The sequence below is a fragment of the Aulonocara stuartgranti genome (assembly GCF_965226115.1).
Source record: "Aulonocara stuartgranti genome assembly, chromosome: 11".
NCBI lineage: Eukaryota > Metazoa > Chordata > Actinopteri > Cichliformes > Cichlidae > Aulonocara > Aulonocara stuartgranti.
The window spans coordinates 8,137,345-8,259,240 of record NC_138947.1 but is presented as its reverse complement, the minus strand read 5'-3'; the positions used below and the strand labels follow the sequence as shown (position 1 = coordinate 8,259,240).

Genomic DNA, 121,896 nt, shown 5'->3' with positions numbered 1-121,896 from the left:
CTTAAGATGCACTCTCCAGCCTGGTGAAATCCAGTGAGCAGATGTTTCATCAGTTAAAATATCGATCAGTTAGATAGTGAGCTGTCAGTGATGAAAGCCATTGCCTTGAGCTGCTTGCCTGCACTGCACTTAACACACTAGAGATCTTAACACAACAGGAATCTTAGCACAGCACCCAAGATTGTTCTTGACCTTGAGGAGAACTGAAGCAGCAAAGGAGAGAGCGATAGCTGCATTTGTGCACTGTATGATACCGTCTCCGATTGCATATTGATTTTTTCATAAAGCCTTTGAAATTGTAAATCGTCGGATTCTGCTGAACAAACTCTGCTCATTTAAATTTTTGCCTTTTGATATTCATGGTTTTCCTCTAACTAAACTGTCCCAGTGGGTAAAATCAGTCATGTAATATCTTTTTTAAACCTTAGGAGTCCCACAAGGCAGGATTCTGGATCATTTTCTTTTTGTCTAATACATGCTGGTGTCATGTATTCAAAACTTGCTTTTGCAATGACCTATTTTCATAAGTGGTTAGAATAATATCACTTGATAATTAATTCAAACAAAACAGAATACAGCTCTGAACCTACTCATGAAAAAAATATGCTAAACATTGCAGAAATTTACAAAAATCTTGGAGAATTCATTTATTTAAACCAAAAGTCATATTTTAAATCTATCAAGAAAGATTAAAATATAAAAGTATATCACCATCAGGCCAAATAATGTAAAAAAAAATGTGCACTGTGGACTTGCAATCCACTATCAGCAGCTTTTAGCTAGATATCTAACAATGACATGTAACTTTAACAAGAGTAATAACAATAGTAATTCATGTCTATTTTTTTAATTGTCCCACCTTGTTTTGCCATTTAGTATATTTTTGTGTATTTGTAGTGGCTTAATTGTGGCTTCATCTACCGCTATCAATAAAATTAGTTCTACAGGCCTAACTCGCCATCAAGTTTGATGTTTTCATCTCAGAGTGGCAATCGGAATTACAGAGAACTTCATTTACTTCCAGTATTCAATGAGTTTAGATTAGATTTTAATACTATTGAGTTTAAAAAGGTGTTTTAGTTAGATATTGATGGAAAAATCATTGTCATTGTCCATCTTATAAATGGATTCATGGCCACTCGTAGTTTTTTTAGCACCTGAAGATATCCCTCAGTAATGCAATGGCAAGATAAATTATGGGGAGCAAAATCCACACTCGTGGTTCTACATACAAATTGTCTCTTTTCAGCAACACATCAAGCTCAAGCTAACATGAGACAACAGGAGTCTGACTTAAACAACTCAAACTGGTATCTTAATTTCCTTTGTTTCCTTGCAGTGCTGCAGGAAAGCATAATACATGCTTGTCTGATTTACTTCAAATTGCTGAAACTTCATGTTGTGCTGGATCAATGTTTTGTATTGAGCAAGGACATGCATAAAATAGCCACTACTGATTAGGGAATTAAGGAGCCAATAAAGATTTAAATTTACATAAATACAAGACAAGGTATAGTCCTGTCATTTATTGTTCATAGCTGTGCACCAAAATGTCATGTTAGCATCTTAAAGTTTCATTGCCTGCAAAACCTTGGTATGTTTCAAGTTCAAGGTGGCATAAATATATATTTGTCCAGATCACAAACACATGATAGACTGATATGTAATGATATGCATGAATAATCTTGTAATAGCAGTTGTGATAATGGTAGTGCAAGCACTTGTGTTAGCAAGGCCTCTCCATTGAACAATGTGTTATTGTTCATGGAGACATGATTATACGTCTGATTAACTTGTAGCAACATGGACATGTATCACTGGACATCTCAGCTGCACGGGATGCTCCTATATTTAATTCACTGTCTAGATATGTGCTAGACAACAGTATGAGTATAGGAGTCATAAGACACATTCATGTATATACACACATGACTAACAGCAAGAGGAAGTACCACCAAACAGACAGAAATTGGAGCAAATACAAATATGGCAAAGACCTATTTGGATTCTGCCGTGGGAATGTTTTTTTTATCAAACTGCCACTCATGATCAAGTTTCACATGCTGTGTTCTTGTATAATTAATCTAAAATCTAAAATAAGCACGTTTGGTTTTTATTCTTCAAGTAGAGAAATTGTTTTCCAGTTACACACAATGAACATAAAAAATACATATAGTAGCCTTAATAGCCTTTCCACACCAAGTGTCAGAACGTTCTGAGAAAATGTTCTGCTGAGAAAAATTTCAGCATAACAAGAGACAAAAGAAATTGCGCTGGAAGAGTCTCTGGAAATCTTCAGCCGACAGGCCTGAAAAAAAACTTTGCAAATATTTTGACTTATCGTGTTGGTTTGGTTCCAGTGATACTCATAATGACCACACTAAATGCTAAATAAATAATAGCAGTACTAAATTTGCAGTGCAGGAGATGACATGTTTTCTTGTAACAGCCGCTGCTGGTGCCCACCGTCAAATTATTTTTAGTGCAAACTGAGTAACCCAGTTTATTGGCTGACAACTATTACATTGTACACACTTGTACCATACTGTTTTTTTCCATGTGCCTTTTTTGCTGCATCCTTCCTTCCTTCCTTCCTTCCTTTTGGAATAAAAATATCTTTGCTCAATAATTAATCACTCAGAGACCCATCCATTCATCTATGTTAACCTAGCATTATTCTTCTTCTTCATGATTTAGAGTAAACTTGAAAGCAGACTAAAAGGTCACTTTGATTCTTGAACAAAATACAAAGCATGATCATGTATATAAATCAATGTTCTGCTATAAAAGATAATCAGTGTTAGACTTGTAAAGAAAGGCCAAGTTCCAGGTCTTTTTTTTTTCAAAGCACCTTTGTTGTTCTTCAAGCACTAACCCAGACTGCAGCAGTGCCACATCCTCTGTGGAGTTTTCAGACATGTCTCTGTAACCTGACACCTGACATCATCCGGTTTATTCAGTGAAACCAGATGTAATTTCCCTCCATGTTAGAAGAAAACTCCTCCCCAGGCCTGGAGCTCCCATTGTACTTCCTCAAAATTCAGCCGATATAAACTCGCCCACTGACCTACTTCAGCAGCAGAGGAAGACCAAGTCAAACTCGGAAGAATTCCCTGAGCTTTTTGACTTTTGGACTTCAGGTAAGTTTGTTTACTGCTGATCTCCTAACACTCCTAACACACAAAATCTTTTTTGCTCTTTTGTGCGTGTTGTAACTTTATTGTTTTAAACTTTAAATCAGTTTGAAAGAACTGCTGCTTTCTGATATTTTAGTATTTAAGTAAAAACAACTCAGCTGAACTGAACTTAGACATGGCTCTTACTTAATTACATGAACTGATTTTCAAGACCTTGAAAGAGATTTTTCCATAAATGTTGGTTCAAATATATGCATAGCTTTTCTGCAGCTAAGAAAGTAATCAGCCTTAAAAAAGATTACAGAACAATTTTGACCCAACTGCACATTAATAGAGTCATTCTTGGAAGAGGGGGGCAGGGAGACGTAACATTTACTGGCAGCCAGTTTGAGTTCTGGAAAGTTTGACATACCAATGCAAAAAAAAAAAAAAAAAACCACACATCTGGGAATGTGAAAAAAGTCATGAATGCTAATGTTTTATGCAAAATATAAATTTATTTTCAAAACATAAGCTACCACAGGGAGAAGTCTTGTGACTCATACTCAGCATTGTGCACATATGGTGAATTACTGGCATGTATCATGGGATTGCTCTATTTAAAACATAGATTTTCACCCAAAGGTGAAGCCATGCTGTGTATAATCCATGAGTGTAGGAAGCAGGAATCAAAAAGAAAAAGAAAAGAAAACAAAAGGAAATATTGTTTTCTGCTCTTAGTTAAGAGAAACTCCAAGGTCAGCGACCTTTACTGGAAACAAAGCCCACAAATGCAGATTAGAAGCACAATGTATTAAAATACAAGATGGACTCAGAAAGCCCAAGAAACAAAGGCAGAGAAAAAATTTCACACTGCCTGGACTTAAAAAACCCACAGTTAAAATGTTTGAATCACTGATGAGAGCGAGAGTGAAAACATTTTCTCAGTGGAGTTCAGTTGTGTTTGAGACTTCATCCTGTAGCTGTCATTCACGTTTGCTGTCAAACTATATCCAGCATTGTCCGGTCTGACCCTGAAAACGAAAGTGAAATTCGTTGAAAATCATATAAGAATTATCCTGAGAGTTTCCTGTCTCAAACCAAAACATGGAATAGAGGTTTGTTTCCCAAGAAGTGCAACTTAGCATTTTGTTTTTGTCACTGTGGCATGATTGAGATAATGAAACCAACCACATGAGAGTAAACCCCTGCAGAAACACAATGCTCTCACTGGATTATAGGAAAGCATATATAGATATCGATAGATATATATATTAGCTTTTATCCTTATGACAGTCGAGTGCAGACAGGAAGGTTATAAATGAAGAAGTGATCTGATTCAAACCTAAGCTTCTCCAGCAAGTTCATATGGTAAACTGTTTCTGTTTCTGAATGGGAATTTTGACAGTAACTCCTCTCTTGGACACCCATAAGATAACACTGAGATATTTTATATGCGTACACATACCCTAATTATAATGTTGTGACACTTTTGAAATATGAAAACTCTATTGTAAAAAATAAAACTTTGTTAATAAAAAAAACTTTTGGGTTTGGTATAAATAAAAACATGAAGGTGTTTTTTGTTCTTTTAGGATGTTGCCACTTGTGTGTGTGCTGTTGCTGGCTACCTCTGCGCTGGGCCGTTTTGATGAATACTCTTTGGATGCCCAGTGGGAAGAGTGGAAGAGCACACATAGGAAAGAATACAATGGCTTGGTGAGTGTGTGTTACTATTGTTTTAGAGTTAAAATAATGATAAAATTAAGAGATATAAATAGCACAAAGAAAACTTAAATATAAGGTAGGAAATATAAAGATTTTGTTTTTAAAAAGCAGATGCTTCTTTTTAAATCTGATTTTCCTGAAAGAGGACTTCTACAAATAAAACACTAAACCTGAAAACAAAACTGAGAGCAGTATTGGTGAAGCCTTTGGTGAATACATTAATTCTAAAATGAAATAATGAAATAAAAAAATATGCACATTATGTGCTTTCCCATCAAATGTGCATATCACAGTTTCAAAACATCATTGGTTTTCCTTATCTGATGCAACTTGCTCCTTGAAAAGGAATAGACATGACTGCACAATGCTATGTTTGACTTAAAAAAAACCTCATCCAGTCTCAGCAACATGTAGTTATTTATAATTTACATGGTTTAATACATTTGCATACACATGTGGCAAAGACTCATATTTTATTTATACACAGCATGTTCCACATCTTAGCCCAAGACAGGCTTCTGTAAGTCTGCAGGCTAAGCTGCCCTTTTTAAGGAAGCTCCACCAGTTTCAGTTATTTTGGCAGAAACGCTAACAGCAGATCAGGTAAAGCCAGAGAGTCACAGAAGGAAGCATCAGCAACATTAACAGGGAACAAATATGCTTCCCCAGTCACATTTTGTTTTATATGATCGAATCAGTTATGTTTAAACTGTTGATAATTTTACCTCCTTACTTGATGGCAGCACTGGTTGATCTTCTTCTTTGTTTTGGCTGAAAATTAAACAGACAGAAGCTTACCTGAAGCAGGACATGCAATTTTCTGTCAGTCCAACTTTCTCATCCATAACCAGTAGATGTTTGGATCCTCCTTTAAACTTTAAATTTTTGTTTTTTTGTTTAGTATAATTCAACACTTTTCAGTTTAAAAGACTAATTCAACAACTATGGGTATTTAAATCATTATTTAATGATATTATGAAACAAGAGGAGAAAAAAATCCTAGCATATTTTGTAATTTAGTTTTATCATTAGCTTTTTATGTGTCATATCACCAGAGCCAGAAATTTCTAACAGAGGAAAGTCCTCCACTCCTCTTTCTCGGTTTCTCTGCGGCAAAAAAATCCCTATACTCTGTTTCTCTTCCTGGCTGTGAAGAAGGGGTTGTTTGCAGTTTGCTCTTAAACCATAGCGGACTGTGATTTACTCCATGAATGCTCACTGAGCATCTGTTATCCCTCTGCTCTTCACCTCAAGCTAGAGGTCAGCACTCCACAGCTGGGGCATGTGTGTGTGTGTTTATGTCTAGTTTTCATGAGTGTGTATAGTTACATGTGCTTTGATTCATGAACTGAATGTGCGTATATAGTTTTTATAACATGTGTTTCTGTAGTGTGAAGAAAAGACATCTCTCTCTCCCCCTCATGGTGATTTTAATCAGTATTTATGCACAGGAGAGCTTTTCAACCTTCTTTGAATTGGCATCACTGATCTAATATAATCAAAGTCCCCTTACCATATTTACATTTTCCATTACTGGAATGAATATCAAGATGGAAATAATGCTTATAGTTATGCTAATCATTGGTGAGATTACCTAGACTACTAAGTAGAGCATATTTGATTTTCTCAATACCAAACACTTGGCTCTATCTCACTTCCATATTATAATATTACTCTTTCGTGGATGACACATAGTGGTGGAATTTGAATAAAGGCAAACTAATGTTTTAACCCACATATGTATAATCTGTAGGGAAGATTGTTGTGTGAATGTGCACTGGTTTAATTGACCTAATTAATGAAATGGGGCTGTAACACAGACAAGCTTTTTTTTAATCTGCTAATTATAATGCAAATTTGTCCTGTTTGCCTAGATTAGTTTCTTTCAGCTGTCAGGTGTTCGTGCATGAGTGTAGAAACAAGGAAAGCAAACTTTAAGACTGGAAAAAGTGTTTCTTTTATTTTTTATAAAGATTTTTTTATAAGAAAACCATTCACACCAGTTCAAAAGTGAGGCTGCATCATCATCCTAGAAAGTAAAAGTCCTCTTGTTGTTCATATTAGGAGGGTCACCGTTGTTTCTAATAATAATGGAAGCAACGAAATGATAATGACTTCTTTATAACATCTGCTACAATATTTATTTGTGATACTTTTAAAGCTTCTAAAAATGTGGATTGTTTTGTAAGTGTAAGCCAGGGAGCTCTTTTTTAACTTAAGTACAGTGACGTGTACTTTTGTTCCCCTCAGGGTGAGGAGGGGATCCGCAGGGCCATTTGGGAGAAGAATATGCGCATGATTGAGGCTCACAACGAGGAGGCCGCGCTGGGCATTCACTCCTTTGAGATGGGGATGAACCATCTGGGAGACATGGTGAGTTCAATCTTGTCAAATACCAGATAAAACTTTTTATTCCATGAAGTGCATCATAATTACCGTATTTCCCGGACTACAGAGCGCACCTGAATATTAGCCGCACAAGCTAAAAGCAGGGGAAAATCCTGTTTTGTACATACATTAGCCGCACCTGACTAAAAGCCGCAGGTGTTTCAATGTTGACTTATCATATGTAAGAGAATATGCACAAATCGAATTGTCAGGAAAGAGATGGCTGTTTGGAGACACACCACTTTTATTAATATTTTGAAAAACAAGTTATGGGTACATATTTGCATAACCTTTTAGGGTATGTGTACAAGTAGTGGTAATTACAAGTACAAAACATGTACTGTGCTTCATAAATGAGTAACAAATGTAGTACATAACAATAACCTACAGCACACCAGAAAAATAGATTCGGCCTACCTTTTAGGCTCAGGTGCAGTGACACGGCTTTAACAAGAAGAAAAGTCAGTCATTCACCACCATCTTTCTCTTCTTCCTGCGCACTAAAACCACCAAAGTCCTCTCCTCCAGTGTCGGAAACGAACAGGCTCAGGGTGGCTTCATCATCCACTCTCAGCTCCTTTCTTTCGTTGTCACTTTCAAAACCAAAGAAATCCTCATTGTCAGTGTCAGAGTCGAACACCTTCTGAAGAGCCTCCTCTCCATCAGGCAGCAGTCCAGCCCTTCGAAATCCGTTGGTGATCGTGGATGTTTTCACACTTTCCCACGCTGTCAGAATCCAGTGGTGGAGTTGGGCATAACTTGCTTTTTGCAAGTTTATCGCCGCTCATCATCCACGCCTCCAGCTGAACGCGTAGTGCTACTTTGAAGTTTGTTTTTCGCGCTACTTCGTACGGCACTACGTTGCCTGGCGGATTGACATGTGACTAACATACCACTCTTGAACTCCGATCCTTCCGCCAGGCAACGTAGTGCCGTACAACAGCGGAACAAACAAAACAAATCCGCTCATGGACAATCCATAGAAAAGCCGCACCTGACTAAAAGCCGCAGGGTTCAAAGCTTGTGCAAAAAGTAGCGGCTTATAGCCCGACAATTACGGTAAGGACACTGGTTTAGACTTTGTCTAAAACTTGACAAAAAGAAGAGTCAGTGGACATACCATAGCTCACACTGCTCGTCCCAGAAGCCTGTTTCTGAAAAACCAGACGCTCTTATTGGTTGTGGATCGTCATGCAGTCTGGCACATCTCTGTCCTAATCACGACTCCATGTTCACTTTTTTTACATCTTGTTTTTGACATGTATGTGATCCCAGCACATTACATCTCTATAAGACCATCTGTCCCTATTTTTTATACATGTCACTTGCAGTGTGTAACACACCAACATAGATTTGAATATACTAAAGTACAAAATATTTTGTTTCTTCTGGTACATCTTTCATGTATGACGCTAGACACAATCAAATCCACCTTTTTGAGAAACTGGAACAGCAAATATTTTGCTTGTTTGAGTAAGATCTGGGTAATTTTGACAGTAAAAAATAGCTCCTGCATGTCACATTCATGTTTTCTTCAGCAGTTTTGGCTTTTTGCAGCTGCAGTCGGTTTGTCATCTCTGCTTTGTTTATTCACTAATGCATGCTGCAGCCCCTTGATGTGAAACTGGGTTTGGTGTCCTTAAATCAGCCGGTGTCAGTGACATGCCAGCATGGGTTGTGACTGATGGTGGCTTTTTTTCATCAACACGGAGAGGCTTTAAAAGGCTGCTCCAGAAATGAAGCACAACATGGCAGGGCTCAAGCTCATTTATTAGTGATAGAACAAGTGTTACGGCCCGGCTCTGCTAGGCGGCAGCGGACGTAACATAAACGAGCCCAGAGACCAAGGAGTTAGATAGGAAGACAAACATAAGGTTTATTAACACAACTGAAATCCGTTAGTGAAACAACTCACTAGGCAGCAGAGAAACTTTAAACAAACACCACGATTAATAACACCAGTAGAGCACTGCTCTAGTAAACGTCTCGCAGGAGGCAACACAAAACACAGGCAGAAGGCAAAAGGGAGGGACTCTCTGTACAGTCTGTTCAAATCAACAAGTCCCTCGACGAATGAAGACTCCTCAGCCTTTTATACTATCAGTTAACTGCAGTCAGCTGCGTCACTTGTCATAACTGCAGACAGCTGTGTCACTTGTCCGTCGTACTCCAGGCTCCTGCGGCAGCCAATGGTGTGCGTAGTCTGACAGGCTCGGATCCGCATGAAGTTGGGGCGGGCATATGTCCGGGCCAGCCAATCCCCCGTGAGTCCAGGAGCACTGTAGCTTCCATGGAGGAAGGCGGGGCCACCTGAGGCCAGCGGCCGTAACACCCCTCCCCTTAAAATACCAACTATGTTGGGCTGAAGCCAACGTTACAGAGCAAAAACAACAACAAAAGACAAAAGCAGTAAAACATGTTTACAAACGGGACAGACCGTCGGCTAAAACATTTTCAGTCCCCTTTTTGTGGTGGATACTTAAGTTGTATTCCTGCAACAACAGAGCCCAGCGCATAAGGCGCTGGTTGTGATTAAACATACGCGCCAGGAACACAAGTGGGTTGTGGTCTGTGTACACGACAAGAGGCAACATGCTGGACCCCAGGTACACGTGAAAGTGCTGAAGAGCCAACAACAAAGCCAGGGTCTCCTTTTCAATGGTGGAGTAGTTTAACTGATTTTTATTGAACTTGCGGGAAAAGTAACAAACGGGGTGGTTCAAACCCAGCAAGTCTTCTTGCAACAGCACTGCCCCAGCCCCGACAGCACTGGCATCAACCTCGAGTTTGAATGGTCGCGTCAAATCAGGTGCAGCTAACACAGGAGTGTGGCAGAGGAGGGCTTTTGCACTCTCAAAAGCATCCTGACACTCACTCGACCAGCTAAACTCAACCTTTGGGCTGAGCAGGTCAGTCAATGGCTTTACTACAGAGGAGAAATTCTTACAAAAGTTCCTGTAGTAGCCCACCATCCCTAGAAACCGACGTAACTCACGCCTGGTGGTAGGCGTGGGAAACTGTTTAATCACTTCCACTTTGGCATCTATGGGCCGGACCTGTCCACGTCCCACCTCCCTGCCTAAGTACGTCACAGTAGCTTTGGCAAACTCACACTTAGCTAAGTTGAGAGTTAGGGTAGCTTGTGCCAAACGGTGAAATACCTGTTGTAACGTTTCCAAATGATCTTGCCATGTTTCAGTGTAAACTACTAGATCATCTAGGTAGGCACTGCAGTTGGACAGACCACGGAGGACTTTATTTACTAGCCTCTGGAAGGTGGCAGGAGCGTTACACATGCCGAAAGCCATGACTGTGTACTGTAAAAAATCATCGGGTGTAACAAAGGCAGCGATGTTAGAGGCACGTTCAGTTAAAGGGACCTGCCAGTAACCCTTAAGAAGATCTAACTTGGAGACATACTGCGCAGTCCCAATACTGTCTACACAATCCTCAACCCTTGGGAGAGGATGTGAGTCAGCCACAGTCACAGAGTTCACCTTCCGGAAGTCTGTAATAAAACGGGGCGAGCCATCTGGCTTAGACTCCACTATACAAGGCGAGCTCCAGGGGCTTTGACTGGGCTTCGCTAAACCATGTTGCAGCAGATAGTCAGCCTCCTGTTTCATGAGCACGCGCTTATGGGGGCTGGCTCGATAAGGATGCTGCTTAATAGGTTTAGCGCCCTGGACATCAATGTCATGCTCTAGCACCGTAGTGGCAGTTGGCACATCCCCGAATAAACAGGTGTATTCCCTAATTAAGGCAATTATGTCCTCTTGCTGCTCTGAAATCAGATGCTCAAGCAAACCCGGCAATGCTTTTAGCATTTCAGAGTTAGACAAACGGGGTCTAGAACAGGTGGGATAACATAGTTTTAACCCATCACCCCCATCCGCCCCTCCTTCCTCCAGGTGGCTTGAGGCTACAATAGGAACACAGAGCCCTGCAGGCTTTGGTGTTGACCGCGGATGGTACAGTTTCAACATGTTTACGTGACAGACACGTGTTTTGCGTCTGCGGTCGGGAGTGCAAATTACATAATCTGTCTCCCCTCTCTTTTCACAAACTTTAAATGGGCCACTATACCTAGTAGACAAGGCTGAGCCAGGGACAGGCAAGAGCACGAGAACCTGGTCACCCACCTGAAAGGTTCTTTTAACAGAAGCCTTATCATAATGGCGTTTCATCTTTCCCTGTGACGCGGCAAGGTGTTGCTTAGCCAGAGCGTTGGCTTGATTCAAACGCTCACGGAAGTGTTTTACATAACTGCTGACGTTTGTTTTGAAAACCCCTTGTGGGCTCAAAAACGCCTCTTTCAGAGCTTTGAGGGGTCCCCGTGGCCTATGGCCAAATACTAGCTCAGAGGGACTAAACCCAAGTGACTCCTGAACGGCGTCACGGGCAGCAAATAACACAAATGGAACACCCTCGTCCCAGCTTTTATCACTCTCCAGGCAGTATTTGCGTAGCATCGTCTTCAAGGTCTGGTGCCACCGCTCTAATGCACCTTGCGATTCAGGATGGTAAGCAGAGGACACAATATGCTTAACACCCAGAGTGCTAACTGCTTGTTTGAATACCTTAGACTGAAAGTTCGAGCCCTGGTCGGTTTGTACGACCTTAGGCAAGCCAAACACTGAAAAGAAGGTTGTCAACGCCTTAACGACAGATCTCGCTGTAATTTTATGTAACAGGACAGCCTCGGGGAAGCGGGTAGCGGCACACATTATCGTGAGTAGGTATTGCTTTCCTGATTTTGTTCTAGGTAGTGGACCCACACAGTCTACTATGACATGGTCAAACGGCTGATCCACTACAGGAATGGGACACAACGGAGCCGGGGGTATGACCTGATTGGGTTTACCTGCAATCTGACATACATGGCAACTGTTGCAAAATTTAGAAACATCACGCTTCATACCAGGCCAAAAGAAATGTTTTAATAGTAGCTGGTATGTTTTTGTGATGCCCAAGTGTCCTGACCACTGGCTTTCATGGGCAAGGGCCAGGATCTTCTGCCGGTACGCAGAGGGCACTACAATCTGCTTGACCTTACTCCAATCTGCACCTTCTGCACCTGGTGGAGACCACTGACGCATTAGAACATCATGTTCTATGAAATAGGCTTGTTGCTCCTTCTTGGCTTGCTCAGCACTTACCATACGTTTGAAACAGCTCTTTATTGTTTCATCAGCTAATTGAGCTGCTGACAGCTGATCTCTAGTCAAAGGCAGTACAGAGTCCTTAGGAAATGGATCAGGCTCCTCGGGCGTCACAGAGTCTGGAGGTGACAGAACATTGTTTCTGTTAGTGGGTACATCATTCTCCCCGGAAAACGAGGACATCAACACAGAATCAGAGAGGGCAATATCAGTATCTTTCCGAGCTTGTGCTCGAGTAATTGCACAGGCTGGATACAGCCCAGGGTGCATAGACACATCAGAAGTTTTCTGATTCAGGGGGTTGTCTAAAACCTCCAGACGAGGGAGCACTACCCCTCCTGCGATGTCGTTGCCCAACAGCATGGCCACACCCTCTATTGGCAAGGCCGGGCAAACGGCAACAGGGAAAAATCCTGTAGCAAGGCTAGATTTAATAAAAATTCTGTGAACTGGTCTAGGAGCGTAACCCATCTCTATCCCCCGCAGAACAGAATTAAAACCACATTCACTTTTAGCAGAAAATGGTAATACACTTGAGAGGATGACAGTTTGAGAACCTCCAGTGTCCCTTAAAATACGCACAGGTTTTAACTCGGATGGGTTGTCTGTTAGCGATACTAAGCCATCAAAAATGAATGGTTCGAAACAGGGGTCAGGCACCCTACCACCACACTCATGGTCCTCGTGACGGGCCTCAGCTTTTACAAAACCCACCCCTTTGGGTGGCCGAGCATGTGATGTTTTGCGTTTTAATGCTAAACATTCAGCAATCACATGTCCGGTTTTATGACAGTAAAAACATTCACGGTGTTCCCTGGACCCAGACTCTTTAGCTGTGTGGCGCTGCTGCACAGGGCTAACCCGTGGCTTCTCACTGTCAGTAAATGAGGCTTTGTGAGTGAGTACAAACTCATCAGCAAGAACAGCAGCAGATGTTAGTGACGTCACTTTCTGTTCATTCAAATACAGCACAATACGCTCAGGAATGCATTTCTTAAAGTCCTCTAACAAAACTAGTTCGCGCAGAGCGTCATAGTCAGTCGCTTTTGACGCAACACACCACTTATCAAAGAGAACCCCCTTTTCTCTTGCAAACTCCACATAAGTCTGCGACAGCAATCTCTTTTGCTGGCGAAACCTCTGCCTATAGGCCTCTGGAACTAGCTCATAGGCCTTCAAGACAGCTGCTTTAACACACGAGTAATCTAAACTGTCCTTTAAAGAAAGAGCAGCCACCACCTCTTGAGCTTTGCCGGACAGTTTGCACTGTAGCAAAAGAGGCCAAATCTCACTAGGCCACTGCAGCGCGCCAGCGATTCGTTCAAATGCTGCAAAGTATGTATCCACCTCAGTTTCTCTAAAAGTGGGCACTAAAGAAATGCACTTATCAATTTTAAAAGCAGAAGTGGACGTGGAGGTGGGACCGGAATGGACAGCAGAGACAGATGAGGCTTGAGACTGTGACTCCAGCTCAAGCTGTCGGAGCCTAACGGCCTTGTCCGCCTCTATTTCCAGCCTCCTTATTTCAAGCTGAACCCGCCGGTTCTGAGCCTTCTCCTCAGCCTCCATCTGGAGACGTGCCAGCCGCACCTTCAGCCGAGCTCCTTCTCTCCCTTCGGAACTCCCAGAAGAGAGTGGATCATAGCGAGGAAGCGTGCGCGGCGTTTTTCCCCGCTCATCCCCCTCACCATCCCCACTGGAACCATTTTGGCCCTCTTCAACTACGGCAGCTTGGCTTGGCACACCAGAGACCACAGGCAACACAGGCGCTTGAAGCACACCAGCTCCCACCAACTTGTCCACCACTAAGGCTTTTATTTCACTCTTACGGAGAGTTTTTGAAACCTGCAGCTGAAAGTGATCCACAATTTGCAGCAAATCATTTTTGCGACAGCTATTAATAATCCCTAGAGACGGGGCAGCTATAAAGTGCTGCAAACAAAACGCAGCTGACATAGTGCTTAATCTTTAGCCAACTCAATTTCTCTTTTTTTTTTTTTTTTTTGACCCCCACTCCCAGGAACAAAGACCCCCTATGAGGGATCCCGGACGAGCCCCCACTTATGTTACGGCCCGGCTCTGCTAGGCGGCAGCGGACGTAACATAAACGAGCCCAGAGACCAAGGAGTTAGATAGGAAGACAAACATAAGGTTTATTAACACAACTGAAATCCGTTAGTGAAACAACTCACTAGGCAGCAGAGAAACTTTAAACAAACACCACGATTAATAACACCAGTAGAGCACTGCTCTAGTAAACGTCTCGCAGGAGGCAACACAAAACACAGGCAGAAGGCAAAAGGGAGGGACTCTCTGTACAGTCAGTTCAGTATGCGCATCTGAATTCTTGACAAATGGCCAATTTCATGTTTATGAAATAACAGGTGGTGGGAAATGAAGGATGCTTTTCCATTTTGATTGAAAGCACTTAAATTAAATAAACGAAATTAACAGATGGCCTGTATTTCTTCCATTAATGATCTTTCTACTTTTAGACTCAGCTGTAATAAAAGCCCCAGGGAATCCAGACAATAACAAAGTGGGGATTTTTTTTTTATTTTATTTAGCAAAAAGTTCCATTGTGGCAGCCAGTAAAAAGTACAAATGTATCACAAATTTGAATTCCCTTTGACCTCTTTATATCCCTCTCTCCTTTACTCCTTTGCCTGCAGTTTCTTGAAGTCTGCAGTTTGTCATATGCACATTTGAAAATCTTTTTGTATTCCAGCTCCCCCCGGCACTCTGGTTCTTTTTCAAGAACACTTTCTCTCATTCAATTATTCAAAAATCCCATTGCCTGGATGTTATGACCTATGACCCCGACTACAACTTTGTTCAAATGTTCATTCAGTAACATCCCTACGATGTGAAACACAATTTAAAATACCTTAACTGTGTTTCTGTTCATGCAGACCTCAGAGGAGGTGGTTGAGAAGATGACTGGCCTGCAAATCCCAGTGAACCAGGAGCGCAGTTTCACACTGGCTATGGATGACATGCCCTCCAAAATTCCCAAATCTGTTGACTACCGCAAGAAGGGCATGGTGACTTCAGTTAAGAACCAGGTGAGAACTGAATAATATTTGACTAGTTTCTGTCAGTGTGGATTAATATCATCAGCTGAAATGTTGTTGTTTGGTATCATTAGCTGCATGTGTTGGTTTTCAGAAAGCAGCTCTTTAACTGTCAAAGTGCGGCTTTAACTTCTTTTTTTTTTCACAACCACAATTCACTGACCAAGTGAGCATAAAAAAACATGTGTGGCTGCTGCTTTTAATAAAGAAAGAAATAGGCACTTAACAAAAAAAAAGCATGAATCAGAAATGTGTGAATAAATAGATTCAGTGCAAGTGTTTTAGAGATAGCATTCAAATGAAATGTGTCAGTCAACACACAATTGATAGCAGCACAAGGGCACAGCTTGTGTAATGGAAACATTTAACGTGATCAAGTACAGTGTAGCATATCGCAACACGGGGCAGACCAAACAGGACAGAGGACAGAGACAATCTGCTCTGTCACAGTTCTTGGAAATCAAATCTGAAACAGCAGGTTTCTTACTGGAGGAAGTTTTTGTAGATTTTAGCAGAGTAATCTACAGTTAGGATTCCTGTGGGCTCTGGCATATGATTGTTTGTCTAAAAGTTTGTGGAGAACTAAGAAAAAGTTCCTAGGGCTATTTTCAGGAAAAGTTTTAAGAGTGAAACTCAAAACCTCTGTGATTTCTGTGGGGAACTGTTACTGTTGAAGGCAGAGGCAAGAATAATGACATCAACTGGGATTTCAGTTACACATTTTATGTTGTGTTCAGTGGCAATATTTGACATTGTTTTACACAAAGTCAAAGTACATGTTTATGAAACCATCTGAAATCAGAAATGAATAGTTTTAAAAAGTTTTATGTAAGTGTAGGTGAACACCTTTATATTCATCTCTAGTATAAATGAAAACATTCAGCAGCCTGTTGCCTTGAAAAAATTGAATGTAATTCACAATTTGTGAAGATTTTTTTTTTTTACTGTAACCTCGAAAAAAGAAAAAGGATTCAGAAAAATACTTTGCAGCGTTTATTTAAACATTTAAAGACGTAACCAGTCCCACTTAATGCTCAGATCAACACTAAAAGTAACAGGCTGTTCTCATGGTTAATTGACTTGGTAACAAAGGCCTTCATTATTAGATGTAATTGGTCGTTAAGAGCAAATTAAACAACCATTTATGTAAACAACATTCATCTGGTGGAATTGGTGAATATACTTGTAGGAAATGTTTTACATTGTTCAACAGTTTCTTTATTGTGATAACAAATTATGATAGAAATCATTGTTATATGAGTGTCAAAAATAGGTAACTGTGATAGATAATATAAATTAGTAAAACATAAATTTGAGGGCTTGTGTGTTACGTTGTCTCCCCCTGGCGGATGTATTTGAACACACAGCCATAAACAGGATTTTTTTTTTTTTTTTTAGCTCTTGCTTTGGTGCTTGTGGTTCATGAATTATGCAGCAGACTGGTTGCAGTCTCTGCATACTAACAGTTCTGCTGCTTCATCCTGAGCTCCTTTTATGATGACTGAATTCTGTTTCTGATGTTTTCTTCATTTCAGGCAAATTTCTGTTATCGCTGAGCTCAAAGCCACAAACAACATTCAGCGATCTGATTTCAGATTTACAACGTTTTTAATTGGGGCATCTCTAAGCAGCAGAGTGAGGTGGAGCATTAGAGGTGTGAAGACTCAGATATTTCAAAATGAAGGCCAAAAAAAGAAAATAATAAGCTATTATTTGTTCGTCTGAATAGGGAATAAGATTGAAATGGGTCCTTCTACTTCTAGACGCACTTTAAAGCCAAATGTATGTGGACATGTAAGCGTTTCAGAGCTGTAAGCATTAACCTAGTGTTATTACATCATGCACTCCTCCAGGGAGGTTGTTCATAACATGCAGGGAAAGGGATCTGTTCCTTTTCAGGCACAGAAGCATTAGTTACACCCAACACATGTTAACAAGAATAACCTTTTCATTTAAATTCAACATAAACGTTCATCTATATTACAGCAAGTCCCTATTTCCTGGGTGAAAGCCAAACACGATGGCGGTGTCAGTGATTCATTAGCGCTGGATGTGTCAGTCCAGACCTGTAAAAAAGCCCATTTCTCACTGTGTGTCATTAACACTGTTTCAACATTACTGAACACCACAAACTGCCCAGCAGCTGATTCTATTTACAACCCAAATTTACAGCAGTTACAGAATTTCGATCAGCAAACAGAAATGGCTTTCTTTCATTGTCAATGTGGTCACAGTCTGCCTCCCGGTGGACAGACAGGAGAAGACACAGCATTTGCTGTGATGTTGATTTAATCTGTTTAACTTGATTCTCTTTAATATGATAAATCTTGATGAAAAAAACAGGCTCTCTGCAAATGGTTTGCTTAAACAATAATGCCTATCAGAACAGCTGGGTTTATATTTCCTTACAATGTGCACATTTATTCCTGTTTCCTACCAACTCTGGTCTGGTCTGGGTTTCTTACATTTCTGCTGATTATAGCTTCCATGTCGGCTTAGTTTCCTCTTACTGTTGTCAGCAACAGTCCAGTCACAGTGGTATGTACATATCAAACTAAACCTCTTACTCACCAGTCTTTCTTTGACCCCTGACAGGGCTCCTGTGGCTCCTGCTGGGCCTTTAGCTCTGCCGGGGCCCTTGAGGGGCAGTTGGCCAAGCAGACCGGGCAGCTCGTTGACCTCAGTCCTCAGAACCTGGTGGACTGTGTTACAGAGAACGACGGCTGTGGAGGAGGCTACATGACCAATGCCTTCCAGTATGTGAATGAAAATGGAGGTATTGACTCTGAAGCGGCCTACCCATATGTTGGACAGGTGAGCAACCCACTCTGCCAAACACACAACTAAACTTGAAGTAGCTTATTAATCTGAGCCTTTCACTTGAGTTCGTTTCATGTAGTGAGTGCCACATCCTCTATAAACTAAGCACTTATATTTTAATATCACTGGGTGCTTGAACACATAAAAGCAAGATGGTCCAAAGCAGTCAAGCGGGGGTTTTTAAAGTAATAAACAAGTATAATTTAGTTGGTGTTTGTTGTTTTTTAAATGAGTGATTGCCCCACCTCTTCCAGTACTTAAGATAAGCTCGAAGTTGTTCTGGTAAGGCACTCTTACAAAGAAGCTTTGCACAAAAAGTCTTTTAACCTAGTTGTTATAAATAATACCCAGTAATCAGCTGTTAGCTGCAGATGCATAGATGGTGAAGAGGTTCTCACTTGGCTGTGAGGGTGTCACGTTTGTCCCCTTCACACGCTTCACCAACAACATGCAACGAGGAAGAAAATATTTCATTTTGACAGTAAAGTAGCTGCAAACATCTTACCAGAGGGAGGTGATTCAGCAGAAATGATGAAGTGGAAACTCTCCCACAGAGTGAGCATAGTTTCCTCTTTAGTCATTTGGTAATATGAGAAGGAAGTACATCTGCTCGGTAATGATAAAAATCTGCCGTCTCTCTATTGTTTGGCTAGTTGGAATTGCACCAAACACATCATGTGATATAACATGTGACAGAAGAGTCACAAGGTACTAAAACCTTGCATAGCAAGTATTTTGACTATTGATTTTATACAGCAATTATTAACTTTCTTTTATTGTCGGTTAATCAGTAATAACCATTGGATTAAAATTCGATATTCTACCTAAATATGATTATACTGTGAGGTAAGGACATGAAAAGTAGCATCTTAAATATCAAGAATTGACACTTTTAAAATCGGCAACAAACGCTTTTAGCATTTTCTCCTCCTTTGTCTTGCCTGCAGGATCAGACCTGCCGCTACAATGCATCAGGCATGGCAGCCCAGTGCAAAGGCTACAAGGAGATCCCAGTGGGTAATGAGCGCGCACTGGCTGTTGCACTCTACAAAGTTGGTCCAGTGTCTGTGGGCATCGATGCACAACAGAGCAGCTTCCAGTTCTACAAGCATGGTCAGTGAACTTCTCATATGTCTGGTCAGATGAAATTATTATCTGCACCTACTTCATATAAGGGAAGGAAAGTGTGTGGAATAAAATCCTAGAATTTAAGGGCCTGTTTAGTCAGGATTTCTTCATTAAATATGAATTAAATAAACTAAACATGGAGTTCACACCTAGTAAAACTAGTAAAACAATTAAACATAACACATCAACAGCTTTCTGGTTATATTCAACATTAAAAAGTGTGCGAGGTACATCGTTTATGCACTGTTCACTAATGCAGCTCACTCTTTTTTTCTCTCTCTCTCTGTTGTGAACCTAGGTGTTTACTACGATCCCAACTGTAACAAAGATGACGTCAATCATGCCGTACTGGCAGTAGGCTATGGAGTGAACACCAAGGGGAAGAAGTACTGGATTGTCAAGAACAGGTGGGACATGTCACTTGTCTGAATGGCATCAGGTGGCTCAAATGTCCACTAAAATTAAGTGTTGGTTGTTTGTTGATTTGTTTTCATGTCATCTGTCAAAATGATAAGCTGAAATGCTGTTTGACTCCTGGCGATATTTCATTGTCTCCATCGTTCCATCTTAACTCCGTCTTTTGGCTTTTCTTCACAGCTGGGGTGAGGAATGGGGCAACAAGGGATACATCCTGATGGCACGTAACCGTGGCAACCTCTGCGGCATCACCAACCTCGCTAGCTACCCCATCTTGTGAAGAGATTAGGGAAAATGAACGGGCTTTGCTTAGACTACTATAAGACGAATATACACTTGGAAATGTTCAGAGTAAATGTTCATTTCAACACATCCGCAACCACTACAGTACAATATGTTTGTTTACAGTCTTTTCTAACAGGAAATGGAATTTGGAGATAACGAACAGGTTCACTGAAAACAGGCATTAAATGTTTCTGAGTCTTGGATTCCAAAAAACACTTTTAAACCATGAGTTATCTCATGCCTGCAGACCTCTGCTGTGCTCTGGTTAATAAAGAAACACATACAGTTTATTGTAACTTCAGAGCATGCTGTTGAATAAACCTAAGCCAGAACACAGGCTTGTTTTATGCTGAAGTCGCAAGTTAAATCTACATATCTACATGGCACAACATACTTTTTCTTTTTACAGTATTTGACTGGTAGTCAGTGATAGTTTCAGTCCCTACTTTTACTTGCTTTCTGTGTGAAAAAAGACAGGAAACATTGCTGTGCAATGGGAGCTACTCCTTTCCTGCTGGTAGTGTGAGTTCCTATAACTATTTTCTCTTGTGATCACAAGGACTTGTCGTTCTGTTCTGCACTTTTCCAATGATTACATTGTAAACAGATGTTTTCTATGAAATTGAATAAAGGGTTAATTTTGACTTTGAATGCCTCATTTGGAATTTTTTTATGTTTTTGTAAAAAACATTTTATGGAATTTTTACAAAAACACAAACAAATATGGGAATAAGTTATGTAAGGATCAGGATATGCACTCAAAAATACTTTCCAATGGTTCTACTCCATGTGGGCACTTAAGTAAGTCAGATGAAAGGATTTAACTGTACAATAATTCAATGATACACCACAACATCATAAACTATAATCATATGATATGCGCAAACCCTGTGTGTTACATTTACAGATTTTCTAAACAGCCTCACATTCCATAAAACTGTAAATGAGCTGCTGTCAGATCATGTTGGATAATACTGGCAGCTTACACTGAAATCATGTCCTTTGCTTCTATCACCCCAACCGGTTGAAGCAGATGGGCGCCCCTCCCTGAGCCTGGTTCTGCTGGAGGTTTCTTCCTGTTAAAAGGGAGTTTTTTCCTTCCCACTGTCGCAAACATACTTGCTCATAGGGGGTCATGTGATTGTTGGTTTTTTCTCTGTATGTATTATTGTAGGGTCTACCTTACAATATAAAGCACCTTAAGGCGACTGTTGTTGTGATTTGGCGCTAATATTCTAATAAGAAGATCATTTGTAACCTTCAGTAAAGCTGTTTCTGTGCTGTGATGATCTCTGAAACCTGACTGAAACTCTTCAAATAAGCCATTCCTCTGCAGATGATCTGTTAGCTGTTTGACAACTACTCTTTCAAGAATTTTTGATATGAAAGGAAAGTTGGAGATTGGCCTATAATTAGCTAAGACAGCAGCTGGGTCTAGGGATGGCTTTTTAAGTAAAGGTTTAACTACAGCCAGCTTGAAGGCTTGTGGTACATAGCCGATTATTAGAGATAGGTTGATCATATTTAAGATTGAAGCATTAATTAATGGCAGGAATGGGGTCTAAAAGACACGTTGATGGTTTGGAGGAAGTAATTATTGAAGTTAACTCAGAAAGATCGATTGGAGAAAGAGTTGTAATTACAACACCACTAGGCTGAAGCGTTGATAGAAGGCAGATTGAATCCATTATTTCATGTTGTTTAGATCAAATTCTGACCCAACCATCTGAATGCGGCAGCAGAAACTGCACTGTAAAAAAAAATTGTAATATAAAAGTATTTCACTGTGTATTTTACAGTTTTGTACTGTTTTCCAAGAATATCATTAAATTTACATAAATAGACTGCGATTTTACATGTCAAATGTAAAATAACATGACATCACTGTAAATGTAATAAAACATAATTTTCTTGTTTTTCAAATATATTTGTCTGTACATATGCATATTTAGATTGTTAAAATACATTCACAAATGTATCATAATTTCACAAATATTTGTCCGTTATTTGAAAGATTGAACTCTTAAATTCAAATGTAATGCTATGGAAAAATATATAAAATGATTCTTATAAACTTTTTTTGCATCAAATAATGTTATTTAGGGCGATCGTGGCTCAAGAGTTGGCAGTTTGTCTTGTAATCAGAAGGTTGCCGGTTCGAGTCCCAGCTCGGACAGTCTCGGTTGTTGTGTCCTTGAGCAAGACACTTCACCTGCACCTACTGGTGATGGCCAGAGGGGCCGATGGTGCGATATGGCAGCCTCCCTTCTGTCAGTATGTCCCAGGGCAGCTGTGGCTACAACTGTATCTTGCCTCCACCAGTGTGTGAGAGTGAATGGATAGTGAAATTGTAAAGCGCTTTGAGGGTCTCGAAAAGCGCTATATAAATGCAATCCATTATTATTATTATTTAAACCAACTGTTAACAGTATATTTCTGTACATTTAAGTATTATTCATATTGCCGCATCCATTGACCTTGTTTATAGGTAATTTCATTGTTTGATCACGTTAAAATGTTCCTAATTTATGTTTAAAAGCACTTGAAAAAGGCAAAATCCCATATAAAATTAGGGCAACAAACTGCATTGTCATTAATGAAAATAACCGTATTTTTATGAGAAAGTTATTTTCTGTTATTGTATGGTATTATTTTGGCACCCCAGCTGCTGGAATATCACTGTTTTTTTGGATTTTTTTCTTACAGTGTGAGATCCATCACACCGAACAATATTTTTTGTTTGATGATAGTTTTCTCCTGTTTTTCGTAGTTAGGGAGGCAAGTTGCTGTCATTTGGTTTGATTAGGTAAGTTTGGTGAATACTCGAGATAGGCTCCTTTGGTTTGTTGTTTTGTTGTTGTTTAGGTCCACCCCAAAGCTATAATCAGCTCCTCGTTTGTGTCAAATAACCTAACGAATCAATATATTGTAAATAAATCATTATCAAACTTTACCAATTGCGTGATGTGGCTGCTTGGCTCTGATGAAGATGGCTCACCCTTACGTTGTGGTCTGGCCACCCCTAGACAGGCCATAACAGCTGCGTCAAGGTTTGACATGTTGTGCATCCAAAGATTTGGAATACTTTTCTACACACCTTGGTTATAATTACTGATTTTTTTGAGTTACTTTTCCTTCCTATAATATCAATGGATATTTTCAAATTTTGAACAGCAGGTTATCTTGACCTGTCTATGTGCCTAAATGCAGTGAGTGGCTGCCATGGCACTGGTTGATAATCAGTCATTGTTTTAATGAGTGGTTTAACAGGTATATAAAGTGGCTGTTGTGTTTATATTTATAATTTAATTATTCTACTAAATGTGCAATATTTCTATATTTTTTGAAGTAAGGAACACCATCACCCCAACATTAACCCCCATGACTGTTTTCATGTAGGAAAATGAGTGACGTTTGTATTTTTTCGGCCATAGTTGGCACCACAAGGAGTTTGCATTAATGATTATTATTTATATGGTGCTGAATTACTCTATAAAAGCATGTAGTGCCATGAAACCATTGCTTGAACTTATATGTTCATGACTGAAATGCATGATTTGGTTTGTTCCTCTTTCAGTTTTCTGTGTTCATCCAACAGCAGACAACGTACTGACCTCATGATCTTTCATTTACAGCTGACAGGTCGAATATTTATTTTGACCTTCACTTCTTTCCAGAACCACTTATTCCTGTAACTGCAGAATTAACTTCCAAGATTTTTAATGACCTTCCTGACCTTTCTGATTAGTTTCAATGAATTAAATATAAAATTCTAATAAGTGGATTGCCATAATATCATTTTCCATTCTCCAAGTTTCCATTTCCATATTTCTAACCCTCAGAGAAAACTGTCATTTGCACACAGGATAGTCTTATAGTAAGGTTAATATGGGTAGCTACAGCTAAAATTATGATTTTATGCCATTCTGAGGCAATAGAATAGAATAGAATATTAGAATATTAGTCACTGAGATCAAATGAAAACTCAAAGGAAATATTGTTGGAAATAACTTTGTCAGCTTGGTCGAATTTGTAATTTCAAGAAAGGAATTCTGGCATATGAAACATGACTGTGAGATACCTTCTTTGACAAAGCGATGTGCTTCTGTTGTGTTTATTCTGAACTTTAATCTTGCCTCTGCCATACTAATATAAAACAGAAACACAACTCTCAGTCTAATAAGAAGCTAAACTAAAACATAAAATAATAACGAGGAAACCCCAATCTGGAAATAAACCCAACTACACTGAACTAAAGATAAATAACTTAATAAATTAAAACTAAAAAACTTGATTGCTCATAGGGTGTAATGAAAATGCTAAATGTGGGAAGTAAGACACTTTTAATGTGCATAAAATGCTGAGTGTGTGTACTTGTCATACTTTCCGAAAATGTGCAATTGTGTGGTTCAAGTTTTTGAGAAAACCTCTGAATAAGTGGTTTTTGTTTACCTTCTGTTTCATGTCTTATGCGTTCAACTATTCCTTTCCTGCACTGTGAGGAAAACGGTGTAGCTTTTACTTTCGAAAGAGGAAGAACTGCAATAGAACATGTGACACTTCGTTCTTAAATAATAGCAACAAGGAAACGCAGTCAGACTGAATTTCCGCGCAGCAAAGATGAGTCCGACTAATCAAGGCAAGTGAAACACTTTCCAGTAATACTTTAACAGCTTTAGTAGAAATATTAATGGCTGGTAAAACAAAAAGGCGGACATCGCCCCATAAAAAGCTTCATAATTTAGTTTACTTTCGTTTTTGTAGCTTTCAAAGACTTTTCTTTGTTCAGGCCGCAGGTGTGTTCAACGATAGAAATACATTGTAACCTTGTTATAATGTCATCACAGTGAAGTAAAGTGTTTCTATAATGTTAAATAATTGCAGAAAAAGAAATCGTCCAAACACACTCGGTGTATTTTTAGTATATATCCTTATGTAATTACACCATTGACAGGAAGGCTGTGCTGTACAACTACGCTGTAGCATTTGTTTAGTAAAACAATTTGAAAGTAATATAAAACCGGAATTCTTCGTTTTTGTATTTGTATTTATGAAACTGACAACAAAGCGAAGCGGAAAAAAGAGCCAGTCAAAGTGCTTTTGGGGTAAAAGTCCAAGTAAAAATTGAATAGATGGCTTACTTAAATCGCATACATTAGTATGAGAAGCCTGATGAGTTATAAATTCTGGTTAAAAAATATTATATATATCATATTACATTTAGGTTCTACACTGAGGGTATTGTGTGTGTTGTTTGAAGAGGGTCCTTTCCCCAGCTGGGAACTGTACCAGGTGGAGCTTCATATTCATGGATGTACTTCTTGCTTGTTCATAAGTTTCACTTCAGGCCTTGCGACTGTGGCGTCATTTTGAAAATTTTGCACAGCCTTAAATATGTGGAAGTTATACTTGAGACTTCTCTTAACACTCAGAGACTAAAGACACAGTGGTCAGTGCAAAAAGCTGTTTTTTAAAAAGTGACTTTTGCTATGTAGATAAGGCCAATGAGCCACCTCAGTATAAAACCCCTGGAGACAACATCAGCACCAATTATAATCTGGTAACATGCTTGAACACTCAGTTCAAACAGAAGTGTTCAGTGGAATCACTTCACTGTCTTTAGTTTTGTATATTTGCTCTTAGTCATTGTAAGAAAACTGAGCAAACACTCTCCCTTTTTGTATTTTGAGGCCTGTTTGTTGATTCTTGTATGCCTTTTTCAGCTTGTTGCCAGCCCTTCTGATAACAAGTGACGTAAACCAATATTTACAATCATGTTTTTCCGCGTTCTGACTGAGAAGCAGATCAAGACAGTGAAATTGTGAAAAAAAGGCCTTTTAATTTGGGAAAAATTACCATGTATGAATCTAGGAAAATAGTTGTGGCTTCTGTTAACCTTTTAGAGTAAATGTTGGATTTTAATAAGAAGAATTAAATATCAGGGGCTCTCATAAACAAGTTCAGTTGTGCTCATATTTCACTAAACGCCTATTCTTTGTTTTGATTTCCATCTTTTTGTTGTTTTCTTTTTGTCAACATGTAACACAACTCTGAAAATATTTTGGCCGGTGTCGTGCCAGAGTCTCTATGTGTGGTTTTTATGAAACTAAGGTCTGTTTCTGACTGGAAACTTGAGCTCTTTGCCAGTCAGGTTGTTTTCTCAGTGTGTTAGTGAGCATCAGTCTCATCAAAGGTCAGGTGACATCCTGTCTTCTCGTGTCATCGTCTATGTTTGTGTGTTTGCAGGCCTGCTGTTGCTGCTCATCTCCCTGTGTGCCGGGGAAGCAGCCATGTTTGAATCCACACTGGACGCACACTGGGAGCTGTGGAAGAAGACACATGGGAAGAGCTACAAAAATGATGTATGTGACAAAAAGTAGTAATAAATATTTTTTTAAAGTGTTATATTTGTATGGACAAACTCTGCACAAGGCTTATAATTAACTTATATGGCATTTTCACCTCATCTGCTCTTTCTTTATGTGAGGTGGAGAATGCTCACCGCCGGGAGCTGTGGGAGAATAACCTGAAGATGATTACCGTGCACAACCTGGAGGCCTCAATGGGACTTCACACCTATGAACTGGGCATGAATCACATGGGAGACCTGGTGAGACACTCTCTTGCTTCATTAATGTTTTTGACTTATGATATTTTTTATTCAATAATGGTGATTGTATTAATGATGTTGAAAAGGTCAACAGGATCAAAGCTGATCTGTATTGAAGAGTAGCTGGGTGTGTGATGGATGATAGATTACTGGCAGAAAACTGAGGCTACAAGTGGCTCAAAAGTCTTTGTGTTCAGGCCCAACAGAGTTATGTCAAAACACTTGACCATCATTTTCCACATAAAACCTCCACAGTGATGCTGGCTCAAAACCTCATGCCACAGTTATATGATCAGTTTCCACCTGCCCCTCAAAATACTTTTTTTCACTTCCTGCGTTTACATCTACACTTCTGCAGCTCACATTTTTAGCTTCTGTAGAAGCACCCTTTCTTCCCTTGTTGCCTTCTCTCATGTTTAAGCTAATGAATGAGAAACTAGAAGTTTACATCAAGAAATATCTCGAGCTTTATGACCCAAAAATTAAGTCTGGTGAGATGGAGCTCTGGAAAATTATTCTTGAGGTGAAAAGTCTACACTGTTAAAAAAAAAAAAATCCTAGAAAAACAGTAATATTCCTGCAGCTGGGGCGCCAAAGTAATAACATACAATAACAGAAAATAACTTTCTCATAAAAATACAGTTATTTTCAGTAATGATAATACAGTTTGTTGCCCTAATTTTACATGGGATTTTGCCTTTCTCAAGTGCTTTTAAACATTAAATTAGGAACATTTTAATGTGATCAAACAATGAAATCACCTATAAACAAGGTCAATGAATGTGGCAATATGAATAATAATACTTAAATGTACAGAAACATACTGTTAACAGTTGGTTTAAATAATAAAGGATTGCATACCCTGGGACAGACTGAGAGAGGCGAGGCTGCCATATCGCACCATCTGGCCATCACCAGTAGGTGAAGAGTCTTGACCAAGGACACAATGACCAAGAGTGTCCGAGCCGGGGCTTGAACCAGCAACCTTGTGATTACAAGGCGAACTGCCAACGCTTGAGCCACGATGGCCCTAAGCAGCAATAATAGTAATAATTATTTTATGTAAACAACGTTTATAGGAATCATGTTATATATTTTGCCATAGCATTACATTTGAATTCAACAGTTCAATCCTTCAAATAACGGACAAATATCTGTGCAATCATGATACATTTGTGAATGTATTTTAACAATCATATTTAGATTGTACAGACAAAAAACAAGAAAGTTATGTTTTATTACATTACAGTGATTTTACGTTAATTTACATTTGAAATGTGAAATCACAGTCTTTTTATGTAAATTTAATGATATTCTAGAAGAACAGAACGAAACTGTAAAATACAAGTAAAATACTTTTATATTAGGACTTGTTCTTACAGTGTAGCTTAAATCAAAAAGACAGCCACCATGGCCTTTTGTTGTCTTGCAACATGTTTGGTCTTCCTGTTGACACATCCTGTTAGTGCTTGGAGCGGCACTTGATGCACCACAATGTTTTTACAGCTCCAGTTGCCTGCAGCTTGGTTAGTAGTTGGATTAGATGCAAAGTTTGATTATGAAATTAAACATTAAAATGGCTCTAATGAAGTCAGGGAGATTATAACATATAAATATTGCATAGGGGAGATTTATATGAAAAATTAAAGCTTTTAGAAAGTTTATAAAGCACATTGAAGTTGAAAACTTTGATAACTGTCTGCCAGCTGTGACTGGCTTTTGTTTCTTATTTCATCATTGCCATTTTCTTTCTCATAGACAGAAGAAGAGATCATGCAGTTTTTTGCCAGTCTCACTCCTCCCACTGACATCCAGAGGGCGCCGTCTCCCTTTGCAGGGGCATCAGGTTCTGGCATACCAGACACCATGGACTGGAGAGAGAAGGGTTGTGTCACCAAAGTCAAGATGCAGGTAAAAAAAAAAAAAGAAGAGGGCATTTAAATCAATGTATATGTATTAGTGCTGCTGAGAAGAGCAAAAACATTTGATGTCTCATAGCCACACAGGCAGTAGTGTCAACATATCCCCCATTCATCCTGTTCCTTATTCTTTGAAAAGGTTCATGTTTACACAGGATGTCATTACCACAGTTGCTAGTTTAGCAATTATTTGGTCACATCCATTTGTCTTGGTGCAAAGAAGGTGGGTAGCACGGTCTTACAGGGTTTTTTTTAACCTAGATACTTTCAAAACTGTCTCGTTATCTTAGTTTTTGGATGATTAATATACAAAAATTAAGGTGAAATAAGGAAATATATGTCTTAATGTTCTGCCTTTTCTTTCTGTATGTAAATAGTCCATTCCAAAGCTTCACTTTATTTGTCTCTAGAAACGTTTAGTGCTAAAATATGCATTACTTTAGGGTATTTTAAATCCATATGACTTTCTGTGCTGAAATTGCTTTGCGTGGAGTCTAAGGGGAAAAATCATAAAGATAAAAATAATAATTTTAAAAGAAAGAAACAGATTTTGATGCCCAATTTATTATTAACTTGTGTTGTGCAGATGAATATCATTTAACCAGAGACACACACATATTGATTTTGGCATTGCTTCTGTTCTGTGCAACAGGGTAAATGTAACTGACCAAAAAACATTCTCATTTAATCACTTGAGTTCTTTAACCTCCTACACCCTGCTGGACCCTTGCTTCACCAACACCTCTACAAACGCCTGTTGAGCTGCCAAACACAGAAATGTGTGAAATGATGCACAAGGAATTTATTCTATTTCTGTCTGATGTAGTGACAAGCTACAGGAACATTGTTGAAGGGGGATTTTTCACTCTGTCTTTATTTATTATTATATCAATGAATTGTATATATTAAATCAAAATCAAGATGGATTTCTTTATGGATTTCTAAGAAGTGTGGAAAGAGACCAGAAAGGAAAACTCAAGCAACAGAACTAATATAAAGAACACCTTTGTTGCCAGACCAGTGTGTTTCAGCTTGTTTATTTTGTCACAGCTACAAGTGCAGTCAGATGTGTAATTTGGGGTCAAAGTTTTACAACCATAATTCCAAGGGTGTTGGGATGCTGTGTAAAATACCTTTTGCTAGTTAGTCTAATTATTTTCAAAATTTTCGTTGCCTCCATCCCAACATTTTTGAGACATCTTTTGCTGCCATGAAATTCAAAATCGAATTCATATTTGTCATGAAATTGTAAAGTGTCTCAGTTTCAACATTTATGGGATTTGCAAATCACTGCAGGACTTTTTTTTTGTAGTTGGTATTGTAAAAAAGTGCATCAGTGCTATTAAGATGGACATTTAGAGGAATACTGAGAATATAAGCATATTTGTATTTTAGATCCTATGGGTTTGTTTTTTTTATCTTAGGGTGCTTGTGGGTCTTGCTGGGCCTTCAGTGCTGCAGGGGCCCTGGAAGGCCAGTTAGCCAAGAGTACAGGAAAGCTGGTGGATCTCAGTCCTCAAAACCTGGTGGATTGTTCCGGCAAATATGGCAACCACGGCTGCAACGGAGGCTTCATGACCCGAGCTTTCCAGTATGTCATCGACAACCACGGAATCGACTCTGATGCTTCATACCCATATACAGGACGTGTAAGTAAACACACAACCTTTTTGTGGCCCTATAAGCACACTTTTGTGCTAAAAGAACATACCTACGTACTTAACTGATGTTTTCAGCTATAATATTAGTGATAGGTGAATGTTCATAAGGTAAAACCAAAACATCTGACTCCATTATTTACAGTAAAAATTGAGTAGACAGGAGCAAAGCTACTTTATTTTTTATTTAATCTAAGGAATGTTACTATTTTTTAATATGTTTATATAATGTTAGTTTATGTTGTCTTTGTCTAATTTTCAATTTTCAATTTAAATATTGTGTTTAAATGATTTTCAGTCATCATATTCTGTTTTATTTTTGTTGTTCATACAATGTGAACAAAGTTTTGCAAAAAAAATAATAAACACAGGACTCTAACACAAGCTTTACAAAACCCTGTATGAGACACCTAGGTGGGTGTATAAAAACCAGCAAGAAGTTGAGTCTGATCCTTCAGGCTGTAGACAGCAACACTCACACTGTGGTCAGCTGTTAACGTCTCTTTGGAGCAACAATAAATTAATCGGAGCGGACAACATGTTTGTCCTCCAGGCTTTATGTAGTTCGCTGTTGTTTGTGTGGAGGAGGCCAGTTCTGAGACGATTCAGCAGACTGTTCCAGCCTCACGGGGGTGGCGATGTTTTTAATTTTAGAAAAAGATATTTGAAAAAGCAACTTTTTGATGTTAAATATTCTATAAGCATAGTGACCAAAAATATTCAATATGGACATGACAATATGTGTGTATTTTGAAAAAATCTTTAGGTTTAGTTTTGTCCTGAAGTACAAATTATGAAACCACTGACTTTCTCTTTTATGAGTGAGGTGCAGTTCAGTCAAGGGAGAGCCTGTTTTCCAGTGTCTGGTGACTAAAGGGGTGGTTTAAAAAAAAAAACTGCAGCTCATAATCCAAAATAATCCACAACTTTGCCATTCATATGTAAAATGTCACATTAGAATGGGCAAGTAGAGCAAGCTCAAGGACTGCTCTGATGGTTGGTGTCACTTCTAGTGGTATGAGGTCCCATCTCCCAGTTTGTTCAGTTCTGTCTAAGGCCTGCCTTGTATGTTTTTAAACAAGAATAATTTAAGATTTTTATTTTTTAATTTTTTTTCCTGACTGCATCAGATCCTTTAACATTTTGTCCTTTAACTTCAGGATGATCAGTGCCACTACAACCCAGCAACCCGTGCTGCCAACTGCTCCAGTTACCAGTTTCTGCCTCAAGGGGACGAGAACGCTCTGAAGCAGGGTCTTGCTACCATTGGACCCATTTCAGTGGCAATTGATGCTAGGCGGCCCAGATTTAGTTTCTATAGAAGTGGTAAGATACACTTCGTCAGGTGTCAAGTGTACTCTTGTCTATTAATATGGAAAAATAGTTTTGAGAAGTTTGGAGGAATGAAGATGTTTCGAGAAAAGCTTGAATTAATAAAACTTTCTTGGAAATTATTGTTTTTAGCTTTTTGGAATGTTACAATGAGATTGGTAATTCTTCTTATCATTTCAGGAGTGTATAATGACCCATCATGCACACAAGAGGTGAATCACGGTGTGTTGGCAGTGGGCTACGGTACTCTGAATGGACAAGACTACTGGCTCGTAAAGAACAGGTGAGACATTTTCACTCCACTGATTTCTTTGGAATCTGGGTTATATATACAAAGTGATTTTATAGACAGGGCTTCTATTGTCTTCCACTATCTGTTCACTTATGTGGTGCATTCTGGGAGGACTCTACAAGACAAACAGGAAATGAAAGAGAGAAGTCAGCGCTTTTTAGGAAAGTACATATCATTAACATGCAAAGACTGATTGTTACATTCTGTTCAGACTTTCAGTTTTTGCTGACAGGACTAAAGTGGATTTCTTTAAATTATATATATTTTTAAACTTAAGCAATAACTCTCCAGACTGTTGGGCTGCGATATACCAGTTGGCCTCCATCATTTTAGTTTAATCAAACATTAGTTATTCCATGGAAACATCAAGACTTCAAAAGAATACAGCCAATCAAAAGTTTGAACATACCCATGTATATAAGTTTCCTATCAGTATTAATAATTAACCATGCACTGCACCTAGTTAAATGTAAAGAAGAAGAAGAAGAAGAAGAAGAAGAAGAAAGACAGCTTTGTTAATGTTTATTCATAGATTAAAACAAAGCAACCAGCTGCTGAATGACATGTGGAGTTTTAAAAACAGTTCAATTTCACCGATGAGCTATTATTTCATAATGATTTTTTTTTTTTTTTTTTTACTCTCCAGCTGGGGAACAACCTTCGGAGATCAGGGATACATCCGGATGGCACGCAACACAGGCAACCAGTGTGGCATCGCTTTGTATCCCTGCTACCCCGTCATGTAACTACAGTGTGCACTGAAATTAAATTCTTGCAAAAAAAAATAAAAAATTCATATATGATGACCCTTTTTTATATGATCACCTCGAAGCTGTAGTTTTTTTTATCTTCAAAAACTACAGCTTCAAACTAATGCCTTTTGGTACTTCTCTTGAGAAATGATATCTTGAGGAGGAAGCATTATATTTTCTTTGGCTTGTGACATTGTGGAAATGCTAATGTTTCTATCTCTGTGTGTGAGTGCTTGTTTAAGAGTCTTTTTTGTATGTTTTTTTTCTTCTGACCCTCTTCTCAAAGCTCAAGCTGCTTTCCGAAAAAGTCTCCTTAAAAGTCAAGATTCAGCAATTTCATTAAAAGATTTCATTTTTATAAGTTAGTGAGAAATATTTATCCCCAATGTTTACTGTGGTTATCCAGTGTTGGGAAGGTTACTTTTAAAATGTATTCCACTACGAATTACAGAATACATGAAAATGTATTTTGTAACGTATTCTTTTACGTTACTCAATGAGAGTAACGTATTTTGAATACTTTGGATTACTTAATATATTATCATGCTTTTTACAACTACATGAATGTACTATTGCTAGTGATTTATTACTATTACTGAAGGTTATTCACCATACCAAAACCAACAGGATTTTTACATTTTAATATAAAATGAGTATCAGTAGGATGGACATGTATGTCGTATAGAAAACAATTCTGCGCGTATATAAAACAGCTCTGTGGCTCCGAACCGTAAAAAAGGGTCCTCTGGCTAATACGGTGGGTTCCGTGTCGGCTCATAGCTGAAAACTAGCTTTACTTTGTTGTCTGGGTCAACTTTGCTAGCGAGAGACAGAGAGAGGCGTTGAAAGGCTGCTCCAATGGAACTTACTGTTTCGGAGGAAAACACGAACACAGTGTACAGTCGAGTCTTAATAGCGTACTTACAAATGGGCTCCTCAGGCATTCTTTTTGGCTGCAATGGTTATTATTATATTTAGATGCTTCCAGCTCCCGTTTCTGGTCGGTGAATCTCGTACTTTTCACCTCTTTTTCTCCCTCCTCGCGCTCACAGACACATTCCACCGGCGTGGAATTCCCAAAAATAGAGATGGCATAGCCTAACATATGAAACAGAAAAATACCGCAGTGTAATCCATTCATTTCAACAAAGTAACTGTATTCTGAATACTACCTTTTTAAACGGTAATTGTAACGGAATACAGTTACTCGTATTTTGTATTTTAAATACGTAACGGCGGTACATGTATTCCATTACACTCCAACACTGTGGCTATTATTAACTACTAAATCAGGGGTAACCAGAAGTACAGACGTCTGTCCAAGGCTACAAGGTTTCATTAAAAATATGTTTATATCTATTGTAAAAAGCTGTGACTTTACCGGATGTTTAGCGCCTGACAATTGTATATTTTTTGACTGCTGCTTTGTTGTTGATACTGATATTATGTAACCTGACTCAATATAAAAATAAAACATTGTCCGAAAATCTGGTTCCTTATTCACAAAATAATGGACACGGAATTATAATATGTAAATTTATAGATGTTATGGTGATAGGTCTGTTACTGAGCATTTATGTTTTTGGACTTCTGGCCTTGTTTTCTTACAATGGTAGCGATTTATGTTTCTTAGTCCTTTTCTGGTATTATTTAGTTTCCCGGTTTAATCATTTAGATTTCTGGTTCTTAATTACTTTGAGTTAGTTCCCTTTTGTTCCCTCTCGTTTGCCTTTGTGTATCTTTATTATGTGAGTCTCCCTTTGTCCCTCGTCAGATCCTTGTCATGTTCATCATCCGTCATGTTTCAGGTCTCAGGTTTCCTTGTTCCAGGTACCTTGTGTTTAGTTTTCGTTGGTTTAATCTTAGTCTCCCTTTTGCTTTGGTTGTATTTTGTGCAGTCAAAAATAAAAAGCTCACTCTCATTTTTGACTGCAGTCCAGTACCGTGTCTTTAGTCTGCATTTGGGTCCACACTCTGTCCACTCTCCACACAGTCTGCCATCACAGACCTGACAAAGGGGGGGATATGTATTTATGTAAATATGCCTGGGAGGTTGAGGGTTTTAACTGATCAGGTACTGAATTGTGCATGTTATACAGCATTTTTGTTAAACAAAAAGGACGTTTAAAAAGAAGAGTTGGTTTCGTGAGGGTGTTTTCTTGTTTTTGGATCAAATAAAAAATAAATCAGATTTCAGAGCAGCTACTGGTGCTGGAGTTGGTCCTTAAAACCCACATATCTTTCCTGCTAACACCTTGAACAAGGTCAGAATAAAGTCAACAGACTGCAGTGTTGGGTTACAAATGAGTCATTTTTAATTTTTTTAGTGCAACATCACAACAAACAATTTTCACATGAGGTATTCAAAGGGATTTTCTTTAGTTGTTGATACAAAATGTCCCACCATGATTGACGTTTAAAGTTTTGTATATCTTTTTTTAAAGCCTTTGGTTGGTTAGCCACATTCATTAGCAAGGCAAGTTTATTTATATAGCACAATTCAACCACAAGGTGATTCAAAGTGGTTTACAGAGACATTAAAAAACAAAAACGAATAAAAAGCATGATTTAAAATTGATTAAAAAAAAACAGTAGATAAAATCAGAACAGCAGATGAAATCAGTAGTTAAAATGTAAGCTTTGAAATTTAAGCTTAAAAGTGTGGATTTGGTGTTTTACTCAAATGCAGCTGAGAATAGGTGAGTCTTCAACCTGGATTTAAGTAAACTAAGCAAATTTCAGCTGATCTGAGGCTTTCTGGGAGTTTGTTCCACATATATGGAGCATAAAAGCTGAATGCAGCTTCTCCGTGGCTGGTTCTGACTCTGGGAACTGATAAAAAAAAAAACGATCCAGATGACCTGAGGGATCCGGAAGGTTCATAGTGGGTCAGGAGGTCACTGATGTATTTTGGTACTAAACCATTCAGAGCTTTATAGACCAGCATCAGAACTTTAAAGTCTATCCTCTGACGGACAGGCAGGCAGTGTAAAGACCTCAGAGCTGGACTGTAGTAAGTCTAACACATGGACAAGAATGGCACAATAAAGCATGGTGGGTCGAGTCAAGCTGGGGAAAGTTAGACTCAGTCAGATATTTCCCACAGCCTTTCCAGTTTAAAGCTTTTTGTATGGATCTTATTAATTTCTACTTACAACAGTGGGATTGAACAGTATTTCAGCTACACTAAACATTTTGAAAAGAACAGGTGGGAGGGACACAACAGTTCCCCTGTTTGTCACGGTGCTGGGTCGGTGACCCAGTGTTTTGAGTTTCTTGTGTCTCTAAATTTTTGTATTTTTATCTTACTTCTCTTTGTTGCCCCAGTTTATTCTTTAGTCTAGTGTCTTAGTTTGGCTTTCTTGTATTCTCTTTAGTTTTCTAAGTATTTAGTAGCTGCCCTCCATGTCTCCTTGTTGTTGTTTTCTGTGTTTCTTAGTGCTGTCTCCCCTAGTCAAGTCTGTGTCTGTTACATTTCCTGTTTTACTTTGAAGGTCTGTGTCCTACGTGAATGTACTGAGTTTCGCTTCCTTTGGGTCTGGTTATGTCCAGTTTCTCTCAGCTGTGCTCCCCTTCTGTGTCTCATTCCCCTCGTTATTTCCCAGTGTATTTAAGCCCTGTGTTTCTCTGTGTTAGTGTTGAGATCTCTCATATGCTGTGTGTGGTTCTCCTTGTGTTTCCTGGTGTACCTTACATTTAGATTTTCCCAGTTTAATATTGTATTATTTGTGATCTGTTTTCCAGCAATAAAGCTGTGCTTTTTGAGTTTATTCCCCGTGTGCCCGTGAGCAGGGGCGGATCTAGAGAAATTTTCTTAGGGTGGCAAAGAAATCAACCCCCCACATATGCAGGTGGTTACATATGGTTAAAATGATTCAAATGCACTAAGTATACACGTTTTTCGTATAAATATAGTCTATAACTTAATTATTGTCTGTAGCCCACATAATTACACACTTTAGTTACATAAAACATGTGAGTTTTGATGTTATGTACTGTATAGCCTGTATATTAAATAATATGTAGCCCAATCCAGAAAGCTACACAACATGGGGCGGTTCATTTACAAACACAAGTCTAATTTAAGTTTCACACTGTTTTTTGTTAGAAAACAATCACATTGTTAGATGCTTAAATTACACAAAATGTCAGAAATGCACTGTCATGAACAAAAATTTAAACCTAATTTTTCATCATTTGTTGGATTAACCCACTGAGGCCTGAAATACAACCGGCCATTTTTGACTCCTTTTGAGTTTACGTTTGTTTCATTTTATTTTTTCCCCTTGCCTTGTTTGGTATCATTCTTTTCAGCTCAACTGAATTTTGTTGTTTTTTTCACTGACATACTGCATTTGTACTACAATTACTATTAATAGTACTATTACTGATCTGAAATCACACAAAGAACTTAAAATCCTAGTAGTATTTTTTACTGTAAAAAAAACCAGACATTTTGAGTAAATTTTTATAACTTGAAATGCAAATATAAAATGTACATTTTCTAAACATATACAACTATTTATCTAAAAATGCAGACAATACACCTGCTGTTTGTTTTGTTTTTTCATTTTCTACAACCATTTAAAAATATTACTAAAACTAAAATGAGAGAACAATCAGGTTTCGCAATAAGATGCCCCACAAATGATGTGTGCCAGTAAAAAAAAAGTTTGTCCACCAAAAGACAGAGGAGAACGGCACAGGGATAAACCTGCAGGCCTGACAACAGGAGGTGTATCACTCCGCTGGTTTTTTACTTAGTGACAGTGTTTACCTTTCAAATGTGCCTTTGTGACATTCATTAGTGCCCTCACTGACACACAAAACAAAACGACTACACAACAGAACAGCTACACAAGTCAACACAACACACTAAGTATACACTCCACACGTCACAAATCTCCCACATCTAAAAACTCTCTCTCTCGCTCTCTCTCTCACTCGCTCTGTCTCGCTGCCATTACTGTCACTGTCACTCCCAAAACTTTTCCCTCTTCCTAAACAACCAAATCCCACATGTTGACTTTTTTTTAATTCGCCCACATGGTACATTTTTCTACCGATAGGAAAGAGGTGGCTTTTTTTCCTTTCTTTACTGTTTTCACGCTGTCCTTAGAAAACGCTTAAAACACACACACAAAAACGTGACGACAGTATTTAGAAAAAGCATGGCTTATATATATTATCATAACTCTGGATTTACTGGCCTGTAATTAAAATTTAAAAACTTTGAAGTCCGAACTTTCAGTGTGGGCTGAAATAGAGACTCAGCGTGGCTGCAGCTTTTTGCTATGTCAGCTTAAAATTGTCATGGAGGTGGAGGTGCAGCGTGTCCGTGGACCACATGGTTAATAACACTCACCTTCCTTCCATTTCCAGAGTGTAACATCCAACCACCTGTGTAAAATTGAAAAGACTGACTTCACAATTTGTGAAGATTTTTTTTTTTTTTTACTGTAAACTCAAAAAAAAGATTCAGAAAAACTTGGAAAAAAGCTTGAATCTTTGCAGCATTTATTTAAACATTTAAAGACGTAACCAGTCCCACTTAATGCTCAGATCAACACTAAAAGTAACAGGCTGTTCTCATGGTTAATTGACTTGGTAACAAAGGCCTTCATTATTAGATGTAATTGGTTGTTAAGAGCAAATTAAAAAAAACATTTATGTAAACAACATTCATCTGGTGGAATTGGTGACTATATTTGTATGAATGTATTTCAACAGTTTGGATGACTGAATGTGTAAAGCGCTTTAGGGTCCTTAGGAACTAGTAAAGCGCTATACAAATACAGGCCATTCACAGGCCAGATAATATAAATTAGTAAAACATACATTCTTTGAGGGATTGTGTGTTACGTTGTCTCCCCCTGGCGGATGTATTTGAACACACAGCCATAAACAGGATTTTTTTTTTTTTTTTTTTAGCTCTTGCTTTGGTTCCTTTGGTTCATGAATTATGCAGCAGACTGGTTGCAGTCTCTGCATAGTAACAGCTCTGCTGCTTCATCCTGAGCTCCTTTTATGATGACTGAATTCTGTTTCTGATGTTTTCTTCAGTTCAGGCAAATTTCTGTTATCGCAGAGCTCAAAGCCACAAACAACATTCAGCGATCTGATTTAAGATTTACAAAGTTTTTAATTGGGGCATCTGCATCTCTAAGCAGACTGACGTGGAGCATTAGAGGTGTGAAGACTCAGATATTTCAAAATGAAGGCCAAAAAAAGAAAATAATAAGCTAATAAATGTTCGTCTGATTAGGGAATGAGACACACTTTAAAACCAAATGTATGTTTACATGTAAGTGTTTCAGAGCTATAAGCATTAATCTAGTTTATTACATCATGCACTCCTCCAGGGAGGTTGTTCATAACATACAGGGAAGGGATCTGCACCTTTTCAGGCACAGAAGCATTAGTTACACCCAACACATGTTAACAAGAATAACCTTTTCATTTAAAGTCAACATAAACGTTCATCTATATTACAGCAAGTCCCTATTTCCTGGGTGAAAGCCAAACACGATGGCGGTGTCAGTGATTCATTAGCGCTGGATGTGTCAGTCCAGACCTGTAAAAAAGCCCATTTCTCACTGTGTGTCATTAACACTGTTTCGACATTACTGAACACCACAAACTGCCCAGCAGCTGATTCTATTTACAACCCAAATTCACAGCAGTTACAGAATTTCGATCAGCAAACAGAAATGGCTTTCTTTCATTGTCAATGTGGTCACAGTCTGCCTCCCGGTGGACAGACAGGAGAAGACACAGCATTTGCTGTGATGTTGATTTAATCTGTTTAAATGATTCTCTTTAATATGATACATCTTGATGAAAAAAACAGGCTCTCTGCAAATGGTTTGCTTAACAAATAATGCCTATCAGAACAGCTGGGTATTTATTTCCTTACAATGTGCACATTTATTCCTGTTTCCTACCAACTCTGGTCTGGTCTGGGTTTCTTACATTTCTGCTGATTATAGCTTCCATGTCGGCTTAGTTTCCTCTTACTGTTGTCAGCAACAGTCCAGTCATAGTGGTATGTACATATCAAACTAAACCTCTTACTCACCAGTCTTTCTTTGACCCCTGACAGGGCTCCTGTGGCTCCTGCTGGGCCTTTAGCTCTGCCGGGGCCCTTGAGGGGCAGTTGGCCAAGCAGACCGGGCAGCTCGTTGACCTCAGTCCTCAGAACCTGGTGGACTGTGTTACAGAGAACGACGGCTGTGGAGGAGGCTACATGACCAATGCCTTCCAGTATGTGAAGGAAAATGGAGGTATTGACTCTGAAGTGGCCTACCCATATGTTGGACAGGTGAGCAACCCACTCTGCCAAACACACAACTAAACTTGAAGTAGCTTATTAATCTGAGCCTTTCACTTGAGTTCGTTTCATGTAGTGAGTGCCACATCCTCTATAAACTAAGCACTTATATTTTAATATCACTGGGTGCTTGAACACATAAAGGCAAGATGGACCAAAACAGTCAGGCAAGTTTTTTTTTCCAAGTAATAAATAAGTATAATTTAGTTGGTGTTTGTTCTTTTTTAAATTATCTTCCAGTACTTCCAGTACTTAAGATAAGCTAGAAGTGTGTTCTGTGAAGGCACTCTTACAAAGAAGCTTTGCAGACTTTTCACAAAAACCTAGTTGTTATAAATAATACCCAGTAATCAGTGGTACCTTGTGAATCTTGTGACAGAAGAGTCACAAGGTACCAAAACTTGCATAGCAAGTATTTTGATTATTAATTTATACTACAATTATTAATTTGTTTTTATTGTCGGTTAATCAGTAATAACCATTGGATTAAAATCAGTGTCGGGCAAGTTACTTTGAAAAAGTAATTAATTATAGTTACTAGTTACTTCTTCAAAAGAGTAACTGAGTTAGTAACTGAGTTACAAGATTCTAAAAGTAATTAATTACTTGAAAAATAACTATTGCGTTACTTTAAAAAAAAATGTTTAACCCTCTGGGCTCCAGTGTATAATTGGCCTTTTTTAACCACTTTTGATTTTACCTCTACATTTAACCTTTAAAAACTATGTACTTTGCCTTGTTTGGTATCATTCTTTTCAGCACAACCTCACGTTTCTGAATTTACAGTTATGCTTTCATTTTGACATAAAAATGATCTAAATCAGACAAAAAACATAAAATCCGAGTAGAAAAAGTTATATTTTTTAACAATCGCAAACATGTTTATTGAATCATATTTCATAACTTTAAATGCAAATATAAATTGTCAATTTTAATGTTATATGCACAAATCTTTTCAAACAACAAAGTTATTTGCAGCTATTTACATTTTACCCTCTTTTTTTATAACAATTTCAAACTATTTATATAACAATCAGGTGTTCTGCATTCAATATGTATGTACTCACTCTCTCTGTTTTTCTGCTGTCTCTCCCTCTCTCCCCCCCCTCTCCCTCTCTCAAAACCTCTCCTAAACAACCAAATGTCATGTTGCCATATCATTTTTTGATTGGTCGACATGGCACATTTTTCCACCAACACAAAAGGGCGTTTTTGTTTTTGTTTTGTTTTTTAATTTTTTGCTCAAAAGCATGTCCCGGCTTCCTCCGGTCAGATGCGTGGAGGCAAGCCAGTTGACAGAGCTGTTACTGGAGGTTCGTATTGGCAAACACTTGCTTTCCCGTTCTAATGCATTATTTTAACAACCACTATAACTTTATGTGACTTAGACACCGACTACTGTGAGCAAGAGCCGCATAGTGTTGTCATACACCGAACAGAACGGAATTGGTGAGTTTGAACTTTGGACTGTTGTGGTGCTAGCAGCTGACGCTAATTGGATTGTTTTGAGTTGACTAATATTTGTTGGATAACAAATGTTTTGAAGCTATACAATCTGTATATAGCAGTTGAACTATTTTTTGTTAAATTCTTATTGATAAAATATACTGTTTATTTAATTATTTATCTATCTATAAATTGTGTACACAGGAACAAGAATAACTTAATGTATTTAGCTCAACTGGCTGATATTTTCATATTCTTGTGATTTCTTATTGGCCATGTTTATTTGATGCAGGCCAGGTGACCCTTTTTGGGTTTAAAAAAGGATGAAAAAAAAAAAAAAAGGATGGCCAGCCAATGAACGGCAAGGAGCAGAAGTCGTTCTGCATTGAAGCTTCCACTTCCACTGGTCTGGTAGGAAGTTATCAAAGATTATCCAATCACACTGATTTCCACATTCATACACACCATTCCCCCGTTTATGGACAATAGTGCTTGGATATCTCTAATGCACACTGCATAAATAAAATTCATAGATAAAATCCATGGACTTTCTCCCTTTCAGAGTGGATCAGTGTTTTTGATGTTGATGTGTGTTATTTATAGGGGAACATTTTTTGTTGATTTGAGAATCTATATTGCTTGATAAAAGGTATAGGATTATTTAATTGTCTTTATACACCCCAATTGGGTATGTTTGATTAATTGCACCGCTGCAGCTGGAGTGCTTATTGAAGTTTTCCCTTTTCTTTCCTTGTTATTTTCCTTTGGTTTTGGTTAAATACATGGTACCTGCAAAAGCATTTTGTGTTGTGTGTGTGTGTATTTATTAGTTACTGCCCATGAGCTCCAGTAGCAATTCCTAAATCTTTTGACTAATAATAACCCAATATTTCACTTAATACCTAGCATGTATTCATTCATTAGCGCCACTGTGTGTCAGTGTACTGACACACAGTAGAAATTGAAAATCTTTAATATCAAGAATTGACACTTTTAAAATCGGCAACAAACGGTTTTAGCAGCTCGTTGACCTCAGTCCTCAGAACCTGGTGGACTGTGTTACAGAGAACGACGGCTGTGGAGGAGGCTACATGACCAATGCCTTCCAGTATGTGAATGAAAATGGAGGTATTGACTCTGAAGCGGCCTACCCATATGTTGGACAGGTGAGCAACCCACTCTGCCAAACACACAACTAAACTTGAAGTAGCTTATTAATCTGAGCCTTTCACTTCAGTTCGTTTCATGTAGTGAGTGCCACATCCTCTATAAACTAAGCACTTATATTTTAATATCACTGGGTGCTTGAACACATAAAAGCAAGATGGTCCAAAGCAGTCAAGCGGGGGTTTTTAAAGTAATAAACAAGTATAATTTAGTTGGTGTTTGTTGTTTTTTAAATGAGTGATTGCCCCACCTCTTCCAGTACTTAAGATAAGCTCGAAGTTGTTCTGGTAACGCACTCTTACAAAGAAGCTTTGCATAAAAAGTCTTTTAACCTAGTTGTTATAAATAATACCCAGTAATCAGCTGTTAGCTGCAGATGCATAGATGGTGAAGAGGTTCTCACTTGGCTGTGAGGGTGTCACGTTTGTCCCCTTCACACGCTTCACCAACAACACGCAACGAGGAAGAAAATATTTCATTTTGACAGTAAAGTAGCTGCAAACATCTTACCAGAGGGAGGTGATTCAGCAGAAATGATGAAGTGGAAACTCTCCCACAGAGTGAGCATAGTTTCCTCTTTAGTCATTTGGTAATATGAGAAGGAAGTACATCTGCTCGGTAATGATAAAAATCTGCCGTCTCTCTATTGTTTGGCTAGTTGGAATTGCACCAAACACATCATGTGATATAACATGTGACAGAAGAGTCACAAGGTACTAAAACCTTGCATAGCAAGTATTTTGACTATTGATTTTATACAGCAATTATTAACTTTCTTTTATTGTCGGTTAATCAGTAATAACCATTGGATTAAAATTCGATATTCTACCTAAATATGATTATACTGTGAGGTAAGGACATGAAAAGTAGCATCTTAAATATCAAGAATTGACACTTTTAAAATCGGCAACAAACGCTTTTAGCATTTTCTCCTCCTTTGTCTTGCCTGCAGGATCAGACCTGCCGCTACAATGCATCAGGCATGGCAGCCCAGTGCAAAGGCTACAAGGAGATCCCAGTGGGTAATGAGTGCGCACTGGCTGTTGCACTCTACAAAGTTGGTCCAGTGTCTGTGGGCATCGATGCACAACAGAGCAGCTTCCAGTTCTACAAGCATGGTATATGAACATATGAACTTCTCATATGTCTGGTCAAATGAAATTGTTACCTGCACCTACTTCATATAAGGGAAGGAAAGTGTGTGGAATAAAATCCTAGAATTTAAGGGCCTGTTTAGTCAGGATTTCTTCATTAAATATGAATTAAATAAACTAAACATGGAGTTCACACCTTCATTTTGAGCAATAAACTTTAAATTAGGCAGCAGTAAAATTTAGTTATAATGGTCTGTATAAGCTAGTAAAACAATTAAACATAATAACACATCAACAACTTTCTGGTTATATTCAACATTAAAAAGTGTGCGAGGTACATCGTTTATGCACTGTTCACTAATGCAGCTCACTCTTTTTTTCTCTCTCTCTCTGTTGTGAACCCAGGTGTTTACTACGATCCCAACTGTAACAAAGATGACGTCAATCATGCCGTACTGGCAGTAGGCTATGGAGTGAACACCAAGGGGAAGAAGTACTGGATTGTAAAGAACAGGTGGGACATGTCACTTGTCTGAATGGCATCAGGTGGCTCAAATGTCCACTAAAATTAAGTGTTGGTTGGTTGTTGTTTTCATGTCATCTGTCAAAATGATAAGCTGAAATGCTGTTTGACTCCTGGTGATATTTCATTTTCTCCGTCATTTCCAAGTCCATCTTTTGTCTTTTCTTCACAGCTGGGGTGAGGAATGGGGCAACAAGGGATACATCTTGATGGCACATAACCGTGGCAATGTCTGCGGCATCACCAACCTCGCTAGCTACCCCATCGTGTGAACAGACTAGGGAATGGGCTTTGCTTAGACTACTATAAGACGAATATACACTTAAGCATTTACTCTGAACACCCCACCCCTAGACCGGCCATAACAGCTGCTTGACATGTTGTGCATTCAAAGATTTGGAATACTTTTCTACACACCTTGGTTATAATTACTGATTTTTTTGAGTTACTGTTTCCTTCCTATAATATCAATGGATATTTTCACATTTTGAACTTCAGCAGGTTGTTTTGACCTGTCTATGTGCCTAAATGTAATGAGTGGCTGCCATTGGATTGGCTGAAAATCAGTCATTGTTTTAATGAGTGGTTTAACAGGTATATAAAGTGGCTGTTGTGTTTATATTTATAATTTAATTATTCTACTAAGTGTGCAATATTTCTATATTTTTTGAAGTAAGGAACACCATCACTCCAACACTAACTCCATGACTATTTTCATGTAGGAAAATGAGTGACGTTTGTATTTTTTCGGCCATAGTTGGCACCACAAGGAGTTTGCATTAATGATTATTATTTATATGGTGCTGAATTACTCTATAAAAGCATGTAGTGCCATGAAACCATTGCTTGAACTTATATGTTCATGACTGAAATGCATGATTTGGTTTGTTCCTCTTTCAGTGTTCTGTGTTCATCCAACAGCAGACAACGTACTGACCTCATGATCTTTCATTTACAGCTGACAGGTCAAATATTTATTTTGACCTTCTGTAACTGCAGAATTAACTTCCAAGATTTTTAATGACCTTCCTGACCTTTCTGATTAGTTTCAATGAATTAAATATAAAATTCTAATAAGTAAATTGCCATAATATAATTTTCCATTCTCCAAGTTTTCCATTTCCATATTTCTAACCCTCAGAGAAAACTGTCATTTGCACACATGATAGTCTCATAGTTAATATGGGTAGCTACAGCTAAAATTATGATTTTATGCCATTCTGTACAAAACTCACAAGATCAAATGAAAACTCAAAGGAAATATTGTTGGAAATAACTTTGTCAGCTTGGTCGAATTTGTAATTTCAAGAAAGGAATTCTGGCATATGAAACATGACTGTGAGATACCTTCTTTGACAAAACGATGTGCTTCTGTTGTGTTTATTCTGAACTTTAATCTTGCCTCTGCCATACTAATATAAAACAGAAACACAACTCTCAGTCTAATAAGAAGCTAAACTAAAACATAAAATAATAACGAGGAAACCCCAATCTGGAAATAAACCCAACTACACTGAACTAAAGATAAATAACTTAATAAATTAAAACTAAAAAAAACTTGATTGCTCATAGGGTGTAATGAAAAGGCTAAATGTGGGAAGTAAGACACTTTTAATGTGCATAAAATGCTGAGTGTGTGTACTTGTCATACTTTCCGAAAGTGTGCAATTGTGTGGTTCAATTTTTGAGAAAACCTCTGAATAAGTGTTTTTTGTTTACCTTCTGTTTCATATCTTATGCGTTCAACTATTCCTTTCCTGCACTGTGAGGAAAACGGTGTAGCTTTTACTTTCGAAAGAGGAAGAACTGCGAGAGAACATGTGACACTTCGTTCTTAAATAATAGCAACAAGGAAACGCAGTCAGACTGAATTTCCGCGCAGCAAAGATGAGTCCGACTAATCAAGGCAAGTGAAACACTTTCCAGTAATACTTTAACAGCTTTAGTAGAAATATTAATCGCTGGTAAAACAAAAAGGCGGACATCGCCCCATAAAACGCTTCATAATTTAGTTTACTTTCGTTTTTGTAGCTTTCAAAGACTTTTCTTTGTTCAGGCTGCAGGTGTGTTCAACGATCGAAATACATTGTAACCTTGTTATAATGTCATGACAGTGAAGTAAAGTGTTTCTATAATGTTTAATAATTGTAAAAATAAAAAAGAAAGAAAGAAAGAAATTGTCCAAACACACTCGGTGTATGTTTAGTATATTCTTATGTAATTACACCATAGAAATGAAGGCTGTGTTGTACAACTACGCTGTAGCATTTGTTTAGTAAAACAATTTAAAAGTAATATAAAACCGGAATTCTTCGTTTTTGTATTTGTATTTATGAAACTGACAACAAAGCGAAGCGGAAAAAAGAGCCAGTCAAAGTCACTTTTGGGTAAAACTCCAAGTACAAACGGAGTAGATGGCTTACTTAAATTGCTTTAAATCGCATACATTAGTATGAGAAGCCTGATGAGTTATAAATTCTCGTTAAAAAATATTATATATATCATATTAAATTAAGGTTATACACTGAGGGTATTGTATGTACCGGTATTGTTTGAAGAGGGTCCTCTTCCCAGTTGAGAACTGTACCAGGTATAAGAGGTGGAGCTTCATATTCATCGCTGTACTTTTTGCGTTTTCATAAGTTTCACTTCAGGTCTTGTGACTGTGGAGTCATTTTGAAAACTTGCACAGCCTTAAATATGTGGATGTGATACTTGAGACTCATCTTAACACAGTGACCCTAAAGACACAGTGATCTGTGCAAAAAGTTGTTTTTTTTTAAAGTGACTTTTGCTATTAGTGATGAGAATTCCGGCTCTTTTTAGAGAACCGGCTCTTTCGGCTCGCCTCACTAAAAAAAAAAAACCCGGCTCTTTCAGCTCCCAATCGACTCTTCAGGTTGTTTTGTTGCTTTAATTCATTTATTATCAACAACAATATAAAATCATGCACAAAAGAAATTAGTAATTAAAAAAACAACAATGTGGTTTTATTTATTTATATATTTACATATAAATATAAATGGTGGTCCTTGGAGACAAAGCTTGTACAAACTCCAAAAAGCATGTAAAAACTCTGAAGCATTTACAAACTCCAAAACACATTTCTAGCGTTAACTGAACTTCCAAAACAGAGATATCTAGATCACTTAAATTACACAATTGAAAGCATATGTGTATTGTTTGTGTATTTATACACAAGCACTCATATATAGTCAAATAATTTAAAAAAAATGTTCATTTACCTGTTGCACACCAAATCCAGTCGTTGGTACTTCTTGGCATGTGTAGGTAACAAAAGCTCAACACTGTGCCTAGCATCCTGGAGCACTTCTGTTGTGTTTTGAGTTTGCACGTGTTTTGGGGCCACCGTAAATATACTTTTGTTTATTCACTCCACATAAAATGTAATCAATAAATCATATAATACAAAAGAACAACTATTTACATTTCAACTTTTAACTATTTAAACTTTCAGCTTTAAAGTGAAACAACACAAAACACCGCAAACCACAACACAATTAAATCTAGATTAAAATATGCAAAACAAAAAGATCCACATTCTCTGTCATATAGGTCTGCATGAATAAACTTTCTGAATCCTTTATCATCCACAACTGAAAATTGTGGATGGTTACTATACCTTTCCAGTGTTGGGCAAGTTACTTTGAAAAAGTAATTAATTATAGTTACTAGTTACTTCTTCAAAAAAGTAACTGAGTTAGTAACTGAGTTACAATATTCTCAAAGTAATTAAATACTTGAAAAGTAACTATTGCATTACTTAAAAAAAACAAAAAAACAAAAAAAAAAACATATAACCCTCTGGGGTCCAGGGTATAATTGGCCATTTTTTAACTACTTTTGATTTTCCCTCCACATTTCACCTTTAAAAACGATTTACTTTACCTTGTTTGCTATCATCCTTTTCAGCACAACCTCATGTGTCTGAATTTACAGTTATGTTTTCATTTTGACATACTGTATTAACACAATTGATCTAAAATCAGACAAAGAACATAAAATCAGAGAAGAAAAAGTTATATTTTTTAACAATCGCAAACATGTTTAATGAATCATATTTCATAACTTTAAATGGAAATATAAATTGTCAATTTTAAAATCCTATGCACAAGTTTTGCAAACAACAAAGTTATTTGCATCCATTTACCTTTTACATTGATTTTTTTAAATAACCATTTCAAACTATTTACAGAACAATCAGCTGTTCTGCATTCAATAAGATGCCACACAAATTATTTGTGCCATTCCAAAAAAAAAAACAGTCGCCTCATTGTTCTGACACACAACACAAAACTATCCACAACACTACACACTAACTACACCAGACAACACATTAACTACACACCCCAAACACGCTAAACGTCACTAATCTCTCACATCTCAAAACTCCCTCTATCTCTCTCTCTCCGCGTCACTCCTAAAACTTCCCCTATTTTTTGTTTTGTTTTTTTATTTTTTGCTCATAAGCAGAGCGTGCTTGCTAGCGCTGTCCTTAGACAGTAAACGTGACGAAACTATTGAGGAAAAAACACACGTATATATTGTTTATCATGACTCTGGTTTTACATGGCCTATCAACACAATTTAAAAACTGGTATATATCACCTTGTTGCTTTGTCTTTAAGTGGCCGTGTGATTGGCTTACCACGACTACTTTATTCTTCCTCAGTCAAACAGCAGCACTCATGCCATTGTTTTGCCCCCTTAGCTCCAGGTGTTGTGCTAGACAGTGATCATGATTACCGTCCGCGGGAGCGTGCGCAGCTGCTTAAAGCTGTATCGCCCAGATTACTTACAGCTGCTTCCGTGCAACTGATATAAGATGCTAAGCTGAACACAGCTTCAACCGTCTGTTTGTTGAAAAATAGTAACGGACCGCATTTTCTTGTTAGTAACTGTAACGGCGTTGTAACGATAGGAACAGTAATTAGTTAGATTACTCGTTACTGAAAAAAGTAACGCCGTTACTTGTAGCGCCGTTATTCCCATCACTGTACCTTTCTGATGTGACGTTGTTGTCCTTGGCTCTCTTGCCCTCCCGCTCTGTTCCTGTGCTACTGCGAGTTTAACTACCGCCCCTCCCCCCTCTGCTCAGCGCAAGCACAAGGCTCGCATGCGGAGTGAAGCGGAAAAACAGTGCGAGAGAAAGGGTGAGAGAAAGAAAAGAAAAACACGCCTTGCCTCGTTCACTTCAAAGAGTTGGCTCAAAGAGCAATTTCGTTTGCGAATGACACATCACTATTTGCTATGTAGATGAGGCCAATGAGCCACCTTGGTATAAAACCCCTGAAGACAACATCAGCACCAATTACAGCCTGGTAACATGCTTGAACTCTGAGTTCAAACAGCAGTTTTCAGTGGAATCACTTTAATGTCTACAGTTTTGTATATTTCATCTTAGTCATTGTAAGAAAACTTTCCAAACACTCTCCCTTTTTGTATTTTGAGACCTTTTTGTTGATTCTAGTACATGCTGATATGTTTATGCCCTGTTTCTGAGACGCAGAGGTGACCTAGATCAGTTTGGTTTAGATTTATTGCCAGCAATCTGATAACAAGTGACGTAAACCAATATTTACAAGTGTGTTTTGTCCCCATTCTGAGAATTAGTAAAATTGTGAAAAAAATGCCTTTTCATTTGGGAAAAATAACCATGGATGTATCTAGAAAAATAATTGTGGCCTCTTTTGACCCTTTAGAGTTACTAAACGCCTATCTCCATCTTTTTGTTGTTTTCTTTTTGTTAGTATATAAAACAGCACTGAAAATATTTTGGCCTGTGTCGTGCCAGAGTCTCTATGTGTGGTTTTTATGAAACTAAGGTCTGTTTCTGACTGGAAACCTGAACTTTCTGCCAGGCAGGTTGTTTTCTCAGTGTGTTAGTGAGCATCAGTCTCATCAAAAGTCAGGTGACATCCTGTCTTCTCGTGTCATCGTCTATGTTTGTGTGTTTGCAGGCCTGCTGTTGCTGCTCATCTCCCTGTGTGCCGGGGCAGCAGCCATGTTTGAATCCACACTGGACGCACACTGGGAGCTGTGGAAGAAGACACATGGGAAGAGCTACAAAAAAGATGTATGTGACAAAAAGTAGTAGTAATAAATATTTTTTTGTGTTATATATGTACAAACTCTGCACAAGGCTTATAATTAACTTATATGGCATTTTCACCTCATCTGCTCTTTCTTTATGTGAGGTGGAGGATGCTCACCGCCGCAAGCTGTGGGAGAATAACCTGAAGATGATTACCGTGCACAACTTGGAGGCCTCAATGGGACTTCACACCTATGAACTGGGCATGAATCACATGGGAGACCTGGTGAGACACTCTCTTGCTTCATTAATGCTTTTGACTTATGATATTTTTTATTCATTAATGGTGATTGTATTAATGATGTTGAAAAGGTCAACAGAATTAAAGCTGATCTGTCTTAAAGAGTAGCTATGAATAGATAACAGATTACTGGCACTTCATGTTTCTGGTTTCCCTATTTTTGTTTTCTGAGTTCCCCTTTCTCTGTCTTTATGTTCCGTGTCAGTTTTCATGTTTCAGTGTCTTCATATTTTGTATTTAGTGTCTTTTGGGTGCTTTATCAATTAATGCAGGCTAGATACCTCTAACAAAAACAAATACAAGTCAAGCAGGCTAATATTAAACATATGTTGGGGCACACATGTATAGTTTCACATTGCTAATTTTATCTCAGGTCTCTTAATTTATTCAGTTAGCATTCATAACATTTCAATATGCTGTGGTAACACTTAAACTGAGTTTTAAAAAAACTATCAAATATTCAAAAAATAAATTATGGTACCTTTGCTTTGACTTTCTGCAGAATGTAAATTAGCAACATTAACTGGTAAAGCACCAAGCTTTACCTTTAACCCTTTGGCTCTTCTAACCTTTCTTTCCTGATTAGCTGCAGAGTTTTGGTTCTGGCCTTTGAGACTTGACTGGAGTAATGAGGTGATTTCTCCTCTTAGCTCAAATAATCATCAGGCTGACTAGGATCTATTCTCCAGTCAAGACCCTACAGTATATTCCTGAGCTAACTTAATGAATAACCAAAGCACTCAGACTGCATACTGGAATCTCAACTGTTGTCTGGTCAGTGACCTGCTTCACCTTAGTCTTTGTTGGAGAATGTTTTTGAGCATTCAGACAGAACTGAGTCCATTCTGTTTATTTATTGACTTCATCTATACCAAAAGAAACAAATGTGATTCCTGAGAGGAATCAGATTTGAAAAGGACAGACACAGATTACTGTATATAAAGTGGACAGTGAAACATGTTTACCTTTTTTAACACATTGGTTTTATTTTGCATACTGTCAAGAGTGTTATCAGGGCATTTTTTTAATATGTGCTCATGAAAATCTGAAATGGTAGTTATTTGTTTACATATGATCTCGTGCAACAGCAGGAGCAGCAAACTGAAACTGTTCTCTTTTTTGACTGCTCTCTCCATTCAGTCAATATTAAAAAGGCTCTTATTGTCCTGGAGAGGTTATCCGCAATCAACAAATAATTCGTTTGAGGGAAAAAAATATTTTAAAATGTTCCCAGTCTTTGGGAACATATAAAATGATTGTAGCAAAAATCAACAAAAACTTAAATAATAATATAGCATTTTCATGAATTAAAAATGTCAAGTGTTTTTTATTATTTAATTGAAAGCGACATCAAAAAACTGTCAAAATAATCCTACATCCATTAAATGAACTGGAATTTCCGCATTCAGACAGAAAAGGCTGATTGTAACAGATATTTGTGTCTCATTCCATAATTTGTGTTCTTCCTCATAGACAGAAGAAGAGATCCTGCAGTCTTTTGCAACTCTCAAACCTCCCACTGGCATCCAGAGGGCGCCATCTCCCTTTGCAGGGGCATCAGGTTCTGGCATACCAGACACTGTGGACTGGAGAGAGAAGGGTTATGTCACCAGTGTCAAGATGCAGGTAAAAAAAAGAGGTCATTTATATCAGGGTTTGTGTATTAGTGCTGCTGAGAAGAATCAGTTCATGTTTGCACGAGAAGAATTTCACCATATCCACTTTTACTACTACGAAGAAGATGACTGCCTCTCGTTTACTGAACCCTGAAAGTTCTCTGGGGTTTTTTTGTTTGTTATTTTTTTTATGCTTTTTCATAGTTTTACATCCCAAAAAAGGTGTAACACTGTTGAAAAAAAACAAAAACAGAACGCAATAATTTGCAAATCTCATAAACCTGTACTGTATTCACACTAGAACATAGCAATCATCACTGTTTTAAAGCAGTGCATATTTATTTATTTATATTTTTGCATTTTTTATATGATATGATAAGATTATAAAATAAATCATGTATGTTAGAAAACAGGATATTGAGATGTTCAAAGTCTTTACAATTTTATGTTGAGGAACATTCTTCTAAAAATATTTCACAGTTCATATAAGCAGTTTTTGGTGAAAAAAATTGGTGAACCCCTGACAGTCTTTACTTCTGACAAACTCTGCCTCTCTAAGATGTTTTTAATGCCCAATCATGTTACTGACCTGTTGCCAGTAACCTTATTATTTGAAAAGTATTCTTCCAGCTGTTTCTTTGTAGCCTTCCCAGCCTTTGGTTGTCAGTGGCCTAAATTTTTTGAGACAACGTTTGCTAACATGAAATGTAGAATGAGCTAATATCTGACATGAAATAGTATGAAATAGTTTTTATGTTCTACTATAAATGAAATATTGGATTTGAAAATCATTGCATTCTGTTTGTATTTACATTTTACACAGCGGTCCAATATTTTTGGAATTGGAGTTATAAAAAGTGCTTCTATGCTCTTAAAGTGGACATTTAGAGGAAGACTTAAGAATATGAGCATGACATTTAATTTTTTTTTTATTCAGGGTGCTTGTGGAGCTTGCTGGGCCTTCAGTGTTGCAGGGGCCCTGGAAGGTCAGTTAGCCAAGACAACAGGAAAGCTGGTGGATCTCAGTCCCCAAAACCTGGTGGATTGTTCTGGCAAATATGGTAACGAAGGCTGCAACGGAGGCTACATAGACCGAGCTTTCCAATATGTCATCGACAACCACGGAATTGACTCTGATGCTTCATACCCATATACAGGACATGTAAGTAAACATACATGCATGTGTGATCTCATGTGCACACTTCTGTGCTAAAAGAACATTCAGCACTTATTTAAGTGATAATTCCAAGGCAAAAACAAAATCTCAGTTAAAATAGTAATTCATCACAATCCCTGTCACCCTCCTTTCATTAATCAGCCATCTCCAGGTTAGTAGGGACAAATATAATTAATACAAATATTAAACATATGAGAAGCAAGTACCCCTAAGAAAGGTACTTTCCTCAGCATCTCTACACACCGCTCCCCGGACACTGTATTGGTGGTTGCTTCACTGAGTGAATGATTAAATGCAGTGGACTAATTTCCAATGGGATTAATAAAGTGTATCTCCTTCTTCGTTAACAGAAGGTCAAATATCAAAATTCATTATTTACAACAAAAATGGAGTAGACAGTAGCAAAGTTATTTTTTGCTCATAAAGATAAACATAAACTAGGATTATATTATGATTATATAAAGAAAAACATGTCTTAGTTTAAAATGTGTGTAGAAATAAAAACAATTTGTAACTTTTAATTAAGAAATGTTATGTTTTTAATAAAATCCTAATATAATCCTAGTTTATACCGTCTTTATATTATATTCAATTAATAACAGAGTTTAAATAATTTGAAATCAGTATATTCTGTTCCAACAAGCCAACTTTTACAAAACTTTTACAAAAATTTAAACATAGGACTCTAACACAAGCTTTACAAAACCCTGTATGAGACACCTAGGTGGGTGTATAAACACCAGCAAGAAGTTGAGTCCGATCCTTCAGGCTGTAGACAGCAACACTCACACTTGTCTGTGGTCAGCTGTTAACGTCTCTTTGGAGCAACAATAAATTAATCGGAGCGGACAACATGTTTGTCCTCCAGGCTTTATGTAGTTCGCTGTTGTTTGTGTGGAGGAGGCCAGTTCTGAGACGATTCAACAGACTGTTCCAGCCTCGCGGGGGTGGCAATGTTTTTAATTTAGCCAAAAGAAAATTTAAAAAAAAAACGAAAAAACAAAAACAAAACAAGAACTTTGTAATGTGAAATACTCAGTGACTATCCTTACCAAAAATATCAAGCATGGAAATTATGACAATATCTATGTAGTTTGCAACAGTCTTTAGGTTTATTTTTGTCCTGAAGTGCAAATTATGACACCACTGACTTATTCCTTTGAGAAGTGAGATGCAGTCCAATCAATGGAGAGCCTACAAGACTAAAGGAGTGATTTTAACTGAGTTCAAAAACCTAGTTAATGAATATATTTTCAATTTGTTGGTGTCCCTCCCAATTCTGCCTTAGGGCAGCCCTGTATGTTGTAAAACAAGAATATTTTTAGATTTTTTTTTAATGTGTATGAAGTTCTTTCCTGACTGCATCAGATCCTTTAACATTTTTTTCTTTAACTTCAGGATGATCAGTGCCACTACAACCCAGCAACCCGTGCTGCCAACTGCTCCAGTTACCAGTGTCTGCCTGAAGGGGACGAGAACGCTCTGAAGCAGGGTCTTGCTACCATTGGACCCATTTCAGTGGGAATTGATGCTAGGCGGCCCACGTTTATTTTATATAGGAGTGGTAAGATACACCTCATCAGATGCAAAGTAAATGGAAAAACAGTTTTAAAATGTTTGGCGGATGAAGGAGGGTTTTTTTTTGTTTTTTAGAAGACAAATTTGAGTTCAGTTTTCCTGGAAATTATTATTTATGGCTGCTTAGAAATTTTTAATCAGATTGATCATTTCTTCTTATAATTTCAGGAGTGTATAATGACCCATCATGCACTCAGAATGTGAATCACGCTGTGTTAGCTGTGGGCTACGGCACTCTGAATGGACAAGACTACTGGCTCATAAAGAACAGGTGAGACATTTTCACTGATTTCTCTTGAATCTGGCTTTTATATACAAAGTGATTTCATGGACAGGGCCTCTATTGTCTTCCACCATCTGTTCACTAATGTGGTGCATACTGGAGGACTCTAGAAGACAAATAAGAAGTGAAAGAGAGAAGTCAGGCTTTTTAAAAAAGTACATATCATCAACACGCAAAAACTGACCTGGCCTGGGAATACCAAGGTTTTCCCAGGCCAGCCGAGAGATATAATCTCTCCAGAGTGTCCTGGGTCTGCCCCAGGGCCTCCTCCCAGTGGGACATGCCCCGAACACCTCACCCAGGGGGGCACCCAGGTAGCGTCCTTGTCAGATGCCCGAACCACCTCGACTGGCTCCTTTTGTTGTGGAGGAGCAGCGGCTCTACTCTGAGCCCCTCCCGGATGGCTGAACTTCTCATCCTATAAGAGGGAGGCTAGCCACCCTTCGGAGGAAGCCCATTTCTGCCTCTTTTATCTCGTTCTTTCGGTCACTGCCCACATCTAGTGACCATAGGTGAGGGTAGGGACGTAGACTGACCAGCAAATTGAGAGCTTTGCTTTTACACTCAGCTCTCTCTTTACCACAACAGACCGATACAGCGTCCGCATCACTCAGCCGCAGCACCAATCCATCTGTCGATCTCCCACTCCCTTTTCCCATCAGTCGTGAACAAGTACTTGAACTCCTCCACTTGGGGCAAGAACTTGTCCCTGACCCGGAGTGGGCACTCCACCCCTTTCCTGGCTGAGGACCATTGCCTCAGATTTGGAGGAGCTGATTCTCATTCCCAAAGCTTCACACTCAGCTGCGAACCATTCCAAGGCGAGCTGGAGGCCATCACCCGATGAAGCCAACAGAACCACATCATCTGCGAAAAGCAGAGATGACATTCTGAGACCACCCAAGTGAAAGCCCTCTGCCACTTGGGTACGCCTAGGAATTCTGTCCATAAAAATTATGAACAGAATAGGTGACTAAGGGCTGCCCTGGCAAAGCCCACCACCCACCAGGAACAAGTCCAACTTATTGCCGGCTTTGCAGACCAAGAGCTGGTCAAGTGTTCCACGACTAGGACAAAAAAATGCATTGTTCCTCCTGTATCTGAGGTTCGACTAATGGACACATCCATTCATATGACATCCCTGTCCTTTGTTAATACTTAAACATAAACTATACTGAGTTAGATGTAAAAGTAGGAAGAAAGACAGTTTTGTTAATGTTTATTCAAAGATGAAAAAACAAATGTACCAGCTGCTGAAGTCATTTCATTTTTAGAATTCATATGAACAAGCATTTAATCATCCACTGGACCTGGTTTTATCTTCTTTTGTTTTCTTTTTTAATAAAAACGTCAAAAAAACAAGATAAGAATGATTTAATACATCAATAACAAAATGTGAAGTTTTAAAACATTTAATTACATTTATCTGATAATTCATTATTTTGTACTCTCCAGCTGGGGAACTTCCTTCGGAGATCAGGGATACATCCGGATGGCACGCAACCAGAATGATCAGTGTGGCATTGCTCTGGATGCCTGCTACCCCGTCATGTAACTGCAGAGGGAACTGAAATGAATCTCTTGCAAAATGAATATAAATGAATATATCATTTATGACTTTTTTTATTAAGTCTTCAAAAACTACAGCTTCAAACTAACACTTTTTGGTGCTTCTCTTGAAAAATTATATCTTGAGGAGGAATCATTATCACTGACTTTATTTGGCGTGTGACATTGTGGAAATGCTAATGTGTGTATCTCTGTGTGTGAGTACACACATTTTTGGTATACCCGCTTATCAAAGTTCAAACTACTTTTCTCCTTGAAAGGTAAGGTTCAGCAATTGCTTTAAAAGATTTGATTTTTCACAAGTTAAAGAAAAATATTTATCCCCCAATGTTTACTTTGGTTAGCATTAACTACTAAATCAGGGGGTTACCAGAAGTATAGACATTTGTTCAAGGTTACAAGGTTTAATTAAAAATCTTTCTATATCTGTGGTAAAAAGTTGTGAATGTACTGGATGTTTAGCGCTGGACTACTGTATATTTTATGACATGAGTGAGATTAAGATTAAATTCACAACACAACATGTACTGCTGCTTTGTTGTTGACACTTATATTATGTAATCAGACTCAATGTAAAAATAAAACATTTTCCAAAAATCTGGTTCCTTATTCACAAAATAATGAACACGGAATTATAACTTTAAGGGTGTCATGGTGCTGTGTCTGTTACTGCGTTTATGTCTTTGGACTTTTGGCCTTGTTTTCTTACGATGGTAGCGGTTTATGTTTCTTAGCCCTTTTCTGGTATTACTTAGTTTCCTGGTTTAATCATTTAGATTTCTGGTTCTTAATTACTTTTAGTTAGTTCTGTTTCGTTCCCTCTCTTTTGCCTTTGTGTATCTTTATTGTGTGAGTTTGTCCCTTTGTCCCTCGTCAGATCCTCGTCATGTTCATCATCCGTCATGTTTCAAGTCTCAGGTTTTCTGGTACCTTGTGTTTAGTTTTTGTTGATTTAATCTTAGTCTCCCTTTTGCTTTGGTTGTATTTTGTGCAGTCAAAAATAAAAAGCTCACTTTCATTTTTGACTGCAGTCCTCCTTACTCTGCAATTGGGTCCACACTCCCCACACAGTCTGCCATCACAGACCTGACAAAAGGGGGATATGTATTTATGTAAACATGCCTGGGATGTTGAGGGTTTTAACTGGTTGAGTACTAAAATGTGCATGTTATACAGCATTTTCGTTAAACAAAAAGGACGTTTAAAAGGAAGCCTTGGTTTCGTAAGTGTGTTTTCTTGTTTTTGGACAAAATAAAAAATAAATCAGATTTCAGAGCAGCTATTGGTGTTGGCCTTTAAAACCCACATATCTTTCCTGCTAACATCTTGAACAAGGTCAGAATAAAGTCAACAGACTGCAGTGTTGGGTTACAAATGAGTCATTTTTATTTTTTTTAGTGCAACATCACAACAAACAATTTTCACATGAGGTATTCAAAGGGATTTTCTTTAGTTGTTGATACAAAATGTCCCACCATGATTGACGTTTAAAGTTTTGTATATCTTTTTTTAAAGCCTTTGGTTGGTTAGCCACATTCATTAGTAAGTCTAACACATGGACAAGAATGGCACAATAAAGCATGGTGGGTCGAGTCCAAGCTGGGGAAAGTCAGACTCAGTCAGATATTTCCCTCAGCTCTTTCCCGTTTAAAGCTTTTTGTATGGATCTTATTAATTCCTACTTACAACAGTGGGATTGAACAGTATTTCAACTACACTAAACATTTTGAAAAAAAAAACAGGTGGGAGGGGTGGCTTACAAATGTGGAAAAATAGCTTCTGTCTCCTCTGATCTTTTTTTTATGTTAGGATGAGTGCTTGATTTGGGTTTTTTTTTTTTCTATTACAGCAATTCGCATAATTCTAGCTTTTGGAAAACAAGGAACAGGCAACGTTGATTACAGCAAGATCCTCCTTGCTTGGATTGTCACCTCCTTCTTTTTTGGTCTTGAGAATGATTTTATTTATATACAGAACATGGATCAATGGGACACTAGCATACTCGACTTGAGCTTTGGCTGGACAGGGGGTTCCTTCAGCCCCTTCACAGATTGATTCCAGCACATTTGGTTTGAAGAAGTAAAAGGCATGAAGAAGAAGAGACGGATGAACAGACAAGATAGATAGATAGATAGACAGACACCCTGACAGAATGGATTCTTTGGTTAAGGAACATTTTTGCCACACAACATCTCACACAGTTGAGGTAGATGGGTAAAGTCTTCATGTACGCACACGGGAGAAGACAGGGACAGAGGGGGAGACACTGGGGTCAAAAGACTTTCATCTGAAGACACTGCTTCATGTCAGTTTCTCAGTTCCAGCTCAACATAATACTGATTTATGCAACATAAATAACCAGCACACGGAACCCCACTGGTGCTTTTTTGAATCCTCTGAGTGCTACGGTAGCTCTGATGAGGAACTGCTAAAACTACCTACATTACATAATGATTCAGCAGTTACTCATTGATCTTTGGTTGTTTTTTCGTTCAAACGTTATCAAAAACAGTACTTTTTTGGTCTTTTTAAATTTTTTATTCTGAAAGTATATGTCAGCTTTCAGTTCTGCTATTTCATTATTAACGCGCTCCTAAGAATTGCTCTGCAATGGCCTCGGCTGCCAGGCTTGTCTCAGGGTCAAGTTTCTAGAAAAGTCACTAGGGGGTGCCGCAGGCTAAAATGGCAATGCGGATCACCTGCAGCAGCCAACTGGATTCACTCCTCCCTCCCGCCTACCCTCTGTACAGAAAGGGAAGAGCTTCCCTGCTTGACACGGAGCAGAGGGTGGCTCAATACAAAAAGCACTGTCTCCATTTTAGACTCGCAGTCAGAGAGACAAAGAAAAACCTGAAAGGTGTCACCTCAGCTTTGATACAATGACAGCAGTGGGCAGAGATCAGCAGAAGAGCCTTCAAGCTCTTTTATTTTTAATTTTTTCACCGCTGTACAGACACAGCCACACAACCCCACTGCCACCCCCCGTAGCTCTCAGCATGCTTACAATTGTTGCTCATTAAAGTTTAATTCAGCTCTATGCCCCACTACTCCAACACCTCCTGTTCCTCAAACAACCCCCCCTCCTACTTCTCCGCACACACTGCTACCACCATCCTCATTCTGGACGATTCAGCCTCCTCTCTGATCTCCCCCCACCCCTTTTTGAATGCCCCCTAAAGCCCACAGGTCTGGCCAAGAGCAGACCCCAGACCAGATACCCAGCGAGGAGACGGGATGAAAAAAGCCTCCCCTTTGAAGTCCACGAAAAAGTCGATGGCCTCTTTCATGACCACCCGTCTTTCAAGTGCACGCTGTGAAGGGGGCCCCGGCAATCCGCCTCTTACAACGTTAAAGACAGAGAAAGGGAGAGAAAATGAGACAGGGAAAGAGTCAGTGTTGAAAACGGCAAATCTAGCTTTGCCACACTTGGGCAGCATTTAGTCGAGAGTGAGAAAATTAAATCTTAGGTGACTTCTCCTGATTTCAGCACCCACTACTCAGAATGGAAAATCCAGGTAAGGAAGGAGGACCTAGAACAAATGCCAAAACTCCAAATGATTTGGAAAGATCCATGAAGCTCTTACAGGGTCAGGGACAAGCCCCACAAGCCTTACAACAAAATCTAAGACTTCTCAAACACTGAACTTTGGATGGCAGAGGGCATAGGTCATAAAACTAAAGAATCTTACAAAAGAAATTAAAGATTCCCAGAAAACGAGAATGGGAAAAACCTTCAAAAGACCTTAAAAACCACGGGTACATAAATCCAATTCCCCGGAAGATGAGGAACACCCTTTAAGAATCACATTGGACAGCAAACAAACCCAGAAAAAAACTCCAGTATCTCAATTCAAGTTGAGGAAAACACGGGAGGAGTCAGGAGTGAACCCTACTAAACGTCTTGGAACTGAGACAACTAGCAGAAGCCTTTGCGTGTGGTGGACGGTGAGATCACACTGAGAAGGACATAGACAGTAGTGTCTGCACTGCACTGGGGAAGGGGTTAGGTGAGGGAGATTGGGCGGGGTGGGGGGTCATAACCATGCATTTCCCCAGGCAGATGCACAGTACGCATGTTTGCGCGTGACCCCGAAGGACTTACGCAACATTAGACAGTGCTTTAAGTGGGTCCCCAGACACATTACGCACTCTGCCAGATGGCATTGGTCTGAACACAACTTTACAAGCAACTTGTGAGCCTATGGGATGCCACATCATCTTTGTTATTATTGTTATTGTCATTATTGGTAGTATTATTAATTATAAATATTATCACAACATTCAAACAAGCTTTGGCCTTGGCGTTAAGAGCTGACAGCAGAGACATTTGCAAGAGTAAAGAATTCCCCATAATTCTACAACAAAACAAAGAAAACAAAAAGGGCCAGGCCTTAAAGATAGAGAGATACTTAACATCACTGGGTGGGTCGGGCTGGATCCGGGTGGATCGGGTACTGGGTTTAGGGATTCAGGCCGTACATTCAGGGAGGCAATGTTAATCTTTGGTATTACGATGGGATTCTACAGCTAAAAGTGCCCATCACAAAAAGTTTTCAGTTTCACACAGACATACAGAGCATTGTTAAATAAATACTTACAGTATATAGATAGCATAAATAAATAAATAACCAAATAAATAAAGGAAAGAAAAAGGGAAACCAATAAATACACAAATGCAGTAATAAATATGTTGATCAGATCATTAATTGCATTTGAAAAGTTCTTGGTTTGATTCATCTATTGGCTATAAGGAGGCATGGTTAAAGCCATTCCTTTGTGGACCAAAAAAATGACCTTGTACGTCAGCAGGGCTGAAACAAACTGCCCCACACTTCCAACGTGTCACTATAAATAGAGCGATGTGCTTGAAATCTGTACAAAAACATTGGAAAGAATCACATTCCTCCATTTTCTAGACATCTGTAAAAAAAAGATTTTGTAATGGAGGAGTATACAGTTGTTTGGAAATGAGTGGAAAAAATACTACAATGTCACTATACATTGTGTCAGGTGTACCTCTTCTCCAGAGAGCCTTTGTGTTCAAATTGTTTTTGTTTTCGTTTTTTTTGTGTGTGTGTTTTGGTTTTTTTCTTTTTGATTTGGAGTCCAAAAAAATGGCTGTGGAGCTTTAATTTGGAAGCTCAGTGAGAGTCTTAAAGCTAGACGGTTGCACCAACAAGTCTGTTTCTGTGTCCTACTTGTGTTTATCGATTCTGTCCTGGCATACGGTGAGATGTGCCGCGATTCCCCCTTGAAAACTCTGATTCATTCGAGGTGGGACCGTCTTGACACAATACAGAAGAGGCTCCTGTTGATGGGAAATGATTGACAATTGGGAGTCACAGGCGCTACAGAACCCTCCTGATTATTCCAGGCTCCAAGCTTGGAACAACGCCATACAGTCCTGGGAACCATTACCATGGAAACACATGCTAAGAAAAGGGCATTCAGTTCTCCAAGAAAAAAAAAGAGGACTTAAAAAAAATGCCTCTTCTTCCTCTTTCACCTTGATTCAGGAGGAATAAAGGGACTACAATAACATCGGGGAAGGATTAATGTCTTCGGATGATGGCGATCACTTGATTAGGAAGTTACACGATGAAGCTCTCCAGATGTGAGCAAACGACACCTCTTGATTCTTCACGTTTGGAGAGATGAGAAAAGATTTGAAGGTACACCAAAATATGCTTACTCCTGATTTGCAATACCCTCATTATCTCTAATCTACATAATCAAAATAATGCAATGAGATGGTGTCTATGTAAGGGTGTGACTCTTCTTTGAGTCAAATCATCTTTGCACCCTTGACTATACAGGCAAGACCTCACATCTTGCAATCATATCACTAAGCATTGCCCCTTCCTTTTCAAGGGAGCAATTAACTTTGGTTTGGGAAAAATGCTTCATCTTCATAAACTCATCTATAATAGCTGGCTCCATCTCTCCTTCTGATAACGAGGAGGACATTTATTACGGCTGATCTCTGCCTAGACCAGTCTATGTGCCCCCTTGCTCCCTCAGCGCCCTCCTCACCGCACCTCCGCGACGGTCTAGCATCACGCCGTGCTGCAGGACACTGCGGAGGAGGAAATGCTGGAGCCCGAGGAACCGGTGGAAGAAGGACGGCCCTCGTCTGCCCACTTGTTGAGGTTGCGTCGGCGGGCATTCATGAAGAAATTGCTGACAGTTGAGAGCTCCAGGCCCAGCTGCTGGGCAATGGTGACCTGGAGCTCTTTGGTTGGGCGGTGGTTCTCCCTGAAGATGGCCAGAAGCGTACGCCGCTGCAGGTCTGTGAACACCAGCCTGGTGCGCTTCGGGCCCTGGTTGCGCTCCAGCTTGTTCTGCTCCTGTTCCTTACGCTTGCAGGCTGCAGGCAGATGGATAAAAGATCAATTAAAAAAAGGAAAGGGGAAGCAGGTTAGCTAACAGACTGGCTGGCTAACTAGGACAAATGGATTAAGCTGTGGGAAAGTGGATTTGTTGAAAGAAAACAGATTAGCTAAGCAACTTTGATTAGTTAAAAGAGATGAATCAGCAACTTGTTTCACTGTGCAGTAAAGGAATCAAGATGTTCAACCTATCACATCTTATTACCAGTGAGCTGCTCTAAGCTGCTAGGGAGAAAAAAACATATAACTACATCCAGACCAAAGTCCTGAAGTCTTCCATGATGTTTTTCATTATTCCCTTTAATTACATTTTGGAAAATGGTCTAATTTTTTACATAGATATGGCCTGGAGACAAACTAAATCTGGTGTTGCACTGATAATGGCAATATCTTCCAAACAAAAATTGAATTCAAACACAAAAACAGATGTATATCAAATTTCTCCCCTTAAAAATTTGAAATATAACCTTTCATCACATCAAATGTCACGTTTTGTCCCTCTTAGACTCTCCCTTATTTAACATCCGTATATTTCTGCATCTTTAGTCCTCAGAAGATAAAAAGCTTTAGCAGCATTTGTCCAGTATCAAAGTTATCCAAATCCAATCTACAGTAACAGTTAAGTCTTCTGGTGATTCTTTTTTAAATCTAAGTCTTGCGTACAACAACCACAAAATAAAATCCCGGGGTCTGGGTTAAACACCACTCTAGCTGCGGCAGCCCGCCCAATTATATAATCGATATTTTCTCGCGAAAAAGTCTGAAATTTATTTTGAAGGGAAAAAAAAGAGTGCAAAGAACAGTTTTGTTTAGTGAGAGAGAAAAATAGCCTGATGCGTGTGGGCTGAGCTCAGATCCATTTTGAGAATCAGACGAGCATTTTGAATTCAGGCTGCATGTTCCTCTGCATATCCATCGCTGAACCTTTCACCTCTAACACGCTGTAATTCTGTATTTACAGGAAACACAACACCAACCTCTGCCTTTGTGTACCGAGCCAACTTCTCCTCCCTTCCCTCCCACCCTCCATCCCGCTCTTTTTCTCTAACCATCTCCCTCCACTTCCACTCTTTCCTTTCCCTTAGTGGACACTTCAACATCATTAGTTTCTCATAAAAGTCATTTACATGTGGCGGCAGTGAGTGAGTAATAATCACTTTAGGGGGAACTAATTTATTTTCTATTAAAGGCAGGTTACGTCAGGGGTGAGTGAAACAAGCAGAGTCGGCATTGCCCAGGGCATTTAGAAGCCTTAAGTGGGCTAAAACATATTTGGGAGAGTCGTGCAATTACCTAAATGCACACTTTTAAGAGGTTTCAATCAGCACTGTGCGGTTGCTGGGCGACTATTTTGCTGATGGTATCAAATGCATTTCTAAGTGTAAGCACACTGGTGTACGTGCACAAAAAACACAAAGACACAAATACACACACACAAATGAGCAAGGACAGATGGATTAGTGCCTATATAGAGAGTGGGTTTTTTTTCAGGGGGGGTATAAAATATGAATTCTTCTAATAGGTATGATATTAGATATGCATGTTATTTGGCATGTTGTGTCAGAAGCTTTCTCGATCTCAGAAAGATAAGATGCTGGGGTTACACATGCTCTTTGGGCTTTTTGAGCATTTAGCCAACCAAAACAGCCCTCAGTGTAACAAACGTGTCATTTTTATTGCAAGAAAAGAGAAACTCTTTCTTTCTTTTCGAGATTTAACACACACCATTTTTCAAGCAAGAGAGGAATAAGCTGTATTCGTGTTGAAGCTGGTTGAAATAATCCTGCTGCACAGGCAGATTTTTTTTTAACTTATATTAAGAAAACACAGAGAAATATGTATGGAGTTCTATTATTGACAAAAAAAATATGTGATTATATGGAGATTTCAGCTCGCAATAACCTTGAGATCCAATATTTCAAACCCTAACACACGGAGAAACACAACCCAACTCACGCTGCAAACATACATTATATAAAACACAGATGCTGCCTTTTGCTCTCACAACAGCACTGACGCGTCCAATTGATTGGCTCACAGTTTCCCATTGAGAAACATCTCACATACTGAGGGGTGCTGCTGATGTTAACTGTATGACTGTCTTTTCACTCTTCAAACGCACAGTGGCAAATTTCTCTCATTAGCAGAGCGTTTTAGGAAAAAGTGTGACCTCACCGCCATCTTTTTTTTCACAGAGTGCAATCACAACAGCAGAATTAGACGCAGGTCTAAAGGGTGTGTGTGTGTGTGTGTGTGTGTGTGTGTGTGTGTGTGTGTGTGTGTGTGTGTGTGTGTGTGTGTGTGTACTTCGCACCGTCTGGCTTTGATTGCTCTAACATCCAGCTGAGTTTCTGAAACTTAAGTACTCAACTGGACATGAATAAATCTCCCCATGAATTCCCTGTGAACATTCTCCTCTAAAATCATTATCTGAAGGAAGTGTTTTGACTCGGGGATGCACTCTTGTCAACTTGAGATTACAGGGGCCTGTTAGCTTTTAGGCATCCAGAGCTCGTTTGCATTTCTGAGAGTTATCGAACCACGTCTCATTAAAATCTGAACAGGCCGAGATGTCAGCAACATGTCAATATCACCACAAGTGAAATTATATATATATATATATATATATATATATATATATATTATATATATATATATATATATATATATATATATATATATATATATATATATATATATATATATATATATATATATATATATATATATATATATATATATATATATATACATATATATAGTATTTGTGCTGCATTCTTCATATGAGTTATACCATCACCACGGTCAATATTTCAGGGTTGGGGGTGTTGGGATGTGAGCTGCAGCTATGGAATGTATATACAGTGGTGCACTCTGAGCTCATGTAGTAATGAAAGCAATGACATGATAGTGCTGGCTAGCTCGCTTGTAGCGTGGATTTATGGCTCGTTGGAGGAGCTGCCGTGTCCTGCCGCTCTCCTCCTCCTCGCCGCCATCCTATCCTCAGCTCTCTCCCTTACTGACGATCATAACGCCGACCATTAAGTAAATGCTTCCTTATGCTGTAATCATGTGTAAAAGGCTCACAATTACCATGCTATAAATCCCCAGCACCGGGGCTACTCTTGGAGACATAAATATTCCCCTATAGGCTTCTTATGATCGTGGGAACAGCCCCTAATCATGATGTATGCCCCTGTCTCGTGTTGCTGAAACGTGATCGAAAGCCCTTTCCCTACCCCCTGGCGTCTCAGCCCCCCCCCCAACCACCACCACTCCCCTCCCTGTCCTCTCCCTCCACACCCCCTCCACCCCCCACCCAGCCCCAGCCCACCCCCCTGCTGATTTCTTGGGCCAGGGGCTGATAGAAATTATTGATTAAATCTGTGCAGCTCAGACTCCTCGACCCACAGAGGCTGGTTAACCCCTTCAGCGCCAGAGTGGGGGGAGCTGCAAGAGTCAGATAAAAAAAAAAAAAAACAACACAACAAAAACAACAACCCTGTTTGTTTGATGTTGCACAGCTAAGGTCACGCCGGCCTGTTTGCAATTCCTGATATGCAAATGGCATTGGGTTTGACCTTTGAGCCTCGCTAGCAAAACGTGAACTGTACGCAGCGAGCGGTGGACAAGGCTTTGTGGCTTTCATTACTGTGGGGGTGGTGCGGGCACTGGAGCTGACACGTAAACCGCATTGACCTTTCTTATTCATTTAGACCTTTAGTCAAGGGCTTCGGCCATCATCTTTAAAGTTATAGTCTCTGATCCCCCCTCCTTGACTTTAAGTGTCAGAGCAAGGCTGTGTGGTCTTTATCCTGCCTTCTTCTCTGACTAAATCCTGATTGCCTCCTCCACAGCCTGAGGTTGGGCTGGAGATGCATCTCATATACAGTGCAGTAATCCATACAGCACACACACAAGATACTGCAGATAAATCCCAGGGATCACAGCATTTTTACCAAAAGGTTTCTGCAAAAAAGACATATGAAAATACAAAATGGCAGCAACTAAATTCCACAATTACGGTGCGTCAAGCTTTGGAGAGAGCTCTGCAGCCCTCTATAGAAGAGACATTATGGAAATAACAGTGCTTCTGGCTGACACTAAAGGGCCTTCTATGTATTTAAGCAAGTGCTGCATTAAGGAGGATCATCTTAAAACTTGAGGCGTGAAGCAGAGAGCACTTGAGCTATCTTCAGACTGGGGAGCACAGGGCACCGCGCATTCTAATTCCAGTCTCGATTTGCCGATGCGGCCGAGGTGTGTGTGGGCAAAGCGTGCTGCTCTTTCCCATGGAAATCAATAGAGGCTTGTAATTAAACAAAAGGGGGTTGGCCAGGGGGGGGAAAACACAACAACCCCCTTCGGAAAGTAGGTTATGTAGAAAAGTGCCGAGCTGTCCAAATTGTGGCTTTGCCAAGAACTAAATATGCAATTTCAGAGAGTGTGAGAGCAGAGAGAGAGAGAGAGTAGGAGCATTGTCAAACATTAGTACGCTTCTCTGTGTAGGGACTTTAATTTTTTATGAGTCTGATTGATCGGCTGCTCGGACTTGGCGGTCTGACTCGTTAAAAATAATGTTTGTGTTTGTGACAATGAAGAAACAAGGATGCTGCACATAAAGAAAGAACGATGATTAAATCTGCTCCAAAGAACAAAGGGCTGATTTATCATGATGAAGATTTGCCTTTTCGTGGGGGAGATAATAGGTGTTTTGCGTACAAAGCATTCACACATCACGGGATGGGATTAATCAAACGGCGTTTGGGTCAAATTACAGAGCAAAACCCAAGATAACTAATCTTTAGAAAAGAGGTTTGGTTGTGATTGCGCTAACGTTTTGCTGAATGGAGGATGTACACATGTGCTCTCAGAGTTGAACAATCAAAGATCAATAATTGTGAAGGGATTGCAAGAGCGCACAATCATTACCTATGAACCCTATTGTGTTGCTCGGCTTAATCAGTCGAGCTGCCAACAGAAACGAAAGAAGCGGTGATCAAGTGGGGAGGCTCACACACACGTACAGCTCACAGACCCCCGCAGTGAGCCGACCACTTGCAGATACACACTCGTCTATGCTCATCTCATATTACCGCGTTCACTTGGATCTCTTTCTGTGCTGCGTGTATCAGATGGGTCTTAGGTCCCTGTGGAGGGACTACACTGTAACACGGCACTGTACGGCGTGCTGTCACGTCTTGAATCCACATCCCCAAAGAATATTAAATGGCAAGCAGCACACTGTAATGTGCCTTTAAAAAATAATACTAGTAATAATTAAAATTTGCCATGAAATCTGTATAAAAAGCAAGAAATAATTACAATGAAATATTATTATTATGATATTTATTTAACTGAAAAGATGTAGCAAATCATAGCAAAAGAAGAAAGCTGGTGTTCTACATTGGAAAAAACTTTCTTTTTTTTTTTTTACTTTGTAACTAAATTCTATTAACTTTCAAAACTGTTGTCAAATTTTCCATATGACTGAGTGATTCTGCACTAATGACTACATGCACCTCACTTAAGCAGCAACATCTTCTTTTCCACATGTGAGAAACCTGGAAGGAGCTGCCTTAGAGCTGAACAACATCCGTATTTAGCCCCGCAGTAATTGCCTCAGTGACAACGTTGATAAAAGGTGTCTGGCAAAAGCTCAAGTCTAATTTGCATCAGTTACCTTGCCAACTCAACTTGAGTCAGGCGCTGAGCAGATATAAATCACTGCTGAAATTAATCAATCGCTTCAGAATGGCATATCTGCGCAAATTATTTTGTGGGCTCAAAAGCGATTAAATTGCCAATCGCTGCTCACACTGATCTTCATGGTTCATTTAAGAGGAGGGCAAATGTCTGTGGGGTTTTTTTTATTGTAGCTACTGTACAAGTCAATAGGAACTGTTTGGGAGCAAAGTAAACAAAGGAACGGCACATATGGCCTGTTCTTGATCAAACTGACCTTAATGTGCTGCTAAGTTCTTATTACCCAGGCTGATGAGACAACAGACACAGCGGTTGTACATTCACAGCAGTGGGAAGGAGGGAAACATCAGTATGATGCTTTTGCTTTTACTCATGTACCAACCTGAGCTGCATACTGATTGCTGGAGAGGAGATTTTTTTTGGAAGACACGGAGAAGGGAGGCGTTTGGGGAAAACAAGGAGAGTGAGCGTGTCTGTTGTTGTGGTTTCTGTTTGAGCCTCTGTGTGTGTGTGTGTGTGTGTGTGTGTGTGTGTGTGTGTGTGTGTGTGTGTGTGTGTGTGTGTGTGTGTGTGTGTGGAAAAAATACAGAGTAAAGCCAGATCTTACCCTCCAGCCTGAGCGAGGCCATTCTTTGAAACTCCGGTTCCTGGAGCCAGCGGGACATCCTTTTAAAGGTCTCACGGCCAGACTTGAGCTTGCCCCAGGGCTTAGGATTCCTCAGGAGGTCAGACAGTGTGCCCTGTGACCTACACAAAACCCTCTCAGCAAAGATGGCCTGGGGGATGCTGTACCTCTTCAGCTCAGTGATGATCCTTTGGGCCACATCCCTGGTGTTGATCTCCTCTCCAGTGCTGCCTCCACTGCCCTGTGAGCCCAGCAGCATGCCCTCGCTGGGTGAGGATGAAGCAGACGATGAAGAGTGCAGGTGGTCACCCATCTTGGTGGCCTGCTGGCTCGGGTGATGGTGTGGCTGGTAGTGCTGGCTATAGATGTGTGGGTGATGGCCTGGGGCATGCTGGTGAGTCTCCATTTTATTTAGCTGATGCCCCACTGAAACATCACCTCCTCCTAGGCCTGGCGGTGACATCTCTCGGCCAAAATCCGATGTTCGGCAGAAAAGGCTCCCTCCATGTACATCATAACCACCAGGGAGCATCTGACTGCCGTTACCATTAGGGCTGTTTCCCAGACTTCCGTAGCCATGCATGGAGGAACCCAGGCCTGATCCTGTGGATGGAGGCGACAGGCTTTGGGACATGGCCAGTTCCTTGCCATAAGGGTTGTAGAAGTTGGTGCTGAGGCCTCGATCCTCACGCATAAGGGTAAAGCTACCAATAACATTGCTGACAGGGAGACAGGGGTGATGGTGATGGTGGTGGTGGAACTTGTCGTCAAAGGGCTGCAGGGGGGTCAGGGTAGTGTATGTGCTGCCAGAGCTGGATGGGGAGTCGCCGCTGTAGCCCAGTGCTGACATGGAGTGATCGAAGCCTGGTGGACGGGGCTCAGGTTCCAGAGACATGGAGGAGCCCCCAAGGGAAGGCCTGGGGAAAGCAGCTGAAAGGTCCCGGGAGTGCAGCATAGCCCTGCCATCCTGGCTGTGAGCCAGATCAGAGTGGCTGTGGAGGGACATCTCCCCTAGACTCCCATCCATCGTTAATTTCAACAAATAAAGTTGTATTTCTTGCCGTGATGTGTGGCTGGTCTCCTCTTGTTATTGTTGTTGGACAACTGGGCCAACAGTCTGTAAGGTCTCTTGTTACACCAGACTATAGATTTATTGATTTGTGAATTAATTGATTTCCGGGCTTATAGGGTGTCTAATTAATTATCTGATAACGTTAAGTACTTCCTCAAACTCCCGGAAAACGAGATTGCAACAACATTAGGAGCTCTAACTGAGATTTTATTCTCGCTTGTGCATCAGCGCTCTGCTTGTCTCTTTGGTGCTCAGCTGGGTTCCTCGGCAAAAGCCTCGCTTTTGTGCCTGCGTGAGACAAGACAGGCGCTGTTATTCGCTTTATTTAAACTTCAGTCGTTACAGAGAAAAAATAAAGCAGCCCAGTGAGAGAAAATAAAATGTAGCCCAAACAACAACAAGAGCAACAAATAATTTAAAAAAATTAATTAAAAAGCACTTTTGTTTTTCTGCCACACACACTCCTCGGAAAGCGCCAGAAAACACAGATATCACTTTTCACTCCAACCTAATATTCTCTTGGAATGTAATATTTTTGCTCTTTTTGAATCTTATGCAAAGTTATGATACAGAAGCAGCCCACAGCGCGCATGCGAAGCGCTGTAAATGACCAGTTCCTTTGCATTTTCGCTCCACATGTAGGACACGTAAACTAACTATCACACATGGTGGCGATTCAGAAAATATATCACCACCACGTATTGGTTTTACAAAAACGTGCAAAATCCTACCTTTATTATCCACTTCTCAGAGCGCGTCCGCGACTCTTGTCCGTCCTGTGCATCTCTCCGACTCTGTCAGCGAGCAGCCTGCAGATTCACACAATTGGTCCGCTGCGCCCCGGGGTGTAACATTCACTAAAACCAGACACCACAAACCATCTGCGGTCACAAACGAGCCTCTCTCGGTCTTTCCGTCCTTGTTTTTCTCCCAGTCTTTGGTTTTCACTCCAAAAAATGTCCCGTTCTAGCCTCGTTTGTTGCTCTACACTAGCAGCTCTCTTCTTGTTCTTTCATTATCTCGTGAGATTTTCCTCCTCCTCCTCCTCTTCCCTCTGCCTGCCACTTCATCGATCTCACCACCAACTCTTTCTCCTTCTCCTCCTCCTCCTCCTCCCCCTTGCTCACATTGACTCTCTGCTTTCAGTGCGTCACGGCCTTAAAAATCTGACAGATGTGCGATGAAATTCCTACTCCAATTAACCCTTTCTCTCCGGGGGGAGGAGGGGAGAGGGTGTGGGTGTGACGAGGCGGGGGAAGCGTTGAGGTGGAGATGCTCTCTTTCTCATAACCCCACAGGTTAAGCCTTCTTCAGCTGATTGCAAGCACAACTTATGAATTATGTGCGCACAGCCTGGTCATTCTGCTGCGCTCGCCTGTTTATCGCGTCTGATCAATTGATTTCACTGGCTGCAGCTAATGTCATTCTGTCCTTTTTATGTAACAAGTAATGCTGTTGCTCCTTTTGTCAGTATGAAATAATATATCACGAAGACGGAAAGAGACCACGCTAGCTAACACGCGAGCCTTTTGTTTTTGAAATTATTATTAATGCTATTTTCATTTATTAATGTCATGATTTTGTCAAAGGTTGTGCTTCCCCCCTAATATAATTTCAAGTATATGTGCAGAACAGGAGGCCCTTTTAGTGAATATGTAGTTATATGAGTCACTTCACTAACTGAGGGGAAAAATAGAAATAAATATAAAAAAATAGAAATAAATAAATAATATAAACATATCTCATTTAGCAGTGTGTTGTGTATAAAATTCAACCCATGCCACAATTTATTTGTTTTTATTATTTTCTTTATAAACTATTAATAGAAAATGATTTGTGCTTTTGGTCTTAATATCTTGTGTTGGTTTAATGTAAATCCTACCTCTCAGGAAAACAATGGTGTCAAGTGGCGCTCGTGTTTTGCTCAGCTCTTAATCAGCACTCAGCACGCGCCTCCATTCACTCACACTGCCAACACTTCAATCTGGAAAGTCCCTAAAGAAGATCAATGCGACCCTTTTTTCCAGAAGCCCCACGACCTGCTGCTGTCGCAGCACCACGTAGACACATATAATGCAGGCCCGGAATACGGAGAGCGCGTGCGTGTGTAAATTTAGCATCTTACAATACCTGGTTTTCTGTTTGTTTTTTGTTTTGTTTGTTTTTTAGTTTATTCTCGTTTTGTGTGTGGGAGCGCGCTAATGCGCGCCTGCATACATGGCTCTGTGCACTTATGGTGTGGCTTGTGCAACTTGTGTGTTTACATGAGAGTGCCTGCATGCGCATACAATATGCGCAAATTACATCTGGTCTGTGTGGCGGCGAGACCTGAGCGTGCATGTTTGCGCGCGAATCGGCCTCAGAGAGAAACAGGGAGACAGACAGAAGCAGGGAGGCAGAGCGCATACTAATCATATCTGTCTGTCAGTTTAATTTTCAGAGATGAGCAGTTCTGGCGTTTGGAAACAGCGAAGCGGTGCGCGGTGTGGGACCGCGGGCTTCCTGGAGCAGATGCTGCCCTATCGATCCGCCCCGCGCACAGCAAGCACGAAGGGATGCGTGTATGGATGGCAAGTAGCTGGAGGTAAAAATGGTCAACGGCTACAGAACGAAAATAAAAGGTCCTCTCGGAGGTCGGGGTGAAAGTTCACCTGCTGTGGCTGGAAAACCCGAGAAAGCAGGCCGACACCCGAGCTGCAAAACGCCCCAACTTTTACGCAGCGGGCCTAGAGGGGAAACTGACACACAGCAGGATGTTCAGGGTGTGGGTTTGTCAACACTGGGTTTTGAAGTTAGCCACATACAGTCATAACAATGCTGAAAAAGCCTCATATTTCTGTCTTATGCCTAATGAGTTCTGATGAAAAAAATGCATTTCTATCCACCTGATTTATCTGATTTATTCAAGCTTCAAATCTTTTGATCACAGATAATAAGCGTATTTCCATTTTAGGCATTTAGCTGATGCTCTGAGAGTCACTTTCCTCACAATGAGAGCGGCAGCAGGATCAGCAACACTGCAGCCAAAACATTTACATTTCAGCCATTTAGCTGATGCCCTCAGAAGGACTTGGGAAAAGAAACGGTGGATGCCCAACTTCCCCATTACAATACAGGCAATAAATATACCGAAGGATGCTCTGTTTGAGTATTAACTGCAGCTCTTATCAAAGGAAGGCCTGCTTTATAGATACGGTGGGTGGGGAAAGACTTTTTAATCTAAATCCAATGCTGAGCCTTTTTAGATTGCAACCGTTTAGCTGAAGTTTCATTAAAGACACATATGACTGCAGTCCTCCATCGCCAATAAAACAAACATGCAATAGCAGGAAGGTCAGGGGGTCAAAGGACATTGTCCTGACCTTAAAATGACCATGCATGCAGCAGAAAATAAACAGAATCAGTCAAAGGAACAGAAGCGGCTGATTTTCTGTTGCACTGATTAAGGACGGTGTGAGAGAGAGAGACAGCTTCTCCCGAGCAGATGAATTTCCAGCATCTGGCTTGTCAAGATTCATAAATTCATATTTTATTAGGAAAAAAAATGTCTGCAGATATGGACGTGCTATGAATGCTGGACACGACGGCCTGCAAACATCCACCACACTGATCTGTAGGAGAAAAATACGGCAACGTTTTTGTTTTCATCCTGCAACTTACACTCCCTTCTCAAATCTTCTGGTTAATCACCGAGTAAACGTGATCACTTATGGGTAAATCATAATGGATGAAGCGCACGCGCAGGGTTGCAGTTTTGAATGAGATATTGACGCTCTCTTTGCAGCCGTGAAAAAGAAAAAAATAAGCACCCAAATTGACGATTTTATGCAGCCTGTTTCAGGGAAAAGGAATTTATTCTGAAGAATTAAACGACAAAAAGCAGCATCCTTCTCATTCTGGTGACTTAAGTCATGAGATTTTGCCTGTTCAGTTGCAAACATAGACATTAATATATATTTCATATATTCATGCATCCTTAAAAATCTCTTGTTGATGATGAGGTGGAAGATTCAAGGTTTCATTCTCATATTAGATTAGTTTGTTTTCATCTCATCTACACACCCATGCGTCATATAATCACGCAAGCGCACATACACGCGCGCGCGCGATAATGGCTGGTATATGTGGCATCTACAATCTTGAGTGTTGCGTGGGTGTGTAAACACTTCAGCTCGCAGCACGCATACGCTACACAATGAACACAAAACACAAGTTGATTTTCAAGTTATTTATTGTCATATGTAAGAAAACTTACAGAACAGTTAATATTCCCCCATGTCTTATTTTGAAAGAAAAATATACAGTGGACAAGTTTTCATCTTTTTTGTGACAAAAAACAACTTCATAAACACGCGTACTGGAAACAAAGTTCATCAGGGATATTACAAAAAAAAGCTTCAGGTGTGAAAAGCTCAGTTTTCATACCTGAAGTTTCCATCAGTAATGTTGGTTTTGTTCATCACATTCACACATATACATTCATCAAGTCTAACTTTCTCACTCATTTCACCGCCCCCCGTTACCTGTCACTTCTATTTTGCTTGACAATGACAATGTGCCATGAAGGGTTTGCTATAAACGTCGCACATTTATTTACAACTAGTTTATATATGATCCAAACTAAAACCATGTGAGACAAATATGTGGGAGTGGGGGATTTTCTATGTGATGGAAATCATTAGAAAAGGGCGACCGTGAAAAAACAAATATCACCTGTTCCTCTGCAAGACACGCAAATATGGCTTTCACGAGACGATTAAAAAAATCACAACTACAGTTGTTAATAAAGTAATAAATTCCTTATGCTGCCAAAGATGGTTTTTATTATTAGATACCTGGCATTATTTACCAGCGGAAATATTTAAAAAGAAAAATAATAATAATAATGGTTTTTCCATATGTAGACAAAAAACTATCTATTAAATTGACTTCAGAAATTTTGGTAGCACTGTTATTTGATTTTTTTGTGTCAGATAGAAGTTTTAAAGCAGACATTTAAAACTTATTAATCAAACTTTGACGTTTTTGTGCCGACTGAGACTTAGTTTTAATGCTCTTGTCATGCACATCTTTAGACTGACTTTGTAAAGAGTTAACAAATGTAATTAAAGCAACAACTTTCCTTATATTATTTTCTAAAAATGTTTATTATTTAACCGGTTTTTACTAAGGTGCCTGACAATGTTTGTATTTTTTAAAGCACATAATAACTAAGTTATAACTTGAAAACTAGAAAAGACAAAGGGAAAAAATTAATAAATAAAATGTAACAATTTGCGTCTGCAAAATAAACAAACAAAAACATTTAATTTTGACATCACACGAGCTCAGTGAAATTTACCCTGTTATAATTTACAAATAAAACTTTCACTAGTGAATAATAATATTTTATCACTTTGACAGTGCGCTGTTTTTCTCTTCCTTTGCCCCTGTTGTTGCCTTTTCTCCCCTTTCCCATCCCTAACTGATCGATAGAATCAATTATTATCACGAGACCTGGCGTTACACAGATCACAATGTGAATAATCAATAACTAAATAAGTATGGCTAGATGAGACCTGAATGGGAAGAAAATGAACAAAATATACCTGATGATAATAATGGTAGAAATGAGCACAGATGTAACCACCATATTGACTCAACACATTTAGCTGGTTATCAGACAAGCTGAATGAATGACGCACTCATTAACCTGCAAGACTGATTCTGCGCAACATACATGTGGCTCATTATGAAGTTAAAAATGATTTCAGCATTTGATCTGTTCACCAATATGAGAAAATGTGATCAATATGATGCTGGGTGATCCTTTTATGGCCTTTTCACATACGCTGTTTTAAGGGGGGTTGAAACAAACAAGAATAAGCTGCAGGCAAATATGTTTTCATGATGCAGGCCTACAATTTATCAGTGTATGGCCTGATAAAAAAAACCACACACACACACACAAACACACACACTGTTAACTGAATATGAACACTCGATTTCACACTAAATATTACAGCAAAATGAATAAAGCCTAATATTATACTATATTATTTATAATAGATATTTATTCTCACACCATATTCAGCGGTGGTTAAGTTAGCCTACAGCTCAAAACAGATGCCTCACGCTATAGAAATATGTTTAACAAAAAAAAAAACCCCTAAATAAATAAATAAAAATCTATTTTTTCGACACAGAGTGGAGTCCACCTGGCCCCATCCTCCATCAGGTCGAAAATGTAAAATAGCCTACTGGAGCTGCTGCTGGAAAGTTTGAGCAAGTGAATGAATGATAATCACATTATTTTCGTCTATTATTTGCAGGTTTAGTTGCAGTAATGATCGTGTACGCCGTGATGTGCAACTTGACTTCGCAGCGTGAATAATGTTATTATCGATCATATCTGGATTAATGCAAATTCACTCGTTTAATTCACTGAGTTCGCCTCCTGTGCTCACGAGCCAATAATGCACTACAGAAAAGAAAAAAATCTACAAAACTTGCAAAAAGCAAAGAAAACATGAGGAGAAATTAAATGATTTCATTTGTTATATTTTCCCTTCGAACAGCATATCAAGGTGTTTAAAACATCTCTCGGACTTTTTATAATTTTTTTTTATTTATGGGAAGATAAAAGCTTTTATTTTGTGAAGTTGTAAGGGATAAAGTGTAGGTGTGTGCGTGTGTTTGTGTGTGTGTGTGAGCGCACATCAGTTAATATCGATCCGTGCATTTTAAACAGCCTCCTATTTGCCCTACAACTATTTTTCATATAAAATGCAAATATGTCCCTCTGTAATTGGCTCTGCATTCTTTATGTAAATGAAATTATCTGCTGGCCCCCGTCCGCGAGGGGAGAAAAGAAAAAGTGTTTATGCAAAATGGAGCTCAAGGGGGTGCAAAGGTCGATAAGTTGCAACTTGTCTGAGTTTATTCCCCCCCCCCCTTCTCTGTGCATGTGTCTATTTCTGAGTCAGTGCTCATTACAAGTTCGTAAAAGTTAAACAATTAGCGCTTTCCAATGTTAGTCGGGGAGCAGTGGAAGTAAACGAAGCCCTGCACTCAGACGTTTTCACCAAGTTTTGAAAAATGATTTAAATTTGGTGCTTTAACTGTGCAGGTCGGTCAGAAATTATGTTTTCATGTTCATCACCTTATACTGAGACAAATATGTTAAATTGTAACTGTGTCTACAATTTTTTTTTGTCTAAGCTTTAATTGCATATAGGTGTTGTTGCTGAAAGTGCAGGGGTTTAGTAATAATTAATCCAATTTATTTTTCTGGGGATTGAGTGTTAAGTGGAGGCCAATAAGATGTCACATGAATGTACATGAATATCATTTGCAAAATAAATCAAACCCACTCACACTTCCCCCCCCCCCAAAAAAAAAGGAAAAAAGAAGAAAAAAATAACATTTGTAGGGGGAAAGGACTGTGAAGGTCATTTTCAACCCTTTTCCCTTCCAATAAAAAATAAAATAATATACTTTAGTAATTAGGCAACCAAATAATGTTAAAAAAAAAGAGTTTGGTCTCAGTCAGTGGATTTGTTTTGTTGTCATTTTCCACTTGTTTTCTGATTGGAGATCAGATTAATGCCAGGGCCGAGAGACACATACTTTGAGTGAATTTTAAAAAGATTCCACACAAAGATCACGCATGCTAAAGAAAAACAAGACGCAAGAACAACACATGGCCTAATGTATAATACACACATGCATTTCTGGGCCTGGATTGTTAGCACTGCAAGCTGCAGGTATACATTCACAGCAACACTGCACAAAATACACATTACCGAAAATGTCACCATATTACTGTATGCGGCAAACAGCCTGAGCTATTTTTCTAAATGAGACAACATGCACATGTCCATTTCTAATGAGAGTCGGCTCCCTGGTGAAACACTGAAACCCACGTTCTTCTCTTACATGCAAAATTACTGAGAAACAAGCAGACACACCAACTCAAATGCCTCCACACAAACATACACATAAACAAGTTTGCATCCTGTTTTTCATCCCTCCCTCTCTTCCTCCATCTTGCCCTTCACACCTTCTGGTCCCTATCGGAATAAAACACGCCCTTTCTCAGGCAACCTTGGTGTGCATCTTAAGAAATCCCTTGTTGCATGCTGCTTAACATGGTCACTAACAGATAAAAAATACCCTTTAAAAAGCATCTACATATTGATCACATAAAAACTCGCAGCTATTTTCGGCTGCGGTAATGCATGCGTTTGCCAAGGCCTGTCAGTCTCTAAGGGTGTGTGAGTGTGTGTCTACGCTAGCTTTCAGGTGTGTGTGTATAAGCTTGTGAGAGTGTGTGTGGGTGTAAAAGTGTGTGTCTACCAGCTGAAAACTGTGTGTCAGCCTATCCAGCCAGTGTAACTTGGTGGGGGATCAAAGGCAGCAGGGTTTCTCTCTTTTTCCTGGTTTTTCCAGTCAGGTTCCCCCCCACCACCACCACCCCCCTCCCTTTTACTTCCACCCCCTCACCACTGCCACCACCTCCTCCTCTTCCTCACCCTCCTCCTCTTCTCTTGCATCCGCTCCTCGCTTCCCTCTCTCCTCCTCTTCCCAATTATTCCCTGATTTTCCTTCCCTGCTCGGCTGTTAAATCCACTCTGCATCCTTTTCTTTTCCCCGGCATCGGCTGCTGCTTCCTCTCCGTCCATCCGAGCTGAGGGAAGGAGTGCGTGTGTGTGTGCAGCCTCATCTGCCTCTCTTTCACTCCCTCTCCCTCTCTCTCTCTCTTCTCTCTTTAATCAGCATGTTAATAAGAAAGGTAACTAATCAATACATTCAATGGCCTGGCTTGGCGATTGATACGATCTCCATCCACCTCCCCCTCGCTCTGTGCTGCTAAACACACACGCACACATACGGATCAACACGCACACACGGACACACAACTGCAGGACTCTCTTGGGTGCAGAGGCCCTTAATGGTAATTTATTCAAGTCATTTTATTTAGAAGGCACATTAATAAACAGCAAAGCCTGACCTAAAATTATGTCAAAACTCTTCTCATGTGTGAGTAATCAGATGTTGGGACGTACACTGATAGTGATTCGAGTGCAGCTGACAAAGAAGTTAAAGAAATGCTCAAATACCTTTGATGCAGGACTTTTTTTTGTAGAATCATTTGGTTGTTAAGAGTGAGGCCTTTTGCTAGTCTCAGAGTCACATTAGTGATTGTGACAGATAAATTCAGGTTACAGGGTCAGCTCAAAGCAGTGACTTTTAGAGTCATAGCCCTTTTGCCTGATCCTTAAACAAACTAACTCAGACAGTAAAGTTGAGCTGCACTGCTATAAACACACATAACATGCACTCAGCCGCACCCCAAGCCCCACACTCGGTGCTATCAAACACTATTCTTCCACCTGTAAATTAACTCTTCAGACATATGCTTTTGGAGCGTACAGAGTGATGGTGGATGAGAAAATGGTCATGCATATCATAATTTTTTTAAAGGCTGGTTATACATGCACCAAGCAAAGTTGTTCTTTTAATAAGAAAAAGCCCTGATCACGTATCAGCAATTTGGAGGTAAAGTCAAAAGACCTGTTATGTCAATCAATTCTGAAAGAGCAGCTGTTCTGATTTTTCACCATGAAACCTGGCATGAACTCCCAAATACACGCCATACAAACAAGCATCGTCATTTTAAAATCAGTACAAGCATTCTGATCAAGTTGACTAAACTGAAAGCAATTCAATCGTTACATTAAAGTTACAGTGATCTACATGACAAAACACGAGAGTGTGTAACTTTCTCCTGATGAAAGGGGAAAAAAATGCTTTGGAAAACATTCACAGCTGTAGGCAGGTGGACTGAACTGTAGGACTGAATGCTTCTCAAAGACGAGATTGGAATAGAAAAAAAAGGTTTTAGGCAGATAATTTAAAACATTTAGCTTGTATTGAACTTTTCATGCTTTTCACTTATTACAGTTTTTGAGTTTTGAAGCTTTAAGGTACCAATCTCTCCTAATAAATGGCTGCCTTTATATCCAGCACTGTACTTTTGCTCTGTTCCATTTGTTCTCATCTTTAACTCTGTCTCCAGCCACCAAGCCCTAAATTCTCCCATTTAAAAAAAAGTCAGTTGCCAGTTGCTGTTAAAGGTATGTGGATATTTGGCCAGGGAGGTCCATGCATCCCTTTAGGGCACAAGATAGTTTGAAATCACAAGGGAAGGGAATATTTAAGAGCTGAATACTCACACAGCTTAGGGCTGCAAACAGAGAAACATCTCGCCTTATACCAAAGCAAACATCCACTTCTATCTCCCTGTCTCTCTCCCCAATATTATTAATAGATAGCAGGAAGGAAAATACACAAGCGCGCACACAAAGACACATAAGTCCTCCCTCCTCAGGATATGGAACTCCAACAGACATGAAAAAACTCAGGCTCCTTCTGAGGAGGACATTAGAGGCATGGCACAGGATGAAGGGAAATCCTTCATACAGGAACAACACAGGCAACTGCAAGAATGCAAGGTGGCCTTTCAGGGCTGACTGAATGGGTTTCTCCCCATGACCCTCACCCCGACACACACACAAGTACACACACAAACCTCCCACCCCCTTCTGTGCTGCTTTTTTGCCTTCTGGTAACTTCTGTCTCAGTGCAAAGCTTACAGTGTGAGGTAGATCCTTTTACATTTGTCTCCCAGTTTATCCCCCCACCCCTCCACCCCCCGTGCTTCTTCTTTTCCTCCTCCTCCTACTTCTGCTTCTTCTTCTTCTCTTTTACCTCCATATCATTTTTCACTCGCGCAGTGGAACAATCGATATGTAGAAAAGCGTTACGGTATCATGTATCATTGTGGAATATGTGATATAGATTATGGTCAGTTCATGTTTACAGTATTTTTCTTTTGTACTGTTTGCCATTTGTGTGTAGCCTGCATTTGACGAAGATTTATAATGCTTTTAAATTGAAGCTTTCGCTGACTGATTATTTAAAACAGAAGACTATATAAGTAAAAACACATGTTCATGTAAGATGTCTTATCATAAACCACAGTTGGAATAAAAAGCTGTAAAACATTCTACTTGCACGCCTATAATCAGTCTGCAGAAAGGAAAAGCACTTTATATTATAAACTGCATTTAAGCCTACAACGACAATGGATAAAAAATTTCACTCCGGACAAAAGGAACTCTGTGCTGCATATTTATATTGGCAGAACCATGACAATAAATTTCTCGACCTCTTCTGCTTGTGAATTGTACATTTCAGTAAATTGCTTTGGCTCTGTAATGAGAACTGTGGTGTACCTTTACTGTGACTGCAAGAAGACAATAACCTCCATTTTCAAATTTAGGCAATATGTTTTAGACAATGACTATCTGAATAGCCCTTTGTTTTCCAAATCAATATTTTCATATATGGTCAACGGCCGTTTTGAAATCACACGGGTGCCATAAATATTTTTCAGGGAATCTATTTTTGCAGAAGATGCTGTGACGTGAAACCTGAAACCTCATAAAAAACTGATCTAACAGCTGCTTTCCAATTGTACTCTGTTTTAATGTATGTCATAAACGTGCATATGGCAACGTGCGTGCAATGATACAGTACATGTTGACCGAGCATCGATCACAGCCGAGCACAACAAATATGCCACACAACAACACTGTGCTCTGATATTGTTTTTCTATATTTCTGCTTTGCCCGAGTTTCGCTACAAGCTGAGGTCCAATTTCATTGCATTATCTGCATGTCCGGAGTGTCCCAGAGGGGCTGCAGAATGACCAGTGGCCCCACTGACCCTCAGAGCTGCTGTCACCCTTCATCACCCTGCTCTCCATCTTGGATGGTGTGGTCACCTAGCAACCGGGGCCAGAGTTCGCTGCTCATGGACCAGAGGCTATTGGGAAATCAATCGATACGCCTCAGCCCAACCTAGAGAGCTGCCTGCCTGCCTGGCTGGCTGGCTGTCCCCCCTCCTCCCCATACCTTCCCTCCTCACAATCTTCCTCCCTCTCTCCCTTGTTATGGCCAAATGAAGACGATGCAGTTCTCACTTTTCCACACCTCAGTGTACGTGGATATCCTGTTACAGGATAAGAAATGCCTCTGCTTGCCAGGGGCTTGCAGGTCCCGAGGCTGATGTATCTGTCCTGTCAACTGGCCTCCATTTCCACCAATGTTTGGATTGAGAGGCGGAGAGACAGCAATTAATCAAATTTCAGAGGAGCATTTCTCTCCTTTCATGGTATTGGCCGTGAAGAAGTGCTGACCAAAGATTACATTGGTGCACAGTTGCAGCTCACCCCACTCCGCCACCACATTTATGAATTTCTTTCAGCACATTGTGGCACTTTGGTGTTTCTGAGAGCAATAACTCCACCACTCCAATACTCCCTTGGCTCATCTTTTGGATCATTTCCACATGGGTCTATGTGAATCTAATTAGAAGCCTATCAGACATGAACACAAAGATCACTTTCATTAGCAGAACAATGATAAATGTTAAAGGGATTACAAGGTCCCCACTAAAATCAAAAAATGTGATTTTTTTAAGCTCATAAAAACATCTAGAAGGTCAGATCTGTTTAGCAGGACTTCTATTTATGATGGAGTTTCCTCACTGAAATCTTTACAATCAGACTGGGGTCAGCAACCTTTGATCCCCTCTGACCACGTTGGGAGGATGGGGAAAATTCGATCACCTTAAACAGTTCGAAGACAGAGGGCTCTGGGAGAAGGAGAAGACGATGAAAAGATGGGGGAGGACAGAGCTTGGAAGCAGAAGACAGAAGGGGTGGAGACAAAGAAGGAGGGGTCAGGTTAGAAATGACAAGAAACCGGTGCTCATCTGCTGCTCTCTGATCAGAGTCATCAAACTGAGCAGCTTAGCTAAAAGAGAATCCGGTGGTCCATCTGGGGTCCTGTGTGACACCTTCCGTTTCTCAAAGATATCTGAACTATAGTTATCTTTACTAATTTTGACAATGTAAACTCATGAATGTCGCATCAAATGAAAGAATAATTAATTTCAAAATGTAGAATGGTTGGAGCTATTTTGATGCGAAGTTTTGCTGCTTTTTGTTCGTTTCTATTGGGATGAAAAACAAAATTTTTGGAAACTATTTGCTAGACAATGCAAGTTATTTGTGGTGTCTGGAAATGTGTGATACTGATATAACTCATATCTGAAATTCCTTTGTTAAGAAAATCAGAAAAATATATTGAAAAACAAGTAACACTTCAAGCAGTAAATAATCTATTTGCATTTATTCGCAAAGACTAAAGTTCTTGGAAGTGCAAACATTCAACCCTATTGCATTAAAAAGTAGTTCTGCACACTTAATACTAAACAACAACAGGCAGCTGCAGTGCTCCCTCCCACCTCACTCCGGATTAGGCTGACAGATTTCTTGACTTTTGTTGTTGTCCATCTCTGCAACTAAGAAGATGATTCTACCTCTGTTGTGGGGTTTGCCAGATCCCCAGATGGTCATCCAGCACGTGGCTGGAGGTGGACTGTGAAATGACCCCCCCAGCTGGACACTGTGGCCAGGTCACTGATCTCTTAGCTGCCCCTGACCCCCCTCCTCTTCCTTTTTTTTGGGGCCAGCTGCCATCGCCACAGTCCTAGCCTAATGGTGTTGGATCACCTCCCCTCTGAAAACCCCCCACATCACCGGCTAGCCAGGCCACAGGGAGTGTCCAGATGCCCTCTTACCCTCCCCTCCCTGAATACACTGGACACAGGAGAGTCAGGGGGGTGGGGAAGAGTGTAAAAGGGTGGGCTGGTCTGAGCCTCCCCCCTCAGTAAAAGACAGCAAAAAGGGGAGATGAGAGCAATAGCCACAAGGATGATGACCACATAGGCATGACATTGACACGGACGAAAGAAAAGAACCTTTTAACCATAAAAGTGGAATAGTCGCCTCTGGAAATTGGAGGCGACAGTAAATGCATTTGTGAGTGCCAGGGTGTCTCACTCATTGTCCCTATTACATGTCTCATGGAGGGCAGAGGAGAAGAGGGGGGACAGGCTGAAACTAGACTGGGAAAGGGAGGGGTGATGCTTAAAAGCATTCTCAGTGACATACGCACACATGCAGTCAGACTAGAATACTGTTCAGTTGTTTGCAACTAATGCGCTGCTGCTTCCAGATACTGGTACAGTTGGATGACTTGGCACGGGCTCACCCGGCGCAGAGGGAGGTACGCCTCTGCTGGGTTGGAGTCTGGCTGCCTACTGAGAGAGGGGGCTTCTGGGTTTGCTTGCCTGGAGTAATGTCGATAAATCAATAGGACACACGTCACTGCAAGCCCAGAGAAGCCACATGAAACTGTCATTGATCGGCATAAGGTGGAGTGTGTGGGGGAAGAGGGGTAAGGCAAGGGGGAGGGATGGATAGTGTTGGGATGGGAGGGGTGAAGCTGTGGGGGAAGGAGGATCCAAACATTTGGAGCCCAAGGGTCATCTATTTCCCCTTTACTCCCACTTCCTCTACCCCTAACAATGAAGGCTAGCGCATGGATGGGGTGTCAAAGGTCAGCTCAGTAGCCAGTGGTCCCTGAACAACAGTGTTGAGCCACGTGCCTGTCAATAGTTCGCTGTCACAGCTCACAAAACACAGAATGCCTCTGGTGCTAGAGGACAACCGCTGTGTTGTCCACAGCAGTGCTGCCTTCTACACACCAGCATGCTGTGCTCACGCTCGAGTTTCTCTATGCTGTCATTCAAGCAAATCCGCAGCAGTTTGTGATTTGTCATTCATGACTTCTCCCTCAATGAAAATACCAGAATACACTTGTAAAACAGGGCAGTCTTCAAAGAAATGCACGAGCCGTATGCATTTCATACAACACTCTCAGGAACCACCATCTCCTCCTATGCAGCAATGTCAGCAACCGCAACAGCCAGAAACAGGAGCACTGAGCGTAGCAAGAAGCCACAGCTGATTGCCTTCCCTCCCACTCTGTCTCTTGCTCTCTCCTTCTCAATCCTGCATTTTCAGCAGTAGTTGCAATTGGCGATCAATACAGTATATGATCGACACGGGCCCTAGATCATGATATCTATTCCCTTCTCTAAGGGCTAACCCATCTCAGCGCCATGGCTCTGGAGCCTGTGGTTCAATCGGGGTTAGAAGTTCAGTGCCTGCGATGGTCAGAAAGACAGAGACTCAGTGATCGCCTGGGTGTCAAGTTCTCCTGACAGTCTGTCTGGCTCAGCCTGCTGGGTTTTGATCTGAAGAAAGCTCGGGCTAACCTTGGCCACAGCACCACTCCCACCCTCCTGCCTGTCTTCACTTCTCAGTCCTTTTCAGTATCTACCACGCCATAATTCTCTGCTGTTGCGTCTACAGTTGCTCATGGCGAGCTAATGACCACCACATTGATCATGCCTGCTCGACCTCCAAATTGGGGTCAACAACAAAAGAGGCCAAGTCTCCAGTGTCAGGAAACAATTGCCATTTTCAAACTGTCATTTGTACGTCTTCTTCTGAAAATAACACAGAACAAGGAACCTGGATTTGTACCCAACATGCCGCAACCTACTTTGCCTTCGAGCGTCCTTCAACCCCCATAAGGAGGGTCACCTAAATCTCCACAGAACCACTATCCTCACTGCCATTTTTCACCACTGATTTCCAGCAAGCTTTTAACCTTTATGTAATTTTTTTAATTGTGAAAGTTGACACCAGACAGGAGCCCCTCGTCACCTTTGCATTCGTTTTTCTGACATTTTCATTATCACGATAGGTATAGGAAATAGACAGGTGCAAAATGCATGGCAACCCTCTGTCCTTGCTCGACCGGTTGCCATGGAAACGGCTGATAGAGTAGGTTATCGATCGCTGTGTCCAGTCCCCCTACGTTCCCCCACCCCCTGTACCGACTTTTTTTCTGCAGTGATGGGCGTGGATCAATAGCCTGTATATTGTATGGTTTTCTCACCATTCGCCCTCCATAATAGCAAAAACCCCCCAAAAAAAACAGCATAAAGAGAGAGAGAGAGGCAGAATTGTAAAAATGTAAGCGATCATATTTAATAGGAAAGATGAGTTGAAAAAAAAATCAAATCAAGAGAAAAATGCCTGGAGTCTGATGAAATGTAAATACTGTGGAGCTGTATTTGTATTAAGGAAACTGAAAATTCCTACCAAAACAAATAAGCAAGCAAACAAGAAAGACAGAAAGTTGTAGAAAACCTCAACATTCCTCCTGTCCTTCTGTCACAGTCACTTCAAATTCTACCTTTTACTTCTCTCTGGCAGACTATTTTCACATACGTGTCATGCTGCATTTACCCGCATGTTTTTTATTTCAATTTACTGAAATCTTTTTTCATTTAAATTAAGTTTTACTATCAACCATCAGAGAGGTCCAATTCATGTCTTTAAAAACGTGACGATGAATAGAGGAGCCTCTGCAGACCTGGGGGAGCTCGTTTAAATCTCGCCTGAGGGATCCCTCAAGCGAGGGGTCATGGTTGAAGTCATGGAGCAGTAAATTTAAAGGTGGGCACTCCTCAAGGTGTCTCTGTCGCCCCGAGGCACGGTCATCACAATTCCAAGAAAGGTGGAAATAAAAGTGCACTGAGAACACAAAGGCTTTTGGCACTTCTGGAGAAATTAGCCGGTCAGCTCACTGATGGTCAACCACCTTGGCTTAGCTACAAACAGCCCACACCCCCCCTTGGCCCACCCTTCTAAATGACATGATCCCATACATCACTCATCATTCAACTCACCATTTCTCAGTACAGTATTGATATTACACTGACAAATGAATGTGAAACAGGCAGTTTAGATGTAATGAGTTTAGGAAGAAATCTGAAAAGCAGGAGAGCAAAAGTGTAAAGGACATTGCATATATTTTTACTCCACCAGTCAAGTTCTCCTTTCATGCACCACTTCACCTCTCAAAGTTTCACATTTTATAGCCATATTTACAAAAAAAATTGAAGACTTAATACATGTGGATGAGGTTGAGCCTATATGGAGGGTCATATTGTCCATTTTTCTCCTTTCGAACCAAGTTGCACTTATATACAGTCTCTCCCCCTACACACATATGTCAATATGTTTGGTCTTCAGTGGTAGGAATGTGCCCTGGGGCTCCCATATAAAATTAGCAGACCATTCCCATGTTGGCTTCCTTTCATGCCCCCACTTGCAAAGCGGCCGACGCCACTGTATCAATAATTCAGCCACAATTTAGTTGTAGTTGGGCCACATGTTACGGGTCAGTTGTAATGGGTGCTATTGCTACCGGATGCCTGCTCCATCTGATGGGTTTTGCAGGAGGTTTGTGGCCAAATGGCCTGGGTGTCCTATCACTTTTTGACTAATATAGATCTCCATGTAAGTCTGCTGAATTTTGCCAAAAGCATTTCAGAATAATGTGCAATTGCAGGTCATGGTAATACTGTCAAATAAATAAGGTCTATTTTGTTCTTAAGGGTGCAGGGTAAGTTCAATAAACAAAAAAAAAGTATATTAAAATTACTACCTTTGTGTGCATTTATTGAAAACTTTTACCATTCTTTTACGCATGTTTTGTTTCCTGATCTGGTTTGCTACAGTTCATCTGGCACAATTAGAAACATATCAGAAAATATGTTAAATTTTGTTTAAAAAAAAAAAGAGCGCCTACAGCACCATTGTGCCTATACAACAATAAGGCGGCGTGCATGATCATGTTATATGGATCAATTCATTACCTCAATAATTAAAAACAAAAATCACGCAGCTTTATTGGTTTTTGTAGTAAAGAAAACAAAAAAAGCCCACAGATCAAATAGCTTTCTTCAACATAACATATCTTTAAATGTCTTTTCCCCACGCAGTGGAGAGTTAGCTATATGTGAGGTCATCAAGTTGACAACAAATTGACACTTCAGAACACAGCTCAGCCTAAACAACCACATGAGTGTTTTGAGGATTCATCCATCGAATCCACAGTGGCCTCAAACAAGTCTTGTGGGATCTGCTCCCCCGCATGCATCCCACCAACACTGCTGGATGTCTGCCCTCCAGTCTTAAGCCAGCCTTGGGGTGGTGGAGCTGCTAATCTCACACTATAGCTGAATTGGAAATCCGCATGTGTACGTCCATGTTGGACGGGAGGGAAGGGGCTGGGAGTGGAGAGAAGTGGCTGCCCTTGCACCTTGGTGAGATGAAAAGCTCTCAAAGCCTGGAGAGCAGGAAAACACTGGCAGGGCAAAAGTCAAACTCCTAAGGCCACAGAGAGAGAGAAGAAAAAATCCCAAACTTTTTCTTGTATCCTCTGGCAGATTGTGTGTGGTCAAACTGAGGGCTTAGTGTTAAAACTGAGTTATTGTATATGAAATGTGCATTCAGTGCCACAGAAAACTTCTGAGCAACTTGTGAAAAGCTGCCTGACAGCAGTGACCTGGTTTTGCATTTGGTATTTCACTGTACAGTGAGTTTGACAAGTACAATTTCAGAAATTTTTAGCACAATTTTATTTTATGTTTTTTGCACAAGGTATTGCATCATGTAGTACATTTTTTATTTAATTTTGATAAAAGTTATTGTGAAATGTACCAGAACAAACCTGCAATTATAATTAGGGCTTGAAATGAGATTATTCTTACTCAAACACATGACATTTGAGCACTACACAATATGTATGTGATGCAAGAAAGAGCAACATTTATCTCTTAAAATGCTTGACAAATACATATGTTGTTCTGAATAATGTGTGACACACAAAAGATTCTATTCTCATTGAAATAGCAGCTGTTTTGTTGGGTTTTTTGTTTTATTTATGTATTTTTTGTTTTGCTCCACTTGCTGATTTTAAGTGAACGGGTCTATTTTTCTGAAAAAGGTGAGCTCAGGTAAGGATACAAAATATAACCATATACAATACTATCTTTATGTTGCAAATGTGACACAGTGTGCTAACAAACAAAATTTATGCGACATTAACAAAGCATTTACAAGTCAGTGTTACCATAAAGTACATGAAGTTTCCTTATCTGTTTAACTAGTAATGAAAAAGGTTTTCTGTCCATCATTTTTTGTTTTCTTCTTTGTTTTTTAAACAAACATATTGACATATTGATAGACTACGAGAGACTATTGTTGATTGATTGCTTCTAGAATTTTTATTGAAAGAATATTTTAGATTCTGTTTTAATGTAGAGCATCCTCGCCTAAAATTGACATCTGCTTTTTTTGTCCTTATAGCTTGTTAACAGGTTAAAATGCTGACAGACTTACTTCAGAATTGTGTCTGGCTGATCTTTTAATCTAATTCAAAATTAAGATAAATTCATCAGATGCGGGGGAGATGCAAATAAGAATGCCCAAAGGAACTTTTAGTTTTTTACTTTAGTTCCTGTGAACATCTGGTGATCAGAGACCACACTGCTATCACTCCAGCTCTAAAAAAAAATGAACTCAATGTTCTATAGTGTTTTTATTCTGTGCTCATTTCACAAATGACTTCTACATTAATTAACTTGCTTAAAAATGTAAAATTCATGCCCCCAGCTGTGGCAATGTTGACCATAATAATTTCTTTGTCTGTTTTCTGAATTTTTTCAGAAACTACAGTAAATTCAACCATTTAGAACGATCAATACAGACTCAGAGAAAAAAAAATCCACTGCAGATGCCTGAACAGCCGATGCTAGAGGTTAAGTGTTCCTGAGTACACATCGGGGTATGTGTGCTAAAAAATAAATAAATAATTATATATATATATATATACATATACATATATATGAGAGAAAAGCGTAAAGCGCAGAAGTGATCTATGTCCTTAAGCACCTTGGTGTGCTTTGCTGGCTCTCCTGATGAGCTGTCGCTGTAAGTGGGTAGAAAAACACCTCTAAGTGATGTGGGCCTTTAGTCACCTGACCATCACGAATGCCACTGTGGGCCCCTAGCTGGTCCAAGTCTGCATGGCACGGCAACATATTGCGTAGGTATAAGGCAGTCAGTAGTTATTCATCATCCATAATGTTAACGATTACAGCATGTCGATAACAAACCCAGGAGTTAAATGAGTTTGTGCACTCAGCTACGCCTGTGCCTCGGCAGTTCAAGGTCACTCCCTCCCGTCTCTGACAGGAGGGATGATTCCCGGGCCAAGCTGCAACCACACACATCTTGCCTCAAGGTCAAGTGTGCCACTATTTAGAACAAATAGATACATAAAACACTCAATCTTGTGTGTGTATAAGGTATGGGCCAGGACCTTGGGCCGGGATAAAGTTGGCCAGCAGCTCGTATATTTCGTCCTGTACTTGTATTTCAGCTTGACACTTTGTCACCCCACACCCCCTCCACTCACTTTAACGTTTTGAAGTCCCTCTTGTGTGACTGAACGCAAAAAGTTAGCATTGATTCTTGCTATGTTAGAGCTCACCAGAGTGCAATGTGGATGGATCTCGAGCATCTCGGGGTGACAAACTGTGTTTATCATTCAGTCCGTTGGCCAGCTGAATTTAGACTCTGCAGCCTCCTTTAAGCTGCTCGTTCAGACATACCATGACCAAAGCAGCTATTCACCTATGGATGGCTGAAAAAATAAAAACACAGAGGGCCTTTGTGTTTGAGCAGAAGCAGGACACGGCTAGGGCACGTGGTGAGAGGATACACTTGATTTGGAGTCAGTTACCAGCTCACGCCTATCATAATGGACAATGGGGCAAGGGCAAGTGTCTCCCTCTCCTAAGCTTTCCTCTCTCCCTCACCCTGTCTCTTGGCGTGCTTCCCCCAGGAGACACGAGCCGGGGGCTGGGCGCTCTGATGGCCAAGCGTGACATTTAAACCCCTGCCCTGCGGTAGCTTTAGGGGGGCTTTATGGAGTAGATGGGGGGCCACAGAGAGGTCCATCTGAGCACAGTGAAAGAAAAAAGGGGGTACGGGCAGAGGCTCACCCTACAAACCCCCTATTACTCAATGCACACAAACTACTCACCCCCCACCTCTATGCTTCACCCTGCAGAAATCCTCAGTATGTCAGTACGGTGGGGGCTCCATTGTGCACGGGTCTTCCACTGAAGAAAAGGACCCTTTGGTGATAAACAATTCAGCTGTCCACTCTGATCACAATGGGGGCACATCCCATTGCTTTGAGCATCTGTTTCGAGTAGGTACTGGTCCCCTCGCTGCTCAGCAGCGTTGACCATACAAACACGGTGTGCAACTAAATCCCTGAATCTGCTGGCCCACTACCACCTGCTCTCATCCTCCCCTCCTTTTATTATTCCTTATTTGGATCAATACTGTTGACTCCACTGCAGTATCTCTCAAAAGACAAGTTGAATAGCCTTGTGCTGGCTGTTCAGTAGGATCGCATGCTTTTTAAATTGTCTACAGTGTGGCAGCAAAACTGCATGAGCTGATTAAGGCGTGCATGAGAGAGAAGATGCTTTTCTGCCAAGACACAGGGCACAGAGTTATCTATGTAGGCCTCATACGTACAGCAGAGTCCATGGCTACTTATCACCCCCTTGTGGACATTCAGCATACATCATTCCTGCTTTTAAATTTGTCCACTCTTTTTATGGTGAGACTGTTGGTCTATATGGTTACCTGGTTATATGTATGTAAACTTTTTCAATGTTGTTACATACTATCATTTATCAGATTAAATTATTATTGGATGATCCTTTCCACCGCACTGTACCTGTAATGTTTATCTTATTTATGGCAGAAGGGCAGTGTTTACCCAGCAACGCTGCCCTTCTGCCACACATAAGGAAAACAGGAAAAGGACATCTCGTCCTTTTACTGAATTACTTCAGACTGTGGGAGAATGAACATGAGATTCATGTAAACATGTGCAACACTAATACATTTTTAAATTAAGGCTGTTGGTTTTTTTTTTTTACATCTTGTAAAGTTGTTTTGAGTATTTGCTTATTTATATCTATTTGTAACACTTTAAAATCAAAGTGATCTGCATTTTTAATTGTTTCAGTTTCTTTAATTTGTTTTAATGTCTTTTTATCTTACATTTTATAAAATTGCTTTGCTTTAGCAGAATGCACGTGAGTTTCTACTTATTATGCAGAAGGAATTATTTCAATAATATATATTAAGATACATTTTTAATCATATTAACCAATAAAACTGTCTGGAAAGTCCTGTTTGCAACTCTCTTTCAAATTCGGAAATTCAAAGTTCAAAATTTTCAAGGAGAATCGGTGAAAGGCAGTAAAATAAGGAAAAGAAAAAATACTGCGAAGCAATAGTAATAGTATTAATAGTAACATTAATTATAGTGATCAAGAATACATTGAGATATGGTTCACTGTTTTATGTGGTTTTCCAGAAGATACGTGAATGACATGTTTTCTGGATTTCATCCAATATCTCTGCCAACTATCTGATTCCAAGGGGTTAACTGTGAGCAGGGCACTCTGCTGGGGAAGCGCTAATCAGCTCGGAAACATTTGCTGCCCTTCTGGCAAGGTCAAAAGGGTCACGGTCCCTGGGCTGGATGTCCACTCCATCCTGTGCTCCTCCCCCATTGCTGTAAAGCCCAGCCTCCCCTTGGGGCCTATAGGCCCTGCAGGCACAATCACTGCAACGCCACTATAGGCCCACAGAAGCTGGCTTTAATCTATATGGAGCCCTGGGATGGACTGCGGCTGTCTGTCCATCAGCCTGTCAGTGTGTCTTGCCTTGACCGTACATAAGCAGCCATGGACCAGAGCTATCGACTTAGACAATCCGAACCCACATTTGTGATTGGTTTGCAGAGCCATCCGGTGGGCCCCTCCTGCTGTTTGACCAGGTGATTGATCTGTTAACACTGGCCACTGGACGTGTGTCTCTGAATTTAATTTCAGAATTCATTTCTGTGGGACGTGTGTGTACAGAAATGATGTAGAGTCCCAGGATCAAATGAAGGATTGATGGTTTCATCTGATATCTAAGTAAAAATGCAATTTAGATTTCTTTTCCACCCTTTATCATTAGATATTTGGAACGTGCCTAACAGGAACACTGACCAACCCTTAAAGCATGGCCTTATATCATTCTTACAATTTTAACAAAAATGTGAACAGTGTCTGCGTCTCTAAGCATTAAAGTCTTGAATCACCAGAGGTTAACCCCTTTGAGTGAAGATAATTTCTCAATATTTTTATTTGTCAGGCCATTATATTTTCCAGGCCTTGAGGCATTTTTTCTTTGTAACAATATCTCTACTATAACTGAGATACTGTTTATCAACAATACATGAAAACACCTGTAAAGAAGCCTTTGTTGTCAAGGCATTTCATCACTTATCAACAGCAAGAGAATCTCCTGCTGTTAAAATAATAAAAATGCTGAAAAGGGCACTAAAGTCAGGCTGAGAGGTTAGGTAACCCTGATTCATTTCACAGCTCATAAAGAGCACCAACGCATCGGTGAGTGGGTATTGTCCACCATGGATTTCCCAGTCCATTCTGCTTTATGCTTCTCTGTTTTCAGAAATGCCCATAAAACACAAAGACTATGAAATAAATGTGACGACCAAGACAATGCCTGAGTTAGGAAGTGAGGGCTGATTTGATGGAGTCTCTCTTTCTCCACTCTGGCCTGCTGCAGACGTGGGGAGAGGGGGCAGGCTGCTTGGATATGCATCACAAAGGCTTCCTGCAGTATTGATCTGCAGTGGGTTAAGGCAGTCTATCAGCAAATGTCCCTCTCTCTGGGAAAAACAATAGATTAAAAACACACAGCTTGCAGGGCGGGAGGCTGCTGATGGGCCCTTATCTGGGCCCAAAGGTCACTGTGTACAGATATAATCCACTTTCACTTAACAGCTTCATTTAAGGCACCTCGCATGCAAATGGTGGCATTTCAGGGTCTATTCAAAGACTGAGGTTTTGTTTTTCCAAGAGGCAGGCAGGGTTTTTTTAAACATTCTTTCAGAGATGGGTTGAAAGTGTTCAGTGCTTAAGCTTTAGTGGTTGAGTACATCATCTTTTCCTAAATCAAGAAATGACCACAGTGTTTTTATGACACCTAATAATGAAAAATGTATCATCTGAAAAAATTTAAATGCCCTATTTTATTCATAAGATATTGACACAGCAGGTAGTGCTGCATATTTCATTAAACTGGAGCTCTGTCACTCCAGTGGAAAATGTATAAACCCTTACACTATGGAGCAAATAAATGCACAAACTTAGAAATACAGCAAAAATATCTATGTGTAAAAACTCATTTTTATAATTTACAGCCAAATTTGTAGTACCTTGTTCCCCTTTCCCCTAACAAGTTGAAAACACAGGTTATACTTTGATGCCCTCTTTCTATTTAATTAAAGTTTGCAAACTGATTTATACATAGGGCATATATAATGGTTACAATAAAACAAACAACCATTAAAAAGTAACAAACACTGTTTTGGGCATAGGTATTCCAACATTACTGATGAACATCATTTAACAATGTATTTCAGATCACTATGTCATTCAAACAACAAACCTAACCATCGGACAGTAATGGCACAACCTCAAAATGTTTCTGAAACATCACCAAAAAAAGTCAGTAACACGTTCTAAAAATCAAACTGTGGAACTTGTGATCAAAATCGAAATTCAAAAAAGAAAAAACATCACTGCTGGATTAACAGTAGGCTGTGATGTCAGTAGCGTTCTTTAGGCTCGCTAAACTTACGTTTCTTCGTAGGCAAGTCGGTGGACGGCGTTTCCTGACTGGTGGGAAACTGAGAAGCCTGAAAACAGCAGAAGAAACATGCATTTGACATTTAGTAAAGCACGGCTTTATGTGTCTACTGACAGGCACCATCCCACTCTGAGAAACCAAAGCGACCAGTGTTGACTCATCTGTGGAACAAACGGTTCCTACGCATTTTCCACTTATTAATCCTAAATCTGCAGAACACATCTTGGTTATGCACGAATACTGCAGTATTATCAAACAAATCAAATCGTGTTTTTACGAACCGAGTGATAGGTCATGTGAGGACATGTTTCCACCCACATTTACATTTCTTTTGACAACAGGTAGTAGTTTTGGATAAACTACCAAATTATTTTCATTTATTTAACTACAGTCTGTTTGTTGCCCATGCATGCTTAGGTTTGTCTCCTGCTGACAAACGTAGAGAAACACACTTTACTTTTCCAACCTTGCAAAATCTACAAAAGTCTGTATAATAAAAAGAGTTTTCATTATTACAGAAGATGTTAGCAATGCTACTTAAGCAGCTACATGACCATTTTCATGCCTGATTTTGTGCTTACTTTTTGTGCTTGAAGACCATTACATCCTAAATGAGCAGAGATGACCTTATTGGGCCCATATCTATTATATATTTCAAAGATGTGCCTGATTAAGACATCAGGTTTACATGATAATATAGTAATTGCTGCCTTAAAAAAGGCAACTAGTCTTCCACTGTTCAAAATGTTACAAACTCTAGAGAGTTTCATAAGTACAATTTCAATTTCTGCACAGTTACAAAGTGTTTTAGTGTGGGGGGGGTTGTCAAGCTGTAATAGAGTGAGGCGAGGACGTGTAGCTAATAGGTTTTAAATGTTAGACTGACCATAGTTGGCTTGATGATCCTTCCACTCCTGGTCCTTTTCGTCCCCACCTCCATATAAGAAGTCTTCTTCACCAGAGTGTCCATCTGACAGAGGAGAGATGATCCTTAAAGCCAGTGATTATTAAGTACACTTGAGGCACTCGGCTGCCGTCAGCATTTTTGCGTTTTGAACAGATTAGAGGTCCTTAACTTTTTAGTATTAGCATTTATAGCGCTCTTGAAGGCAAAGTTAACCCCCCACATTTCTGGATAATAACACTGTTTTTTTGTAAATAGTGCAGACTTTCAGCTTTAACTCAAGGATTCACAAAAATAATGCATTAACTGTTTCATTCCTTTTATTGAGTCTCATAAATGGTTTCCTTAACTTGTATCTCTTTGGACCTCATAGTAAGAGTTTCGATGAACAGCTACAAGATCAACATTTGGAATCAAATCCAGATCTTTATTTTTATTTTTTCTATCTGTCATGGAAACATTAGGGGATAAGCCTCACCTCGCCATAAACCTCCACATCAGTTAACCAGTCAATTTTACAAAACAGTTCTTGAAACACTTTTTTAGTTTCAGCTCCCAAAAAACGCTAGAATATCAATATTCAGAATGCTCAGATACAAAATATTATAATTTCTCCTATAACTTCTCAAAAGAAGTTTTTCTTTGGTTTGGCTTTTATATTTTGAGTCGATGCAACAAACAACAACAAAGCTACAAACCACAGGCATATGTAACAGATATAGTGCATTTTAACGGCCAAGTCGTCATATATTTTTAAATGTCACCTGTTCACAATGTGTTGAGCATCATCAGTGAGTCATACATACCTCTGTGACTTCCTCACAAGTATTGATCTCCTCATGACAGCTCACCTGCACCTCTAGAATTCATAAAACACAAATACCTTAAGATTGTTTTAGTTCAGCTTGAGTTATTATTATCATATTTAGTCAAGACTACTAACAGAGTCTAGCAATAATATTTATTCTACATCTTTCAGTTTAAGATTTTTCAGTTTATTAACTGAGACATCCTGAAAATAAGTTTAACAAAATAAGATGGGAGACTTTCAGTTATTGCTTTGTTTTAGACTGTTTTATGTTTACAGATTTTTACCAGTGTTCTCCAGGATTGTGTTCTCCTTTTGAGCCTCCTCCACACATTTAGGGTCTTCACTCTATGGGGTTACAACAGCTTTACTGAACATCATGACTGGAAAATGTCAAAACTTACCACAATGACAAAATGCTGACACTGACTCACCGGTTTTTGCATCATTTAGGTACTTCCCACTTTGTATGTTAGTAGTGAAGCTACTACTTCAGTGCATTGGACAATGATCTCAAGAACATACTTCATTCTAACATAAAATGAATATGTAGAGCACATTTTCGAGGAAAAAAAGCAGGAAAATTTGTAAAATCTGCTATAAACATGACAACGAGTTATACACATCATGTTGATTTACCAGGGTTATGTAAATAAAACACATTTAGCAATGCTTTTTTGGCCATTGTAAAGACTATTGTGTCTAAAATGATAATGTGCTATTACGCAGGGTAAATAATACTGTAAACAACATAAATCACTTAATGGGCTAAAAAAACCAAGTATTTGTCCACTGACCTGGGTGATGGCATCTTCTTCATCTATCTTCAAGACCCACTTTTCCTCCACCTGAATAATTAAAGAATATGCCTTATTGAGCTCTCAGAAGGGCTAATATGAAAAAGCTGCACATTTAACATAAACCTCATGAAAAAGAAAGACAAAAACCTTTATATGCATTTTAATGTCTTTTATCACTTTCTATCCCTTTATCTTACAGTTCTCTCAATTAACCTGCTCTAGCCTGTGTCTTTCTGTTGCCATGTCAAACTTTAAGGTATGGTAGGGGCTGACCACCTCCCCCATGGTCAGTTTGACAGGTTCCTGTTCAAACTCCATAGTGTCACAGTCAGCCTCCCTAAAGCCGGGTGGTTGGTATGCCTGAGGAGTAACTGGAAAATAAAAAAGCAAACACAGAGTGAAGCAACAGTGAAAGGGAAAATCAGCAGCTTTTTCAAATACGCAGACCAGCCTGTTTTGAACCAATGACCATGCCACATTCAAAGTCAGGGCAGGCAGTTCTTCCAAGTCACATTGTTATTGCCCATATGAGTGTTACAGTCTCTCTGCGAAACAATGAAGTTTCTGGATGGAGCACTCTCCAGCACCCCATCCAGTGACTCCAAGAGGGCTGGGTACTCTCAACTGCTGTCTGGCGCATGGGCTGGGTTTCTCACTATGTTATTGTGTGATTAGATACTTGCATTAGCTGAATAGATATATAATGTGTGAGTATGTGTAGAAACTTAGTGGCAGTAAAAAAAACAAAAAAGTTAATGAACTGTTGTTAATATGTTAATATTCACTTGGACACCATTTGAGGAAAATATGCAAATCGTAACAACACACTGAAAAATTTTCTGTTTTTCCTGCGTATGAATCATCTAAACCCAGACCTTCATCTCTTTTTGTCTACTTTTCAAAAAACACAAAAGCACATCACCATTGTTGAATAACTGCCAAAAAAGATCAAAGCTGGGGCACGTATGAGACATCAAGCAGCACCACCTAAAACACTGGATTTAAGAGTCTTTATTGTGATTGGTATAATGAATTAATAAAAAAATAATAATAAAAATGTTCAAAGCCTTAAAAAAATGTGGGTTCTATATAATTAATGCTAATCATTAATTTTGATGTGAGTGTTACCATCGTCATAGTAAGCCAGCTTCATGTTGAGGTAGACATTTTCTGGCAGAGGGCCCAGGTACTGCATCACAGTGTAGAGCTTCCTCACCAGCAGGATGATGGCTTTCCTGGTGTTTCCACATGACATTGATGAGACTTTGATGTTGTTATTGCTGATCAAGAAAGTCAAGCAAGAAGAAAAATGAGCATAAAAGGGCCCGCTACTTCAGCTGCTCTGCCAGACAATCATTACACTGGCAGGTAAAGGGTATATAGTTTCTTGGGGTGGTCTAACATAAGCCAGTCACTCTGAAGTCACATTTCAAAGATGATGCAGTTGGAGAGATGTTAAGAGCTCCACCCTTTAATTCAGTTGTAGCCCAGTGCTGATACAATGATATAGTAATCATTCTTTCAAGGCTTCGATTTATTGACACAATAACAGACATATCACCTTGGGTTTAAGTTTTACTCATACATAAAACTCTTTAAGCTCCTCACTTCTTTTCTCCAACTTTCAAGCAACTTCTGGCCCGAAGAAAGACAGGCAAATTCAAAGATTGACTAGGTAACAATTAAAACAGAAACTCAAGTTACTTTCTCATACGTGAGTGTAATCTGTAAGCATAAACACACCCCACCTTTCAAAATCCATGTGTGCCCCTGCTGCAGAGTACTGGATCCTAAAGTGGTAAAACTCGGTCACTTTCTGAAAAAGACGACATGCCAGATGTTATAGGTAATCACTATGGAGACAGTAAACGGAAAATGGACCACTTCTTATATATCACTTTTCTACTCTACTCAAAGTGCCTCATTCACCCAATAATACAAGAACTTGTTTCTACAACCAGTTTCTTTCCATCTAACGGTCACACACATTCATACCCCAATGAACACATGGGACAGCAACCTTGGGTTCAGTATCTTGCCCATAGATACTTAGGCATGCAGACTGTAGACTGGAGCAGCCTTCAAATTGTTAAACAGTGAATATTGCAAAAAGATAACCTGATATTTACCTGTGGGTTCTCTGGGTCGGTATAAATCTAAAAAATAAGGCCAAATGGACAAACATCAGTACCGCATAGAATATAAGACTAAATTATCTAAAACATTACAGCTCTTCCGACATTTAGTTGCTCATGTGTTAGATACACTCGCTTTTCCAGGCTGACCCTAACTGGTTTTAATACAAAGAGTCATTATTCAAGAACACACATTCAAGTATTAGCAAAATACTCACAGATATAATGACTGTCCGAAGCTGGTGAGGAAGAAAAAACAACATTTTGACTGCATTAGTTGCTCTGATACAAAAAAAAGTGGAAATTACAATTTATTTTTTTAAATCTCCCCTAACGTATGTGTACATTACAAATCTTCTGACTGATAAAGGTCAAATGTGACTTACGTATTTCTTTTCGATGGCATCAAAACATCCTTGCATCCTGGTGGAAATTAAAAACAATTATGATCCATAGAAAAAATAATAATTAAAATTAAGCACAAAAAATGAAACAAGAACAAGGAGCCACTGAAATTATTTCTTGATGAACAAACTGGCATTAATTTAATTGTAATGTAAATTTAAAAGAAATTTAAAAAAAACTAATTTCTTCAACAGCCTGTCCCTTATTTACACTGTTACACACTTGAAACTGTTGCGTGTAACATAACAATATACTTCTCATCTCATTTTCCATGACCCTAAGAGCTAGAACGTTTTATTTATGAAGCATAATTGTCTGTTGCACTAATTAGATTATATTTGTTCACTGCATGTAAATATCTTCTTGATGAAAACAGATCAAGAATATCATTTCAACTTCACCAAGTTCAATCAAGTTCAATTTTTGACCAACCACAAAAGATATGATGGTCTTATTTTTACCTTGTAGGTCTGTTTGTCTACCTATGGTAAAACATAGTTCTGGTGACACCTACTAAAACGAGAACTATCATAAAGTACCTCTGTAGGGGTTTGTCTATGAACAGATTTTGTCAAAGGGATAACACTGGAAGACAAAATCAAAACTGGTACATCACAATGGAGCAGTTGATATGACTCCACAAGATGGTGTCTATTTGGCTTTAGTGACCCTAATAAACAGCTCTTGCTAGCAAATGTCAAGCTGCTGTAATTTACCACTGAAGAATCTGAGTGGCACCAGGACAGCTGTGCTCCTCTCTGAGGATCATCACTTGCTGATCTAAAAAGAAAAAATAGAACGCGTGAATGTTCTATGGAACTTTTTCCAGGTAAGTGAACTTGAAAGCTAATAGGATGTACAGTCAAATTAGGTTCATATGTAATCTAACCTTCCACATATTTTTTCCCATAGGCTTTCCCCGGGAAAATGCCCCTGAGGTATGTGATGCCAGATACTGCAATGGCCAGAAGCTTCTTCATAACAACCAATGACTGCTGCTCCGAGACAATCTGATTAGGAAACAGCTGAGTGCTCTGTATGAGTGAAACAAATTAATCAGACTCAGCACTGCTTAGTCATGACAGGTAACACAATTATTAGAAATCCTGCCCTCCAACAGCTGCGTTTCAGCTATAGCACCTTATTTAATACATACACAAACAGAATTTTTCTAATCTTTGTGGACCTCAATATTAGTGCCACAATTTGTTTCTGTGTAAGTCTGTTGATATTTGGAAAAAAAAGCACTGATGTTATTTCACCCATGATGCAACTTAAATAATTACTTATGAAACATGCATGACAAACAATACTTTTATCACAAACCAAGTGACTCTACTGTTAGTATATCTCATATCTCAGCATAGTGTGCCGTGTGTTCTTACAATGAAATCTTAGAAAACTGGAAAAGTGATGGACAAAGGTGGCAAGCCTTAAAAACTATCTACAGCAGTTTTATTGGCTTTCAGTATCTGTACCATGTCCTTCAAAAGTCTTAAGTCTCATTATAAATAGTCTCACTAGAATAGTGGCTTTTAAGAAGCCATTCTTACGGACTGAAATAGCAAGAAAAGGCTGAGGTATGCCACATTACAAAAGAATTGGACTGAAGATTATTGACAACAGTTCAAATGAAATAATTAATCCAAATATGAAAATGTTGTTGCAAATCAACATTAATATGTACAGAGGTCAGGAGAGAGGTACAGCACTGAGTGTCTACAGCCATCTGTAAAACACAGTGGAGGCTCTGTTATGGATTGGGGTCAGTGATACTGGATAGCTTGTCAAAAGTGTAATTATGAATGCAAAAAAGTAACATTAGATTTGATCCACCATGCAGTAGCAGCTGGAAAGCATCTGATTGACAACAGCTTCATTTTTCTGAGAATCCTCAGAAAAATGGACCTGAAGAAGGAGCTGCTGACCGTCTTCTACCGCTGCTCCATTGAAAGTGTGCTGACATATTGCATCGTTGTATGGTTCTCCAGCTACACCACAGCACACAGACTCAAGGACAGCTTTTACAAGAGGGCAATAGCCCTAATCAATGCAAATAGCTGACCTGATTGGCTACCTCCCTGGACTTTTTTGGGGGGGAGGTAACAACGGTAAAAACAATAACAATAACAATAATAATATTTATATTTATAACAAGTTGCAATAATAACAGTGTGCAGTACACATACACTTCTTCTTCTTCTTCTTTTTTATTACTAAGTTAATATACTGTGTTGTGTTTCTGTTGCGTTGTGATGTGTCATATCGTGTTGTGTTGTGTTATATGTAGTGCCGACGTAGGACAGTTTTCCAATTTCATTGTACTACTGTACTATGTATGACTGTGCAATGACAATAACGAGTTATCTTATCTTATCTTTCAGCATAACAATAATCCCAAACACACTGCTACTGCAGTAAAACCATACATGAATGAATCACTTCTTGAAGGACATTCAAAGCTCTGCTTTGGATGTTGCCTTCCTTTTGTTCCATTCCCACTAAAGGTGATTCCACATTATTTCAATAATGTTGACGCCTTGGCTCTTGCACTAATAGTGATCCATTGTTAATACAAAAACTACTTTTTACAAAACTAAAAACTGCCGTTGGAAAAAAAGGAAACTGCCTGCTAGCTAAGCAACTTAGTGTTTGCAGGATTACATCACAATAAAATCATATGAGTAATGTATTTTACCTGTGATGTTCTCACTTGCTGTGCACACGCCATACCTTTGGTGAAAAATAACAACAAAATTTAAAAAAAAAAAAAAAAGCAAAGCAAAGAGAGAAAATTTGAGGACAGATAGGAGTCTACTCAGAAAACTGTACTTACTGTAAATCGCAACTAGCTAGCTGACCTTCTAGTTTCTAGCTGATGTAGCCCTCTACTTGTCTCTAGCACACTACTTTGACCTACCGTGAAGTTATTCTATAGATTATGCTCTTGTAATTACATGGGAACAATAACCAGAAACACACGGTACAGTCGTTCTGGGGAACTAGGAAATAAAAGCTAACCTTTTGGTGTTAGCTATTATAAAGGTTCCCGCTAAATGTTTAACGGGCAGCAACCTGTAGAAATCAATGGCAGCAACAGGTTCACCACCAGGGAGCCAATCACAGAGTAGGGAGATAAAAACTAAAAACAAAGAGGGCTTCAGAGCCTTTTGTCTACCGCTTTTTGTTTTGTTTTTTTATTGTTATAATTTTGATTTGATATGTCAAACGTTAACTGAAAACTAACGTTTTACCCCAAATATGTTTTTGTGGTGATTTGTGTTGATGCAGCGCGGCCCCCGCATCGCCTCCGTCTTCACTTTGTAATTTCATTGGCCAACCGGTTGTCAATCACAGCCGGGACACATTCAACGTAATCTTATTGGCTTCGTGTGGGATATTACTCCACTTCTATTGGTTACTGTATTTGTTAGTTACAAGGGAAACGCCGGCCCTAACGGTGATGTCATATGTCGTTACGCCATTTTTGTTGGAGAGCAGTCGTGTTCAGAAAAGCAGGATTAGATCCAGTACAGGTACACAAAACGGTACCTTGAATAATCATCTCTTTGAGTTGGTCCAGCAACCGACGAGACACCTGCGTGTCCTCCACACTCACAAAATGTCGTCAGAAAACCTGGACTTGGATACTCAGGTGGACTACGAGGACGAAAAACAGGTGGGTTTCTGCCTGCTATCTTGATGTTGTTAGCTAACCTCAGAGCATGCTAACTAAGCAGTGGCTAGCATCAGTTAGCATAAGTGTTTGCAGTAAGCTTAGCGCTGCACCAATGCACCGGGGAAGACCTGGAAGATGCGTACAGCCGATATGAGCTGCTCTGTATAATGGAAGTGGTTTAGTTGTAGCTGCCATAGCATAGAAGCACCTTGCTTGTGTGTCACTTTGTTTTGTCCCTTGCTTGGTGTCATTGGCTGGCGAGTCCACAGCAGCTCAGGCCTCATTGGTCTGTACCCGAGGGGGGGTTTACACACTAAATGTGTGGCCTGCGGTCTCCAGATAAAGGCATGACTGGGTAATTTCACTCAGTGCACACTGAGTAAGTAAAGATAACTGCGCTAAAGTCGAATAGAAAACTGTCTTTCCTGAATGGCTAGCAGTTTCTGGATTCCTGGTGGTCTTGCACTGACTGTGACAACCAGCTGCAGTGCTTCCGCATTTCCATACTATGCCATAAGCACAGCAGCGATGCCATGTAGTCCATTATTAGGATCGAGGGTTTGCCAAACATTCTTATGTCAGTATCTGTTAGATTAGTGTTGACACTCGTTAAGTTTATTTACACTGTACCAACAGTGGGGCAGAAATAACAAGATAAACACCCGTGGTGGATGCTAACATTAATGTCAGTATCTATTATCTTTACAAGAAAGATGTTCAGTCCTAACACTATAAAGCAAAGGTTATAATGTAAAGTCTAGTTTTCTCATTTTAAGTACTTTTAACTTTGTTTTTATTATTCACATATCTAAATTGCGTTACTCAATACGAGAAAACTAATGAAAAGTGGAAACTAAACGTTGCCCAGCCTTTACAAGGTAGGAAGTTAAAAATTCAGACTTTGCTTGGCAAACTTGTTGATTTCTGTTTATAACCGTGCATTACTGTTCATGCCCTACTAATCATAAAGTTGAAGGGAATAGAAATTGTTTGTATTGCAGTGACAGATGTTGCTTTATGACTGTTGATATTGTCATAACTCAATTTGAATCATGAGTTTTTGTTACTGAGATTCTGTGTGAATTAAGCTGATGCCACAAAAGGAAATATTATTTTAATATTTCATCTCTTCGTATGGCGACACAGCCTGTGCATTTAAGCTTTTCCAGTAGTTTAAGCAAACCTTATAAACAGGACTTTTAACCCTGTCTGTTGCTTTAAGTGAACAAAAAAAGACAGTCCTTCCTGAGGGGAATATTTAGTTATACTGTAACTAAATATTCCCCAGTTCCACTGTGTACACAAAGACTGTGTTGGAATCTGCAGTTTCCCTGCATCAAAACCAAATATAGTACCTCATAAATTTCTCTTCATGGACCCAAGTGAATCAGCACACTCTGTGCAACACCTCCTCCACCCCCACCCCCCCAAGGGAATCTGTTCATCGGCTTCTGTGTCCTGGGTCACATTTTATCCCTGCCCCAGCAAGCTTTATAGGCTGAGTGCCCTATCTTGTCTCTATAGTGGAAGTAGGTCTATGCTGTGCAGCTCACTTGAGGTGTGTTTATAAGGAATGTCTAAATGCCCTTTGGAGTTTGTCCATTATAGTCTTGCACTAGCCTGTTTTCTGAAATAGTTTTAACATGGAGTCAAGCGCTTGACTCCTGCTGTGTGCACAGGGTGGTGCCCCAGATTAGTAGCTTCAGTATCTACCTGTCGGGTACTTGAATGGCAATGTCTGACTAGTTTTACTAGTATTCGGCAGAGGCATCAGCACAAGCCCTTCCATTGTTTCAGAATTCCCACTGTAGGCTTCAGCAATCTAAGCCTAGCATTGTTTGGACAGCCCGGTCATGTTGTTATTTCTTGACCCAAATTTTCAGATTTTCTCTAAATGTATGACTACATAACATAGTAGTTACTATTACCAGAAACACAGTTGAGCACAAGATCACAATAGGATTTAGCAATTAATAGCATAGATTTTGTGTCTTGTTTAAAAAATGGAAAGTTGCAGAATTCAGTTACTATAAATAATGGACTCTGTTACAGCGTTTAGTTTTATAGTAATTTTGAGATTTCAGCTTTATACATTCTAGTTTTATTTTTAATATATGCATAAACAATATTTTGGTCACAAGATCTTTAGCAACACAACTTTCCAATAGAGCTTTAGTTGTTTGTTACTATCATAAGCTTCTAAAATCATTCAGCATTCATTCTTAAGGTCCCTGGTCGTACCAAGTTTCCTCTCAGGCATTATGGTGTTATGAGAGACTGTAAGAGGAGGACAGTCATGCTGTGACTCATGCTATCATGGAGTATATGAAGTTTCCGCTAGTCACTGTCATGCTTTTGAATCCCTTTCACAGCATTACTTTTAGGTGTTTTTAATGTACTGGTCCTGTGCTCCACAGTAAACTTGTAGTCTTTGTGGAAAAAGTTGTAGAATTGCAGGGTGGCCAGAAGTGAGTGGCTATCACATGACCAGCTGTTCTAGTTGTGAACTTTTCTGAAGCTGCATCCACCGACATTTTAAAGGATCCCTGTTTTTCTGCAAAACAAGAGGGTTAAACCTTTTTTTTGTCTCTACAGGACTCTCAAGAGAAAAATGCAAACCCAGTTAAAGCAGAAGAGGCGAAGCTGAAGGCCAAATATCCTGGTCTGGGCCAGAGACCCGGTGGGTCAGACTTCCTGATGAAGAGACTACAAAAAGGAGTGAGTTACTATAGTTTGCCTATGATGCGATCAGAGACAGCAGCAGCCGCAACAGCAGTGGAAAAACAGGACTGTGCGTTAATGAGAGCTTCTCAGAAAACAAGTCATTAAACACCTGCACCCCACGTAAAATTGAAAAAGGATAGCTGTTGTTTTGGTATGGTCAAGCTGCTGTTACTATTATTGAACAACGAACAATTTGAATGTAATTGCAGTGAACATATCTTTAATTTTTAATAAAGATATCAGCGATCTAAAAACCTAACTGATAAAGTTTATGCTCACCTTAGAAACCAAAGAATCAAGGCTCTACCTAGAACCACCATTGAGTTGTTGATTCATCAGTGCTACAAGGGTAAATTAATTGAAACGAAGAGAAAAATAATTTCTCCATCCTCAATAGACTGGAATACAAAGCTGCTAGATTGATGGCACGTGCAGTACAGCTTGTGTGACAGAGTAACTTTAATTTGTATTTTGAACTGCAGAACAGAGCACCCAAAGGAAACTTTAACTCCAATCTCACTTTTCCCGGATTTAAAATTGTATGTCTCTCTCCACCTACACATGCTCTATATGCTTCCACCTCTAGAGGTTGTTGAAAGTCATTCTGGGAAACATGGGTAGGAGTAGGAGTAGCCAAGACATTCAGAGGGAAAAGCGTTTTATCATAAGATAATAAACACTATCAGAGACTGAGGAGGTAGGTAATCTCATACTTAAATTTTTTAAATGTTGAAACATAAGCATATGATTTGATTAAAGAGAATAGCATTACCACTGTGGTATCTTCTCTGATGTGTGAGCACTATCGACATATTTGTTATTGTGCTGGTTCTAGTTCTCTTTAGCTGTTAAACTGAACACTGTTAAATTTATAGTAAGGAACAATATTAAAGAAGGAAATGCAAAGCATGCTTTATAATGATTACAGCTTATATGGTGACTGTATCCTCATTTTATAAAAGGCAATTTGGAAGGAGGTAGAAGATGATGCGGCTGGGTCTTAAAGCTACATTCAGTTAGCATTGTTTCAAATTTTATTAGGCACACACAAAACCGGTTTTTAAAGCTGTTCTGGTTTATGGGTATGATTGTGGTGTTCAGCATTAAAAAAATATGGTAGTTAAACTCAGGCTGCTAAAGATGAGTATGAATTTTCCTCCATCTGTTACACAGGAATACATTTGGAAAGTTTTCTATAGCACTAGTGCAATCAGCAATAACCCTTTGTACAAATATGTAAGCACTGTTCTCAGTATTTAGCATGTCGCTAAACTTTGTAGCACCTCTGCTCTCTCTTTTCACGCAGCAAAAGTACTTTGATTCGGGTGACTACAACATGGCCAAGGCCAAGATGAAGAACAAACAGCTTCCTGTGGCAGGGCCTGACAAGAATCTGGTAACTGGTGACCACATTCCCACGCCACAAGATCTACCCCAGAGGAAGTCCTCCTTGGTGACCAGCAAGCTAGCTGGCTAGCCTTTGTCATTCAAGAAGCACCCTCCCCCCCTTCCCCCCCGGGATTCCCAGCAAGCATCCCTCCTCCACTTCACCTGTGTCCCCAATATGTCCATCCACTCCCCTCTCTTCCTTTTACATCCCCATGCACCACTGGCTTTAACATATCGGGCAGAGTTGTATAAGTTAAAACTCCATTTGCTTATATGTGGGTGGGGCGGGATGGGAGGGACGGAGGTTTAGGCGGCCCACAAGGTCACAGCCTTCTCTGCCTTCCCACAACGCACAGCTCTGCCCCCTCTGTGCACTCTGCGCTACCGCCTCCCTTATATCTTGGTTTTCAGTGTTCCAAGATGCATTACAGTAGGTGTGTGTGTCATCGGGCAGGGGTAGGATGGGATGAGTTAATGCACTTTGTATTCTGTATAGTATTTTTTTTTTTTGTTGTTTTTTTTCATTTTTGCATCCTGAATGACACCAAAATAATGTGTGTACGGGAGTTAGGAACCATGATCACAATGTGTTCTTTGAGCTTCATCTTCCCTTTCTATGCTGGTAGCTAGCTTCAGCGGGAGGGTTTGGAAGATATATGTGAATAATTGCTTGCTTACCAAATCTGTGAGGGGCAGCTTAAGGGATACTTGGCATTCACTAACACCCTATTGGGAAATGAGTGGAAGTTTCCTTGCATCTCACCCCTTCAGTCACTTCAGTCAAATATAATCTGACGACAACTGCTGCAGCTCATCCAGGCAGGGATTTGAAACACTTTTTTCTCTGTCTGTGTGCTTCTGTTGCTTTTATTTCCTACACCTTTTGCTCCTGTTTCTCTCATTTAAAAAAAACATGGCTGCATGTTTGTAATATGTAACAAAAAAAAAAAAAAAAAAATTAACATGCTTTTGTAACAGGAGTGGAGCAGCTGCTTAGTAAGTGATCAAAACAACCACCTAAAGTCCTGAAATGTCCACAGTCACACTTCTTTACTTGCTTTGCTTTATGCTATTCTGACAATCCATGTACACACGCTCCTGTTTGCTGCCCAGGGTGGGAGCCAGTTGAGTATATCCTGGTATTATTTTTAAAGGCTGGGAACCCTGCCAGCCTATGAGCTCAGCCTTTGTGTGGTTGCTGTTGAGATGCATCAAGATATGTGCTAACTATGAGCCTAAAAGATTTGTTGGGGGGGAAGCACCCTGCATAGTGTATATGCTTCTGTAAATAATACTCAAACAAGCACGTAACTCGTGATAAGCTTAGCGCTTTAAGGACTAAACCGGCTAGCATGCCTGAGAGAAATGGTAGTGCTAAATCAACTCAGTTGGGATTACACCCTAGGATTTCTGGCTTGGATATTCTTTGCTTTAACAACTGAGCCGAATTCCATATTGCAAGCCCAGAGGCTGTGGATACACTTGTCTTTTCAATGTGACTGTTACTATCCAATCATCCTGCTTACATTGCAATGTGATGAGGCAGCTTTGAGCCCACACTGATCTGGCTAGAGATGTAAGGAGTGATGTGGCTTCCACATATCTTTCTGGCTATTTTTGAAGCACTGATGCAAGCACTTCTAAAGGTTTTGTATCCAGCCACAAAAGTCTCATTGAGATGACAAAAAGTACCCAGAGTCGTTGCAGTCATACTTGTGTCTTTCAAGGCCATATGTAAAGTAAATTTTTTTTAGTATTTAAGGGTTGACTATGAAAAAAAACCTAATTCTGACAGTGATTTCTAATTTCATGTAAGAGAATGTTTTAATACTTAAGAATGAACAGTATGTCATAGTGGTTCCCTTAACAGCTGACCTCCTTTCACTGCAGTTCACATAATGAAACACTAACCTTAGTTTAAAAAAAGTTCAACTACTTCACTAAAATCTCAGCTGGAGTATTGCCCTACATTACTACCAGCACGTCGTAGAAGTTTATTCTCTCCAAAACTCACACTACTCATATGGATGTTTGATCTCAGGGGTGTTAGAGGGTAAACGACAGGCAACCTGATAAGTGCAGCTCTATAACGCATCATCACGGGCTTAAAGTGGAACAGGGCATATCTGCAGGAGCGCCAACACTTGCGAAGCAGAGAGAGATTTTATAACACATGGTGAGGGGGTAATCCCACCTGTTATCGTGATTCAGCTTCTGAAACAGGTCAATGGAACGATCGCTAAATCTCTATACTTTGAATGTGCGCCCTTCGCACAGTCAAGAATCTGAACTGGATGCCGGCACTCACTGAGAATCAGTGTAAATTACTGCTTCAGGGAACCTTCACAAACGCACACTCCACCACGTAGGCTAGGTAACAGGGTGCATGCACCATCACGTTCTCGACCTCACTTATTTTTCAATGAGACTTTAAAATGTGTCAAAGTTGCAGTGGGTGAAAGAGGACTGACTTGTGCATATATGCTTGTTGTTGTTGTGGTGGTGTATGAATGCACTGCTTTTCTCTGTTCCAGCTGTTGTAAATAGACTTAAACAGGAAATTATTTTTGTTGTTTCCCACTTGCGTTCCACTCTTTCATAGCCCAAGCTATTTCTGATTCAATGGTTCCTCTCTCCTTTCTGTTTAACACTACTTCTGCTGTATCTTATTGTATCGCAGAGGCTATGTGAATCTGTATCAAATGGAAATATGTGTAAATGCTGCTGATTCAGTCAATGACAAATCTAAGAGAGCATACCCTGTAAAGAACATCTGTCCTCTTGATTCTGCCAGTCTGACTCTTTAAGCATCTCACTTCAAGAGTCATAAAGCTCCTGTGGCAAAAACTGGTTACATGTTAACTATGTTAAACTTCAACTTAAGTGCAGATTCCAAAAAATGTATGTATAAATGCATCGTTGGTTTGGAACAAATGTGTGGTCTAGCCAGATCTTAAAATTCTGAGCTGCTTTGTCACTTTGATAAGAACAGACTATTGTGTTGTGTTTAAAAAGCCTACATTATTTCTGCTTCAAGAAGTAAGCCCAGGTTAAATAAAGAAAAGGTTAATATGCTGTGATGTTATGAAACAACAGTGGAGAGATGTTCTTGAATGCTACTTGATGTTTGGCTTTGCAAGGAGCAGTGCAACAAGAGGAAATAGCTGGGTATGTTTCATACCCAACACACAGGGTGTCTCTTGTTCAGCTATGATAAATATGTGCCAGAATGTATAAAATAATTAACAGGCTGTGTGCTCTGAAGTACTTTTGTGCTGCTTTTACCTTATCTGTTTTCTTGTTTTGCAAGTAATATTTTTTTTTCTTGTGTTCTCTTAATGCATAATTAGTATATTTCATCCTGGCCCAAGACTGCAGGGAAATCAGATGCACCCTTGCTTCCAAGAAAAAAAAGGGTTTACATGATAAACAGGATGACTGGAGAATACAGGAATGATTTTAAGACTTCAGAAGTACAAGGGTACTTGGAATGTTTAAGTTGTGTGGAAGTAGGTGAGAGGATTTTTGTCAGTATTTGAAATAAACTTTTACATTAATAAGGTGCTTTTGTGGGGTTTTGTTTTATGAGTTCAGTTGTTCATCCTTGTTACATGTTAAACAGATGAATTAGCTGCTGATTAAATCCTAAGATTTCTTGCATGGTCAACAGAAGAAATCTTGGGATGAGGCGCAAAACCCGGAATGTTCTGGGTTTTAAAAAAACAGAAGAAGGAAGAAGCATTCTCAGACACACAAACGCATAGGAGGCGCAAGCTTTCATTTAACACTAGGGGGAGGCATAATCATGCAGGTGTGAGAGACGAGCCAGGATGGAAAATTCTAGGTGTTTCTGTTATACCAGCATATAACATGAAAGGTGATGAAAGCTACTAATTAGGATATATTTTGACATTGGCAAAGCAAAGACAGTTCTTTAACTTAAGGAAATGCGTCAACATTGGCATTCTGTCATAGATCAAATGCACTTCTGCTTATGTGAGGATAGGGTTGTTGTAAATCAATGGCACGTTATGGAGCTCGGAGATTTAAGATGATGGTTTCCTATACTCCTTTATTGGTAGATTAGTGTTGGAGTGATATCAAAGGAGTGTAATGGTGTCACTTCCTACCTAGGTGAATGTCCCTCTACAGTGCAACACATCTGTCAGAAGATAATCCAATACACTATAATTTTAACATTATATTTTAACCATAAAGTCTTAAACTACTTTATTATTATTAGTTAAATTAAATTGTGTTTTGCTTTGAGTTTAAAATATTTTACTTTGCTTTATCATTATTATTATTTTTGTTGTTATGTTGCCAAGCGTAGGAAAATAATAATGAGGACATAACAACAGAGTTTTAATTATAACCTCTGTGCGTGTTTTCAGTTGTATTGTTATTATAAATTTTTAGAAGTAATTTTGGGAGTGTTTATGACAATGCCTAACACGGTTTAAACTGGAAATTTTTCCACGCCTACGTCGTGCGTCAGTGAGGACTATAAAAGGCGGACTCAACCGTTTTCAGTGCGTTGCTTCCGCTCGAGAGAAAATGCCAGAGATGAAGCGTTAGGCAAGAAGCTAGCTTTTTGTCAAATATAGCCTAACGCCGATTTTCTTGTCGAAGTATTTTTCGTGTAACAGTTTGGTGTTCGTTTGAAGTTAACAAGATGGCCAACTATATGATGTTGAAAAGGAACCAGTGCACCTTAATGGAATATCTTATTCCTCAAAATGGAGTCTTGGAGGGACCAATGCACTACGGATCGGGAAATTCCTCTCCGCAGAACGCCACAGGCTCCTCTAAAGACTCTAGCAATGGGATTGTGTCCAATGGTACCCCCAAACGGCCGGACAACCTCGAGGTAACCTCAACAAACGGGTATAAAACAAAAGCTATCCGGGACCGGGAGGAAGACGGTTCGTTGCCGAGCACCCCGGAGTTTCATTCGGACAGTGAATCCGACGAGCAGCTGGAGAGAGAAACGAAACTCCTTATTCACAGTTTTTTGGGTGACTTTATTGGACTTTCTCAGCCTCAACGAAAAGAAACCAAAGCACTAAAGACGATGAAAAGAGTTGTTGCGGACGTATTAGAAAAGCACAGATACGCTTACAACGGTAAGTTGAAACCAGTCTGTGCGGATTTTGCACAAAGACCTTTCAGAGCGTTTGTCTGCTTCACTCACAGGCTGCCTTTTAACTGCTTCAAGTCACCACAAGCTTGCAATTTTTAAACCGAGACCAAACTGCTAATATACTAAAATAGAATTTACACATTTCACTAAACTTCGACTTAAAATAAGTGACTTCGATTTTCTGATCTAGTCTAATTTTCTTTTCGCAGGAATGATTAATAAATTGTCATTGGATGAAAGAGACGAGGATATGTCATTTGTCGGTGCTGTAGCGAAGAGCCTCTTTGGAGACCACACGACCAACTGGGGTCGTATTGTCAGCTTTATGGCCTTCGGGGCAGTGGTCGCTCAGCACCTGAAGGAAAAGGGCAGGGACAACTACGTGGCGCTAGTGAGCCAAGAGATTTCTGCATACCTGCTGTCTGAACAGCGAGACTGGATTGTAAAAAACAATGCATGGGTGAGTAGTGACATGATTGGGGGAAAATAACTGCATAACTTCCTTTTATTGTCCCAGAAAGTATTTTGTGCCCAGTGAACATAATCTGCCTCTTTCTTACCCCATCTTTCTTTTTCCTTTCCAGGATGGCTTTGTGGAGTTCTTTCGAGTAGCAGACCCTGAGTCGATAGTCAGGCACACACTCATGGCCTTTGCTGGATTTGCTGGTATTGGGGCAACACTGGCCCTGTTGATCAGGTGAATTTGGTGGACACTGAGCAGCAACCCTTTTTTTTTTTTTTTTTTTTTTTTTCCTTTTCTTTTTTTCTTTTTTTTTTTCCTTCCCCATTGGACACCTTTTCAAACCGCTTTCGGGAGGTGGAATGGACAAAAGGAAAAAATGTTTCAGAAATACATTATTTAATTCAGAAGTCTATTTTTGCTAAAAGATGTCATAATAAAAAGGAAAAAGACATTTTTTTTCCTTTTTTGCTAGTCTTTTTTAAATGATTGTTTACTCACTATATTTTGTTGTATAATGCTTTGGTGGCAGTGGTTTGTAAGAATGACCCAGATCAAAACTAGGAAGCGAAACCTGCATGATTCCAGTTTCCAAAATCCATTCAGATCTTCTACAATCTTTTGAGGATATCTGAAGTCAAGAGAGTGCTGGAGGAGGTGGATTTGCATGAGTGTGGCAGTACTTCCTGATTATGAAAATGCTGGAACTGCACTAGGAGACAAGACCAACAACATGGACTTTTGACTGTAAAAGGATTCTGGAAATTTTGAATCTGTTGAAAAGCTGAACAAGGACTAAGAACAGTTGGGGGGGAGGCTGAGGCTATGTGCTTGAACAGAAAGCAGTCTATGATCCAGCTGTAAGCTACAACTGTACAGATCAATTAAAGATATTTAATTTACATAGTTTGGCCTTTTCACACTCTTTGCTTAAAAAGGAAATTCGCAAAAGCAGGAAGTTGGTTAAATCTATGCTCGTTAGTTCTAATGCTGCTTATTTAGGCCTGTGCAGTAAAGTTGACACCTACACATTTGTTAGCCTTTATACAGTCACACCACAACCCAAATGCAGCACAATGGCTGCCATTTCCTAGAAATTTTAGGCTGCAGCAGCACCTTCCTCACACTAAGTGCTCAGCTGCATCCACACTTCTAGGTGCATCTGTAGCAAATTATCTGCAAAGAGCTGGTGCACAATAACTGAATTCAACAAGCAGATTGTGAAACTAGGCTAAAGGAGTTCATAACATCCTGAAATTACATAACATTGTCTACTTCCTGTGTTTTTAGCTACCTAGAGACTAGTGACTTATCACATATGGCACATTTGATTGGGTCTTTGCATTTTTAATGTCTGGGTATATTTTCATGCGTTGATGCAGTTTATTCTAGTTTGTCTTTTAACTGCACACATCTTTAAAGTCTTTGCCATCCAGGAGGTTTCTAAAGTACACTTGACTTCTACGGTGTTCTGCTGCTGTTTTGTTGAAAGCAATCCTGATGCGTGGCTTCACCCATGTTTGTTCAGATCCTCCTGTTGTCTCGGGTTACAGGACAAACACTCACTCAGGTCTCAGGAAGAAATGGAGTGTGTCTCGCCATGGTGATGATCCACAGCAGGCCTACCCTAGTCTTCTCCTGTGGCTAATGTTATCTACCACCCAGGTTACCCCTGTAGTTAACTGTGAAGAACAGACTGGTAGACAATAGGGAATTAAGGCTGAGGTAATTTCATAGAGAAGTTTGCGCAATACCCGAATGGACTGGGTATGCAGAAAAGAAAGCTCTGCAGTGTGAAGCACACAATCTTTAAACAACCTTGAGACTGGTAACTAGGAAGAGTGTGTGTGTGTGTGTGTGTGTGTGTATTTCTCCTTCTGAAGGACTAAAGCTGTTTTCCAGCGGTAAGAAGTGGAAGATCTGATATAAAAGAGCAAAAGTGGTGTGCACAAAAAGAGGGAAGCACACTGTCACTACATATTGGCAAACCAATTCTGAAAATGCCAGTAATTTAGACAAATGTAAAAACAAAGATTTTGTATTGAACTGAAAATGAAACAGTTGCTGAAATGGGTGTTGCGCTTGCAAATTTCAAAGTAATTGTGGTTTATACACTGGGATAGGTGGTCAGTAGCAGCAAAGGGAAGCTGTAAGATGAATTCTGTGACAGTCTCACAATATACCTTTTGTTTTTTTTCTTAAACTTTTTAATTTTCCAGCTGCATTAGTTACGTTCAGATACAATAGTGAAGCTGTAAACTGAAAAAGCTCACTCCAACACATCAGCTTGAATTCCTTTCGTGGGATAGTTTGAGGAGTGGTTTAGAAACCTTTGTCTGCACATACCATCACAGAAACTACCCACGCAGAGAGATAAAATGGTTGGGCCTAATCTGTCTTTACTCAGACTGCAGAACTCTTCTGGATATCAGTCAATATACCCCCCTTTGACATTTAAAACTAGTGATTTTGGTCTGCAGCTCATTAGGTTTTTGTTTTATAGTTCCTCTGATAAGGCAGTCTGCCTTAACTCCCATCAGAGATATTCAAAAGTAAACTTCAGAAAACAGTTTTGGTTTCAAGTCAAACCCATTTCAGTTGCTCAAGTGTTTCTTTTGCAATTTTGAAACATGAGCCTGAGGACCTGGCAAAGATGGTATTGGTTAAGTTGCTCTACTTCCTCATAGCAACAGCCCGCCCCTTGATTTTAAAATAAGCAGTGTTTCTGAGAAGTCAGCTGACGCAGAAGTTAATCTTTAACGACGCTGCACACTGTAGAATTCTGAGAACTCTGACCCTGAGATACAAAGATAGGCCCAGTTTTCGCAGTTTGTTTTAACACTGCGTAAAAGGGGAGCAAAATTTGTTAGATTAAAAAGTTAAGTGCTTGCATGCCCTACTAGCCACAAAGAGACAAAACAAGAGTTCAGAGCTGCTTCACTGGTGCAGAATTAGAGGCTTGCACTGTTTACTTTAAGGTTTGAGAGGAAACTTTAATTAAACCTTTGACTAAGTCTGTGCTTGACTTGAAGAGAACCTGTTTAAATAACTGTGCAAAGTATCAGCTGATGGCTCTCCTTTAATGGCAGGAGTTTCTTTGAGCTAAACAAGTTTAAATAAAATGTAAATGGCCTGTATTGAGTGCTAGATCAAATCCTAGTTTCTACACTACATTTTGCAGACATTAAAGCTAAACATTCACTCTGTTACTTTTGGTGGCTGGGGCCCGTTCACAGCCTTTATCTCTGCTGACACTAGTGTCCCACGCTTCTTTGGAATCTGTACCTATAACTGGTTTGCCCAGAAGAGAAACGCCTGTTGAATGTCATTTATGCAAAAAGCAGACATGTGCATGCACATTCTCTCTGATAAAAGCAGCTACAAACCTGTCCTTGTTATAACTCACACAAGCCTTTCATTCATGCTCAGTTACTTATAAATGGATGTCAACAGTCTGTAAAAAATAAATGAAACAAACAGAAGCAAAGAGTACATATGATCTGTTATGTGCTCGTTGTGCAAGAAACCTGCCATGAAAATATTGAAACCACTTTGTGTCATATAGTCCACATTGCAACTCAGTGCTACTTAGATGACATTGCAAAACTTTAAGGACAAATTACAGTTCTATAGATTTACAGACAAATTTAACAAATTTATGAACAACTTTATTCATATGACTGTTCATTAGCGATTGTTTTGCACCACAATGGTTCCATGATACTGGACTTCACTACATCACACTATCTTTTTTTTTTTCTTCTTCTTTTTATGATAAGATGGTTGACTTCAGTTCACCTTACACCCAGTGGATACCTGCCACCTCGAGTGTCAGAAAGTAGAAACGTGGCTGCAGTCCTTTTTTTTTAATGTGGTATTGTTAGAGGAGATACTATACAACAGTTGCAACAACAACAAAAAGAACTTGAAGGATGTATCAGAATCTGTGAAAGCCCCTGCCTGTGGCTAATATCTCAGTCTTCCTAGGTATTCCTGAATGCACCATTGTAAAGCTCAGCTTAAGTAATTAGCTGATTCGGTGTACCTGGTCTGGAAACAGAATAAAGCCACTCCAGTTCAGAAGTAAGTCCCACTCATTCTGACTTCCCATTTGGCATTTCTCCGTCCATTGTTGCTTTTTGTTAATTAAGCATTCAAATATAAATGAGCCATCTACTGCTGTGTCAGATTGCCATATTGTTTGTCTTTGGGTTTTCAGCTTTAAAATTCTATTTTTCTCCTGTCTAATCATACTTGTGTGTTCTGTGGTAGGAACTGTTCATAGATATGAGTGTCTTGCTCCCATGCATTTCCAAAGCCTTTTTAGCATTGTTGTTGGAAGCGGCTATTTCGGGATGTAGATAAAGGAAACAATGTCCTTAAATAGAAGTGTGTTTGTTTTTAAATAATAATTGCAGACCAGAGGTTGTGTGGTTTGCATTCGTCAATGGCTCAGCCTGAACCTTTGAACATCAATCTCTTCTTGGTGAGGTGATACTTATCTCAGATCAAATTGGATCCACTGGGTGACGTGTCATGTTCCTTCCTGAGTGGAGTCATCTCTCCTCCTGAAACTTTATTCTTTGACTTGACTGATGACCATAGTGCAGTATTATCGGCTTATCCGTGTTGGCAGTTATGACATACAGGCTGGACTCTTGTCAGTTTCTACTGCAGTCCTCAGTTTTCTTTTGACACCCTGTACGTTTAAACTGTGTTCATACCTTTTTCTTTAAAAAAAACAAACAAAAAACACTTATTATAGTAGTCTTATTAATGACATTTATTTAAATTAGTAAATTTTATATTGTTTGGCAGACTAGATCACTTCAGGATCAGTTTTAGTTCTCTGCCTAGGTTCTCTGTAATTTTGATATAGGCGTCTAGTTTGTGATGTTATAAATAGCTAAGGCCTACCACTGTCTAGTACGCAAAGATATGCAAACTACAGGAAAATGATGCATTTGTTTCCAAATTAAGTTGCCAAGCAAGTTTAGGATTCTCCATAGAAATAAATGCACTCTTCTCTTTTAGTGAGTGTTTGCTTTAAGATAGCTTATTGTAGGCTGTTCACACAAAGTCTTATAATAATAATTATTATTATTTTTATTAGTTTTTCTTGGTTTCATTTGTAAGCAATAAGCATCATACCATTGTGAAAAATGTCCACGATGGCTGCTGTGGAGAAGCTGGAAGACTGCTTAACATTTGGAGTCACTTCTACAGTAATGTGCAAAAGTCTTATCCATCCTTCATTTCTTCATACACTACTCAGAAAAATTAGACATGTGACATGTAGTGTAGCAAAAGTCGGAGAAAGGGTCGGTAATCATATAAAATTTTTAATCTGAATTACTGTGGTTTGTTTAATATATGCACATTTTAAAAACAAAAGTCCAATCATGGAGATGAGCATTTCCCATCGTGTTGCATCACTTCTTCTTTTGACAAAAGTCATTTGTGAACTGACCATTTCTTGTATTTCTTTTCCCATTCTTGCTTTATATTGGATGTCACTTGCACAACAGTAATATTTTGTGTCACCTACTTTGGTCATATGTTTCCAGTGCGTGAGAAGTTTGGACTACAGGCAGGCCGGTTTAGCAACCACACGGTATTACCTTATGGAGCAAAGCTGTTGTAACATGTAGATGTAGAACATCTTGCTGAAATAAGTAAGGCCTTCCTTGAACAAGATGTAAGGAAGATGGCAGTATGCATTCCTCTTAAATCCTGTATGTGCTACTCAGCATTAAGATGTTTAAGTTGCTTGTGCAATGTGTACTAGTGCCCCATCATTATGGATGCTATTATTTGATGTTAGCTTCTAAACAGAACACATTGTCCCTTGTCTCTCTGCTCGTTAAGATGCTGTTAACAAAACTGAGATAGTCAAAGGAGCTTGCAAAGAAAAGTGTCTGGACTTCTTTAAGTTGCTTGAAGACGTTTCACCTCTCATCCGAGAAGCTTCTTCAGTTCTGATCAAGATCAAAAAACTGAGATAGTTTTCCACTTCATTAACGCCATCTTAAATGAGTTCAGGCCCAGAGAAGGCACCAGTGATCCTAGATCTTGTTTATACACAATACTGTGCACATGTTTTGTGCCAGCCCTCTTTATATTTTGCTAGGGAAATGGGGTGTGATTGACTTAAATTTACATGGAAATGCAGTATATAAGCCTAAAACAGAATTTGTACAACTCTAACAAACTTGAAAGTCAACATCTGACCATCTTCATTCTTCAGCACAGCCTCAACTCTAATACTGTAATCAAGCTTTCTTATAATTTCTTCAGCAATAGTTTGGCTGCCATTTCTGTGTAATTTTACACTGAAGTGCTACTGACGATTGACTATCCAATACCCAATCACATTGCAAACCTATTGTCAATTAACCTGATTAGTTGTCTGATTTTCCAGAATGTAACAAAAGCATTTGGTATTACCCAACTTCACTATTTGCTAGCAATAAGATTTGCATCGACTTTTCAAATTGTAACAGCTCTTAGTGTCAGTTTTCTTTGTTAGTAATATTAAGTAGCATTTAAATTAAACATCTTACAACTTGCTTTGGGAACAGCACTGAACATCTAACTTTATCGGCTCATACAGGTTTCTTTCAGGGTTCGTACGGGTGCTTGAAATCCTTGAAAATGTTGTTGTTAATGTTGTCTTTTCAAGGTATGAAAAGTGCTTGAATTTCAGATGTGGTGCTTAAAAGTGCTTGAAAGTGTAGCTGTATTTCATTCACCACAAACAACTATCTGATTTAATAGTTTTCCTATCAGATATAGGGGTGGGTTTTTATAATCGATTCATCGATTAAAATCGATTCTGGCTTGGATAACGTAAAATCGATTCATTAAAATCCTGAATCGATTTTTTTAATATAAATTTATTTTGCCCGAAATGCCAGAATCTCTGGTGACATCTCACAAAATTTCAAGAACCACCAAACAGTTAAGACAGTAAATGAGAGCAGGTACACGGATTCTGCACATAGACTTAAACACACAGCGCGACCCGCGGATCAGAATCAGTGAGATGTCGCCTTTCTCACGGTCGGGGCTGAAAGCCGACAGCTCGCTGATTCTGATCTGTCGGCGGGTCCGCGCTTTGTGTTCACGCCCTTTATGAGCCGATTCTAAAGCTGTTAGTTTGATCTCTCTCCAAACAATATTGACCGAACCAGCAGCAGAAGAAGATCCAAACGCTTCACATAAACATCGTCATGAATTCACTCTGACTTTTACTGTTTTGCTTCCACCGCTCTCTCTCCCTCCCTCTCTCTCTCTCTCTCTCTCTCTGTACTTCAAGAACAGTTTCCCTTTCTTCATTATTCGCTTGCTTGTTACACAAGTCTACTGTTGTTTACAGCGCTGTCAGCCGCTGTTTTTTTCCCTTTTACATTCTTCCGAAAAGAAAACCTCATTTCTGCTGTTCAATACTGAATAAATTTAAACTTTTTAAAATTATTCAAAATGCAAAACGCTTAACCGTGTCTCTAATAAAACCGCTGTAACTTCAGAGGTGATGTTCATATGTTGATTAATGGTTTTCTTTCGTTTTTGATGTACTGCAGAATATTTTTATAAAATCCCAGGCCAGGAAAACCACCTTCATGTTTTTCTGTGTTTTATCTTCAGCTACTTTGACACAAAAGCATCTGCTGTGATGCTCACACCTTTGATAAAGTCTTGCGAGTGTCAGCTTCCTTTTTATAGATACAAAAATATGTAAATGTACTGATCTGAATTATAATATTTCTGACTGTCAAAATTTCCCAGATTTAAATCGAATCGAATTAAATCTAATTAAATCTAATTAAATCGAATCGTGGATCGAATCGATTCGGGACCTTGTGAATCGGAATTGAATCGATTCTAGAAATCAGTGACGATACCCAGCCCTAATCAGATAGATATAAAATGAGTCGCAAAATGTAAAAGGAAATTTTCCCCGCCTGGCTGCCTTGTGTCTGTTTCAACGTGTGACCCCGCCCCTCCCTCGGCCAGTCGGGGATGAGTGCGCTAACATAGCTGTAGGTTGCTGTTGTGATGTCAGAAAACGATAATGGCGGAGTTTGCGCTCTCCAGTCGCATGATAGGTGAGTGCTAGTAAATAATTTTCCAGTACGCGTACGTTACACACGCTATATATTTTTTTTAAATTATGATTATTATTTTGCTATCAAACTC

At 39.5% G+C, this 121,896-nt stretch overlaps 7 protein-coding genes across 9 annotated transcripts; 5 read left to right on the top strand and 2 right to left on the bottom strand.

The window, feature by feature from the left end:
- Window positions 1–3,007: 3,007 nt before the first annotated feature.
- On the top strand, window positions 3,008–20,762 carry ctsk (cathepsin K). The gene is made up of 8 exons (XM_082552044.1): window positions 3,008–3,140; window positions 4,712–4,835; window positions 7,095–7,217; window positions 15,307–15,459; window positions 18,064–18,282; window positions 19,236–19,401; window positions 19,715–19,823; window positions 20,014–20,762. The coding sequence occupies exons 2-8, from the start codon at window positions 4,713–4,715 to the stop codon at window positions 20,111–20,113; spliced, it is 993 nt and encodes a 330-aa protein (XP_082408170.1). The 5' UTR covers window positions 3,008–3,140; window position 4,712; the 3' UTR covers window positions 20,114–20,762.
- Window positions 20,763–24,631: 3,869 nt separating this feature from the next.
- On the top strand, window positions 24,632–44,530 carry LOC309717987 (cathepsin S-like). The gene is made up of 12 exons (XM_082552927.1): window positions 24,632–24,757; window positions 26,365–26,480; window positions 26,606–26,728; window positions 28,487–28,639; window positions 30,072–30,296; window positions 31,466–31,631; window positions 31,818–31,920; window positions 32,576–32,672; window positions 39,784–40,002; window positions 43,577–43,742; window positions 44,124–44,232; window positions 44,414–44,530. Exons 1-12 carry the CDS (start codon window positions 24,739–24,741, stop codon window positions 44,511–44,513), a joined length of 1,596 nt encoding a protein of 531 aa, XP_082409053.1. The 5' UTR covers window positions 24,632–24,738; the 3' UTR covers window positions 44,514–44,530.
- A 1,488-nt stretch (window positions 44,531–46,018) lies between these two features.
- On the top strand, window positions 46,019–57,838 carry LOC309717449 (cathepsin S-like). Its single transcript, XM_082552039.1, has 8 exons — window positions 46,019–46,147; window positions 50,223–50,338; window positions 50,460–50,582; window positions 52,071–52,223; window positions 53,151–53,375; window positions 54,789–54,954; window positions 55,137–55,239; window positions 56,707–57,838. Exons 1-8 carry the CDS (start codon window positions 46,129–46,131, stop codon window positions 56,804–56,806), a joined length of 1,005 nt encoding a protein of 334 aa, XP_082408165.1. The 5' UTR covers window positions 46,019–46,128; the 3' UTR covers window positions 56,807–57,838.
- Window positions 57,839–58,169: 331 nt separating this feature from the next.
- On the bottom strand, window positions 58,170–71,948 carry onecutl (one cut domain, family member, like). Its single transcript, XM_082552038.1, has 3 exons — window positions 71,344–71,948; window positions 69,523–70,900; window positions 58,170–63,187 (listed from the first exon to the last, which is right to left on the bottom strand). The coding sequence occupies exons 2-3, from the start codon at window positions 70,565–70,567 to the stop codon at window positions 62,877–62,879; spliced, it is 1,356 nt and encodes a 451-aa protein (XP_082408164.1). The 5' UTR covers window positions 70,568–70,900; window positions 71,344–71,948; the 3' UTR covers window positions 58,170–62,876.
- A 22,663-nt stretch (window positions 71,949–94,611) lies between these two features.
- Window positions 94,612–103,711, bottom strand: hormad1 (HORMA domain containing 1). 3 transcript variants are annotated; one of them, XM_082551299.1, is made up of 15 exons: window positions 103,557–103,711; window positions 103,001–103,035; window positions 101,192–101,336; window positions 101,019–101,082; window positions 100,284–100,320; window positions 100,116–100,136; window positions 99,892–99,918; window positions 99,511–99,578; window positions 98,891–99,042; window positions 97,976–98,133; window positions 97,760–97,810; window positions 97,250–97,310; window positions 96,961–97,013; window positions 96,137–96,220; window positions 94,612–95,299 (listed from the first exon to the last, which is right to left on the bottom strand). In XM_082551299.1, the coding sequence occupies exons 1-15, from the start codon at window positions 103,633–103,635 to the stop codon at window positions 95,210–95,212; spliced, it is 1,125 nt and encodes a 374-aa protein (XP_082407425.1). In that variant the 5' UTR covers window positions 103,636–103,711; the 3' UTR covers window positions 94,612–95,209. The 3 variants fall into 3 exon arrangements, with proteins under 3 accessions (XP_082407425.1, XP_082407426.1, XP_082407427.1); XM_082551300.1 differs by lacking the exon at window positions 103,557–103,711 and adding an exon at window positions 103,139–103,550; XM_082551301.1 differs by lacking the exon at window positions 103,557–103,711 and adding an exon at window positions 103,324–103,550.
- A 19-nt stretch (window positions 103,712–103,730) lies between these two features.
- Window positions 103,731–111,656, top strand: ensab (endosulfine alpha b). Its single transcript, XM_082551303.1, has 3 exons — window positions 103,731–103,981; window positions 106,577–106,699; window positions 108,012–111,656. The coding sequence occupies exons 1-3, from the start codon at window positions 103,766–103,768 to the stop codon at window positions 108,180–108,182; spliced, it is 510 nt and encodes a 169-aa protein (XP_082407429.1). The 5' UTR covers window positions 103,731–103,765; the 3' UTR covers window positions 108,183–111,656.
- A 961-nt stretch (window positions 111,657–112,617) lies between these two features.
- On the top strand, window positions 112,618–114,599 carry mcl1b (MCL1 apoptosis regulator, BCL2 family member b). Its single transcript, XM_082551302.1, has 3 exons — window positions 112,618–113,220; window positions 113,447–113,697; window positions 113,822–114,599. Exons 1-3 carry the CDS (start codon window positions 112,770–112,772, stop codon window positions 113,936–113,938), a joined length of 819 nt encoding a protein of 272 aa, XP_082407428.1. The 5' UTR covers window positions 112,618–112,769; the 3' UTR covers window positions 113,939–114,599.
- The last annotated feature ends 7,297 nt before the right edge of the window (window positions 114,600–121,896 follow it).

Coding starts and splice junctions, on each gene's coding strand:
- ctsk (XM_082552044.1), top strand. CDS start 4,713: ATGTTGCCACTTGTGTGTGTGCTGTTGCTGGCTACCTCTGCGCTGGGC. Junction 4,836..7,094: donor GGAAAGAATACAATGGCTTG/GTGAGTGTGTGT, acceptor TGTTCCCCTCAG/GGTGAGGAGGGGATCCGCAG. Junction 18,283..19,235: donor CCTACCCATATGTTGGACAG/GTGAGCAACCCA, acceptor TCTTGCCTGCAG/GATCAGACCTGCCGCTACAA.
- LOC309717987 (XM_082552927.1), top strand. Junction 31,632..31,817: donor ATTTAGTTTCTATAGAAGTG/GTAAGATACACT, acceptor TTATCATTTCAG/GAGTGTATAATGACCCATCA. Junction 32,673..39,783: donor ATCCCTGCTACCCCGTCATG/TAACTACAGTGT, acceptor GACCCCTGACAG/GGCTCCTGTGGCTCCTGCTG.
- LOC309717449 (XM_082552039.1), top strand. Junction 50,583..52,070: donor TGAATCACATGGGAGACCTG/GTGAGACACTCT, acceptor TCTTCCTCATAG/ACAGAAGAAGAGATCCTGCA. Junction 53,376..54,788: donor CATACCCATATACAGGACAT/GTAAGTAAACAT, acceptor CTTTAACTTCAG/GATGATCAGTGCCACTACAA.
- onecutl (XM_082552038.1), bottom strand. CDS start 70,567: ATGGATGGGAGTCTAGGGGAGATGTCCCTCCACAGCCACTCTGATCTG. Junction 63,188..69,522: donor GGCCTCGCTCAGGCTGGAGG/GTAAGATCTGGC, acceptor ATCTGCCTGCAG/CCTGCAAGCGTAAGGAACAG.
- hormad1 (XM_082551299.1), bottom strand. CDS start 103,635: ATGAAATTACAAAGTGAAGACGGAGGCGATGCGGGGGCCGCGCTGCAT. Junction 100,137..100,283: donor ATGCCATCGAAAAGAAATAC/GTAAGTCACATT, acceptor CTTCCTCACCAG/CTTCGGACAGTCATTATATC. Junction 97,014..97,249: donor CACAATCCTGGAGAACACTG/GTAAAAATCTGT, acceptor TATGAATTCTAG/AGGTGCAGGTGAGCTGTCAT.
- ensab (XM_082551303.1), top strand. CDS start 103,766: ATGTCATATGTCGTTACGCCATTTTTGTTGGAGAGCAGTCGTGTTCAG. Junction 103,982..106,576: donor ACTACGAGGACGAAAAACAG/GTGGGTTTCTGC, acceptor TTGTCTCTACAG/GACTCTCAAGAGAAAAATGC. Junction 106,700..108,011: donor TGAAGAGACTACAAAAAGGA/GTGAGTTACTAT, acceptor CTTTTCACGCAG/CAAAAGTACTTTGATTCGGG.
- mcl1b (XM_082551302.1), top strand. CDS start 112,770: ATGGCCAACTATATGATGTTGAAAAGGAACCAGTGCACCTTAATGGAA. Junction 113,221..113,446: donor GCACAGATACGCTTACAACG/GTAAGTTGAAAC, acceptor TTCTTTTCGCAG/GAATGATTAATAAATTGTCA. Junction 113,698..113,821: donor TTGTAAAAAACAATGCATGG/GTGAGTAGTGAC, acceptor TTTCCTTTCCAG/GATGGCTTTGTGGAGTTCTT.